Raw genomic sequence first — 144,179 nt, forward strand, 5'->3', positions numbered from 1 at the left:
AGGGTTGCAACAATGGATGGTAGCCCTTACAAAAAGGACAGCAGAGACAGTGATAGGGTCAGCCTGTCTGGCAGCAGTTGAACAAATGCAAGGTTGCAACAATGGATAGGAACCCTTCCAAAAAGCACAGCAGATACAGCGATTGAATTGGGCTTCCTTGCAGCAGTTTAACAAACACAGGGATTGGATGCCTTGCAAATACGACAGCTGAGACAGCTATAGGGTCAGGATTTCTGGCAGCAGTTGAACAAAAGCAAGGGTGCAACAATGGACTGGACCCCTTGCAAATACGACAGCACAGACAGCGATAGGGTCAGGCTCTCTGGCAGCAGTTGAACACACGCAAGGTGCGACTATAGATTGGACAAAAAGAACGACAAAAACAGCGGTAGGGTCAGACTGTCTGGCAGCAGTTGAACAAACAGAAGAGTGCAACAATGTGTTGGACCCCTTGCAAAAATAACAGCAGAGACAGCCATAGGGTCAGGCAGTATGGCAGCAGTTGAACAAACGCAGGGTTGAAGCATTGGATTTGACCCCTTACAAAAAGGACAGCAGAGACAGCTATAGGGTCAGGCTGTCTGGCAGCAGTTGAACAAATGCAAGGGTGCAACAATGGAATGGACCCCTTCCAAAAAGGACAGCAGATGCAGCGATAGGTTCGGACATTCTGGCAGTAGTTGAACAAACGCAGGGTTGCAACAATGGATTGGAGCACTTAGAAAAGGACAGCAGGGACAGCGATAGGGTCAGGCTGTCTGGCAGCAGTTGAACACACGCAAGGTGCGACTATAGATTGGACAAAAAGAACAACAAAAACAGCGGTAGGGTCAGACTGTATGGCAGGAGTTGAAAAAACAGAAGAGTGCAACAATGTGTTGGACCCCTTGCAAAAGAGACAGCAGAGACAGCCATAGGGTCAGGCAGTTTGGCAGCAGTTGAACAAACGCAGGGTTGATGCAATGGATTTGACCCCTTACAAAATGGAAAGCAGAGACAGTGATAGGGTCAGGCTGTCTGGCAGCAGTTGAACAAATGCAAGGGTGCAACAATGGAATGGACCCCTTCCAAAAAGGACAGCAGATGCAGCGATAGGTTCGGAAATTCTGGCAGTAGTTGAACAAACGCAGGGTTGCAACAATGGATTGGAGCACTTACAAAAGGACAGCAGAGACAGCGATAGGATCAGGCTGTCTGGCAGCATATGAACAAACGCAAGGGTACAACAATGGATGGGACCCCTTGCAAAAAGGACTGCAGAGACAGCGATAGGGTCAGGCTATCTGGCAGCAGTTGAAAGAATGCAAGGGTGCAACAATGCATTGGACCCCTTACAAAAAGGACAGCAGAGACAGTGATAGGGTCAGCCTGTCTGGCAGCAGTTGAACAAATGCAAGGTTGCAACAATGGATAGGAACCCATCCAAAAAGCACAGCAGATACAGCGATTGAATTGGTCTTCCTTGCAGCAGTTGAACAAACGCAGGGATTGGATGCCTTGCAAATACGACAGCTGAGACAGCTATAGGGTCAGGATTTCTGGCAGCAGTTGAACAAAAGCAAGGGTGCAACAATGGATTTGACCCCTTGAAAATACGACAGCACAGACAGCTATAGGGTCAGGCTCTCTGGCAGCAGTTGAACACACGCAAGGTGAGACTATAGATTGGACAAAAAGAACAACAAAAACAGCGGTAGGGTCAGACTGTCTGGCAGCAGTTGAAAAACAGAAGAGTGCAACAATGTGTTGGACCCCTTGCAAAAAAGACAGCAGAGACAGCCATAGGGTCAGGCAGTTTGGCAGCAGTTGAACAAACGCAGGGTTGAAGCAATGGATTTGACCCCTTACAAAAAGGACAGCAGAGACAGATATAGGGTCAGGCTGTCTGGCAGCATATGAACAAACACAAGGGTGCAACAATGGATGGGACCACTTGTAAAAAGGACAGCAGAGACAGCGATAGGGTCAGGCTTTCTGCCAGCAGTTGAACAAACGCAGGGTTGCAACAATGCATTGGAGCCATACAAAATGGACAGCAGAGACAGTGATAGGGTCAGGCTGTCTGGCAGCAGTTGAACAAATGTAAGGGTACAACAATGGAATGGACCCCTTCCAAAAAGGACAGCAGATGCAGCGATAGGGTCGGACATTCTGGTAGAAGTTGAACAAACGCAGGGTTGCAACAATGGATTGGAGCCCTTACAAAAGGACAGCAGAGACAGCCATAGGGTCAGGCAGTTTGGCAGCAGTTGAACAAACGCAGGGTTGAAGCAATGGATTTGACCCCTTACAAAAAGGACAGCACAGACAGCGATAGGGTCAGGCTGTCTGGCAGCATATGAACAAACGCAAGGGTACAACAATGGATGGGACCCCTTGCAAAAAGGACTGCAGAGACAGGGATAGGGTCAGGCTTTCTGCCAGCAGTTGAACAAACGCAGGGTTGAAACAATCGATTTGACCATGTCCAAAAAGGACAGCAGATACAGTGATAGGGTCGGGCTCTCTGGCAGCAGTTGAACACACGCGAGGGTGCAACAATGGATTGGACAAAAAGGACAACAAAGACAGCAGTAGTGTCAGGCTGTCTGGCAGCAGTTGAACAAAAAGAAGAGTGCAACAATGGGTTGGACCCCTTGCAAAAAAGACAGCCGAGACAGCCATAGGGTCAGGCAGCTTGGCAGCAGTTGATCAAACGCAGGGTTGAAGCAATGGATTTGACCCCTTACAAAAAGGACAGCAGAGACAGCGATAGGGTAGGCTGTCTGGCAGCATATGAACAAACGCAAGGGTACAACAATGGGTTGGACCCCTTGCAAAAAGGACAGCAGAGACAGCGATAGGGTAGGCTGTCTGGCAGCATATGAACAAACGCAAGGGTACAACAATGGGTTGGACCCCTTGCAAAAAGGACAGCAGAGACAGTGATAGGGTCAGGCTGTCTGACAGCAGTTGAACAAATGCAAGGGTGCAACAATGGAATGGACCCCTTCCAAAAAGGACAGCAGATGCAGCGATAGGGTCGGACATTCTGGCAGTAGTTGAACAAACGCAGGGTTGCAACAATGGATGGTAGCCCTTACAAAAAGGACAGCAGAGACAGTGATAGGGTCAGCCTGTCTGGCAGCAGTTGAACAAATGCAAGGTTGCAACAATGGATAGGAACCCTTCCAAAAAGCACAGCAGATACAGCGATTGAATTGGGCTTCCTTGCAGCAGTTTAACAAACGCAGGGATTGGATGCCTTGCAAATACGACAGCTGAGACAGCTATAGGGTCAGGATTTCTGGCAGCAGTTGAACAAAAGCAAGGGTGCAACAATGGACTGGACCCCTTGCAAATACGACAGCACAGACAGCTATAGGGTCAGGCTCTCTGGCAGCAGTTGAACACACGCAAGGTGCGACTATAGATTGGACAAAAAGAACGACAAAAACAGCGGTAGGGTCAGACTGTCTGGCAGCAGTTGAACAAACAGAAGAGTGCAACAATGTGTTGGACCCCTTGCAAAAATAACAGCAGAGACAGCCATAGGGTCAGGCAGTATGGCAGCAGTTGAACAAACGCAGGGTTGAAGCATTGGATTTGACCCCTTACAAAAAGGACAGCAGAGACAGCTATAGGGTCAGGCAGTTTGGCAGCAGTTGAACAAACGCAGGGTTGAAGCAATGGATTTGACCCCTTACAAAAAGGACAGCAGAGACAGTGATAGGGACAAGCTGTCTGGCAGCAGTTGAACAAATGCAAGGGTGCAACAATGGAATGGACCCCTTCCAAAAAGGACAGCAGATGCAGCGATAGGTTCGGACATTCTGGCAGTAGTTGAACAAACGCAGGGTTGCAACAATGGATTGGAGCACTTAGAAAAGGACAGCAGGGACAGCGATAGGGTCAGGCTGTCTGGCAGCATATGAACAAACGCAAGGGTACAAGAATGGATGGGACCCCTTGCAAAAAGGACTGCAGAGTCAGCTATAGGGTCAGGCTTTCTGCCAGCAGTGGAACAAACGCAGGGTTGCAACAATGCATTGGAGCCCTTACAAAAGGACAGCGGAGACAGTGATAAGGTCAGGCTGTCTGGCAGCAGATGAACAAATGCAAGGGTGCAACAATTGAATGGACCCCTTACAAAAAGGACAGCAGTAACAGTAATAGGGTCAGCCTGTCTGGCAGCAGTTGAACACACGCAAGGTGCGACTATAGATTGGACAGAAAGAACAACAAAAACAGCGGTAGGGTCAGACTGTCTGGCAGCAGTTGAACAAACAGAAGACTGCAACAATGTTTTGGACCCCTTGCAAAAAAGACAGCAGAGACAGCCATAGGGTCAGGTAGTTTGGCAGCAGTTGAACAAACGCAGGGTTGAAGCATTGGATTTGACCCCTTAGAAAAAGGACAGCAGAGACAGCGATAGGGTGAGGCTTTCTGGCAGCATATGAACAAACACAAGGGTGCAACAATGGATGGGACCACTTGCAAAAAGGACAGCAGAGACAGTGATAGGGTCAGCCTGTCTGGCAGCAGTTGAACAAATGCAAGGTTGCAACAATGGATAGGAACCCTTCCAAAAAGCACAGCAGATACAGCGATTGAATTGGGCTTCCTTGCAGCAGTTTAACAAACGCAGGGATTGGATGCCTTGCAAATACGACAGCTGAGACAGCTATAGGGTCAGGATTTCTGGCAGCAGTTGAACAAAAGCAAGGGTGCAACAATGGATTTGACCCCTTGCAAATACGACAGCACAGACAGCGATAGGGTCAGGCTCTCTGGCAGCAGTTGAACACACGCAAGGTGAGACTATAGATTGGACAAAAAGAACAACAAAAACAGCGGTAGGGTCAAACTGTCTGGCAGCAGTTGAACAAACAGAAGAGTGCAACAATGTGTTGGACCCCTTGCAAAAATAACAGCAGAGACAGCCATAGGGTCAGGCAGTTTGGCAGCAGTTGAAAAAACGCAGGGTTGAAGCATTGGATTTGACCCCTTACAAAAAGGACAGCAGAGACAGCGATAGGGTCAGGCTGTCTGGCAGCATATGAACAAACGCAAGGGTACAACAATGGATGGGACCCCTTGCAAGAAGGACTGCAGAGACAGGGATAAGGTCAGGCTTTCTGCCAGCAGTTGAACAAACGCAGGGTTGAAACAATCGATTGGACCTTGTCCAAAAAGGACAGCAGATACAGTGATAGGGTCGGCCTCTCTGGCAGCAGTTGAACACACGCAAGGGTGCAACAATGGATTGGACAAAAAGGACAACAAAGACAGCAGTAGTGTCAGGCTGTCTGGCAGCAGTTGAACAAACAGAAGAGTGCAACAATGGGTTGGACCCCTTGCAAAAAATACAGCCGAGACAGCCATAGGGTCAGGCAGCTTGGCAGCAGTTGATCAAACGCAGGGTTGAAGCAATGGATTTGACCCCTTACAAAAAGGACAGCAGAGACAGCGATAGGGTAGGCTGTCTGGCAGCATATGAACAAACGCAAGGGTACAACAATGGGTTGGACCCCTTGCAAAAAGGACAGCAGAGACAGCTATAGGGTCAGGCAGTTTGGCAGCAGTTGAACAAACGCAGGGTTGAAGCAATGGATTTGACCCCTTACAAAAAGGACAGCAGAGACAGTGATAGGGACAAGCTGTCTGGCAGCAGTTGAACAAATGCAAGGGTGCAACAATGGAATGGACCCCTTCCAAAAAGGACAGCAGATGCAGCGATAGGTTCGGACATTCTGGCAGTAGTTGAACAAACGCAGGGTTGCAACAATGGATTGGAGCACTTAGAAAAGGACAGCAGGGACAGCGATAGGGTCAGGCTGTCTGGCAGCATATGAACAAACGCAAGGGTACAAGAATGGATGGGACCCCTTGCAAAAAGGACTGCAGAGTCAGCTATAGGGTCAGGCTTTCTGCCAGCAGTGGAACAAACGCAGGGTTGCAACAATGCATTGGAGCCCTTACAAAAGGACAGCGGAGACAGTGATAAGGTCAGGCTGTCTGGCAGCAGTTGAACAAATGCAAGGGTGCAACAATTGAATGGACCCCTTACAAAAAGGACAGCAGTAACAGTGATAGGGTCAGCCTGTCTGGCAGCAGTTGAACACACGCAAGGTGCGACTATAGATTGGACAGAAAGAACAACAAAAACAGCGGTAGGGTCAGACTGTCTGGCAGCAGTTGAACAAACAGAAGAGTGCAACAATGTGTTGGACCCCTTGCAAAAAAGACAGCAGAGACAGCCATAGGGTCAGGTAGTTTGGCAGCAGTTGAACAAACGCAGGGTTGAAGCATTGGATTTGACCCCTTAGAAAAAGGACAGCAGAGACAGCGATAGGGTGAGGCTTTCTGGCAGCATATGAACAAACACAGGGGTGCAACAATGGATGGGACCACTTGCAAAAAGGACAGCAGAGACAGTGATAGGGTCAGCCTGTCTGGCAGCAGTTGAACAAATGCAAGGTTGCAACAATGGATAGGAACCCTTCCAAAAAGCACAGCAGATACAGCGATTGAATTGGGCTTCCTTGCAGCAGTTTAACAAACGCAGGGATTGGATGCCTTGCAAATACGACAGCTGAGACATCTATAGGGTCAGGATTTCTGGCAGCAGTTGAACAAAAGCAAGGGTGCAACAATGGATTTGACCCCTTGCAAATACGACAGCACAGACAGCGATAGGGTCAGGCTCTCTGGCAGCAGTTGAACACACGCAAGGTGAGACTATAGATTGGACAAAAAGAACAACAAAAACAGCGGTAGGGTCAAACTGTCTGGCAGCAGTTGAACAAACAGAAGAGTGCAACAATGTGTTGGACCCCTTGCAAAAATAACAGCAGAGACAGCCATAGGGTCAGGCAGTTTGGCAGCAGTTGAAAAAACGCAGGGTTGAAGCATTGCATTTGACCCCTTACAAAAAGGACAGCAGAGACAGCGATAGGGTCAGGCTGTCTGGCAGCATATGAACAAACGCAAGGGTACAACAATGGATGGGACCCCTTGCAAAAAGGACTGCAGAGACAGGGATAAGGTCAGGCTTTCTGCCAGCAGTTGAACAAACGCAGGGTTGAAACAATCGATTGGACCTTGTCCAAAAAGGACAGCAGATACAGTGATAGGGTCGGGCTCTCTGGCAGCAGTTGAACACACGCAAGGGTGCAACAATGGATTGGACAAAAAGGACAACAAAGACAGCAGTAGTGTCAGGCTGTCTGGCAGCAGTTGAACAAACAGAAGAGTGCAACAATGGGTTGGACCCCTTGCAAAAAATACAGCCGAGACAGCCATAGGGTCAGGCAGCTTGGCAGCAGTTGATCAAACGCAGGGTTGAAGCAATGGATTTGACCCCTTACAAAAAGGACAGCAGAGACAGCGATAGGGTAGGCTGTCTGGCAGCATATGAACAAACGCAAGGGTACAACAATGGGTTGGACCCCTTGCAAAAAGGACAGCAGAGACAGCCATAGGGTCAGGCAGTTTGGCAGCAGTTAAAAAAACGCAGGGTTGAAGCAATGGATTTGACCCTTACAGAAAGGACAGCAGCGTCAGCGATGGGGTCAGGCTTTCTGGCAGCATATGAACAACCACAAGGGTGCAACAATACATTGGAGCCCTTACAAAAAGGACAGCAGAGACAGTGATAGGGTCAGGCTGTCTGGCAGCAGTTGAACAAATGCAAGGGTGCAACAATGGAATGGACCCCTTCCAAAAAGGACAGCAGATGCAGCGATAGGGTCGGACATTCTGGCAGTAGTTGAACAAATGCAGGGTTGCAACACTGGATGGTAGCCCTTACAAAAAGGACAGCAGAGACAGTGATAGGGTCAGCCTGTCTGGCAGCATTTGAACAAATGCAAGGTTGCAACAATGGATAGGAACCCTTCCAAAAAGCACAGCAGATACAGCGATTGAATTGGGCTTCCTTGCAGCAGTTGAACAAACGCAGGGATTGGATGCCTTGCAATTACGACAGCTGAGACAGCTATAGGGTCAGGATTTCTGGCAGCAGTTGAACAAAAGCAAGGGTGCAACAATGGATTGGACCCCTTGCAAATACGACAGCACAGACAGCTATAGGGTCAGGCTCTCTGGCAGCAGTTGAACACACGCAAGGTGCGACTATAGATTGGACAAAAAGAACGACAAAAACAGCGGTAGGGTCAGACTGTCTGGCAGCAGTTGAACAAACAGAAGAGTGCAACAATGTGTTGGACCCCTTGCAAAAATAACAGCAGAGACAGCCATAGGGTCAGGCAGTTTGGCAGCAGTTGAACAAACGCAGGGTTGAAGCATTGGATTTGACCCCTTACAAAAAGGACAGCAGAGACAGCTATAGGGTCAGGCTGTCTGGCAGCAGTTGAACAAATGCAAGGGTGCAACAATGGAATGGACCCCTTCCAAAAAGGACAGCAGATGCAGCGATAGGTTCGGACATTCTGGCAGTAGTTGAACCAACGCAGGGTTGCAACAATGGATTGGAGCACTTAGAAAAGGACAGCAGAGACAGCGATAGGGTCAGGCTGTCTGGCAGCATATGAACAAACGCAAGGGTACAACAATGGATGGGACCCCTTGCAAAAAGGACTGCAGAGACAGCGATAGGGTCAGGCTTTCTACCAGCAGTGGAACAAACGCAGGGTTGCAACAATGCATTGGAGCCCTTACAAAAGGACAGCGGAGACAGTGATAAGGTCAGGCTGTCTGGCAGCAGTTGAACAAATGCAAGGGTGCAACAATTGAATGGACCCCTTACAAAAAGGACAACAGTAACAGTGATAGGGTCAGCCTGTCTGGCAGCAGTTGAACACACGCAAGGTGCGACTATAGATTGGACAGAAAGAACAACAAAAACAGCGGTAGGGTCAGACTGTCTGACAGCAGTTGAACAAACAGAAGAGTGCAACAATGTGTTGGACCCCTTGCAAAAATAACAGCAGAGACAGGCATAGGGTCAGGCAGTTTGGCAGCAGTTGAACAAACGCAGGGTTGAAGCATTGGATTTGACCCCTTAGAAAAAGGACAGCAGAGACAGCGATAGGGTCAGGCTTTCTGGCAGCATATGAACAAACAAAAGGGTGCAACAATGGATGGGACCACTTGCAAAAAGGAGAGCAGAGACAGCGATAGGGTCAGGCTTTCTGGCAGCAGTTGAACAAACGCAGGGTTGCAACAATGCATTGGAGCCCTTACAAAAAGGACAGCAGAGACAGCGATAGGGTCAGGCTATCTGGCAGCAGTTGAAAGAATGCAAGGGTGCAACAATGGATTGGACCCCTTCCAAAAAGGACAGCAGATGCAGCGATAGGGTCGGACATTCTGGCAGTAGTTGAACAAACGCAGGGGTGCAACAATGGATTGGAGCCCTTACAAAAGGACAGCAGAGACATCGATAGGGTCAGGATGTGTGGCATCACATGAACAAACGCCGGGTTGCAGCAATGGATTCAACCCCTTACAAAAAGGACAGAAGAGACAGCGATAGGGTCAGGCTTTCTGGCACCAGTTGAACAAATGCAAGAGTGCAACAATAGATTGCACCCCTTTAAAAAGGGCAGCAGAGACAGCGATAGGGTCAGGATATCTGGCAGCAGTTGAAAGAATGCAAGGGTGCAACAATGCATTGGACCCCTTACAAAAAGGACAGCAGAGAGAGTGATAGGGTCAGCCTGTCTGGCAGCAGTTGAACAAATGCAAGGTTGCAACAATGGATAGGAACCCTTCCAAAAAGCACAGCAGATACAGCGATTGAATTGGGCTTCCTTGCAGCAATTGAACAAACGCAGGGATTGGATGCCTTGCAAATACGACAGCTGAGACAGCTATAGGGTCAGGATTTCTGGCAGCAGTTGAACAAAAGCAAGGGTGCAACAATGGATTGGACCCCTTGCAAATACGACAGCACAGACAGCTATAGGGTCAGTCTCTCTGGCAGCAGTTGAACACACGCAAGGTGCGACTATAGATTGGACAAAAAGAACAACAAAAACAGCGGTAGGGTCAGACTGTCTGACAGCAGTTGAACAAACAGAAGAGTGCAACAATGTGTTGGACCCCTTGCAAAAATAACAGCAGAGACAGGCATAGGGTCAGGCAGTTTGGCAGCAGTTGAACAAACGCAGGGTTGAAGCATTGGATTTGACCCCTTAGAAAAAGGACAGCAGAGACAGCGATAGGGTCAGGCTTTCTGGCAGCATATGAACAAACAAAAGGGTGCAACAATGGATGGGACCACTTGCAAAAAGGAGAGCAGAGACAGCGATAGGGTCAGGCTTTCTGGCAGCAGTTGAACAAACGCAGGGTTGCAACAATGCATTGGAGCCCTTACAAAAAGGACAGCAGAGACAGCGATAGGGTCAGGCTATCTGGCAGCAGTTGAAAGAATGCAAGGGTGCAACAATGGATTGGACCCCTTCCAAAAAGGACAGCAGATGCAGCGATAGGGTCGGACATTCTGGCAGTAGTTGAACAAACGCAGGGGTGCAACAATGGATTGGAGCCCTTACAAAAGGACAGCAGAGACATCGATAGGGTCAGGATGTGTGGCATCACATGAACAAACGCCGGGTTGCAGCAATGGATTCAACCCCTTACAAAAAGGACAGAAGAGACAGCGATAGGGTCAGGCTTTCTGGCACCAGTTGAACAAATGCAAGAGTGCAACAATAGATTGCACCCCTTTAAAAAGGGCAGCAGAGACAGCGATAGGGTCAGGATATCTGGCAGCAGTTGAAAGAATGCAAGGGTGCAACAATGCATTGGACCCCTTACAAAAAGGACAGCAGAGAGAGTGATAGGGTCAGCCTGTCTGGCAGCAGTTGAACAAATGCAAGGTTGCAACAATGGATAGGAACCCTTCCAAAAAGCACAGCAGATACAGCGATTGAATTGGGCTTCCTTGCAGCAATTGAACAAACGCAGGGATTGGATGCCTTGCAAATACGACAGCTGAGACAGCTATAGGGTCAGGATTTCTGGCAGCAGTTGAACAAAAGCAAGGGTGCAACAATGGATTGGACCCCTTGCAAATACGACAGCACAGACAGCTATAGGGTCAGTCTCTCTGGCAGCAGTTGAACACACGCAAGGTGCGACTATCGATTGGACAAAAAGAACAACAAAAACAGCGGTAGGGTCAGACTGTATGGCAGCAGTTGAAAAAACAGAAGAGTGCAACAATTTGTTGGACCCCTTGCAAAAAAGACAGCAGAGACAGCCATAGGGTCAGGCAGTTTGGCAGCAGTTGAACAAACGCAGGGTTGAAACAATCGATTGGACCCCGTCCAAAAAGGACAGCAGATACAGTGATAGGGTCGGGCTATCTGGCAGCAGTAGAACACACGCAAGGGTGCAACAATGGATTGGACAAAAAGGGTGCAACAATGGATTGGACAACTGCCTGACCCTATGGCTGTCTCTGCTGTCTTTTTTGCAAGGGGTCCAACAAATTGTTGCACTCTTCTGTTTTTTCAACTGCTGCCAGACGGTCTGACCCTACCGTTGTTTTTGTTGTTATTTTTGTCCAATCTATAGTCGCACCTTGCGTGTGTTCAACTGCTGCCAGAGAGCCTGACCCTATAGCTATCTGTGCTGTCGTATTTGCAAGGGGTCCAATCCATTGTTGCACCCTTGCTTTTGTTCAACTGCTGCCAGAAATCCTGACCCTATAGCTGTCTCAGCTGTCGTATTTTCAAGGCATCCAATCCCTGCATTTGTCCAACTGCTGCAAGGAAGCCCAATTCAATCGCTGTATCTGCTGTGCTTTTTGGAAGGGTTCCTATCCATTGTTGCAACTTTGCATTTGTTCAACTGCTGCCAGACAGGCTGACCCTATCACTGTCTCTGCTGTCCTTTTTGTAAGGGGTCCAATGCATTGTTGCACCCTTGCATTCTTTCAACTGCTGCCAGATAGCCTGACCCTATCGCTGTCTCTGCTGCCCTTTTTTAAGGGGTGCAATCTATTGTTGCACCCTTGCATTTGTTCAACTGGTGCCAGAAAGCCTGACCCTATCGCTGTCTCTGCTGTCCTTTTTGCAAGTGGACCCGTCCATTGTTGCACCCTTGTGTTTGTTCATATGCTGCCAGAAAGCCTGACCCTATCGCTGTCGCTGCTGTAATTTCTGTAAGAGTCAAATCCATTCCTGCAACCCTGCGTTTGTTCAACTGCTGCCAAACTGCCTGTCCCTATGGCTGTCTTGGCTGTTTTTTTTGCAAGGGGTCCAACCCATTCTTGCACTCTTCTGTTTGTTCAACTGCTGCCAGACAGCCTGACACTACTGCTGTCTTTGTTATCCTTTTTGTACATTGTTGCACCCTTGCATGTGTTCAACTGCTGCCAGATAGCCCAACCCTATCACTCTATCTACTGTCCTTTTTGGAAGGGGTCAAATCCATTGTTTCAACCCTGCGTTTGTTCAACTGCTGCCAAACTGCCTGACCCTATGGCTGTCTCTGCTGTCTTTTTTGCAAGGGGTCCAACAAATTGTTGCACTCTTCTGTTTTTTCAACTGCTGCCAGACAGTCTGACCCTACCGCTGTTTTTGTTGTTCTTTTTGTCCAATCGATAGTCGCACCTTGCGTGTGTTCAACTGCTGCCAGAGAGCCTATAGCTGTCTGTGCTGTCGTATTTGCAAGGGGTCCAATCCATTGTTGCACCCTTGCTTTTGTTCAACTGCTGCCAGAAATCCTGACCCTATAGCTGTCTCAGCTGTCGTATTTGCAAGGCATCCAATCCCTGCGTTTGTTCAACTGGTGTAAGGAAGCCCAATTCAATCACTGTATCTGCTGTGCTTTTTGGATGGGTTCCTATCCATTGTTGCAACCTTGCATTTGTTCAACTGCTGCCAGAAAGGCTGACCCTATCACTGTCTGTGCTGTCGTATTTGCAAGGGGTCCAATCCATGGTTGCACCCTTGCATTCTTTCAACTGCTGCCAGATAGCCTGACCCTATCGCTGTCTCTGCTGCCCTTTTTTAAGGGGTGCAATCTTTTGTTGCAACCCTGCATTTGTTCAACTGTTGACAGAAAGCCTGACCCTATCACAGTCTCTGCTTTCCTTTTTGTAAGGGATCCAATCCATTGATGCAACCCTGCGTTTGTTCAACTGCTGCCAGAAAGGCTGACCCTATCGCTGTCTCTGCTGTCCTTTTGTAAGGGCTCCAATCCATTGTTGCAACCCTGCGTTTGTTCAACTACTGCCTAATGTCCGACCCTATCGCTGCATCTGCTGTCCTTTTTGGAAGGGGTCCATTCCATTGTTGCACCCTTGCATTTGTTCAACTGCTGCCAGACAGCCTGACCATATCACTGTCTCTGCTGTCCTTTTTGTAAGGGCTCCAATGTATTGTTGCAACCCTGTGTTTTTCAACTGCTGCCAGAAAGCCTGAGCCTATCGCTGTCTCTGCTCTCCTTTTTGCAAGTGGTCCCATCAATTGTTGCACCCTTGTGTTTGTTCATATGCTGCCAGAAAGCCTGACCCTATCGCTGACGCTGCTGTCCTTTCTGTAAGGGTCAAATCCATTCCTGCAACCTTGCGTTTGTTAAACTGCTGCCAAACTGCCTGACCCTAAAGCTGTCTCTGCTGTCCTTTTTGCTAGGCGTCCAACCCATTGTTGCACCCTTGCGTTTGTTCATATGCTGCCAGACAGCCTGACCCTATCGCTGTCTCTGCTGTCCTTTTTGTAAGGGGTCAAATCCATTTCTTCAACCCTGCGTTTGTTCAACTGCTGCCAAACTGCCTGACCCTATGGCTGTCTCGGCTGTCTTTTTTGCAAGGGGTCCAACCCATTGTTGACCTCTTCTGTTCGTTCAACTGTTGCCAGACAGCCTGACACTACTGCTGTCTTTGTTGTCCTTTTTGTCCAATCCATTGTTGCACCCTTGCGAGTGTTCAACTGCTGCCAGACAGCCCGACCCTATCACTGTATCTGCTGTCCTTTTTGGACGGGGTCCAATCGATTGTTTCAACCCTGCGTTTGTTCAACTGCTGGCAGAAAGCCTAACCCTATCGCTGTCTCTGCAGTCCTTTTTGCAAGGGGTCCCATCCATTGTTGTACCCTTGCGTTTGTTCATATGCTGCCAGACAGCCTGACCCTATCGCTGTCTCTGTTGTCCTTTTTGTAAGGGGTCAAATCCATTGCTTCAACCCTGCGTTTGTTCAACTGCTGCCAAACTGCCTGACCCTATGGCTGTCTCTGCTGTCTTTTTTGCAAGGGGTCCAACACTTGTTGCACTCTTCTGTTTTTTCAACTGCTGCCAGACGGTCTGACCCTACCGCTGTTTTTGTTGTTCTTTTTGTCCAATCTATAGTCGCACCTTGCGTGTGTTCAACTGCTAAAAGAGAGCCTGACCCTATAGCTGTCTGTGCTGTCGTATTTGAAAGGGGTCCAATCCATTGTTGCACCCTTGCTTTTGTTCAACTGCTGCCAGAAATCCTGACCCTATAGCTGTCTCAGCTGTCATATTTGCAAGGCATCCAATCCCTGTATTTGTTCAACTGCTGCAAGGAAGTCCAATTCAATCGCTGTATCTGCTGTGCTTTTTGGAAAGGTTCCTATCCATTGTTGCAACCTTGCATTTGTTCAACTGCTGCCAGACAGGCTGACCCTATCACTGTCTCTGCTGCCCTTTTTAAAGGGGTGCAATCTATTGTTGCACCCTTGCATTTGTTCAACTGGTGCCAGAAAGCCTGACCCTATCGCTGTCTCTTCTGTCCTTTTTGTAAGGGGTTGAATCCATTGCTGCAACCCTGCATTTGTTCAAGTGATGCTACACATCCTGACCCTATCGCTGTCTCTGCTGTCCTTTTGTAAGGGCTCCAATCCATTGTTGCAACCCTGCGTTTGTTCAACTACTGCAAGAATGTCCGACCCTATCGCTGCATCTGCTGTCCTTGTTGGAAGGGGTCCAATCCATTGTTGCACCCTTGCATTCTTTCAACTGCTGCTAGATAGCCTGACCCTATCGCTGTCTCTGCTGCCCTTTTTTAAGGGGTGCAATCTTTTGTTGCAACCCTGCATTTGTTCAACTGTTGACAGAAAGCCTGACCCTATCACAGTCTCTGCTTTCCTTTTTGTAAGGGATCCAATCCATTGATGCAACCCTGCGTTTGTTCAACTGCTGCCAGAAAGGCTGACCCTATCGCTGTCTCTGCTGTCCTTTTGTAAGGGCTCCAATCCATTGTTGCAACCCTGCGTTTGTTCAACTACTGCCTAATGTCCGACCCTATCGCTGCATCTGCTGTCCTTTTTGGAAGGGGTCCATTCCATTGTTGCACCCTTGCATTTGTTCAACTGCTGCCAGACAGCCTGACCATATCACTGTCTCTGCTGTCCTTTTTGTAAGGGCTCCAATGTATTGTTGCAACCCTGTGTTTTTCAACTGCTGCCAGAAAGCCTGAGCCTATCGCTGTCTCTGCTCTCCTTTTTGCAAGTGGTCCCATCAATTGTTGCACCCTTGTGTTTGTTCATATGCTGCCAGAAAGCCTGACCCTATCGCTGACGCTGCTGTCCTTTCTGTAAGGGTCAAATCCATTCCTGCAACCTTGCGTTTGTTAAACTGCTGCCAAACTGCCTGACCCTAAAGCTGTCTCTGCTGTCCTTTTTGCTAGGCGTCCAACCCATTGTTGCACCCTTGCGTTTGTTCATATGCTGCCAGACAGCCTGACCCTATCGCTGTCTCTGCTGTCCTTTTTGTAAGGGGTCAAATCCATTTCTTCAACCCTGCGTTTGTTCAACTGCTGCCAAACTGCCTGACCCTATGGCTGTCTCGGCTGTCTTTTTTGCAAGGGGTCCAACCCATTGTTGACCTCTTCTGTTCGTTCAACTGTTGCCAGACAGCCTGACACTACTGCTGTCTTTGTTGTCCTTTTTGTCCAATCCATTGTTGCACCCTTGCGAGTGTTCAACTGCTGCCAGACAGCCCGACCCTATCACTGTATCTGCTGTCCTTTTTGGACGGGGTCCAATCGATTGTTTCAACCCTGCGTTTGTTCAACTGCTGGCAGAAAGCCTAACCCTATCGCTGTCTCTGCAGTCCTTTTTGCAAGGGGTCCCATCCATTGTTGTACCCTTGCGTTTGTTCATATGCTGCCAGACAGCCTGACCCTATCGCTGTCTCTGTTGTCCTTTTTGTAAGGGGTCAAATCCATTGCTTCAACCCTGCGTTTGTTCAACTGCTGCCAAACTGCCTGACCCTATGGCTGTCTCTGCTGTCTTTTTTGCAAGGGGTCCAACACTTGTTGCACTCTTCTGTTTTTTCAACTGCTGCCAGACGGTCTGACCCTACCGCTGTTTTTGTTGTTCTTTTTGTCCAATCTATAGTCGCACCTTGCGTGTGTTCAACTGCTAAAAGAGAGCCTGACCCTATAGCTGTCTGTGCTGTCGTATTTGAAAGGGGTCCAATCCATTGTTGCACCCTTGCTTTTGTTCAACTGCTGCCAGAAATCCTGACCCTATAGCTGTCTCAGCTGTCATATTTGCAAGGCATCCAATCCCTGTATTTGTTCAACTGCTGCAAGGAAGTCCAATTCAATCGCTGTATCTGCTGTGCTTTTTGGAAAGGTTCCTATCCATTGTTGCAACCTTGCATTTGTTCAACTGCTGCCAGACAGGCTGACCCTATCACTGTCTCTGCTGCCCTTTTTAAAGGGGTGCAATCTATTGTTGCACCCTTGCATTTGTTCAACTGGTGCCAGAAAGCCTGACCCTATCGCTGTCTCTTCTGTCCTTTTTGTAAGGGGTTGAATCCATTGCTGCAACCCTGCATTTGTTCAAGTGATGCTACACATCCTGACCCTATCGCTGTCTCTGCTGTCCTTTTGTAAGGGCTCCAATCCATTGTTGCAACCCTGCGTTTGTTCAACTACTGCAAGAATGTCCGACCCTATCGCTGCATCTGCTGTCCTTGTTGGAAGGGGTCCAATCCATTGTTGCACCCTTGCATTCTTTCAACTGCTGCTAGATAGCCTGACCCTATCGCTGTCTCTGCTGTCCTTTTTGTAAGGGCTCCAATGCATTGTTGCAACCCTGCGTTTGTTCAACTGCTGCCAGAAAGCCTGACCCTATCGCTGTCCCAGAAGTTGAACAAATGCAGGTTTGCAACAATTGATTGGACCCCTTGCAAAAAGGAGAGCAGAAGCAGCGATAGGGTCAGGCTTTCTGGCAGCAGTTGAACACACGCAAGGGTACAACAATGGACAAAAAGGATAACAAAGACAACAGTAGTGTCAGGCTGTCTGGCAGCAGTTGAACAAACAGAAGAGTGCAAGAATGGGTTGGACCTCTTGCAAAAAAAAACAGCCAAGACAGCCATAGGGACAGGCAGTTTGGCAGCAGTTGAACAAACGCAAGGTTGAAGAAATGGATTTGACCCTTACAAAAAGGACAGCAGAGACAGAGATAGCGTCAGGCTGTCTGGCAGCATATGAACAAACGCAAGGGTGCAACAATGGGTTGGACGCCTTGCAAAAAGGACAGCAGAGACAGCCATAGGGTCAGGCAGTTTGGCAGCAGTCGGACAAACGCAGGGTTGCAGTAATGGATTTGACTCTTACAGAAAGGACAGCAGCGACAGCGATAGGGTCAGGCTTTCTGGCAGCATATGAACAAACACAAGGGTGCAACAATGGACAGGTCCACTTGTCAGGCAGTTTGGGGTCAGGCTTTCTGGCAGCATTTGAACAAATGCAGGTTTGCAACAATTGATTGGACCCCTTGCGAAAGGAGAGCAGAAGCAGCGATAGGGTCAGGCTTTCTGGCAGCGGTTGAAAGAATGCAAGAGTGCAACAATGGATTGGACCCCTTACAAAAAGGACAGCAGAGACAGTGATAGGGTCAGCCTGTCTGGCAGCAGTTGAACAAATGGAAAGGTGCAACAATGGATAGGAACCCTTCCAAAAAGCACAGCAGATACAGCGATTGAATTGGGCTTCCTTGCAGCAGTTGGACAAATGCAGGGATTGGATGCCTTGCAAATACGACAGCTGAGACAGCTATAGGGTCAGGATTTCTGGCAGCAGTTGAACAAAAGCAAGGGTGCAACAATGGATTGGACCCCTTGCAAATACGACAGCACAGATAGCTATAGGGTCAGGCTCTCTGGCAGCAGTTGAACACACGCAAGGTGCAACTATAGATTGGACAAAAATAACAACAAAAACAGCGGTAGGGTCAGACTGTCTGGCAGCAGTTGAACAAACAGAAGAGTGCAACAATTTGTTGGACCCCTTGCAAAAAAGACAGCAGAGACAGCCATAGGGTCAGGCAGTTTGGCAGCAGTTGAACAAACGCAGGGTTGAAGCAATGTATTTGACACCTTACAAAAAAGGACAGCAGAGACAGCAATAGGGTCAGGCTGTCTGGCAGCATATGAACAAACGCAAGGGTGGGACCCCTTGCAAATGGATGGGACCCCTTGCAAAAAGGACTGCAGGGAAAGCGATAGGGTCAGACTTTCCGGCAGCAGTTGAACAAACACAAGAGTGCAACAATGGATTGCACCTGTTACAAAAAGGACAGCAGAGACAGCGATAGGGTCACGCTGTCAGGCAGCAGTTGAACACATGCAAGGGTGCAACAATGGACAAAAAGGATAACAAAGACAACAGTAGTGTCAGGCTGTCTGGCAGCAGTTGAAGAAACAGAAGAGTGCAAGAATGGGTTGGACCCCTTGCAAAAAAAAACAGCCAAGACAGCCATAGGGACAGGCAGTTTGGCAGCAGTTGAACAAACGCAAGGTTGAAGAAATGGATTTGACCCTTTACAAAAAGGACAGCAGAGACAGCGATAGCGTCAGGCTGTCTGGCAGCATATGAACAAACGCAAAGGTGCAACAATGGGTTGGACGCCTTGCAAAAAGGACAGCAGAGACAGCCATATGGTCAGGCAGTTTGGCAGCAGTCGGACAAACGCAGGGTTTCAGTAATGGATTTGACTCTTACAGAAAGGACAGCAGCGACAGCGATAGAGTCAGGCTTTCTGGCAGCATATGAACAAACACAAGGGTGCAACAATGGACGGGTCCACTTGCAAAAAGGACAGCAGAGACAGCGATAGGGTCAGGCTTTCTGGCAGCAGTTGAACAAATGCAGGTTTGCAACAATTGATTGGACCCCTTGCAAAAAGGAGAGCAGAAGCAGCGATAGGGTCAGGCTTTCTGGCAGCAGTTGAACAAAGGCAGGGATGCAACAATGTATTGGACCCCTTTCAAAAAGGAGAGGAGAGACTGCGAAAGGGTTAAACTGGCAGAGACAATGATAGGGTCAGACTTTCCGGCAGCAGTTGAACAAACACAAGAGTGCAACAATGGATTGCACCTGTTACAAAAAGGACAGCAGAGACAGCGATAGGGTCACGCTGTCAGGCAGCAGTTGAACACATGCAAGGGTGCAACAATGGACAAAAAGGATAACAAAGACAACAGTAGTGTCAGGCTGTCTGGCAGCAGTTGAAGAAACAGAAGAGTGCAAGAATGGGTTGGACCCCTTGAAAAAAAAACAGCCAAGACAGCCATAGGGACAGGCAGTTTGGCAGCAGTTGAACAAACGCAAGGTTGAAGAAATGGATTGGACCCCTTACAAAAAGGACAGCAGAGACAGCGAAAGGGTCAGGCTGTCTGGCAGCATATGAACAAACGCAAGGGTGGGACCCCTTGCAAATGGATGGGACCCCTTGCAAAAAGGACTGCAGAGACAGCGATAGGGTCAGGCTTTCTGCCAGCAGTTGAACAAACGCAGGGTTGAAACAATCGATTCGACCCCTTCCAAAAAGGACAGCAGATACAGTGATAGGGTCGGGCTATCTGGCAGCAGTTGAACACATGCAAGGGTGCAACAATGTACAAAAAGGATAACAAAGACAGCAGTAGTGTCAGGCTGTCTGGCAGCAGTTGAACAAACAGAAAAGTGCAAGAATGTGTTGGACCCCTTGAAAAAAAACAGCCAAGACAGCCATAGCGACAGGCAGTTTGGCAGCAGTTGAACAAACGCAAGGTTGAAGAAATGAATTTGACCCCTTACAAAAAGGACAGCAGAGACAGCTATAGGGTCAGGCAGTTTGGCAGCAGTCGGACAAACGCAGGGTTGCAGGAATGGATTTGACTCTTACAGAAAGGACAGCAGCGACAGCGATAGGGTCAGGCTTTCTGGCAGCATATGAACAAACACAAGGGTGCAACAATGGACGGGTCCACTTGCAAAAAGGACAGCAGAGACAGCGATAGGGTCAGGCTTTCTGGCAGCAGTTGAACAAATGCAGGTTTGCAACAATTGATTGGACCCCTTGCAAAAAGGAGAGCAGAAGCAGCGATAGGGTCAGGCTTTCTGGCAGCAGTTGAACACACGCAAGGTGCAACTATAGATTGGACAAAAATAACAACAAAAACAGCGGTAGGGTCAGACTGTCTGGCAGCAGTTGAACAAACAGAAGAGTGCAACAATTTGTTGGACCCCTTGCAAAAAAGACAGCAGAGACAGCCATAGGGTCAGGCAGTTTGGCAGCAGTTGAACAAACGCAGGGTTGAAGCAATGGATTTGACCCCTTACAAAAAAGGACAGCAGAGACAGCGATAGGGTCAGGCTGTCTGGCAGCATATGAACAAACGCAAGGGTGGGACCCCTTGCAAATGGATGGGACCCCTTGCAAAAAGGACTGCAGGGAAAGCGATAGGGTCAGACTTTCCGGCAGCAGTTGAACAAACACAAGAGTGCAACAATGGATTGCACCTGTTACAAAAAGGACAGCAGAGACAGCGATAGGGTCACGCTGTCAGGCAGCAGTTGAACACATGCAAGGGTGCAACAATGGACAAAAAGGATAACAAAGACAACAGTAGTGTCAGGCTGTCTGGCAGCAGTTGAAGAAACATGAGTGCAAGAATGGGTTGGACCCCTTGCAAAAAAAAACAGCCAAGACAGCCATAGGGAGAGGCAGTTTGGCAGCAGTTGAACAAACGCAAGGTTGAAGAAATGGATTTGACCCCTTACAAAAAGGACAGCAGAGACAGCGATAGCGTCAGGCTGTCTGGCAGCATATGAACAAACGCAAAGGTGCAACAATGGGTTGGACGCCTTGCAAAAAGGACAGCAGAGACAGCCATAGGGTCAGGCAGTTTGGCAGCAGTCGGACAAACGCAGGGTTGCAGTAATGGATTTGACTCTTACAGAAAGGACAGCAGCGACAGCGATAGGGTCAGGCTTTCTGGCAGCATATGAACAAACACAAGGGTGCAACAATGGACGGGTCCACTTGCAAAAAGGACAGCAGAGACAGCGATAGGGTCAGGCTTTCTGGCAGCAGTTGAACAAATGCAGGTTTGCAACAATTGATTGGACCCCTTGCAAAAAGGAGAGCAGAAGCAGCGATAGGGTCAGGCTTTCTGGCAGCAGTTGAACAAAGGCAGGGATGCAACAATGTATTGGACCCCTTTCAAAAAGGAGAGGAGAGACTGCGAAAGGGTTAAACTGGCAGAGACAATGATAGGGTCAGACTTTCCGGCAGCAGTTGAACAAACACAAGAGTGCAACAATGGATTGCACCTGTTACAAAAAGGACAGCAGAGACAGCGATAGGGTCACGCTGTCAGGCAGCAGTTGAACACATGCAAGGGTGCAACAATGGACAAAAAGGATAACAAAGACAACAGTAGTGTCAGGCTGTCTGGCAGCAGTTGAAGAAACAGAAGAGTGCAAGAATGGGTTGGACCCCTTGAAAAAAAAACAGCCAAGACAGCCATAGGGACAGGCAGTTTGGCAGCAGTTGAACAAACGCAAGGTTGAAGAAATGGATTGGACCCCTTACAAAAAGGACAGCAGAGACAGCGAAAGGGTCAGGCTGTCTGGCAGCATATGAACAAACGCAAGGGTGGGACCCCTTGCAAATGGATGGGACCCCTTGCAAAAAGGACTGCAGAGACAGCGATAGGGTCAGGCTTTCTGCCAGCAGTTGAACAAACGCAGGGTTGAAACAATCGATTCGACCCCTTCCAAAAAGGACAGCAGATACAGTGATAGGGTCGGGCTATCTGGCAGCAGTTGAACACATGCAAGGGTGCAACAATGTACAAAAAGGATAACAAAGACAGCAGTAGTGTCAGGCTGTCTGGCAGCAGTTGAACAAACAGAAAAGTGCAAGAATGTGTTGGACCCCTTGAAAAAAAAACAGCCAAGACAGCCATAGCGACAGGCAGTTTGGCAGCAGTTGAACAAACGCAAGGTTGAAGAAATGAATTTGACCCCTTACAAAAAGGACAGCAGAGACAGCTATAGGGTCAGGCAGTTTGGCAGCAGTCGGACAAACGCAGGGTTGCAGGAATGGATTTGACTCTTACAGAAAGGACAGCAGCGACAGCGATAGGGTCAGGCTTTCTGGCAGCATATGAACAAACACAAGGGTGCAACAATGGACGGGTCCACTTGCAAAAAGGACAGCAGAGACAGCGATAGGGTCAGGCTTTCTGGCAGCAGTTGAACAAATGCAGGTTTGCAACAATTGATTGGACCCCTTGCAAAAAGGAGAGCAGAAGCAGCGATAGGGTCAGGCTTTCTGGCAGCAGTTGAAAGAATGCAAGGGTGCAACAATGGATTGGACCCCTTACAAAAAGGACAGCAGAGACAGTGATAGGGTCAGGCTTTCTGGCAGCAGTTGAACAAATGCAGGTTTGCAACAATGGATTGGACCCCTTACAAAAAGGACAGCAGAGACAGTGATAGGGTCAGCCTGTCTGGCAGCAGTTGAACAAATGCAAAGTTGCAACAATGGATAGGAACCCTTCCAAAAAGCACAGCAGATACAGCGATTGAATTGGGCTTCCTTGCAGCAGTTGGACAAATGCAGGGATTGGATGCCTTGCAAATACGACAGCTGAGACAGCTATAGGGTCAGGATTTCTGGCAGCAGTTGAACAAAAGCAAAGGTGCAACAATGGATTAGACCCCTTGCAAATACGACAGCACAGACAGCTATAGGGTCAGGCTCTCTGGCAGCAGTTGAACACACGCAAGGTGCAACTATAGATTGGACAAAAAGAACAACAAAAACAGCGGTAGGGTCAGACTGTCTGGCAGCAGTTGAACAAACAGAAGAGTGCAACAATGTGTTGGACCCCTTGCAAAATGACAGCAGAGACAGCCATAGGGTCAGGCAGTTTGGCAGCAGTTGAACAAACACAGGGTTGAAGCAATGTATTTGACCCCTTACAAAAAAGGACAGCAGAGACAGCGATAGGGTCAGGCTGTCTGGCAGCATATGAACAAACGCAAGGGTGGGACCCCTTGCAAATGGATGGGACCCCTTGCAAAAAGGACTGCAGAGACAGCGATAGGGTCAGGCTTTCTGGCAGCAGTTGAACAAATGCATGAGTGCAACAATGGATTCGACCCCTTCCAAAAAGGACAGCAGATACAGTGATAGGGTCGGGCTATCTGGCAGCAGTTGAACACACGCAAGGGTGCAACAATGGACAAAAAGGATAACAAAGACAACGGTAGTGTCGGGCTGTCTGGCAGCAGTTGAACAAACAGAAGAGTGCAAGAATGGGTTGGACACCTTGCAAAAAAAAACAGCCAAGACAGCCATAGGGACAGGCAGTTTGGCAGCAGTTGAACAAACGCAAGGTTGAAGAAATGGATTTGACCCCTTACAAAAAGGACAGCAGAGACAGCGATAGCGTCAGGCTGTCTGGCAGCATATGAACAAACGCAAAGGTGCAACAATGGGTTGGACGCCTTGCAAAAAGGACAGCAGAGACAGCCATAGGGTCAGGCAGTTTGGCAGCAGTCGGACAAACGCAGGGTTGCAGTAATTGATTTGACTCTTACAGAAAGGACAGCAGCGACAGCGATAGGGTCAGGCTTTCTGGCAGCATATGAACAAACACAAGGGTGCAACAATGGACGGGTCCACTTGCAAAAAGGACAGCAGAGACAGCGATAGGGTCAGGCTTTCTGGCAGCAGTTGAACAAATGCAGGTTTGCAACAATTGATTGGACCCCTTGCAAAAAGGACAGCAGAAGCAGCGATAGGGTCCGGCTTTCTGGCAGCAGTTGAACAAAGGCAGGGATGCAACAATGTATTGGACCCCTTTCAAAAAGGACAGGAGAGACTGCGAAAGGGTTAAACTGGCAGAGACAATGATAGGGTCAGACTTTCCGGCAGCAGTTGAACAAACACAAGAGTGCAACAATGGATTGCACCTGTTACAAAAAGGACAGCAGAGACAGCGATAGGGTCACGCTGTCAGGCAGCAGTTGAACACATGCAAGGGTGCAACAATGGACAAAAAGGATAACAAAGACAACAGTAGTGTCAGGCTGTCTGGCAGCAGTTGAAGAAACAGAAGAGTGCAAGAATGGGTTGGACCCCTTGAAAAAAAAACAGCCAAGACAGCCATAGGGACAGGCAGTTTGGCAGTAGTTGAACAAACGCAAGGTTGAAGAAATGGATTTGACCCCTTACAAAAAGGACAGCAGAGACAGCGATAGCGACAGGTTTTCTGGCAGCAGTTGAACAAATGCAGGTTTGCAACAATTGATTGGACCCCTTGCAAAAAGGACAGCAGAAGCAGCGATAGGGTCAGGTTTTCTGGCAGCAGTTGAAAGAATGCAAGGGTGCAACAATGGATTGGACCCCTTACAAAAAGGACAGCAGAGACAGCGATTGAATTGGGCTTCCTTGCAGCAGTTGGACAAATGCAGGGATTGGATGCCTTGCAAATACGACAGCTGAGACAGCTATAGGGTCAGGATTTCTGGCAGCAGTTGAACAAAAGCAAGGGTGCAACAATGGATTGGACCCCTTGCAAATACGACAGCACAGATAGCTATAGGGTCAGGCTCTCTGGCAGCAGTTGAACACACGCAAAGTGCAACTATAGATTGGACAAAAAGAACAACAAAAACAGCGGTAGGGTCAGACTGTCTGGCAGCAGTTGAACAAACAGAAGAGTGCAACAATTTGTTGGACCCCTTGCAAAAAAGACAGCAGAGACAGCCATAGGGTCAGGCAGTTTGGCAGCAGTTGAACAAACGCAGGGTTGAAGCAATGGATTTGACCCCTTACAAAAAAGGACAGCAGAGACAGCGATAGGGTCAGGCTGTCTGGCAGCATATGAACAAACGCAAGGGTGGGACCCCTTGCAAATGGATGGGACCCCTTGCAAAAAGGACTGCAGGGAAAGCGATAGGGTCAGACTTTCCGGCAGCAGTTGAACAAACACAAGAGTGCAACAATGGATTGCACCTGTTACAAAAAGGACAGCAGAGACAGCGATAGGGTCACGCTGTCAGGCAGCAGTTGAACACATGCAAGGGTGCAACAATGGACAAAAAGGATAACAAAGACAACAGTAGTGTCAGGCTGTCTGGCAGCAGTTGAAGAAACATGAGTGCAAGAATGGGTTGGACCCCTTGCAAAAAAAAACAGCCAAGACAGCCATAGGGACAGGCAGTTTGGCAGCAGTTGAACAAACGCAAGGTTGAAGAAATGGATTTGACCCCTTACAAAAAGGACAGCAGAGACAGCGATAGCGTCAGGCTGTCTGGCAGCATATGAACAAACGCAAAGGTGCAACAATGGGTTGGACGCCTTGCAAAAAGGACAGCAGAGACAGCCATAGGGTCAGGCAGTTTGGCAGCAGTCGGACAAACGCAGGGTTGCAGTAATGGATTTGACTCTTACAGAAAGGACAGCAGCGACAGCGATAGGGTCAGGCTTTCTGGCAGCATATGAACAAACACAAGGGTGCAACAATGGACGGGTCCACTTGCAAAAAGGACAGCAGAGACAGCGATAGGGTCAGGCTTTCTGGCAGCAGTTGAACAAATGCAGGTTTGCAACAATTGATTGGACCCCTTGCAAAAAGGAGAGCAGAAGCAGCGATAGGGTCAGGCTTTCTGGCAGCAGTTGAACAAAGGCAGGGATGCAACAATGTATTGGACCCCTTTCAAAAAGGAGAGGAGAGACTGGGAAAGGGTTAAACTGGCAGAGACAATGATAGGGTCAGACTTTCCGGCAGCAGTTGAACAAACACAAGAGTGCAACAATGGATTGCACCTGTTACAAAAAGGACAGCAGAGACAGCGATAGGGTCACGCTGTCAGGCAGCAGTTGAACACATGCAAGGGTGCAACAATGGACAAAAAGGATAACAAAGACAACAGTAGTGTCAGGCTGTCTGGCAGCAGTTGAAGAAACAGAAGAGTGCAAGAATGGGTTGGACCCCTTGAAAAAAAAACAGCCAAGACAGCCATAGGGACAGGCAGTTTGGCAGCAGTTGAACAAACGCAAGGTTGAAGAAATGGATTGGACCCCTTACAAAAAGGACAGCAGAGACAGCGAAAGGGTCAGGCTGTCTGGCAGCATATGAACAAACGCAAGGGTGGGACCCCTTGCAAATGGATGGGACCCCTTGCAAAAAGGACTGCAGAGACAGCGATAGGGTCAGGCTTTCTGCCAGCAGTTGAACAAACGCAGGGTTGAAACAATCGATTCGACCCCTTCCAAAAAGGACAGCAGATACAGTGATAGGGTCGGGCTATCTGGCAGCAGTTGAACACATGCAAGGGTGCAACAATGTACAAAAAGGATAACAAAGACAGCAGTAGTGTCAGGCTGTCTGGCAGCAGTTGAACAAACAGAAAAGTGCAAGAATGTGTTGGACCCCTTGAAAAAAAAACAGCCAAGACAGCCATAGCGACAGGCAGTTTGGCAGCAGTTGAACAAACGCAAGGTTGAAGAAATGAATTTGACCCCTTACAAAAAGGACAGCAGAGACAGCTATAGGGTCAGGCAGTTTGGCAGCAGTCGGACAAACGCAGGGTTGCAGGAATGGATTTGACTCTTACAGAAAGGACAGCAGCGACAGCGATAGGGTCAGGCTTTCTGGCAGCATATGAACAAACACAAGGGTGCAACAATGGACGGGTCCACTTGCAAAAAGGACAGCAGAGACAGCGATAGGGTCAGGCTTTCTGGCAGCAGTTGAACAAATGCAGGTTTGCAACAATTGATTGGACCCCTTGCAAAAAGGAGAGCAGAAGCAGCGATAGGGTCAGGCTTTCTGGCAGCAGTTGAAAGAATGCAAGGGTGCAACAATGGATTGGACCCCTTACAAAAAGGACAGCAGAGACAGTGATAGGGTCAGGCTTTCTGGCAGCAGTTGAACAAATGCAGGTTTGCAACAATGGATTGGACCCCTTACAAAAAGGACAGCAGAGACAGTGATAGGGTCAGCCTGTCTGGCAGCAGTTGAACAAATGCAAAGTTGCAACAATGGATAGGAACCCTTCCAAAGAGCACAGCAGATACAGCGATTGAATTGGGCTTCCTTGCAGCAGTTGGACAAATGCAGGGATTGGATGCCTTGCAAATACGACAGCTGAGACAGCTATAGGGTCAGGATTTCTGGCAGCAGTTGAACAAAAGCAAAGGTGCAACAATGGATTAGACCCCTTGCAAATACGACAGCACAGACAGCTATAGGGTCAGGCTCTCTGGCAGCAGTTGAACACACGCAAGGTGCAACTATAGATTGGACAAAAAGAACAACAAAAACAGCGGTAGGGTCAGACTGTCTGGCAGCAGTTGAACAAACAGAAGAGTGCAACAATGTGTTGGACCCCTTGCAAAATGACAGCAGAGACAGCCATAGGGTCAGGCAGTTTGGCAGCAGTTGAACAAACACAGGGTTGAAGCAATGTATTTGACCCCTTACAAAAAAGGACAGCAGAGACAGCGATAGGGTCAGGCTGTCTGGCAGCATATGAACAAACGCAAGGGTGGGACCCCTTGCAAATGGATGGGACCCCTTGCAAAAAGGACTGCAGAGACAGCGATAGGGTCAGGCTTTCTGGCAGCAGTTGAACAAATGCATGAGTGCAACAATGGATTCGACCCCTTCCAAAAAGGACAGCAGATACAGTGATAGGGTCGGGCTATCTGGCAGCAGTTGAACACACGCAAGGGTGCAACAATGGACAAAAAGGATAACAAAGACAACGGTAGTGTCGGGCTGTCTGGCAGCAGTTGAACAAACAGAAGAGTGCAAGAATGGGTTGGACACCTTGCAAAAAAAAACAGCCAAGACAGCCATAGGGACAGGCAGTTTGGCAGCAGTTGAACAAACGCAAGGTTGAAGAAATGGATTTGACCCCTTACAAAAAGGACAGCAGAGACAGCGATAGCGTCAGGCTGTCTGGCAGCATATGAACAAACGCAAAGGTGCAACAATGGGTTGGACGCCTTGCAAAAAGGACAGCAGAGACAGCCATAGGGTCAGGCAGTTTGGCAGCAGTCGGACAAACGCAGGGTTGCAGTAATTGATTTGACTCTTACAGAAAGGACAGCAGCGACAGCGATAGGGTCAGGCTTTCTGGCAGCATATGAACAAACACAAGGGTGCAACAATGGACGGGTCCACTTGCAAAAAGGACAGCAGAGACAGCGATAGGGTCAGGCTTTCTGGCAGCAGTTGAACAAATGCAGGTTTGCAACAATTGATTGGACCCCTTGCAAAAAGGACAGCAGAAGCAGCGATAGGGTCCGGCTTTCTGGCAGCAGTTGAACAAAGGCAGGGATGCAACAATGTATTGGACCCCTTTCAAAAAGGACAGGAGAGACTGCGAAAGGGTTAAACTGGCAGAGACAATGATAGGGTCAGACTTTCCGGCAGCAGTTGAACAAACACAAGAGTGCAACAATGGATTGCACCTGTTACAAAAAGGACAGCAGAGACAGCGATAGGGTCACGCTGTCAGGCAGCAGTTGAACACATGCAAGGGTGCAACAATGGACAAAAAGGATAACAAAGACAACAGTAGTGTCAGGCTGTCTGGCAGCAGTTGAAGAAACAGAAGAGTGCAAGAATGGGTTGGACCCCTTGAAAAAAAAACAGCCAAGACAGCCATAGGGACAGGCAGTTTGGCAGTAGTTGAACAAACGCAAGGTTGAAGAAATGGATTTGACCCCTTACAAAAAGGACAGCAGAGACAGCGATAGCGACAGGTTTTCTGGCAGCAGTTGAACAAATGCAGGTTTGCAACAATTGATTGGACCCCTTGCAAAAAGGACAGCAGAAGCAGCGATAGGGTCAGGTTTTCTGGCAGCAGTTGAAAGAATGCAAGGGTGCAACAATGGATTAGACCCCTTACAAAAAGGACAGCAGAGACAGCGATTGAATTGGGCTTCCTTGCAGCAGTTGGACAAATGCAGGGATTGGATGCCTTGCAAATACGACAGCTGAGACAGCTATAGGGTCAGGATTTCTGGCAGCAGTTGAACAAAAGCAAGGGTGCAACAATGGATTGGACCCCTTGCAAATACGACAGCACAGATAGCTATAGGGTCAGGCTCTCTGGCAGCAGTTGAACACACGCAAAGTGCAACTATAGATTGGACAAAAAGAACAACAAAAACAGCGGTAGGGTCAGACTGTCTGGCAGCAGTTGAACAAACAGAAGAGTGCAACAATGTGTTGGACCTTTTGCAAGAAAGACAGCAGAGAGAGCCATAGGGTCAGGCAGTTTGGCAGCAGTTGAACAAACGCAAGGTTGAAGCAATGGATTTGACCCCTTACAAAAAAGGACAGCAGAGACAGCGATAGGGTCAGGCTGTCTGGCAGCATATGAACAAACGCAAGGGTGGGACCCCTTGCAAATGGATGGGACCCCTTGCAAAAAGGACTGCAGAGACAGCGATAGGGTCAGGCTTTCTGGCAGCAGTTGAACAAATGCATGAGTGCAACAATGGATTCGACCCCTTCCAAAAAGGACAGCAGATACAGTGATAGGGTCGGGCTATCTGGCAGCAGTTGAACACATGCAAGGGTGCAACAATGGACAAAAAGGATAACAAAGACAACCGTAGTGTCAGGCTGTCTGGCAGCAGTTGAACAAACAGAAGAGTGCAAGAATGGGTTGGACCCCTTGCAAAAAAAAAACAGCCAAGACAGCCATAGGGAGAGGCAGTTTGGCAGCAGTTGAACAAACGCAAGGTTGAAGAAATGGATTTGACCCTTTACAAAAAGGACAGCAGAGACAGCGATAGCGTCAGGCTGTCTGGCAGCATATGAACAAACGCAAAGGTGCAACAATGGGTTGGACGCCTTGCAAAAAGGACAGCAGAGACAGCCATATGGTCAGGCAGTTTGGCAGCAGTCGGACAAACGCAGGGTTGCAGTAATGGATTTGACTCTTACAGAAAGGACAGCAGCGACAGCGATAGGGTCAGGCTTTCTGGCAGCATATGAACAAACACAAGGGTGCAACAATGGACGGGTCCACTTGCAAAAAGGACAGCAGAGACAGCGATACGGTCAGGCTTTCTGGCAGCAGTTGAACAAATGCAGGTTTGCAACAATTGATTGGACCCCTTGCAAAAAGGAGAGCAGAAGCAGCGATAGGGTCAGGCTTTCTGGCAGCAGTTGAACAAAGGCAGGGATGCAACAATGTATTGGACCCCTTTCAAAAAGGACAGGAGAGACTGCAAAAGGGTTAAACTGGCAGAGACAATGATAGGGTCAGACTTTCCGGCAGCAGTTGAACAAACACAAGAGTGCAACAATGGATTGCACCTGTTACAAAAAGGACAGCAGAGACAGCGATAGGGTCACGCTGTCAGGCAGCAGTTGAACACATGCAAGGGTGCAACAATGGACAAAAAGGATAACAAAGACAACAGTAGTGTCAGGCTGTCTGGCAGCAGTTGAACAAACAGAAGAGTGCAAGAATGGGTTGGACCCCTTGCAAAAAAAAACAGCCAAGACAGCCATAGGGACAGGCAGTTTGGCAGCAGTTGAACAATCGCAAGGTTGAAGAAATGGATTTGACCCCTTACAAAAAGGACAGCAGAGACAGCGATAGCGTCAGGCTGTCTGGCAGCATATGAACAAACGCAAGGGTGAAACAATGGGTTGGACGCCTCGCAAAAAGGACAGCAGAGACAGCCATAGGGTCAGGCAGTTTGGCAGCAGTCGGGCAAACGCAGGGTTGCAGGAATGGATTTGACTCTTATAGAAAGGACAGCAGCGACAGCGATAGGGTCAGGCTTTCTGGCAGCATATGAACAAACACAAGGGTGCAACAATGGACGGGTCCACTTGCAAAAAGGACAGCAGAGACAGCGATAGGGTCAGGCTTTCTGGCAGCAGTTGAACAAATGCAGGTTTGCAACAATTGATTGGACCCCTTGCAAAAAGGAGAGCAGAAGCAGCGATAGGATCAGGCTTTCTGGCAGCAGTTGAAAGAATGCAAGGGTGCAACAATGGATTGGACCCCTTACAAAAAGGACAACAGAGACAGTGATAGGGTCAGCCTGTCTGGCAGCAGTTGAACAAATGCAAAGTTGCAACAATGGATAGGAACCCTTCCAAAAAGCACAGCAGATACAGCGATTGAATTGGGCTTCCTTGCAGCAGTTGGACAAATGCAGGGATTGGATGCCTTGCAAATACGACAGCTGAGACAGCTATAGGGTCAGGATTTCTGGCAGCAGTTGAACAAAAGCAAGGGTGCAACAATGGATTGGACCCCTTGCAAATACGACAGCACAGATAGCTATAGGGTCAGGCTCTCTGGCAGCAGTTGAACACACGCAAAGTGCAACTATAGATTGGACAAAAAGAACAACAAAAACAGCGGTAGGGTCAGACTGTCTGGCAGCAGTTGAACAAACAGAAGAGTGCAACAATGTGTTGGACCCCTTGCAAAAAAGACAGCAGAGACAGCCATAGGGTCAGGCAGTTTGGCAGCAGTTGAACAAACGCAGGGTTGAAGCAATGGATTTGACCCCTTACAAAAAAGGACAGCAGAGACAGCGATAGGGTCAGGCTGTCTGGCAGCATATGAACAAACGCAAGGGTGGGACCCCTTGCAAATGGATGGGACCCCTTGCAAAAAGGACTGCAGAGACAGCGATAGGGTCAGGCTTTCTGGCAGCAGTTGAACAAACGCAGGGTTGAAACAATCGATTCGACCCCTTCCAAAAAGGACAGCAGATACAGTGATAGGGTCGGGCTATCTGGCAGCAGTTGAACACATGCAAGGGTGCAACAATGGACAAAAAGGATAACAAAGACAACCGTAGTGTCAGGCTGTCTGGCAGCAGTTGAACAAACAGAAGAGTGCAAGAATGGGTTGGACCCCTTGCAAAAAAAAAACAGCCAAGACAGCCATAGGGAGAGGCAGTTTGGCAGCAGTTGAACAAACGCAAGGTTGAAGAAATGGATTTGACCCTTTACAAAAAGGACAGCAGAGACAGCGATAGCGTCAGGCTGTCTGGCAGCATATGAACAAACGCAAGGGTGGGACCCCTTGCAAATGGATGGGACCCCTTGCAAAAAGGACTGCAGAGACAGCGATAGGGTCAGGCTTTCTGCCAGCAGTTGAACAAACGCAGGGTTGAAACAATCGATTCGACCCCTTCCAAAAAGTACAGCAGATACAGCGATAGGGTTGGGCTATCTGACAGCAGTTGAACACATGCAAGGGTGCAACAATGGACAAAAAGGATAACAAAGACAACAGTAGTGTCAGGCTGTCTGGCAGCAGTTGAACAAACAGAAGAGTGCAAGAATGGGTTGGACCCCTTGCAAAAAAAAACAGCTAAGACAGCCATAGGGAGAGGCAGTTTGGCAGCAGTTGAACAAACGCAAGGTTGAAGAAATGGATTTGACCCCTTACAAAAAGGACAGCAGAGACAGCGATAGCGTCAGGCTGTCTGGCAGCATATGAACAAACGCAAAGGTGCAACAATGGGTTGGACGCCTTGCAAAAAGGACAGCAGAGACAGCCATAGGGACAGGCAGTTTGGCAGCAGTTGAACAAACGCAAGGTTGAAGAAATGGATTTGACCCCTTACAAAAAGGACAGCAGAGACAGCGATAGCGTCAGGCTGTCTGGCAGCATATGAACAAACGCAAAGGTGCAACAATGGGTTGGACGCCTTGCAAAAAGGACAGCAGAGACAGCCATATGGTCAGGCAGTTTGGCAGCAGTCGGACAAACGCAGGGTTGCAGTAATGGATTTGACTCTTACAGAAAGGACAGCAGCGACAGCGATAGGGTCAGGCTTTCTGGCAGCATATGAACAAACACAAGGGTGCAACAATGGACGGGTCCACTTGCAAAAAGGACAGCAGAGACAGCGATACGGTCAGGCTTTCTGGCAGCAGTTGAACAAATGCAGGTTTGCAACAATTGATTGGACCCCTTGCAAAAAGGAGAGCAGAAGCAGCGATAGGGTCAGGCTTTCTGGCAGCAGTTGAACAAAGGCAGGGATGCAACAATGTATTGGACCCCTTTCAAAAAGGACAGGAGAGACTGCAAAAGGGTTAAACTGGCAGAGACAATGATAGGGTCAGACTTTCCGGCAGCAGTTGAACAAACACAAGAGTGCAACAATGGATTGCACCTGTTACAAAAAGGACAGCAGAGACAGCGATAGGGTCACGCTGTCAGGCAGCAGTTGAACACATGCAAGGGTGCAACAATGGACAAAAAGGATAACAAAGACAACAGTAGTGTCAGGCTGTCTGGCAGCAGTTGAACAAACAGAAGAGTGCAAGAATGGGTTGGACCCCTTGCAAAAAAAAACAGCCAAGACAGCCATAGGGACAGGCAGTTTGGCAGCAGTTGAACAATCGCAAGGTTGAAGAAATGGATTTGACCCCTTACAAAAAGGACAGCAGAGACAGCGATAGCGTCAGGCTGTCTGGCAGCATATGAACAAACGCAAGGGTGAAACAATGGGTTGGACGCCTCGCAAAAAGGACAGCAGAGACAGCCATAGGGTCAGGCAGTTTGGCAGCAGTCGGGCAAACGCAGGGTTGCAGGAATGGATTTGACTCTTATAGAAAGGACAGCAGCGACAGCGATAGGATCAGGCTTTCTGGCAGCAGTTGAACAAAGGCAGGGATGCAACAATGTATTGGACCCCTTTCAAAAAGGACAGGAGAGACTGCGAAAGGGTTAAACTGGCAGAGACAGCAATAGGGTCAGGCTTTCTGGCAGCAGTTGAACAAACGAAAAAGTGCAACAATGCATTGGACGCCTAACAAAAAGGACAGCAGAGACAGCGATAGGGTCAGGATGTCTGGCAGCAGTTGAACAAATGCAAGGGTGCAACAATGGATTGCACCCATTTCAAAAAGGACAGCAGAGACAGCGATAGGGTCAGGCAGTTTGGCAGCAGTTGAACAAATACAAGAGTGCAACAATGGATTGGACCCCTTACAAAAAGGACAGCAGACACAGCCATAGGGTCAGGTTGTCTGGCAGCAGTTGAACAAACACAGGGTTGCAGCAATGGATTCGACCCCTTACAAAAAGGACAGAAGAGACAGCGATAGGGTCAGGCTGTCTGGCAGCAGTAGAACATACGCAGGGTTGCATCAAGGGATTGGACCCCTTACAAAAATGACAGCACAGACAGCGATAGTGTCAGGCTGTCTGGCAGCAGTTGAACAAACGCAAGGGTTGCAACAATGGATAGAACCCCTTACAAAAAGGACAGCAGAGACAGCAATAGGGTCAAGCTATCTGGCAGCAGCTGAAAGAACGCCATGGTGCAACAATGGATTGGACCCCTTACAAAATTACAGCAGAGACAGCAATAGGGTCAGGCAGTCTGGGAGCAGTTTAACAAACACAGGCGTGCAACAGTGGATTGGACCCCTTGCTAATAGGACAGCAGAAACAGCGACAGGGTCAGGCTTTCTGGCAGCAGGTGAACAAATGCAGGCTTGCAATAATGGGATGGATCCCTTACAAAAAGGACAGCAGAGACCGCGATAGTGTCAGGCTGTCTGGCAGCAGTTGAACAAATTCAAATGTGCAACAATGGATTGGAGCCTTAGCAAAAAAAGACAGCAGAAACAGCGATACGGTCAGTCTTCCTGGCAGCAGTTGAAAAAACACAGGGATGCAGCAATGGATTGGACCCATTACAAAAAGGAAAGCAGAGACAGTGATAGGGTCAGGTTCTCTGGCAGCAGTTGAACAAACTCAACTGTGCAACAATGGATTGGAGCCTTAGCAAAAAAAGACAGCAGAAACAGCGATACGGTCAGACTTCCTGGCAGCAGTTGAAAAAACACAGGGATGCAGCAATGGATTGGACCCATTACAAAAAGGAAAGCAGAGACAGTGATAGGGTCAGGTTCTCTGGCAGCAGTTGAACAAACTCAACTGTGCAACAATTTATTGGGCCCCTTACAAAAAGGACAGCAGAGACAGCGATAGGGTCAGTATGTCTGGCAGAAGTTGAACAAATACAAGGGTGCAACAATGGATTGCACCCATTTCAAAAAGGACAGCAGAGACAGCGATAGGGTCAGGCAGTTTGGCATCAGTTGAACAAATACAAGAGTGCAACAATGGATTGGACCCCTTACAAAAAGGACAGCAGACACAGCCATAGGGTCAGGTTGTCTGGCAGCAGTTGAACAAACACAGGGTTGCAGCAATGGATTCGACCCCTTACAAAAAGGACAGAAGAGACAGCGATAGGGTCAGGCTGTCTGGCAGCAGTAGAACATACGCAGGGTTGCATCAAGCGATTGGATCCCTTACAAAAAGGAAAGCAGGGACAGTGATAGGGTCAGGCTTTCTGGCAACAGTTGAACAAATGCAGGGTTGCAACAAGAGATTGCACCCCTTAAAAAAAACAGCAGGGACATCGATAGGGTCAGGGTATCTGGCAGCAGTTGAAAGAACGCAAGGGTGCAACAATGGATTGGACCCCTTACAAAAGGACAGCAGAGAAAGTGATAGGGTCAGACATTCTGGCAGCAGTTGAACAAACGCAAGGTGCAAGAATGGATTGGACCCCTTCCAAAAAGGACAGCAGATACAGCGATAGGGTCGGGCTTTCTGGCACCAGTTAAACAAATGCAGGGTTGCAACAATGGATTGGACCCCTTACAAAAATGACAGCACAGACAGCGATAGTGTCAGGCTCTCTGGCAGCAGTTGAACAAACGCAAGGGTTGCAACAATGGATAGGACCCCTTACAAAAAGGACAGCAGAGACAGCAATAGGGTCAAGCTATCTGCCAGCAGCTGAAAGAACGCCATGGTGCAACAATGGATTGGACCCCTTAAAAAAGGACAGTAAAGACAGCGATAGGGTCAGGCTATCTGGCAGCAGTTGAAAGAACGCCAGGGTGCTGTGATAGGGTCAGGCTTTCTGGCAACAGTTGAATAAATGCAGTGTTGCAACAATAGATTGCACCACTTAAAAAAAAGGCTTGCAGGGACAGCGATATGGTCAGGCTATGTGGCAGCAGTTGTAAGAACACCAGGGTGCAACAATGGATTGGACCCTTTACAAAAAGGACAGCAGAGACAATGATAGGGTCAGGCTGTCTGGCAGCAGTTGAACAAATGCAAGGGTGGAACAATGGATAGGAACCCTTCCAAAAAGGACAGCAGATACAGAGATAGGGTTGGACTTCCTGGCAGCAGTTGAACAAACGCAGGATTGCAACAATGGATTGGAGCCCTTACAAAAAGGACAGCAGAGACAGTGATAGAGTCAGGCTGTCTGGCAGAAGTTGAACAAATGCAAGAGTGCAACAATGGATTGGAAACCATCCAAAAAGGACAGCAGATACAGCGATAGGGTCGGGCTTTCTGGCAACAGTTGAACACAAGCAGAGTTGCAGGAATGGTTTGGAGCCTTTACAAAAAGGACAGCAGAGACAGCGATGGGGTCAGGCTGTCTGGCAGCACATTAACAAATTCATGGGTGCAACAATGTATAGGACCCCTTGCAAACAGGACAGCAGAGACAGCGATAGGGCAGCAGTTGACAGCAGTTGAACAAACGCAGGGTTGTAGCAATGATTTGGACCCCTTACAAAAAGGATAGCAGAGACTGCAATACGATCAGGTAGTCTGGCAGCAGTTGAACATATGCAAAAGTGCAACAATGGATTTGACCCCTTACAAAAAAGAAATCAGAGACAGCGATAGTGTCAGGCTGTCTGGCAGGACATTAACAAATGCAAGGGTGCATTGAACCCTTGGGAAAAAGGACAGCGGACACAGCGTTAGGTTTAGGCAGATTGGCAGCAGTTGAGCAAATGCACCGTTGTAGCAATGGATGGACCCTTTCAAAAAAGACAGCAGAGACAGCAATAGGGTCAGGCTTTCTGGCAGCAATTGAACAAACGCAAGAGTGCAAAAATGGATTGGACCCCTTACAAAAAGGAGAGCAGAGACAGCGATAGGGTAAGGATGTCTGGCAGCAGTTGAACAAATGCAAGGGTGCAACAATGGATTGGAATCACCTTGTAAAAAGGACAGCAGAGACTGGGATAGGGTCAGGCTGTCTGGCAGCAGTTGAGCAAACGCAGGGTTGCAATAAAGCATTGGACCCCTTACAAATAGGACAGTAGTAGGGCTGGGCAACCACGGAGAAATTTGTTTCTAAATTCGATTCTTTATTAGGGTGCGCTGGCATTTCGAAATTCCTAGGACTTCCGAAATTTGAGATTTTAAAGTTTCGTTATTTACGAAATTTCGTTATTAATTACGAATCTCGTTAATGGCGGATGTGATTGCGCAATATGCTAAGAAAACCTCCAAACGGGACAGGGGGAACTTCTGAAGCTTCCCTCTGTTGTTGACTGTTGGTGTGATAAAACAAACAACAACTATATTATATTATATCATTATAATATTATTATATAATATTATTATATTACATTATTGTATATTATATTAAATTATTATATATTATATATTATTATATATTATTATATAATATTATTATAATATTATTATATTATATTATTGTATTTTATATTATATATTATAATATATTATACATATATATTATACATATATATTAATGGATGGACACCTGTCAGGGGTGCTTTAATATACAATTATATAAATATAATACAATATACAACAACAATAATAATAATAATAATAATAATAATAATATAAAACAATATAGTAATATAAGATATAATAACATAATATAATATACAATAATTAATAATAATAATAAATAATAATAATAATATTATAATAGTATAATAATAATATACTATAATTATTATATTATATACTATATTAATATTATAGAAAAAGAAAAACAAGAAGGCAAAATGGTTGTCTGCTGAGACACTGGAAGTAGCCCAAGAAAGGAGGAAAGCAAAAGGAAACAGGGATAAGGGGAGATATGCCCAGTTAAATGCGCAATTCCAGAGGTTAGCCAGAAGAGATAAGGAACTATTTTTAAATAAGCAATGCATGGAAGTGCAAGAAGACAATAGAATAGGAAGGACAAGAGACCTCTTCCAGAAAATTAGAAACATTGGAGGTAAATTTCAGGCAAAAATTGGTATGATAAGAAACAAAGATGGCAGGGACCTAACAGAAGCTGAAGAGATCAAGAGAAGGTGGCGAGACTATACAGAAGATCTGTATAGGAAGGATAATAATATTGAGGATAGTTTTGACGGTGTGGTGAATGAGTTAGAACCAGACATCCTGAGGAGTGAGGTTGAATGGGCCTTAAGAAGCATTGCTAACAACAAGGCAGCAGGAGACGACGGGATCCCAGCTGAACTGTTTAAAATCTTAAAAGATGATGCTGTCAAGGTGATGCATGCCATTTGCCAGCAAATATGGAAAACACAAGAATGGCCATCAGATTGGAAAAAATCAACTTATATCCCCATACCAAAAAAGGGAAATGCGAAAGACTGCTCCAACTTCCGTACAGTGGCCCTTATTTCTCATGCCAGTAAGGTAATGCTCAAGATCCTGCAAGGAAGACTCCAGCAATACATGGAGCGAGAGTTGCCAGATGTTCAAGCTGGGTTTAGAAAAGGCAGAGGAACGAGAGACCAAATTGCCAATATCCGCTGGATAATGGAGAAAGGCAGGGAGTTTCAGAAAAACATCTACTTCTGCTTCATTGACTATTCTAAAGCCTTTGACTGTGTGGATCATAATAAATTGTGGCAAGTTCTTAGTGGGATGGGCATCCCAAGCCACCTTGTCTCTCTCCTGAGGAATCTGTACAAGGACCAAGTAGCAACAGTAAGAACTGACCACGGAACGACTTCCGGTGGGGCGGCATGGCGGCATGGCGGCAGGAGCACCTCTCTGAGGCTCCGCAGGGAGGAACCACGTTTTGCGATCGGGTTGAGCCTGTTGCTCCCCTCCTCAGCTGGATCGAGAGCTGAGGGAACGCGAAACCGGTCAGGATAACCTGACGGCCCCCAAAGCCCCCGTCCCCTCAAGGGTGGGGGTAGAAAGGGCCCGGGAAATACCACCGGTAGCGGATCATTCCGTGGGAAGCGGGGAAACCCTCAGGAACTGCTGTCTTCCCCCACTAAATCAAGAAAATAAAGACAAGAAGCATCCCCTATCAAGACGGGTAAGTAACAAGAATTATAAGCTCGGACTCTGCAACTGATCAAAGTAAGACAGGAAAAGGAAAAGGAAAAGAAAAGATAAGCATTTGAATAAAACAACAAGGGGGGGTCTCAACCCCAGGACCTTGTACTTAAAAGACCCTACGAAGCGGTCTTAGCACCTGGGAAAATCCAATCTAATGTAAAATATGTAAACCAAATAAGAAGAATTGCCGAGCAGGAGGAACAGTACGGGATTAGACTGCATTGGTATCGGAAAAAACAATTTGAACTATATTACTTATTTGAACTATATTACTTAAACCCCCCTCCTTCTTTGAATAAGAATCCCCCCCCCCACCCGCTGAAGAAGCCTCTCTTTGGCCCGATATAAGAAAGATAAACAACAATACCGACCTTGGCGCCATGTTGTTATGTCTACCGCGGAGCTCCTTGTAAACAAAGCCAAATCAAAGCGGAAGGAGAAGTGACGACAAGAGGGAGGAGCCGGCGGAACAAGAAGAACGGAAGGACTGTAGCCAGGGCGGAAGTAAGAAGATTGAAGTAAAGGGCAAGAGGGCAGAAGTGAGGTAAGGGGAAGGGCGGAAAAGGAATTCCCGCCATTTTGAAGAAGGGCGGAAGAAAGAGAGAAAGAAGAAAGCAGGGCAAGCCGAAAATTAAAGCTAAGATAAGAAGGAGGGGGAAAGGAACAGATAAAATTGGAGAAGGAGGAAGACAGTGAATTGTTTATCAGAATCAGACACCAGGGAGGATCGCAGGAGACTAATAATAGAGGTGGAGGACGGACGTCGGGGGACCAGCCAGGAGACGAAGACGGAGAGGAACAACACAGCGCGTCAGAGACGGAACGACAGGACAACGTGGGACAGGACAAGTTAAGGAGCAGAAAGTGCACGAAGATTGGATTAAGAGAAGAAGATAATCGCAAAGACGAGGAAATATTACTTTATTCTAAGAACGGAGTTCTTTGTTTGGAATCAGGAAGGAGAATTAATTGAAGCCTTTAAATTGTATACTGAATAAATTAAGAATCTAAACAAAGACACTTTAATGAATTAACGAATTGTACTATTAACATTCTTATATTCATTACACAAATAATTGAAATATCAAATACGTAAATCAACTACAATTAGTGAATCAATTATAACAAATTCATCAAAAATTCACCAAATTAAGTAAGAGAAATGTAGAAAAATGACAACCCCAAAAGCCAAACAAGATCCAGCCTCAAAAATCAAACAAGAATTAAAAATAGATCAATCTTTATTACAAAGAAGAAATTCCCAAGGCTCACAAGAACCGAGTTTGAAGGATATGGTAAAGGAAATCCAAAACTTAGCTATAGCACAAACTAATTTACAAATATCATTCGAATCGGGGATTAAGGACCTAAAGGCAAAACAAGAAACTCATCATCAGGAGATGTAGAATAAATTTGAGGAGTTAAAAATTGAATTAAAAAATGAATTAAAAAAGGAATTTAAAGAAGAAATAGTCAGGGTGGATAAAGATTTATCCACACTCAAAGAAGAAATAAAAGACATAAAGGTGAAGACAAAGGAAAAGGAAAAGCTTCAGAAGACTATTCAGGAGAGAATCACCTCCTGGGATAGTCAAAGACAAAAACTCGAAAGAAATCAAGAATTTTTGGAAATGAAAGAATTGGAGACTCAACTCAGACTACGGAACATACAAGAAAGCCCAAATGAAGACATAAGAGGAATTACTTTGGAAATATTGGCAACATCATTAAAAAGCACATTAGAAATCATGGACAAAGAGGTGGATCAAATCTATCGTATTGCAACTAACTACTCAAGAAAGAATAAAACATCAAGAGATGTTTTGGTGAGTTTTGTAAGAAAAAGAATAAGAGATGAAGTGCTGCAGGCTAATAGTAAGATTCCACTACAATATAAGGGGGGGAAGTGGTGGTGTTAAAAGAATTTCCCCAGACAACCTTGACAAAACGAAGACAGTATTTTTTCCTCACCCAGGAATTAAAGAAAAGAAATATCAGATTTAGATGGGAGAGATCGGAAGGGATTATGACGACCTTTAAGGAGCAGAAGTACTGGCTGACATCAATAGATAAGGCAAAAGACTTATAAGAAATTAATAAAAGACCAGGATCCAGGGAAACCTGAAAGCAAACCTCCGAGACAAGAATGGAAATTTAGTGCTGGAGCAACATCAAGCAACAACGCACCGTTAACCCCGAGAAAGGGGAAACAGAGTAAAAGGGCAAGGTTTAATTCACCGGACTATGACACATTGGCTACAGATAACGATGACGAAGAATCTTCGAACCCTGATGAAGGAAGAGATGACATAGGCCTGGAAATAGACAAGACTAATAATGCTAATTGAAAGGCAAATAAAGATTTACTCTTTAAATGTCAATGGTCTTAATTCTCCCAATAAAAGGAAAACTCTGTTTAACAACTTAAAGAAGGGAAAATATGATATAATGGCGCTACAGGAAACTCATATTATGCACAAACATGTTGCACACCTAACAAATAAAAAATTGGGCAAATTATACTACTCTTTTGAAAAGAAAAAAAGAGGAGTAGCCCTATACATTAAAGAAGACTTACAATCAGAATTGGCCTTTAAAGATTCGGAGGGAAGATATATAGCTGTCAGAATTACCCTTGGGAATCAGAGAATATTAATTTGCAATATATACACACCAAACGGCCCCAAAACTAAATTTGTGGAAAACTTAAAAGGAAACTTGGATGAAACAGAATTTGATGATTTGATAATTTTGGGAGATTTTAACGGGGTATTAGATAGTCAATTGGATAAAACAAAAACAGGGAAAAAAGGTTCGAAAAGCTCAACAGCTACTCTACCTAAAAGATTTCTCGATCTTAAAGAGGAACACGATTTGAAATATGTTTGGAGATATAAAAATCCTACAAAAAGGGACTATACATTTTACTCTCACAGACATCATACATTGTCAAGAATTGACATGTGTTGGGCATCTAATAATATCATTACAAAAATCTGGGACATAAATATAATGTCAAGAGATCTCTCAGACCATGCTCCTATAGAAATTGTATTGAACCAAAAAAAAGCAAAAGGACGATGGAGACTAAATGAGAATTTAATAAAAAGGGAAGAGGATATAATAAGATATAGAAATGTAATCAACAAATATGCAGAGACAAATAATACCCCAGGAATGCATCAAAATGTGATATGGGATGCCAGCAAGGCAGTTTTAAGAGGCCATTTCATACAGCACAGTGCTAGGAATAACAGATGCAAACAGAAAGATTTAAAAGATGTTATAAGTAAAATCAATGCAAAAGAAAATGAACTAAAGATTAAGCCAGGAAACACAAATATAATTAAAGAAATTGAATTATTACATCAGAAAAAATTCAATATAGAAATAGAGGATCAAGCCAAACAGCTAAAATTTTTAAATCAATATCACTTCGAAAACGCAAACAAATCTGGAAAATGGTTAGCCAAACTAGTTCGGAAAAAGAGACAAACACAATGAATAGTAAAGATAAAGAAAGGAAAGGAGGAGGTTACAACAGATGAAGAGATATTGCAACAATTTAAAGAATATTATGAAAAGCTTTACGTGAAAGAAGATATTCCACTACCCAATATAGTGGAATATCTAAGTAAATTTAATATATCTAAAATTACAGACACCCAAAGGGAAGAATTGAATAAAGAAATCACGGAGGAGGAGATTGAGGCTGCAATAAGGAAAATGGATGCGAACAAAGCACCAGGCCCGGATGGTTTTACCGCCGGGTATTATAAAACATTCAAGAAAGAGCTTATGCCAATGTTAAAAAAAGTAATGAATGGTGTTTTCCAGAATCAGGGAATTCCAGAAACATGGAATTCAGCGGAAATAATTGTCATACATAAAGAATTATCAGACCATTCAGATGTGCGGAATTATAGACCAATTTCGCTCCTAAACGTGGATTACAAAATCTTTACAAATATTCTGGCCCAAAGACTGAAAATTTTTTTGAGTAATTGGATTGGGGAAGAACAGGTTGGATTCCTACCAAAAAGAAATATAAAAGATAATATGAGAATAGTGACAGACATGATTGAATACTTTGAAGCCAACCCTCAAAAAGAAGTGGCCTTCCTCGCGGTTGACGTGGAGAAGGCATTTGACAATTTGAATTGGGATTTTTTTTAAACTTTAATGAAAGAATTGGACATGGGTTTCCAATTTATAATGGCCATAGAAGAAATTTACAAGAACCAAAGTGCCAGAATTCAAGTAAATGGACAAACATCGGCCGAATTCAAAATAGGAAAAGGCTCAAGACAAGGTTGCCCTATATCTCCCCTGATCTTCATAATGTCACTAGAAATCTTGATGAAAAAAAAAAGAAGAGGAAAAGATCAAGGGGGTTAAAATTGGGAAACAAGAATTTAAGGCCAGAGCCTATGCAGACGACATAATTGGTATAATAGAAAATCCACGGGAGAATATTAAAAATTGGCTAGAAACAATTGAGGAGTTCGGAAAGTTGGCGGATTCAAACTAAATAAAAATAAAACCGTCATTTTAACGAAGAACACGGCAAAAGACAAACAAGAGGAACTAACGAGAATTTCAGGCTTACGAATTGTAAACAAGATAAAATATTTAGGTATTTGGCTTACAGCCAAAAATGCCCAGCTTCTTTCCAACAATTACAAAAAACTTTGGGGTGAAATTAGAAAAGACTTGGAGAAGTGGAAGTATTTAAATCTCTCTTTGTTAGGAAGAATTGCGTTAATTAAGATGTCTGTCCTTCCAAAATTGCTCTATTTATTTCAAAATATCCCAATAATAAGGAATGTTAAGAAATTTAATGAATGGACAAAGGATCTCTTGAAATTCATATGGAAAGGGAAAAAGGCAAGAATCAAGTGTATCAAGTGTTGACAGACAAAAAAAAGAGAGGAGGCTTTGGGTTACCCAATTTTAAGCTATACCACGAAGCATGTGCCTTGATTTGGATTAAAGAATGGATGAAACTGAAGAGTGAAAATCTTCTTACTTTAGAAGGCCATGATCTTTGGGTTGGCTGGCATGCCTATATATGGTATGGAAAAGAGAAACAGGAAAGAAATTTTGGTAACCACTTCATCCGATCCTCACTGCTTAGAATCTGGGAAAGATACAAAAAACACTTTTACTCAAAAACTCCGCTTTGGACCTCTCCAGTGGAAGCGAAGCAGAGAAGACTGTTGGGCTGGACAAACTGGCCAACTTATAAAGAACTCCTGAGACAAGGTTCAATGGAGTTAAAAACTTATGAAGAAATAAAACAAAAATTCCCAAGGACCATGTGGCTGAATTACTTACAAATAAAAGAACAGTATAATCAAGACAAAAAGCTGGGTTTTCAACTCAAAGAAGAATTTTGGGATAAAATCCTAAATACGGAGACAAAATGTATTACAAAACTATACGATAAGCTGCTAGAATGGTCCACCGAAACGGAACTAATAAAAAGTTGTATGGTAAAGTGGGCAGAGAACTTCAAAAAACCAATAGCAATGGCGGATTGGGAAAAAATGTGGAACAAAAAATTAAAGTACACTTACGCCACAGATTTAAAGGAGAATTAGATGAAAATGTTCCATAGATGGTACATGACACCAGTGAAACTAAATCAGATGTATAAAGAAGTATCTAAGATCTGCTGGAAATGTAAAGAACATGACGGAAGCTTTTTCCACCTTTGGTGGAGTTGTGAAAAATCTCAAAAATATTGGAATGAAATACATGATGAAATGCAGAGATTATTTTTTAAAAAATTCCCTAGAAAAGCCGAATATTATCTGCTGGGAATCACAGATGGAGATATTTGTTTAGACTCAAATGAAGACATTTTATTTGTCTACCTGACGACGGCCGCTAGAATTGTTTTTGCGCAACTCTGGAAACAGACAGAAATACCAGATAAATTCAAGTGGGTAAAGAAGATAAACGAAATTAAGGACATGGACAATTTAACTTTTTTATTAAGAAGGCATACAGGCAATCCAATAAAACAAACAGATTGGACAATAATTGAAGAATATATTGAAAATCGGTCTAAGGACATGCAATTATAGAAACAGGCAACAAACTTAGAAGTATGAAAATATTGAGAAAGATGGACACAGGGGCAGAGCCAGAAGGAGGTCCAAACTTTTGTGTGTATTTTTTTGTATTTTTTTCTTTTTTTCTTTTTTTCCTCTGTTGCTCTCTTTCTTTCTTTATTTGAGAGTGCCGGGGTTATGTATATCCTTTGTTTTTTGCTTTCTCCCTAATTTTCCTACTTTTCTATCCTCTTCATATTATTCTCCCTCTTTCGTTGTAGAAGTAGTTTATAAATACCTAATAAAAATTTATTTTAAAAAAAAAAAGAACTGACCACAGAACAACAGACTGGTTCAAGATTGGGAAAGGTGTACGGCAAGGCTGCATCCTCTCACCCAACCTTTTTAACTTGTATGCAGAACACATCATGCGATGTGCGGGGCTGGATGAATGCAAAGCTCGGGTGAAAATTGCTGGAAGAAACATTAACAACCTCAGATATGCAGATGACACCACTCTGATGGCCAAAAGCGAGGAGGAGCTGAGGAGCCTTCTAATAAAGGTGAAAGAAGAAAGCGCAAAAGCCGGGTTGCAGCTAAACGTCAAAAAAACCAAGATTATGGCAACAAGAATGATGGACAACTGGAAAATAGAGGGAGAAACCGTGGAGGTCGTGACAGACTTTGTATTTCTAGGCGCAAAGATTACTGCAGATGCAGACTGTGGCCAGGAAATCAGAGATGGATGGATGGCATCCGTGAAGTGACTGGACTGACCTTGAGGGAGCTGGGGGTGGTAACGGCCGACAGGGAGCTCTGGCGTGGGCTGGTCCATGAGGTCACGAAGAGTCGGAGACGACTGAACGAATGAACAACATATTATTATAGTATATTATTATTGTATATTATACTATATTATGTTATTATATATTATATTACTATATTATATTATATTATTATTGTATATTGTATTATATTAATATAATTGTATATTAAAGCACCCCTGGCAGGTGTCCATCCATTCTTAATTCTTACATTACATTACATTACATTACATTACATTACATTATATTATATTATATTAGAATAGTTTTAAGCTGCTGGCCAAGGAAGACTTTTAGCTGGGTTGAGACAAGCCGTTTCAAAGCGGTTTAAAGACTGGATTCTTACATTGGATTGTTTTTGGATGGACATTTCATTCTGACTTAATCTTCTGCTTTTGAGCATGCTGTGGGCTTGGGACAGTTTTTTGAGAACACTTTTCCTTGCTTCCACCCAATGTTTTCTAACCCTGTGATTCTGAAGCAGTTTGCTTGAACTGCTCTTATCCCAGATTATATACCAGGATAATCTGGATTATTTGCTAAATTATGTTTTTGGCACAGCAATTTGCTACAGACTTTAGTTCTTGATACTAGAAGTAGATACACTGAATTCAGTGCTTCTAGCTATTTTTGTTGTTATAATAATAATATAATAATATATAATATAATATTGTTGTTGTTCATTCGTTCAGTCGTCTCCGACTCTTCGTGACCTCATGGACCAGCCCACGCCAGAGCTCCCTGTTGGCCGTCACCACCCCCAGCTCCTTCAAGGTCAGTCCAGTCACTTCAAGGATGCCGTCAATCCATCTTGCCCTTGGTCGGCCCCTCTTCCTTTTGCCTTCCACTTTCCCCAGCATAATTGTCCTCTCTAGGCTTTCCTGTCTCCTCATGATGTGGCCAAAGTACTTCAACTTTGTCTCTAGTATCCTTCCCTCCAATGAGCAGTCAGGCTTTATTTCCTGGAGGATGGATAATATAATATAGTAATATAATATATAATAACATAATATAATATAATATATAATAATAATATATTATAATAATATAATATAATATTATTATAGTATATTATTATTGTATATTATATTATATTATATTATATTATATTATATTATTATATTATATTATTATTATATTACATTATATTACATTAAACCGTTTCAAAGCGGTTTAAAGACTGGATTCTTACTTCGGATTGTTTTTGGATGTTTCCTTCTGACTTAATCTGCTTTTGGACATGCTGTGGGCTTGGGACATATTTATATATATATAATAATAAAATATAATAATAATATACAATTATAACATATAATATAATATAATAATATAATATAAAATAATAATATAAAATAATAATAATATAGTAATATAATATATAATAACATAATATAATATACAATAATATTATATTATTATTATATATTATATTATATTATAATATATTATATATATTATATTATAATATATTATAATATATAATATTTATATTATATTATATATTATTATGCTATATTATAAGGTGGGTTATTTGAGACCACACTGCCATATAATCCAGTTTAAAGCATGTATTGGGGGATTTTCTGCTTTGATATTCTGAGTTATATATGGCTGTGTAGAAAGGTGGGTTATTTGAGACCACACTGCCATATAATCCAGTTTAAAGCATGTATTGGGGGATTTTCTGCTTTGATATTCTGAGTTATATATGGCTGTGTAGAAAGGTGGGTTATTTGAGACCACACTGCCATATAATCCAGTTTAAAGCGTGTATTTGGACTCCTTACAAAAAGGACAGCAGAGACAGTGATACGGTCAGGCTGTCTGGCAGCAGTTGAACACACTCAGGGTTGCAGCAATGGAATTCGACGCCTTACAAGAAGGACAGAGAGACAGCGATAGGGTCAGGCTATCTGGCAGCAGAAGAACATACGCAGGGTTGCATCAAGGGATTGGATCCCTTACAAAAAGGAAAGCAGGGACAGTGATAGGGTCAGGCTTTCTGGCAACAGTTGAACAAATGCAGGGTTGCAACAAGAGATTGCACCCCTTAAAAAAAACAGCAGGGACAGCAATAGGGTCAGGCTATCTGGCAGCAGTTGAAAGAATGCAAGGGTGCAACAATGGATTGGACCCCTCACAAAAAGGACAGCAGAGACAGTGATAGAGTCAGGCTGTCTGGCAGCAGTTGAACAAATGCAAGGGTGCAACAATGTATTGGAACCTTTCCCAAAAGGACAGCAGATACAGCGATAGGGTCCGGCTTTATGGCAGCAGTTGAACACAAGCAGGGTTGCAACAATGTATTGGAGCCCTTACAAGACAGACAGAAGAGACAGCGATAGGGTCAGGCTGTCTGGCAGCACATTAAAAAATTCATGGGTGCAACAATGCATAGGACCCCTTGCAAAAAGTACAGCAGAGAGAGCGATAGGGCAGCAGTTGGCAGCAGTTGAACAAATGCAAGGGTGCAACGATGGATTGGACCCCTTCCAAAAAGGACAGAAGAGACCGCAATACGATCATGTTGTCTGGCAGCAGTTGAACTAATGCATGTTTGCCGCAATGGATTGTTCCCCTTACAAACAGGACAGCAGAGACAGCGATAGGGTCAGGCTGTCTGGGAGCAGTTTAACAAACACTGGCATGCAACAGTGGATTGGACCCCTTGCTAAAAGGACGGCAGAGTAGAGATAGGGTCAGGCTTTCTGGCAGCAGGTGAACAAACGCAGGCTTGCAATAATGGATTATACCCCTTACAAAAAGGACAGCAGAGACAGTGATAGTGTCAGGCTGTCTGGCAGCAGTTGAACAAACGCAAATGGGCAACAATGGATTGGAACCCTAGCAAAAAAGACAGCAGAAACAGCGATATGGTCAGGCTTTCTGGCAGCAGTTGAAAAAACACAGGGTTGCAATAATGGATTGGACCCAATACAAAAAGGAAAGCGGAGACAGTGATAGGGTCAGGTTCTCTGGCAGCAGTTGAACAAACGCAACTGTGCAATAATAGATTGGACACCTTGCAAATAAGACAGTAGAGACAGCAATAAGGTGCGGCTTTCTGTCAGCATTTGAACAAACGTAAGGGTGCAACAATGGATGGGACCCCTTGCAAAAAGGACAGCAGAGACAGCGATAGGGTCAGGCTTTCTGGCAGCAGTTGAACAAACGCAGGGATGCAACAATGGATGGGACCCCTTTCAAAAAGGACAGGAGACACTGCGAAAGGTTTAAACGTCCTGGCAGCAGTGGAACAAACGCAAGGGTGCAACAATAGATTGGACGCCTTGCAAATAAGACAGTAGAGACAGCTATAGGGTGAGTCTTTATGGCAGCAGTTGCAACAATGTATTGGAGCCCTTACAAGACAGACAGAAGAGACAGCGATAGGGTCAGGCTGTCTGGCAGCACATTAAAAAATTCATGGGTGCAACAATGCATAAGACCCCTTGCAAACAGTACAGCAGAGAGAGCGATAGGGCAGCAGTTGGCAGCAGTTGAACAAATGCAAGGGTGCAACGATGGATTGGACCCCTTCCAAAAAGGACAGAAGGGACCGCAATACGATCATGTTGTCTGGCAGCAGTTGAACATATTCAAGGGTGCAACAATGGATTGGACCCCGAACAAAAATGAAAGCAGAGACAGTGATAGGGTCAGGTTGTCTGGCAGCAGTTGAACACACTCAGGGCTGCAGCAATGGATTCGACCCCTTACAAGAAGGACAGAAGAGACAGCGATAGGGTCAGGCTGTCTGGCAGCAGTTGAACACACTCAGGGTTGCAGCAATGGATATGACCCCTTACAAGAAGAACAGAAGAGACAGCGATAGGGTCAGGCTGTCTGGCAGCAGTTGAACACACTCAGGATTGCAGCAATGGATTCGACCCCTTACAAGAAGGACAGAAGAGACAGTGATAGGGTCAGGCTATCTGGCAGCAGTTGGAAGAATGCAAGGGGGCAACAATGGATTTGACCCCTTACAAAAAGGACAGCAGAGACAGTGATAGGGTCAGGCTCTCTGGCAGCAGTTGAACTAATGCAGGGTTGCCACAATGGATTAGCCCCCTTACAAACAGGACAGCAGAGACAGCGATAGGGTCAGGCTGTCTGGCACCAGGTGAGCAAACGCAGGCTTGCAATAATGGATTGTATCCCTTACAAAAAGTACAGCAGATACAGTGATAGGGTTTGGCTTTCTGGCAGCAGTTGAACACAAGCAGGGTTGCAACAATGGATTGGAGCCCTTAGAAAAAGGACAGCAGAGACAGTGATAGAGTCAGGCTGTCTGGCAGGAGTTGAAAAAATGCAAGGGTGCAACGATGGATATGAACCTTTCCAAAAAGGACAGCAGATACAGCGATAGGGTCGGGCTTTCTGGCAGCAGTTGAACAAACGCAGGGATGCAACAATGGATGGGACCCCTTTCAAAAAGGACAGGAGACACTGCGAAAGGTTTAAACGTTCTGGCAGCAGTGGAACAAATGCAAGGGTGCAAGAATAGATTGGACCCCTTGCAAATAAGACAGTAGATACAGCTATACGGAGAGGTTTTCTGGCAGCAGTTGAACACAAGCAGGGTTGCAACAATGTATTGGAGCCCTTACAAGACAGACAGAAGAGACAGCGATAGGGTCAGGCAGCACATTAAAAAATTCATGGGTGCAACAATGCATAGGACCCCTTGCAAACAGTACAGCAGAGAGAGCGATAGGGCAGCAGTTGGCAGCAGTTGAACAAATGCAATGGTGCAACGATGGATTGGACCCCTTCCAAAAAGGACAGAAGAGACCGCAACACGATCATGTTGTCTGGCAGCAGTTGAACATATTCAAGGGTGCAACAATGGATTGGACCCCGAACAAAAATGAAAGCAGAGACAGTGATAGGGTCAGGCTGTCTGGCAGCAGTTGAACACACTCAGGGTTGCAGCAATGGATTCGACCCCTTACAATAAGGACAGAAGAGACAGTAATAGGGTCAGGCTGTCTGGCAGCAGTTGAACGCACTCAGGGTTGCAGCAATGGATTCGATCCCTTACAATAAGGACAGAAGAGACAGTAATAGGGTCAGGCTATCTGGCAGCAGTTGAACACACTCAGGGTTGCAGCAATGGATTCGACCCCTTACAATAAGGACAGAAGTGATAGGGTCAGGCTGTCTGGCAGCAGTTGAACAAACACAAGAGTGCAACAATGGATTGGAGCCCTTACAAAAAGGACAGAAGAGACAGCGATAGGGTCAGGTTGTCTGGCAGCAGTTGAACACACTCAGGGTTGCAGCAATGGATTCGACCCCTTACAAGAAGGACAGAAGAGACAGTGATAGGGTCAGGCTATCTGGCAGTAATTGGAAGAACGCAAGGGAGCAACAATCGATTTGACCCCTTACAAAAAGGACAGCAGAGACAGTGATAGGGTCAGGCTCTCTGGCAGCAGTTGTAAAAACACAGGGTTGCAGCAATGGATTAGACCACTTACAAAAAGGAAAGCAGAGACAGTGATAGGGTCAGGTTCTCTGGCAGCAGTTGAACTAATGCAGGGTTGCCACAATGGATTAGCCCCCTTACAAACAGGACAGCAGAGACAGCGATAGGGTCAGGCTGTCTGGCACCAGGTGAGCAAACGCAGGCTTGCAACAATGGATGGGACCCCTTGCAAAACGGACAGCAGAGACAGCGATAGGGTCAGGCTTTCTGGCAGCAGTTGAACAAAAGGGATGCAACAATGGATGGGACCCCTTTCAAAAAGGACAGGAGACACTGCGAAAGGTTTAAACGTTCTGGCAGCAGTGGAACAAACGCAAGGGTGCAAGAATAGATTGGACGCCTTGCAAATAAGACAGTAGGTACAGCTATAGGGTGAGGCTTTCTGGCAGCAGTTGAACACAAGCAGGGTTGCAACAATGTATTAGAGCCCTTACAAGACAGACAGAAGAGACAGTGATAGGGTCAGGCTTTCTGGCAGTAGTTGAACAAAAGCAAGGATGCAACAATGGATTGGACCCCTTTCAAAAAGGACAGCAGAGACCATGATAGGGTCAGATCTTCTGGCGCAGTTGAACACACGGAAGGGTGCAACAATGAATTGGACAAAAAGGACAATAAAGACAGTGATAGTGTCAGGCTGTCTGGCAGCAGTTGAACAAACGCAAATGGGCAACAATGGATTGGAACCCTAGCAAAAAAGAAAGCAGAAACAGCGATACGGTCAGGCTTTCTGGAAGCAGTTGAAAAAACACAGGATAGCAGCAGTAGTTTGGACACATTACAAAAAGGAAAGCGGAGACAGTGATAGGGTCAGGTTCTCTGCCAGCAGTTGAACTAATGCATGTTTCCAACAATGGATTGTTCCCCTTACAAACAGGACAGCAGAGACAGCGATAAGGTCAGGCTGTCTGGGAGCAGTTTAACAAACACAGACGTGCAACAGTGGATTGGACCCCTTGCTAAAAGGACAGCAGAGACAGAGATAGGGTCAGGCTTTCTGGCAGCAGGTGAACAAACGCAGACTTGCAATAATGGATTGTACCCCTTACAAAAGGACAGCAGAGACAGCGATAGTGTCAGGCTGTCTTGCAGCAGTTGAACAAACACAAGAGTGCAACAATGGATTGGAGCCCTTACAAAAAGGACAGAAGAGACAGCGATAGGGTCAGGCTGTCTGGCAGCAGTTGAACACACTCAGGGTTGCAGCAATAGATTCGACCCCTTACAAGAAAGACAGAAGAGACAGTGATAGGGTCAGGCTATCTGGCAGCAATTGGAAGAACGCAAGGGGACAACAATGGATTTGACCCCTTACAAAAAGGACAGCAGAGACAGTGATAGGGTCAGGCTCTCTGGCAGCAGTTGAAAAACACAGGGTTGCAGCAATGGATTGAACCACTTACAAAAAGGAAAGCAGAGACAGTGATAAGGTCAGGTTCTCTGGCAGCAGTTGAACTAATGCAGGGTTGTCACAATGGATTAGCCCCCTTACAAACAGGACAGCAGAGACAGCGATAGGGTCAGGCTGTCTGGCACCAGGTGAGCAAACGCAGGCTTGCAATAATGGATTGTATCCCTTACAAAAAGTACAGCAGATACAGCGATAGAGTCAGGCTGTCTGGCAGGAGTTGAAGAAATGCAAGGGTGCAACGATGGATAGGAACCTTTCCAAAAATGACAGCAGATACAGCGGTTGGGTCGGGCTTTCTGGCAGCAGTTGAACACAAGCAGGGTTGCAACAATGGATTGGAGCCCTTACAAAATGGACAGCAGAGACAGTGATAGAGTCAGGCTGTCTGGCAGCAGTTGAAGAAATGCAAGGGTGCAACGATGGATAGGAACCTTTCCAAAAAGGACAGCAGATACAGCGGTTGGGTCGGGCTTTCTGGCAGCAGTTGAACACAGGACAGCAGAGACAGCAGAGGACAGCAGAGACAGCGATAGGGTCAGGCTGTCTGGCACCAGGTGAGCAAACGCAGGCTTGCATTAATGGATTGTATCCCTTACAAAAAGTACAGCAGATACAACGATAGAGTTTGGCTTTCTGGCAGCAGCTGAACACAAGCAGCGTTGCAACAATGATTTGGAGCCTTTAGAAAAAGGGCAGCAGAGACAGTGATAGAGTCAGGCTGTCTGGCAGGAGTTGAAGAAATGCAAGGGTGCAACGATGGATAGGAACCTTTCCAAAAAGCACAACAGATACAGCGATTGGGTCGGGCTTTCTGGCACCAATTGAACACAAGCAGGGTTGCAACAATGGGTTGGACCCCTTTCAAAAAGGACAGGAGAGACTGCGAAAGGGTTAAACGGTCTGGCAGCAGTGGAACAAACACAAGGGTGCAATAATAGATTGGACGCCTTGCAAATAAGACAGTGGAGACAGCTATAGGGTCAGGCTTTCTGGCAGCAGTTGAACAAAAGCAAGGATGCAACAATGGATTGAACCCCTTTCAAAAAGGACAGCAGAGACCATGATAGGGTCAGACTTCCTGGCGCAGTTGAACACACGCAAGGGTGCAACAATGAATTGGACAAAAAGGACAATAGAGAGAGCGATAGGGTCAGCTGTCTGGCAGCAGTTGAACAAACACAAGAGTGCAACAATGGATTGGAGCCCTTACAAAAAGGACAGAAGAGACAGCGATAGGGTCAGGTTGTCTGGCAGCAGTTGAACACACTCAGGGTTGCAGCAATGGATTCGACCCCTTACAAGAAGGACAGAAGAGACAGCGATAGGGTCAGGCTATCTGGCAGCAATTGGAAGAACGCAAGGGAGCAACAATGGATTTGACCCCTTACAAAAAAGACAGCAGAGACAGTGATAAGGTCAGGTTCTCTGGCAGCAGTTGTAAAAACACAGGGTTGCAGCAATGGATTGGACCACTTACAAAAAGGAAAGCAGAGACAGTGATAGGGTCAGGTTCTCTGGCAGCAGTTGAACTAATGCAGGGTTGCCACAATGGATTAGCCCCCTTACAAACAGGACAGCAGAGACAGCGATAGGGTCCGGCTGTCTGGCACCAGGTGAGCAAACGCAGGCTTGCAACAATGGATGGGACCCCTTGCAAAAAGGACAGCAGAGACAGCGATAGGGTCAGGCTTTCTGGCAGCAGTTGAACAAACGCAGGGATGCAACAATGGATGGGACCCCTTTCAAAAAGGTCAGGAGACACTGCGAAAGGTTTAAATATTCTGGCAGCAGTGGAACAAACGCAAGGGTGCAATAATAGATTGGACGCCTTGCAAATAAGACAGTAGGTACAGCTATAGGGTGAGGCTTTCTGGCAGCAGTTGAACAGAAGCAGGGTTGCAACAATGTATTGGAGCCATTACAAGACAGACAGAAGAGACAGCGATAGGGTCAGGCTGTCTGGCAGCACATTAAAAAATTCATGGGTGCAACAATGCATAGGACCCCTTGCAAACAGTACAGCAGAGAGAGCGATAGGGCAGCAGTTGGCAGCAGTTGAACAAATGCAAGGGTGCAACGATGGATTGGACCCCTTCCAAAAAGGACAGAAGAGACCGCAATACGATCATGTTGTCTGGCAGCACTTGAACATATTCAAGGGTGCAACAATGGATTGGACCCCGAACAAAAATGAAAGCAGAGAAAGTGATAGGGTCAGGTTGTCTGGCAGCAGTTGAACACACTCAGGGTTGCAGCAATTGATCGACCCCTTACAAGAAGGACAGAAGAGACAGTAATAGGGTCAGGCTATCTGGCAGCATTTGGAAGAACGCAAGGGGGCAACAATGGATTTGACCCCTTACAAAAAGGACAGCAGAGACAGTGAAAGGGTCAGGCTTTCTGGCAGCAGTTGAAAAAACACAGGGTTGCAGCAATGGATTGGACCACTTACAAAAAGGAAAGCGGAGACAGTGATAGGGTCAGGTTCTCTGGCAGCAGTTGAACGAATGCAGGGTTGCCACAATGGATTAGCCCCCTTACAAACAGGCAGCAGAGACAGCGATAGGGTCAGGCTGTCTGGCACCAGGTGAGCAAACGCAGGCTTGCAATAATGGATTGTATCCCTTACAAAAAGTACAGCAGATACAGCGATAGGGTTTGGCTTTCTGGCAGCAGTTGAACACAAGCAGGGTTGCAACTATGATTTGGAGCCCTTACAAAAAGTACAGCAGATACAGCGATAGAGTCAGGCTGTCTGGCAGGAGTTGAAGAAATGCAAGGGTGCAACGATGGATAGGAACCTTTCCAAAAAGGACAGCAGATACAGCGATTGGGTCGGGCTTTCTGGCAGCAGTTGAACACAAGCAGGGTTGCAACAATGGATTGGAGCCCTTACAAAAAGGACAGCAGAGACAGTGATAGAGTCAGGCTGTCTGGCAGCAGTGGAAGAAATGCAAGGGTGCAACGATGGATTGGAACCTTTCCAAAAAAGGACAGCAGATACAGCGATAGGGTCGGGCTTTCTGCCAGCAATTGAACACAAGCAGGGTTGCAACAATGGGTTGGACCCCTTTCAAAAAGGACAGGAGACACTGCAAAAGGGTTAAACGGTCTGGCAGCAGTGGAACAAATGCAAGGGTGCAATAATAGATTGGACGCCTTGCAAATAAGACAGTAGAGACAGCTATAGAATCAGGCTTTCTGGCAGCAGTTGAACAAAAGCAAGGATGCAACAATGGATTGAACCCCTTTCAAAAAGGACAGCAGAAACCATGATAGGGTCAGACTTTCTGGCGCAGCTGAACACACGCAAGGGTGCAACAAGGAATTGGACAAAAAGGACAATAGAGAGAGCGATAGGGTCAGGCTGTCTGGCAGCAGTTGAACAAACACAAGAGTGCAACAATGGATTGGAGCCCTTACAAAAAGGACAGCAGAGACAGCGATAGGGTCGGGCTTTCTGGCAGCAGTTGAACACAAGCAGGGTTGCAACAATGGATTGGAGCCCTTACAAAACGGACAGCAGAGATAGTGATAGGATCAGGCTGTCTGTCAGCAGTTGAACAAATGCAAGAGTGCAACGATGGATTGGACCCCTTCCAAAAAGGACAGCAGATACAGCGATAGTGTTGGGCTTTCTGGCAGCAGTTGAACACAAGCAGGGTTGCAACAATGTATTGGAGCCCTTACAAAACAGACAGACGAGACAGCAATAGGGTCAGGCTATCTGGCAGCACATTAAAAAATTGATGGGTGCAACAATGCATAGGGTGCAACAATAGATTGGACGCCGTGCAAATAAGACAGTAGAGACAGCTATAGGGTCAGGCTTTCTGGCAGCAGTTGAACAAAAGCAAGGATGCAACAATGGATTGGACCCCTTTCAAAAAGGACAGAGACCATGATAGGGTCAGATCTTCTGGCGCAGTTGAACACACGCAAGGGAACAACAATGAATGGGACAAAAAGGACAATAAAGACAGTGATAGGGTCAGGTCCTCTGGCAGCAGTTGAACAAACCCAACTGTGCAACAATGGATTGGACCCCTTACAAAAAGGCAGCAGAGACAGCGATAGGGTCAGGCAGTTTGGCAGCAGTTGAACAAACACAGGGTTGCAGCTATGGATTGGACCACTTACAAAAAGGAAAGTGGGGACAGTGATAGGGTCAGGTTCTCTGGCAGCAGTTGAACTAATGCATGTTTCCAACAATGGATTGTTCCCCTTACAAACAGGACAGCAGAGACAGCGATAAGGTCAGGCTGTCTGGGAGCAGTTTAACAGACGTGCAACAGTGGATTGGACCCCTTGCTAAAAGGACAGCAGAGACAGAGATAGGGTCAGGCTTTCTGGCAGCAGTTGAACAAACGCAGGGATGCAACAATGGATGGGACCCCTTTCAAAAAGGTCAGGAGACACTGCGAAAGGTTTAAATATTCTGGCAGCAGTGGAACAAACGCAAGGGTGCAATAATAGATTGGACGCCTTGCAAATAAGACAGTAGGTACAGCTATAGGGTGAGGCTTTCTGGCAGCAGTTGAACAGAAGCAGGGTTGCAACAATGTATTGGAGCCATTACAAGACAGACAGAAGAGACAGCGATAGGGTCAGGCTGTCTGGCAGCACATTAAAAAATTCATGGGTGCAACAATGCATAGGACCCCTTGCAAACAGTACAGCAGAGAGAGCGATAGGGCAGCAGTTGGCAGCAGTTGAACAAATGCAAGGGTGCAACGATGGATTGGACCCCTTCCAAAAAGGACAGAAGAGACCGCAATACGATCATGTTGTCTGGCAGCACTTGAACATATTCAAGGGTGCAACAATGGATTGGACCCCGAACAAAAATGAAAGCAGAGAAAGTGATAGGGTCAGGTTGTCTGGCAGCAGTTGAACACACTCAGGGTTGCAGCAATTGATCAACCCCTTACAAGAAGGACAGAAGAGACAGTAATAGGGTCAGGCTATCTGGCAGCATTTGGAAGAACGCAAGGGGGCAACAATGGATTTGACCCCTTACAAAAAGGACAGCAGAGACAGTGAAAGGGTCAGGCTTTCTGGCAGCAGTTGAAAAAACACAGGGTTGCAGCAATGGATTGGACCACTTACAAAAAGGAAAGCGGAGACAGTGATAGGGTCAGGTTCTCTGGCAGCAGTTGAACGAATGCAGGGTTGCCACAATGGATTAGCCCCCTTACAAACAGGCAGCAGAGACAGCGATAGGGTCAGGCTGTCTGGCACCAGGTGAGCAAACGCAGGCTTGCAATAATGGATTGTATCCCTTACAAAAAGTACAGCAGATACAGCGATAGGGTTTGGCTTTCTGGCAGCAGTTGAACACAAGCAGGGTTGCAACTATGATTTGGAGCCCTTACAAAAAGTACAGCAGATACAGCGATAGAGTCAGGCTGTCTGGCAGGAGTTGAAGAAATGCAAGGGTGCAACGATGGATAGGAACCTTTCCAAAAAGGACAGCAGATACAGCGATTGGGTCGGGCTTTCTGGCAGCAGTTGAAAAAACACAGGGTTGCAGCAGTAGTTTGGACCCATTACAAAAAGGAAAGTGGGGACAGTGATAGGGTCAGGTTCTCTGGCAGCAGTTGAACTAATGCATGTTTCCAACAATGGATTGTTCCCCTTACAAACAGGACAGCAGAGACAGCGATAAGGTCAGGCTGTCTGTCAGCAGTTGAACAAATGCAACTGTGCAACAATGGATTGGACCCCTTACAAAAAGGCAGCAGAGACAGCGATAAGGTCTGGCTTTCTGGCAGGATATGAACAAATGCAAAAATGCAACAATGGATGGGACCCCTTGCAAAAAGCACAGCAGGGACAGTGATAGCGTCAGGCTTTCTGGCAGCAGTTGAACAAACGCAGGGTTGCAACAATGGTTTGGACCTCTTGCAAAAAGGAGAGCAGAAACAGCGATAGGGTAAGGCCTTCTGGCAGCATTAAACAAACGCGAGGACGCAACAATGGATTGGACCTCTATCAAAAAGGACAGGAGAGACTGTGAAAGGATTAAACTTTCCGGCAGCAGTTGAACAAATGCAAGGGTGCAACAATAGATTGGACGCCTTGCAAATAAGACAGTAGAAACAGCTATATGATCAGACTATCGGGCTGCAGCTGAACAAAAGCAAGGTTGCAACAATGGATTGGACCCCTTTCAAAAAGGACAGCAGAGACCATGATAGGGTCAGAATTTCTGGTGCAGTTGAACACACGCAAGGGTGAAACAATGAATTGGACAAAAAGGACAATAGTGACAGCGATAGGGTCAGGTTCTCTGGCAGCAGTTGAACAAACCCAACTGTGCAACAATGGATTGGACCCCTTACAAAAAGGCAGCAGAGACAGCGATAGGGTCAGGCAGTTTGGCAGCAGTTGAACAAACACAGGGTTGCAGCTATGGATTGGACCCATTACAAAAAGGAAAGCAGAGACAGTGATAGGGTCAGGTTCTCTGGCAGCAGTTGAACTAATGCATGTTTCCAACAATGGATTGTTCCCCTTACAAACAGGACAGCAGAGACAGCGATAAGGTCAGGCTGTCTGGGAGCATTTTAACAAACACAGACGTGCAACAGTGGATTGGACCCCTTGCTAAAAGGACAGCAGAGACAGAGATAGGGTCAGGCTTTCTGGCAGCAGGTGAACAAACGCAGGCTTGCAATAATGGATTGTACCCCTTACAAAAAGGACAGCAGAGATAGCGATAGTGTCAGGCTGTCTGGCAGCAGTTGAACAAACGCAAATGGGCAACAATGGATTGGAACCCTAGCAAAAAAGACAGAAGAAACAGCGATACGGTCAGGCTTTCTGGCAGCAGTTGAAAAAACACAGGGTTGCAGCAGTAGTTTGGACCCATTACAAAAAGGAAAAGGGAGACAGTGATAGGGTCAGGTTCTCTGGCAGCAGTTGAACAAACGCAACTGTGCAACAATGGATTGGACCCCTTACAAAAAGGCAGCAGAGACAGCGATAAGGTCTGGCTTTCTGGCAGCATATGAACAAATGCAAAAGTGCAACAATGGATGGGACCCCTTGCAAAAAGCACAGCAGAGACAGTGATAGTGTCAGGCTTTCTGGCAGCAGTTGAACAAACGCAGGGTTGCAACAATGGTTTGGACCTCTTGCAAAAAGGACAGCAGAAACAGCGATAGGGTAAGGCCTTCTGGCAGCATTAAACAAACGCGGGGACGCAACAATGGATTGGACCTCTTTCAAAAAGGACAGGAGAGACTGTGAAAGGATTAAACTTTCTGGCAGCAGTTGAACAAATGCAAGGGTGCAACAATAGATTGGACGCCTTGCAAATAAGACAGTAGAAATAGCTATAGGGTCAGACTATCGGGCTGCAGCTGAACAAAAGCAAGGTTGCAACAAACGATTGGACCCCTTTCAAAAAGGACAGCAGAGACCATGATAGGGTCAGAATTTCTGGCGCAGTTGAACACACGCAAGGGTGCAACAATGAATTGGACAAAAAGGACAATAGTGACAGCGATAGGGTAAGGCTGTCTGGCAGCAGTTGAACACTCTCAGGGTTGCAGCAATGGATTCGACCCCTTACAAGAAGGACAGAAGAGACAGCAATAGGGTCATGTTGTATGGCAGCAGTTGAACATATTCAAGGGTGCAACAATGGATTGGACCCCGAACAAAAATGAAAGCAGAGACAGTGATAGGGTCAGGCTGTCTGGCAGCAGTTGAACACACTCAGGGTTGCTGCAATGGATTCGACCCCTTACAAGAAGGACAGAAGAGACAGCCATAGGGTCAGGCTGTCTGGCAGCAGTTGAACACAGGGTTGCAGCAATGGATTCGACCCCTTACAAGAAGGACAGAAGAGACAGTGATAGGGTCAGGCTATCTGGCAGCAGTTGGAAGAACGCAAGGGGGCAACAATGGATTTGACCCCTTACAAAAAGGACAGCAGAGACAGTGATAGGGTCAGGCTCTCTGGCAGCAGTTGAAAAAACACAGGGTTGCAGCAATGAATTGGACCACTTACAAAAAGGAAAGTGGAGACAGTGATAGGGTCAGGTTCTCTGGCAGCAGTTGAACTAATGCAGGGTTGCCACAATGGATTAGCCCCCTTACAAACAGGACAGCAGAGACAGCGATAGGGTTTGGCTTTCTGGCAGCAGTTGAACACAAGCAGGGTTGCAACAATGATTTGGAGCCCTTAGAAAAATGACAGCAGAGACAGTGATAGAGTCAGGCTGTCTGGCAGGAGTTGAAGAAATGCAAGGGTGCAACGATGGATAGGAACCTTTCCAAAAAGGACAGCAGATACAGCGATTGAGTCGGGCTTTCTGGCAGCAGTTGAACACAAGCAGCGTTGCAACAATGGATTGGAGCCCTTACAAAAAGGACAGCAGAGACAGTGATAGAGTCAGGCTGTCTGGCAGCAGTTGAAGAAATGCAAGGGTGCAACGATGGATAGGAACCTTTCCAAAAAGGACAGCAGATACAGCGATAGGGTCGGGCTTTCTGGCAGCAATTGAACACAAGCAGGGTTGCAACAATGGGTTGGACCCCTTTCAAAAAGGACAGGAGAGACTGCGAAAGGGTTAAACGGTCTGGCAGCAGTGGAACAAACGCAAGGGTGCAATAATAGATTGGACGCCTTGCAAATAAGACAGTAGAGACAGCTATAGAATCAGGCTTTCTGGCAGCAGTTGAACAAAAGCAAGGATGCAACAATGGATTGAACCCCTTTCAAAAAGGACAGCAGAGACCATGATAGGGTCAGACGTTCTGGCGCAGTTGAACACATGCAAGGGTGCAACAATGAATTGGACAAAAAGGACAATAGAGAGAGCGATAGGGTCAGGCTGTCTGGCAGCAGTTGAACAAACACAAGAGTGCAACAATGGATTGGAGACCTTACAAAAAGGACAGCAGAGACAGTGATAGGGTCAGGCTGTCTGGCAGAAATTGAACAAATTCAAGGGTGCACCAATCGATTGGAACCTTTACATAAAGGACAGCAGAGACAGCGATAGGGTCGGGCTTTCTGGCAGCAATTGAACACAAGCAGGGTTGCAACAATGGATTGGAGCCCTTACAAAACGGACAGCAGAGACAGTGATAGAGTCAGGCTGTCTGGCAGCAGTTGAACAAATGCAAGGGTGCACCAATCGATTGGAACCTTTACATAAAGGACAGCAGAGACAGCGATAGGGTCAGGCTGTCTGGCAGCAGGTGAAAAAACGCAGGCTTGCAATAATGGATTGTATCCCTTACAAAAAGTGATATCGAGCTCTTTTTGGGGGGCTTTCCCAGCGAGGAAGGCCCCAGAAGACCGCAAAGGGGGGTCTTTGACCTTGGTGAGCTGCCAGCAAAAGCCAATCCAAAGCGCAAAATATTAAGAATTAATCCCACCAGAGGCTGAAGAGGTATCCAGCGACCGAAGCATTTATTTGTGCGATTCAGCTGAAAAGGATGCGTTACAGGGATAATTCCACCATAAGCATAGTTCTACAGTGATTTTTAGGCATATTTATACACACAGAACAAAGGAAAATCAGTTGAAACTCCCGCCCGCCCTTCCTCAGCTGGCTTCGCCCTGATTGGCTGGCCCTGGAACAGCTGGGAGGAGGCCTGGCCGCATGTCCCGCCTCTCCTCCAATCGGCGAGTGTTGCTGCTTCCAGGGGGCCAATTGGAGCTTTCCTAGCGCCTCCGAAGATGGTCCAATCAGCAGCCAGGAGGCGGGACTCAGCTTGACAGCCCACGGGGAGGCGGGGCGCCCCGGAGGCGTCCCCAGCTGATTTCCGAGCCTTTGTGTTTGTCAAGGGGTGGCAGACAGAAGAAACAAAGAGCTTCCTGATTTCTTGATTGGGGATGTGTAGAGACATGAAAAAGGGGCTATTGGTGGCACTTGGATCTCAAAACTCTGTAAACAGGGAGACCCTGACACAAAGGAGCTACACAAATACCATGAGTTGAGTTAATCAATCTCTTTTCCAGGTTTCGGTTGACTTATCTCTGGGTCATTGTCTGAACTCTGAAAATGAGCCCCCAGATAAGTATCAACCCCGGCCCATGCAAAATGTCAATATGAATGGGTTTTTTCTGAAGAAATTGGATTTCCCCCAACTGTAACCTCAGGTCACATTCCATCTTAGTGGGGCAAAGTTCAGAGGGACAAAAGTAGGGAAAAGGACAGGGGTACATTCCATAGACTTCATCTTATACATATTATATACATTCTTCATATATTTCATCCGAGGTTTGAGTCCAAAAGTGTGGCTGAAAACAGTCCGGGATGTGGAGCAGAAAGTCAATAGGAGAGGGCAAGCAAGAGAGTTCAAAAGGGGGGCTTCCAGGTTGCGATCTGTGAAGCAGTGTCCTTTGGGAAACTACATTCCCCTGATCAGGGGCCAGGGTCCAGTGCACAAGCCAGAGAATTCACAGAGAGGAAACAGGAACCCAGTTATGTGTGCTGGGTCAGGAAGCGGCAGAATCCATCGTCCGGCCCTTGGCGAACTACAAATACTTGGGGGGGGATGCTCCGCATCAAAAGGACAGCAGAAACAGCGATAGGGTTTGGCTTTCTGGCAGCAGTTGAACACAAGGAGGGTTGCAACAATGATTTGGAGCCCTTACAAAAAGGACAGGAGAGACAGTGATAGATTCAGGCTGTCTGGCAGCAGTTGAAGAAATGCAGGGTGCAACGATGGATTGGAACCTTTCCAAAAAGGACAGCAGATACAGCGATAGGGTCGGGCTTTCTGGCAGCAATTGAACACAAGCAGGGTTCCAACAATGGATTGGAGCCCTTACAAAATGGACAGCAGAGACTGTGATAGGGTCAGGCTTTCTGGCAACAGTTGAACAAATGCAGGGTTGCGACAATAGATGGCACCCCTTAAAAAAGGAGAGCAGAGACAGCGATAGGGTCAGGCTATCTGGCAGCTGTTGAAAGAACGCAAGGGGGCAACAATGGATTGGACCCCTTACAAAAAGGACTGCAGAGACAATGATAGGGTCAGGCTGTCTGGCAGCAGTTGAAAAAACACAGGGTTGCAGCAATGCATTGGACCACTTACAAAAAGGAAAGCGGAGACAGTGGTATGGTCAGGTTCTCTGGCAGCAGTTGAACTAATGGAGGGTTTGCCACAATGGATTAGCCCCCTTACAAACAGGACAGCAGAGACAGCGATAGGGTCAGGCTGTCTGGGAGCAGTTTAACAAACACAGGCGTGAAACAGTGGATTGACCCCTTGCTAAAAGGACAGCAGAGACAGCGATAGGGTCAGGCTTTCTGGCAGCAGGTGAACAAACGCAAGCTTGCAATAATGGATTGTATCCCTTACAAAAAGGACAGCAGAGACAGCGATAGTGTCAGGCTATCTGTCCGCAGTTGAACAAACGCAAATGTGCAACAATGGATTGGAACCCTAGCAAAAAAGACAGCAGAAACAGCGATACGCTCAGGCTTTCTGGCAGCAGTTGAAAAAACACAGGTTGCAGCAATGGATTGGACCCATTACAAAAAGGAAAGCGGAGACAGTGATAGGGTCAGGTTCTCTGGCAGCAGTTGAACAAACGCAACTGTGCAACAATGGATTGGACCCCTTACAAAAAGGCAGCAAAGACACCGATAATGTCTGGCTTTCTGGCAGCATAGGAACAAATGCAAGAGTGCCACAATGGATGGGACCCCTTGCAAAAAGGACAGCAGAGACAGAGATAGGGTCAGGCTTCCTGGCAGCAGTTGAACACACGCAGGGTTGCAACAATGGATTTGACAAAAAGGACAATAAAGACAGCGATAGGGTCAGGCGGTCTGGCAGCAGTTGAACAAACACAAGAGCGCAACAATGGATTGGACCCCTTACAAAAAGGACAGCAGAGACAGCGATAGGGTCAGGCTGTCTGGCAGCAGTTGAACACACTCAGGGTTGCATCATTGGTTTGGATCCCTTACAAAAGTAAAAAGGAGACTGTGATATGGTCAGGCTTTCTGAAACAGTTGAACAAATGGAGGGTTGCAACAATAGATTGCACCCCTTAAAAAAGGACAGCAGAGACAGCGATAGGGTCAGGCTATCTGGCAGCAGTTCAAAGAACTCAAAGGTGCAACAATGGAATCGACCCCTTACAAAAAGTACAGCAGAGACAGTGATAGGGTCAGGCTGTCTGGCAGTAGTTGAACAAATGTAAGGGTGCAACAATGGTTTGGAATTCTTACAAATAGGACAGCAGAGACAGCGATAGGGTCAGGTTATCTGGCAGCAGCTGAATGAACGCCAGGGTGCAGCAATGGATTGGACCCCTTACAAAAAGGACAGCAGAGACAGTGATAGTTTCTGGCTCTCTGGCAGCAGTTGAACAAATGCAAGGGTGCCACAATGGATTGGTCCCCTTCCAAAAAAGACAGCAGATACAGCGATAGGGTAAGGCTTTCTGGCAGCAGTTGAACACAAGCAGGGTTGCAACAATTGATTGGAGCCCTTAAAAAAATGACAGCAGAGACAGTGATTGAGTCAGGCTGTCTGGCAGCAGTTGAAGAAATGCAAGGGTGCAACAATGGATTGGAACATTTCCAAAAAGGACAGCAGATACAGCGATAGGGTCGGGCTTTCTGGAAGCAGTTGAACACAAGCAGGGTTGCAACAATGGATTGGAGCCCTTACAAAATGGACAGCAGAGACAGTGATAAGGTCAGACTATCTGGCAGCAGTTGAACAAACGCAAGGGTTGCAAAAATGGATAGGACCCCTTACAAAAAGGAAAGCAGAGAGGAGTGATAGGGTCAGGTTCTCTGGCAGCAGTTCAACTAATGCAGGGTTGCCACTATGGATTGGTCCCCTTACAAACAGGACAGCAGAGACAGCGATAGGGTCAGGCTGTCTGGGAGCAGTTTAACAAACACAGGTGTGCAACAGTGGATTGGACCCCTTGCTAAAAGGACAGCAGAGACAGAGATAGGGTCAAGCTTTCTGGCAGCAGGTGGACAAACGCAGGCTTGCAATAATGGGTTGGATCCCTTACAAAAAGGACAGCAGAGACCGCAATTGTGTCAGGCTGTCTGGCAGCAGTTGAACAAACGCAAATGTGCAACAATGGATTGGAGCCTTAGCAAAAAAAAGACAGCAGAAACAGAGATACGGTCAGGCTTTCTGGCAGCAGTTGAAAAAACACAGGGTTGCAGCAGTAGTTTGGACCCATTACAAAAAGGAAAGCAGAGATAGTGATAGGGTCAGGTTCTCTGGCAGCAGTTGAACAAACTCAACTGTGCAACAATGTATTGGGCCCCTTACAAAAAGGACAGCGGAGACAGCGATAAGGTCCTGCTTTCTGGCAGCATATGAACAAACGCAAGGGTGCAACAATGGATGGCACCCTTTGAAAAAAGGGCAGCAGAAACAGCGATAGGGTCAGGCTTTCTGGCAGCAGTTGAACAAACGCAATAGTGCAACAATGGATTGGACGCCTAACAAAAAGGACAGCAGAGACAGCGATAGGGTCAGGATGTCTGGCAGAAGTTGAACAAATGCAAGAGTGCAACAATGGATTACACCCATTTCAAAAAGGACAGCAGAGACCGTGATAGGGTCAGGCAGTTTGGCAGCAGTTGAACAAATGCAAGTGTGCAACAATGGATAGGAACCCTTCCAAAAAGGACAGCAGATACAGCGATAGTGTTGGGCTTCCTGGTAGCAGTTGAACAAACGCAGGGTTGCAACAATGCATTGGAGCCCTTAAAAAAAGGACAACAGAGACAGTGATAGGGTCAGGCTGTCTGGCAGCAGTTGAACAAAAGCAAGGGTGCAACAATGGATTGGACAAAAAGGACAACAGAGACAGCGATAGGGTCAGGCTGTCTGGCAGCAGTTGAACAAATACAAGAGTGCAACAATGGATTGGACCCCTTACAAAAAGGACAGCAGACACAGCCATAGGGTCAGGTTGTCTGTCAGCAGTTGAACAAACGCAGGGTTGCAGCAATGGGTTGGATCCCTTACAAAAGGACAGCAGAGACAGTGATAGGGTCAGGCTGTCTGGCAGCAGTTGAACAAACGCAAGGGTGCAAGAATGGATTGGACACCTTCCAAAAAGGACAGCAAATACAGCGATAGGGTCGGGCTTTCTTTTTTTTCTTTTTTTTAATTAATTTTTATTGAATTATCACATTTATTACACACTATTGCGTTTTGTACATCAGCCTCTTTAACATGTTGTTTTGTTGTTTTGCTTTGACATTCCCCCCCCTTTTCTCTTCCCCCCCCCTTTTTTTCCACCACAGTGCTCCCCTCCACCCGTCTCAAGCCACCATTCTTACATTTCATCTGTCCAAATCATAGAATCATAGAATCATAGAATCAAAGAGTTGGAAGAGACCTCATGGGCCATGCAGTCCAACCCCCTGCCAAGAAGCAGGAATATTGCATTCAAATCACCCCTGACAAATGGCCATCCAGCCTCTGCTTAAAAGCTTCCAAAGTTTCATTTCTTCTTGTGACGGTAATTTTCCTTCCTTATTTTTTGATCCATTTACCACAAATTTTCCCCATACAGCATCAAAATCGCTTTGTTTCCATGTACCTTTTTTAACCTTTAATATACATGTCAATTTATCATTTATTGCTATTTTCCACGCTTCCTTATACCACTCCACTATTTGTATATTCATTTCTTTTTTTCCAATTCCTTGCTATAAGAAGTCTTGCTATATTTAGTAAGTTTGTTATCGCTTCTTTATCCTCCTTTTTCAGTTGCTTATTGTTATATAATGATAGTAAGGCTATACTAGGACTTTTATCTATTTTCATATTCATTATTGTTTCTATTTCTCTAAATACTTTCTCCCAAAAATTATTTACATATTTACATTGCCACCACATGTGTATATATGTTCCTGGTTCTTGACACCCTCTCCAACAATTTATTGAGTTATTTTTATTCATATATGCTATTCTTACCGGTGTCAAGTACCACTTCCATATTAACTTATAATAATTTTCTTTAACTCGTATCGATAAATTTTTTAAATGTCTTTGTCCCCATAATTGTTGCCACTCTATTTCACTTATTTTTATCCCTAAATCCTCTTCCCAAATCTCCTTAAGGGTACATTTTTTTATTTTTTTCATCCTTCAATTAGTATCTTATAAATTTTGCTAATTATACCTCTCAAGTTTTCATATTCTTCTACAGCCCTTCCCTTCTGTATTATTTGTTCGAATTGATTGAGTTGGCTTCCATTTCTATTGTTTTTTTTCCAGTTTATTAACCATTGTTCTAATTGTATACAATGAAACCATGACAATTTTATTTCTTTAAACTCTTCCAACATCATTTCCCTCTTCATTTCCACCTTCATCCAATCCCCTATCCTATCTAGATTTATTTCCCTTACCTTTTTATCCATTACTTTTTTAAAAAAAATTGGGAATTTCTTTTCCATCACTATTGGGGTTATAATTGATCCCTCCTTTATTAACCTCCCCTTATATTTATTCCATACTTTCAGTATGTTACTCAGCATTGGGTTTCTAATTTCCCTTTTCTAGTAAACTGTTTAAAATATATATTCCAGGTTTCATCTTCCACTTTTCCTGAATCATTACTAAGCCAATCTATCCCCTCTTTTTTAACCATTCCTTCTATAACCAAACTTAATCTACTTGCTTCATAATATTTTTTTATATTAGGTAGTGCTAGTCCACCCTCCTTTTGCGATCTATACCATAACTGTTTGTTTAGTCTGTTTCTTTTACTTCCATTACAGTACTTATTAATCATTTGTTGCCATCTAGTTAGTTCTTCTTCTGTGATTTGAAGTGGTAGCATCCTAAATATAAAATTTATTTTTGGAAGTATTTTCATTTTTACTAATGCTATTCTTCCAAACCAGGATAAGCGTATACCTTCGTACTCTATTAGCTTTTTCTGAACTTCTTTCCTTAAAGTTACTACATTTACTTCCTCTATCTCTTTTAAATCCTTAGTTATTATTACTCCCAAGTATTTTAATTTATTCTTCATTCTTATTCCCATTTTTCTCTTTTTCTTCTTCTCTTGTATAATTAAGTAGCATCATTTCTGACTTGTTCCAATTAACTTGTAAACCCGTTGCTTTCCCAAATATCTCCAAATGTTCTTTTATTCTATCCATTTTCTCCACTATATTTTCTATAAATAACAATGTATCATCAGCGAATAAGCTCACCTTCTGTTTCTCCTTTTTTCCTAACCCTTCTAAATTTTTATCGTTCCTTATGTTATTAGCAAACAGTTCTATCACCATAGCAAATAGTATCGGAGACAAAGGGCACCCTTGCCTCGTTCCTCTAGTCACTTTTATTTCGTTTGTCACTCCATCATTTATAGTTACCACTGCTGAGTTCCTTGAGTAAAATTGTTTTAGTACTCCTTTTATTCTATTTCCCATTCCAAATTTATTCAATATTTCCCTTAATGTCTCCCATTCCACACAATCGAACGCTTTAAAAATATCTAATGATAGTATCCCTGCTTTTTCCTTCCCCTCTTTAGCCCAATGAATTTTATTTAATACTCTCCCTATCAAATTTGACATTTGTCTTCCTTTTACAAACCCGCACTGATCTTCTTTTATGTACTTATACATACATTTATTCATTCTATTGGCTATTATCGCAGACAATATCTTTGCATCCTGATTAATTAATGATATGGGCCTATATGACCCTGGATCTGTTAACTCTTTGTCTGGTTTAGGTATTAATATTATTAATGATCTCCTCCATGATTCAGGTATTTTATCTCCCTTCATTATTCCATTATACAATTCTAATAATTTTGGGGTTAAAACTTCTCTAAAGCTTTTATAATATTCTGTCCCTAGACCATCCAAGCCTGGAGCTTTCCCTACTTTTAATTTATTAATAACTTCCTCTATTTCTTTTTTCTTGATAGGTTGTTCCAGTAACTCTTTATCTTTCTCCTCCAGCTTACTCTCCCAGTTTTCCTCCACATATTTCCTAATTGCCTCTATGGGGCTTGCTTTGGTCTGATATAGTTCTTTATAAAATTCTTCAAATACTTTCAGTTTTTCTTTCATAGCTCTACATAATTTACCTGTTTTATCTTTTATCATATTTATTGTTCCTTCCATTTTCTTTTTCTGTGTTGATTTGGCTAACATCTTTGAATTCCTATCACTAAACTCAAAATATTCCCTCCTTAAATAAATTAAATTTTCTTGTACTTTGTATATTTCCATTTTATCCAATTCCTCTTTTTTTGCTCTTAACCTAGCATAAATTCGTGTATCTCTCTTTATTACATATGCTTTTTCAATCTCTTCTATTTCTCTTTCTAAATTCCTTTTCCTTTCTTCTTGCTTTCTTTTTAAGTTAATTGTCTCTTTTATACATAACCCTCTGGTCACTGCTTTCATAGTGTCCCATAGAACTCCTTTTGTCACCCCCTTTTCGTTAAAGCCCCATATTTCTTGCCATTCTGCTTGCACTTTATCTACTATCTCTTTATGATTTAGTATTCTTGTATTTAACCTCCACCTTTTCATTTTGTCATAATCACATTTCAACACAATCTCAATTGAAACCAAAGCATGATCCGAAATCTTAATCATACCTATATCAGCATTTAGCACTTTACTTGTCATATTTTTGGAGACGAAAATGTAATCAATTCTTGTATACACCTTATGTACCGATGAATAATATGTATATCTACTTTCATTCCCTTTTACCAATCTCCACACATCCTTTAATTGCCATTTATTCATTACTCTACTTAATTCCGTTGTTTCAATATTTCTAGCTTTTGATGCTATCGTAGTTTTATCCTTCTTTAAATCCATACAGCAATTACAATCTCCTCCAAATATTACATTTTGTTGATGGTAATTCTCTATTTGTTCTAACACTTTTTCATAAAATTCTTGCTGTTTTACATTTGGTGCATATACATTTACTAATACATATTTTTCCTTCCCTATTTCCCCATACATTATTATATATCTTCCCTCTTCATCTTTCAATACCTTGTTTATGACAAAATTACATTTCTTTGCTATTATTATTGCTACTCCTCTTGACTTTGATGACCCGAAAGATGTTTCATAGTTCCTTATCCAGCTCGACTTTAGCTCATTTGAGCCCCGCTTATTTTGATGCGTTTCCTGTAAGAAGATGGCGTCCGCCACGTCCTTCTTCAGTAGAGATTCGATCCGCCTTCTCTTAATTACCGTCCCCAACCCTCTCGTGTTAAGCGTTGAAATTCTTAATTTATGGGACATCATTTCCATTTCCCTTTAAAAGCTTTTTTGTGGCTTGAAACAATGTGAACCCTTGTCCCTTCCCCTCCCCTATCCTTACTCCCCATTCCCCTCTCCCCCCCAATCCCCCCACTTCCTTCATTTCCCCCTTCCTCCCCTTCCAATCTTCGGGACTTCTTGTCCCAGTCATGGCCCCCGGCCTTCCCAATTGGGGAGGGGGGGCGAAGTCATCCTGTGGCCCAGAGTCTCCCTCCCCCCGAGTACTCATTTTAAATCAATAAAAAACTTGATTGCAGTGTATAGTTTCTTCTTACATCTCAATTCCTCCAACAGCACTGATTAATTCCTCCAATTCTCCTCCATCCGGATCCTTCGCCTCCCCTTCCTTTCGATCTCTCTCTTGTCTTCTTACTACGCCAAGCTCCTCCAGTAGTTGATAACCTTGTTCCATTGTGTCAATTCTATATCTCTTGCCTTTCCATTGAAATTTAAGAAAGATAGGGTATCCCCAGGTGTACACAATTCCAGCTTTCATTAGTTGCGTCGTAATAGGCTTCATTGAGTATCTCCAGTTTTTAGTTTCAGGACAGTAGTCATTAAATATTTCTAATGTTGAGTCGCCCATCTTTAGCAGATCTGGGTTCTTCTTTAATATTTTCATCAAATCTTCTTTCTTTACAAAATTGTGAAATCGAATTATTATGTTCCTAGGAATTATTCTATTTCTTCCAGCCGGAAGGCGATGAACTCTCTCGATATCCAGTTCTGACCAGCTTAGTGTTGGCGAGATCTTTTGCAACCATTTCAAGATCTCAGATTTCAGATCTTCTTTCTTGTTTCCTTCTGGATAGTTTTTTATTATTGCGTTGTTTCTTCTTTGATTGTCTTGCATGTACACAAACTTTCTTTCCACATCTGAAAGCCTATTTTCATTTTTTTTGCGTTTGTTGTTTGAGTACCAGTTGTTCCTGTGTGCTTCTTTCAATTTCTGCTCTATTTTTTCGTATTTCTCCCTGTGCAATCTCCAGAGCTTCTCTTATTGTCTGAAATTTTCCATCTGAGCATTTTCTTTCTGCGTCCAAATGTTCTTTCATTTCTTTATTGCTGGTCAGAATTTCTTGCTTCAATGCCTGAATTTCGGCCTTCCTTATTTCTCTTTCTTTATCAAACATCAAGTTCATGTTCAAGTTCATTTCCTTTGTTTGTCTTTCAGCCTCTCCTTTAATCAGGTCTGCTATTTTGCTTAACATTTGACTACTGCCCATCTCCAATTCTTCCTTCTCGCTGCTCTTCCTGCTTCCTTCTGGTTCTGGTGTTAAACATGGCAGCGAGGTAGAAATGGTTCCTCCCCCTTTTGCCCCCTCCGTTTGGGGGGGGGGGTTCGTTTTAACTGTTTAACTCCCTTGATGGAGGGGGGAGGGCTTCTTCTCACAGTACTCATTTCCTCGGGGGATTGTGGAACCTGTTCCAATCTAGGGTCAAGCTATCTGGCAGCAGCTGAAAGAATGCCAGGGTGCAACAATGGATTGGACCCCTTAAAAAAGGACAGTAAACTCAGCGATAGGGTCAGGCTATCTGGCAGCAGTTGAAAGAACGCCAGGGTCCTGTGATAGGGTCAGGCTTTCTGGCAGCAGTTGAACAAATGCAGGGTTGCAACAATAGATTGCACCACTTAAAAAAGGACAGCAGGGACAGCGATAGGGTTAGGCTATCTGGCAGCAGTTGTAAGAACACCAGGGTGCTGTGATAGGGTCAGGCTTTCTGGAAGCAGTTGAACAAATGCAGGGTTGCAACAATAGATTGCACCACTTAAAAAAGGACAGCAGGGACAGCGATAGGGTCAGGCTATCTGGCAGCAGTTGTAAGAACACCAGGGTGCAACAATGGATTGGACCCTTTACAAAAAGGACAGCAGAGACAATGATAGGGTCAGGCTGTCTGGCAGCAGTTGAACAAATGCAAGTGTGCAGCAATGGATAGGAACCCTTCCAAAAAGGACAGCAGATACAGAGATAGGGTTGGACTTCCTGGCAGCAGTTGAACAAACACAGGATTGCAACAATGGATTGGAGCCCTTACAAAAAGGACAGCAGAGACAGTGATGGAGTCAGGCTGTCTGGCAGCAGTTGAACAAATGCAAGAGTGCAACAATGGATTGAAAACCATCCAAAAAGGACAGCAGACACAGCGATAGGGTCGGGCTTTGTGGCAGCAGTTGAACACAAGCAGGCTTGCAAGAATGGTTTGGAGCCTTTACAAAAAGGACAGCAGAGACAGCGATGGGGTCAGGCTGTCTGGCAGCACATTAACAAATTCAATAGGCCTGGGTAACAACGGAAAAATTTGTTTCTAAAATCGATTAGTTTTTTGGAGTTTTTTGCGTTTTGTTATTTAAAATAATTACAAAATTTTCCTTTTTAAAAGTTTGATATTTACGAAATTTCGTTAATATTAACGAATCAATTCGTTAAAATGGCGGACGCGGTTGCGCGACGTGAAAATAATAGTTTTAAATAATAGTTTTATCCTCGGAGAAGGAAAGAGGGGGAAAGAGAGAGAGAGGAGGGGTGAAACAAACCACTTTCTGCCTTCGTGCATGTAAGGCACAGTGAAAGCAGTACTGAAAGATGGCCATCCATTCTTAATAATAATAATAAATATAATAAATATAATAAATAATAATAGTTTTAACCTGGAGAAGGAAAGAGGGGGGGAAAGAGAGAGAGAGGAGGGGTGAGATCTCTATTCTGGTTTGACAATGCTTCTCAATAATAATAATAATAATAATAATAATAATAATAACAAACCACTTTCTGCCTTCGTGCATGAAAGGCACAATGAAAGCAATACTGAAAGATGGCCATCCATTCTTAATAATAATAATAATAATAATAAAAAATATAATAAATATAATAAATATAATAGTTTTAACCTGGAGAAGGAAAGAGGGAGGGAAAGAGAGAGAGAGGAGGGGTGAGATCTCTATTCTGGTTTGACAATGCTTCTCAATAATAATAATAATAATAATAATAATAATAATAATAACAATAACAAGCCACTTTCTGCCTTCGTGCATGTAAGGCACAGTGAAAGCAGTACTGAAAAATGGCCATCCATTCTTAATAATAATAATAATAATAATAATAATAATAATAAATATAATAAATAATAATAGTTTTAACCTGGAGAAGGAAAGAGGGGGGGAAAGAGAGAGAGAGGAGGGGTGAGATCTCTATTCTGGTTTGACAATGCTTCTCAATAATAATAATAATAATAATAATAATAATAACAAACCACTTTCTGCCTTCGTGCATGTAAGGCACAGTGAAAGCAGTACTGAAAGATGGCCATCCATTCTTAATAATAATAATAAATATAATAAATATAATAAATAATAATAGTTTTAACCTGGAGAAGGAAAGAGGGGGGGAAAGAGAGAGAGAGGAGGGGTGAGATCTCTATTCTGGTTTGACAATGCTTCTCAATAATAATAATAATAATAATAATAATAATAACAAACCACTTTCTGCCTTCGTGCATGTAAGGCACAGTGAAAGCAGTACTGAAAGATGGCCATCCATTCTTAATAATAATAATAAATATAATAAATATAATAAATAATAATAGTTTTAACCTGGAGAAGGAAAGAGGGGGGGAAAGAGAGAGAGAGGAGGGGTGAGATCTCTATTCTGGTTTGACAATGCTTCTCAATAATAATAATAATAATAATAATAATAATAACAAACCACTTTCTGCCTTCGTGCATGAAAGGCACAATGAAAGCAATACTGAAAGATGGCCATCCATTCTTAATAATAATAATAATAATAATAATAAAAAATATAATAAATATAATAAATATAATAGTTTTAACCTGGAGAAGGAAAGAGGGAGGGAAAGAGAGAGAGAGGAGGGGTGAGATCTCTATTCTGGTTTGACAATGCTTCTCAATAATAATAATAATAATAATAATAATAATAACAATAACAAGCCACTTTCTGCCTTCGTGCATGTAAGGCACAGTGAAAGCAGTACTGAAAAATGGCCATCCATTCTTAATAATAATAATAATAATAATAATAATAATAATAATAATAATAAATATAATAAATAATAATAGTTTTAACCTGGAGAAGGAAAGAGGGGGGGAAAGAGAGAGAGAGGAGGGGTGAGATCTCTATTCTGGTTTGACAATGCTTCTCAATAATAATAATAATAATAATAATAATAACAAACCACTTTCTGCCTTCGTGCATGTAAGGCACAGTGAAAGCAGTACTGAAAGATGGCCATCCATTCTTAATAATAATAATAAATATAATAAATATAATAAATAATAATAGTTTTAACCTGGAGAAGGAAAGAGGGGGGGAAAGAGAGAGAGAGGAGGGGTGAGATCTCTATTCTGGTTTGACAATGCTTCTCAATAATAATAATAATAATAATAATAACAAACCACTTTCTGCCTTCGTGCATGAAAGGCACAATGAAAGCAATACTGAAAGATGGCCATCCATTCTTAATAATAATAATAATAATAATAATAATAATAATAATAAATATAATAAATATAATAGTTTTAACCTGGAGAAGGAAAGAGGGAGGGAAAGAGAGAGAGAGGAGGGGTGAGATCTCTATTCTGGTTTGACAATGCTTCTCAATAATAATAATAATAATAATAATAATAACAATAACAAGCCACTTTCTGCCTTCGTGCATGTAAGGCACAGTGAAAGCAGTACTGAAAAATGGCCATCCATTCTTAATAATAATAATAATAATAATAATAATAAATATAATAAATATAATAGTTTTAACCTGGAGAAGGAAAGAGGGGGGGAAAGAGAGAGAGAGGAGGAGTGAGATCTCTATTTTGGTTTGACAATGCTTCTCAATAATAATAATAATAATAATAATAATAATAAATATAATAAATATAATAGTTTTAACCTGGAGAAGGAAAGAGGGGGGAAAGAGAGAGAGAGGAGGGGTGAGATCTCTATTCTGGTTTGACAATGCTTCTCAATAATAATAATAATAATAATAACAAACCACTTTTTGCCTTCATGCATGTAAGGCACAGTGAAAGCAGTACTGAAAGATGGCCATCCATTCTTAATAATAATAATAATAATAATAATAATAATAAATATAATAAATATAATAGTTTTAACCTGGAGAAGGAAAGAGGGGGGAAAGAGAGAGAGAGGAGGGGTGAGATCTCTATTCTGGTTTGACAATGCTTCTCAATAATAATAATAATAATAATAATAACAAACCACTTTTTGCCTTCATGCATGTAAGGCACAGTGAAAGCAGTACTGAAAGATGGCCATCCATTCTTAATAATAATAATAATAATAATAATAATAATAATAATAAAAAATATAATAAATATAATAGTTTTAACCTGGAGAAGGAAAGGGGGGGGGGGGAGAGAGAGGGAGGAGGGGTGAGATCTCTATTCTGGTTTGACAATGCTTCTCAATAATAATAATAATAATAATAATAATAATAATAACAAACAACTTTCTGCCTTCGTGCATGTAAGGCACAGTGAAAGCAGTACTGAAAGATGGCCATCCAGTCTTAATAATAATAATAAATATAATAAATATAATAGTTTTAACCTGGAGAAGGAAAGAGGAGGGAAAGAGAGAGAGAGGAGGGGTGAGATCTCTATTCTGGTTTGACAATGCTTCTCAATAATAATAATAATAATAATAATAACAAACCACTTTCTGCCTTCGTGCATGTAGGGCACAGTGAAAGCAATACTGAAAGATGGCCATCCATTCTTAATAATAATAATAAATATAATAAATATAATAAATATAATAGTTTTAACCTGGAGAAGGAAAGAGGGGGGAAAGAGAGAGAGAGGAGGGGTGAGATCTCTATTCTGGTTTGACAATGCTTCTCAATAATAATAATAATAATAATAATAACAAACCACTTTCTGCCTTCGTGCATGTAGGGCACAGTGAAAGCAGTACTGAAAGATGGCCATCCATTCTTAATAATAATAATAATAATAATAATAATAAATATAATAAATATAATAGTTTTAACCTGCAGAAGGAAAGAGGTTAGGCAGGCAACAGGTCTCTGAGTGCTGCACTGCTGTGTCTCTTTGCCCAATGCACGCAGGCCAGAGTGAGGAACGAGGTGAGGTGACGACAGGAAGAGAGGAGAATTTGATCCACTTAAGCAGAGGGCAGGGACCCGGAAATGGGGTAAATACCGACCGCTTGCAACCAGGGAGAGGGGAGGGAAACAACTATAAAACTTGCACCAGACATACGGAAATAATAACAAAACAATTACAAAACAATTACGAAATAGATTTAAAAATTACGAAATTAACGAACGAAACCGCCCAGCCCTAAAATTCATGGGTGCAACAATGCATAGAACCCCTTGCAAACAGGACAGCAGAGACAGCGATAGGGCAGCAGTTGACAGCAGTTGAACAAACGCAGAGTTGTAGCAATGATTTGGCACCCCTTCCAAAAAGGACAGCAGAGACCGCAATACGATCAGCTTGTCTGGCGGCAGTTGAATATATGCAAAAGTGCAACAATGTATTGGACCCCTTACAAAAAAGAAACAGAGACAGCGATAGAGTCAGGCTGTCTGGCAGGACATTAACAAATGCATGGGTGCAACAATGCATTGGACCCCTGGCTAAAAGGACAGCGGAGACAGCGATAGGTTCAGGCAGTCTGTCATCAGTTGGGCAAACACAAAGTTGTAGCAAAGGATGGACCCTTACAAAAAAGACAGCAGAGAGAGCAATAGGGTCAGGCAGTCTGGCAGCAGTTGAACAAATGCAAGGGTGCCACAATGGATTGGAATCCACTTGCAAAAAGGACAGCAGAGACTGGGATAGTGTCAGGCTTTCTGGCAGCAGTTAAGCAAACACAGGGTTGCAATAAATTATTGGACCCCTCACAAATAGGACAGTAGAGACAGCGATAGGGTCAAGCTTTCTGGCAGCAGTTGTACAATCACAAGAGTGCAACAATGGATTGGACCCCTAACAAAAAGGACAGCAGAGACAGCGATAGGGTCAGGCTGTCGGGCAGGACATTAACAAATGCATGGGTGCAACAATGCATTGGACCCCTGGCTAAAAGGACAGCGGAGACAGCGATAGGTTCAGGCAGTCTGTCATCAGTTGGGCAAACACAAAGTTGTAGCAAAGGATGGACCCTTACAAAAAAGACAGCAGAGAGAGCAATAGGGTCAGGCAGTCTGGCAGCAGTTGAACAAATGCAAGGGTGCCACAATGGATTGGAATCCACTTGCAAAAAGGACAGCAGAGACTGGGATAGTGTCAGGCTTTCTGGCAGCAGTTAAGCAAACACAGGGTTGCAATAAATTATTGGACCCCTCACAAATAGGACAGTAGAGACAGCGATAGGGTCAAGCTTTCTGGCAGCAGTTGTACAATCACAAGAGTGCAACAATGGATTGGACCCCTAACAAAAAGGACAGCAGAGACAGCGATAGGGTCAGGCTGTCTGGCAGTAGTTGAACAATTGCAAGGGGGCAACAATGGCTTGCACCCCTTTCAAAAACAGCAGATACAGCGATAGGGTTGGGCTTCCTGGTAGCAGTTGAACAAACGCAGGGTTGCAACAATGCATTGGAGCCCTTACAAAAAGGACAACAGAGACAGTGATAGGGTCAGGCTGTCTGGCAGCAGTTGAACAAAAGCAAGGGTGCAACAATGGATTGGACCCCTTACAAAAAGGACAGCAGACACAGCCATAGGGTCAGGTTGTCTGGCAGCAGTTGAACAAACACAGGGTTGCAGCAATGGATTCGACCCCTTACAAAAAGGACAGAAGAGACAGCGATAGGGTCAGGCTGTCTGGCAGCAGTAGAACATACGCAGGGTTGCATCAAGGAATTGGATCCCTTACAAAAAGGAAAGCAGGGACAGTGATAGGGTCAGGCTTTCTGGCAACAGTTGAACAAATGCAGGGTTGCAACAAGAGATTGCATCCCTTAAAAAAAACAACAGGAACAGCGATAGTGTCAGGCTATCTGGCAGCAGTTGAAAGAACGCAAGGGTGCAACAATGGATTAGACCCCTTACAAAAGGACAGCAGAGACAGTGATAGGGTCAGGCTGTCTGGCAGCAGTTGAACAAACGCAAGGGTGCAACAATGGATTGGACAAAAAGGACAACAGAGACAGCGATAGGGTCAGGCTGTCTGGCAGCAGTTGAACAAATACAAGAGTGCAACAATGGATTGGACCCCTTACAAAAATGACAGCAGAGACAGCGATAGTGTCAGGCTGTCTGGCAGCAGTTGAACAAACGCAAATGTGCAACAATGGATTGGAGCCTTAGGAAAAAAAGACAGCAGAAACAGCGATACGGTCAGGCTTTCTGGCAGCAGTTGAAAAAACACAGGGATGCAGCAAAGGATTGGACCCATTACAAAAAGGAAATCAGAGACAGTGATAGGGTCAGGTTATCTGGCAGCAGTTGAACAAACTCAACTGTGCAACAATTTATTGGGCCCCTTACAAAAAGGACAGCGGAGATAGCGATAAGGTCTAGCTTTCTGGCAGCATATGAACAAACGCAAAGGTGCAACAATGGATGGGACCCTTTGAAAAAAAGGCAGCAGAGACAGCGATAGGGTCAGGCTTTCTGGCAGCAGTTTAATCATAGAATCAAAGAGTTGGAAGAGACCTCATGGGCCATCCAGTCCAACCCCCTGCCAAGAAGCAGGAATATTGCATTCAAATCACCCCTGACAAATGGCCATCCAGCCTCTGCTTAAAAGCTTCCAAAGAAGGAGCCTCCACCACACTCCGGGGCAGAGAGTTCCACTGCTGAACGGCTCTCACAGTCAGGAAGTTCTTCCTAATGTTCAGATGGAATCTCCTCTCTTGTAGTTTGAAGCCATTGTTCCGCGTCCTAGTCTCCAAGGAAGCAGAAAACAGGCTTGCTCCCTCCTCCCTGTGGCTTCCTCTCACATATTTATACATGGCTATCATATCTCCTCTCAGCCTTCTCTTCTTCAGGCTAAACATGCCCAGTTCCCTAAGCCGCTCCTCATAGGGCTTGTTCTCCAGACCCTTGATCATTTTAGTCGCCCTCCTCTGGACACATTCCAGCTTGTCTATATCTCTCTTGAATTGTGGTGCCCAGAATTGGACACAATATTCCAGATGTGGTCTAACCAAAGCAGAATAGAGGGGTAGCATTACTTCCTTAGATCTAGACACTATGCTCCTATTGATGCAGGCCAAAATCCCATTGGCTTTTTTTGCCGCCACATCACATTGTTGGCTCATGTTTAACTTGTTGTCCACGAGGACTCCAAGATCTTTTTCACACGTACTGCTCTCGAGCCAGGCGTCCCCCATTCTGTATCTTTGCATTTCATTTTTTCTGCCAAAGTGGAGTATCTTGCATTTGTCACTGTTGAACTTCATTTTGTTAGTTTTGGCCCATCTCTCTAATCTGTCAAGATCGTTTTGAATTCTGCTCCTGTCCTCTGGACTATTGGCTATCCCTCCCAATTTGGTGTCATCTGCAAACTTGATGATCATGCCTTCTAGCCCTTCATCTAAGTCATTAATAAAGATGTTGAACAGGACCGGGCCCAGGACGGAACCCTGCGGCACTCCGCTCGTCACTTCTTTCCAAGATGAAGAGGAAGCATTAGTGAGCACTCTCTGTGTTCGTCCACTTAACCAATTACAGATCCACCTCACCGTAGTTTTGCCTAGCCCACATTGGACTAGTTTCCTTGCCAGAAGGTCATGGGGGACCTTGTCGAAGGCCTTACTGAAATCCAGGTACGCTACATCCACGGCATTCCCCGCATCTACCCAGCTTGTAGCTCTATCGAAGAAAGAGATCAGATTAGTCTGGCATGACTTGTTTTTGATAAATCCATGTTGACTATTAGCGATGACTGCATTTGTTTCTAAGTGTTTGCAGACCTCTTCCTTAACAATCTTTTCCAGAATCTTGCCCGGTATCGACGTGAGGACGGTAGTTGTTTGGGTCATCCTTTTTTCCCTTCTTGAAGATTGGGACCACATTGGCCCTCCTCCAATCTGCTGGAACTTCTCCCGTTCTCCAAGAACTCTCAAAGATGGTTGCCAATGGTTCCAAAATGACTTCCGCTAGTTCCTTCAATACTCTGGGGTGTAGTTGATCTGGCCCTGGGGACTTGAACTCATTAAGAGCGGCCAGGTATTCCTGGACGACTTCTTTCCCAATTTGGGGTTGGATGTCCTCCAATCCCTCATCCACTCCATCTTGCTGAGGTTGAAGACTCTCTTTTTGTGAGAAGACCGAGGCAAAGAAGGCATTAAGTAGTTCTGCCTTTTCCCTATCCCCTGTCAGCATTGCCCCATCTTCTCCTCGAAGAGGTCCTATCGCCTCCTTGTTTTTCCTTTGAACAAACGCAAGAGTGCAACAATGGATTGGACAGCTAACAAAAAGGACAGCAGAGACAGCGATAGGGTCAGGATATCTGGCAGAAGTTAAACAAATGCAAGGGTGCAACAATGGATTGCACCCATTTCAAAAAGGACAGCAGAGACAGCGATAGGGTCAGGCAGTTTGGCAGCAGTTGAACAAATGCAAGTGTGCAACAATAGATAGGAACTCTTCCAAAAAGGACAGCAGATACAGCGATAGGTTTGGGCTTCCTGGTAGCAGTAGAACAAACGCAGGGTTGCAACAATGCATTGGAGTCCTTAAAAAAAGGACAACAGAGACAGTGATAGGGTCAGGCTGTCTGGCAGCAGTTGAACAAATACAAGAGTGCAACAATGGATTGGACCCCTTACAAAAAGGACAGCAGACACAGCCATAGGGTCAGGTTGTCTGGCAGCAGTTGAACAAACACAGGGTTGCAGCAATGGATTCGACCCCTTACAAAAAGGACAGAAGAGACAGCGATAGGGTCAGGCTGTCTGGCAGCAGTAGAACATACACAGGGTTGCATCAAGGGATTGGATCCCTTACAAAAAGGAAAGCAGGGACAGTGATAGGGTCAGGCTTTCTGGCAACAGTTGAACAAATGCAGGGTTGCAACAAGAGATTGCACCCCTTAAAAAAAACAGCAGGAACAGAGATAGGGTCAGGCTATCTGGCAGCAGTTGAAAGAACGCAAGGGTGCAACAATGGATTAGACCCCTTACAAAAGGACAGCAGAGACAGTGATAGGGTCAGGCTGTCTGGCAGCAGTTGAACAAACGCAAGGGTGCAACAATGGATTGGACGCCTAACAAAAAGGACAGCAGAGACAGCGATAGGGTCAGGATGTCTGGCAGAAGTTGAACAAATGCAAGGGTGCAACAATCGTTTGCACCCATTTCAAAAAGGACAGCAGAGACAGCGATAGGGTCAGGCAGTTTGGTGGCAGTTGAACAAATGCAAGTGTGCAACAATGGATAGGAACCCTTCCAAAAAGGACAGCAGATACAGCGATAGGGTTGGGCTTCCTGGTAGCAGTTGAACAAACGCAGGGTTGCAACAATGCATTGGACAAAAAGGACAACAGAGACAGCGATAGGGTCAGGCTGTCTGGCAGCAGTTGAACAAATACAAGAGTGCAACAATAGATTGGACCCCTTACAAAAAGGACAGCAGACACAGCCATAGGGTCAGGTTGTCTGGCAGCAGTTGAACAAACACAGGGTTGCAGCAATGGATTCGACCCCTTACAAAAAGGACAGAAGAGACAGCGATAGGGTCAGGCTGTCTGGCAGCAGTAGAACATACGCAGGGTTGCATCAAGGGATTGGATCCCTTACAAAAAGGAAAGCAGGGACAGTTTTTAAGGTCAGGCTTTCTGGCAACAGTTGAACAAATGCAGGGTTGCAACAAGAGATTGCACCCCTTAAAAAAACAGCGATAGGGTCAGGCTATCTGGCAGCAGTTGAAAGAACGCAAAGGTGCAACAATGGATTAGACCCCTTACAAAAGGACAGCAGAGACAGTGATAGGGTCAGGCTGTCTGGCAGCAGTTGAACAAACGCAAGGGTGCAACAATGGATTGGACAAAAAGGACAACAGAGACAGCGATAGGGTCAGGCTGTCTGGCAGCAGTTGAACAAATACAAGAGTGCAACAATGGATTGGACCCCTTACAAAAAGGACAGTAGACACAGCCATAGGGTCAGGTTGTCTGGCAGCAGTTGAACAAACGCAAGGGTGCAACAATGAATTCGACCCCTTACAAAAAGGACAGAAGAGACAGCGATAGGGTCAGGCTGTCTGGCAGCAGTAGAACATACGCAGGGTTGCATCAAGGGATTGGATCCCTTACAAAAAGGAAAGCAGGGACAGTGATAGGGTCAGGCTGTCTGGCAGCAGTAGAACATACGCAGGGTTGCATCAAGGGATTGGATCCCTTACAAAAAGGAAAGCAGGGACAGTGATAGGGTCAGGCTTTCTGGCAACAGTTGAACAAATGCAGGGTTGCAACAAGAGATTGCACCCCTTACAAAAGGACAGCAGAGACAGTGATAGGGTCAGGCTGTCTGGCAGCAGTTGAACAAACGCAAGGGTGCAAGAATGGATTGGACCCCTTCCAAAAAGGACAGCAGATACAGCTATAGGGTCGGGCTTTCTGGCAGCAGTTAACCAATGCAGGGTTGCAACAATGGATTGGACCCCTTAAAAAAATGACAGCAGAGACAGCGATAGTGTCAGGCTGTCTGGCAGCAGTGGAACAAATGCAAGGGTTGCAACAATGGATAGGACCCCTTACAAAAAGGACATCAGAGACAGCAATAGGGTCAAGCTATCTGACAGCAGCTGAAAGAATGCCAGGGTGCAACAATGGATTGGACCCCTTAAAAAAGGACAGTAAAGACAGCGATAGGATCAGGCTATCTGGCAGCAGTTGAAAGAACGCCAGGGTGCTGTGATAGGGTCAGGCTTTCTGGCAACAGTTGAATAAATGCAGGGTTGCAACAATAGATTGCACCACTTAAAAAAAGGACTGCAGGGACAGCGATAGGGTCAGGCTATCTGGCAGCAGTTGTGAGAACACCAGGGTGCAACAATGGATTGGACCCTTTACAAAAAGGACAGCAGAGACAATGATAGGGTCAGGCTGTCTGGCAGCAGTTGAACAAATGCAAGGGTGCAACAATGGATAGGAACCCTTCCAAAAAGGACAGCAGATACAGAGATAGGGTTGGACTTCCTGGCAGCAGTTGAACAAACGCAGGGTTGCAACAATGGATTGGAGCCCTTACAAAAAGGACAGCAGAGACAGTGATAGAGTCAGGCTGTCTGGCAGCAGTTGAACAAATGCAAGAATGCAACAATGGATTGGAAACCATCCAAAAAGGACAGCAGATACAGCAATAGGGTCGGGCTTTCTGGCAGCAGTTGAACAGAAGCAGGGTTGCAAGAATGGTTTGGAGCCTTTACAAAAAGGACAGCAGAGACAGCGATGGGGTCAGGCTGTCTGGCAGCACATTAACAAATTCATGGGTGCAACAATGCATAGGACCCCTTGCAAACACGACAGCAGAGACAGCGATAGGGCAGCAGTTGACAGCAGTTGAACAAACGCAGGGTTGTAGCAATGATTTGGACCCCTTACAAAAAGGATAGCAGAGACTGCAATACGATCAGGTAGTCTGGCAGCAGTTGAACATATGCAAAAGTGCAACAATGGATTTGACCCCTTACAAAAAAGAAATCAGAGACAGCGATAGAGTCAGGCTGTCTGGCAGGACATCAACAAATGAATGGGTGCAACAATGCATTGGACCTCTGGCAAAAAGGACAGCAGAGACAGCGATAGGTTCAGACAGCCTGGCAGCAGTTGAGCAAACGCACAGTTGTAGCAATGGATTGGACCCCTTACAAAAAGGACAGCAGAGACAGCAATAGGGTCTGGTTGTCTGGCAGCTGTTGAACATGTGCAAGCGTGCAACAATGGATTGCACCCTTTACAAAAAAGAAAGCAGAGACAGCGATAGGGTCAGGCTGTCTGGCAGGACATCAACAAATGCATGGGTGCAACAATGCATTGGACCCCTGGCAAAAAGGGCAGCAGAGACAGCGATAGGGTCAGGCAGCCTGGCAGCAGTTGAGCAAACACATGGATGTAGCAATGGATTGGACCCTTACAAAAAAGAAAGCAAAGACATCGACAGGGTCAGGCTGTCTGGCATGACATTAACAAATGCATGGGTGCAACAATGCATTGGACCCCTGGCAAAAAGGACAGCAGAGACAGCGATAGGTTCAGGCAGCCTGGCAGCAGTTGAGCAAACGCACGATTGTAGCAATGGATTGGACCCATTACAAAAAGGACAGAAGAGACAGCAACAGGGTCAGGCAGTCTGGAAGCAGTTGAACAAACGCAGGGTTGTAGCAATGGATTGGACCCCTTACAAAAAAGAAATCAGAGACAGCGATAGAGTCAGGCTGTCTGGCAGGACATCAACAAATGAATGGGTGCAACAATGCATTGGACCTCTGGCAAAAAGGACAGTAGAGACAGCGATGGGTTCAGACAGCCTGGCAGCAGTTGAGCAAACGCACAGTTGTAGCAATGGATTGGACCCCTTACAAAAAGGACAGCAGAGACAGCAATAGGGTCTGGTTGTCTGGCAGCTGTTGAACATGTGCAAGCGTGCAACAATGGATTGCACCCTTTACAAAAAAGAAAGCAGAGACAGCGATAGGGTCAGGCTGTCTGGCAGGACATCAACAAATGCATGGGTGCAACAATGCATTGGACCCCTGGCAAAAAGGGCAGCAGAGACAGCGATAGGGTCAGGCAGCCTGGCAGCAGTTGAGCAAACACATGGATGTAGCAATGGATTGGACCCTTACAAAAAAGAAAGCAAAGACATCGACAGGGTCAGGCTGTCTGGCATGACATTAACAAATGCATGGGTGCAACAATGCATTGGACCCCTGGCAAAAAGGACAGCAGAGACAGCGATAGGTTCAGGCAGCCTGGCAGCAGTTGAGCAAACGCACGATTGTAGCAATGGATTGGACCCATTACAAAAAGGACAGAAGAGACAGCAACAGGGTCAGGCAGTCTGGAAGCAGTTGAACAAACGCAGGGTTGTAGCAATGGATTGGACCCCTTACAAAAAGGACTGCAGAGACAGCAATAGTGTCGGGCTGTCTGGCAGCAGTTGAACATATGCAAGGGTGCAAAAATGGATTGGTCCCCTTAGAAAAAGGACAGAAGAGAGAGAAATGGGGTCGGGCTGTCTGGCAGCACATTAACAAATGCAACAATGGATTGGACCCCTGGCAAAAAGGACAGCAGACACAGCGATAGGTTCAGGCAGCCTGGCAGCAGTTGAGCAAACACACGATTGTAGCAATGGATTGGACCCATTACAAAAAGGACAGCAGAGACAGCAATAGGGTCAGGCTGTCTGGCAGGACATTAACAAATGCATGGGTCTAACAATGCATTGGTCCACTGGCAAAAAGGACAGCAGAGAGAGCGATAGGTTCAGGCAGCCTGGCAGCAGTTGAGCAAATGTACGGTTGTAGCAATGGATTGGACCCTTACAAAAGAGAAAGCAGAGACAGCGATAGGGTCAGGCTGTCTGGCAGGACATTTACAAGTGCATGGGTGCAACAATGCATTCGACCCCTGGCAAAAAGAGCAGCACAGACAGCGATAGGTTCAGGCAGCCTGGCAGCAGTTGAGCAAACACACCGTTGTAGCAATGGATTGGACCCATTACAAAAAGGACAGCAGAGACAGCAATAGGGTCGGGCTGTCTGGCAGCAGTTGAACATATGCAAGGGTGCAAAAATGGATTGGTCCCCTTACAAAAAGGACGGAAGAGAGAGAAATAGGGTCAGATGGTCTAGCAGCAGTTGAACATATGGAGGGGTGCAACAATGGATTGGTCCCCTTAAAAAAAATACAGCAGAGACAGCAATAGGGTCAGGCTGTCAGGCAGGACATTAACAAATGCATGGGTGCAACCATGGATTGGACCCCTTGCAAAAAGAACAGCATATCCAGCAATAGGGTCAGGCTTTCGGGCAGAGGTTTAACGAACACAAGGGTGCAACAATGGATTGGACAAAAAGGGCAGCAGAGATAGCAATACGGTCTGGCTGTCCAGCAGCAGCTGAACACAGACAAGGGTGCAACAATGGATTTGACCCCTTTCAAAAAGAACAGCAGAGACAGCAATAGGGTCGGGCTGTCTGGCAGCAGTTGACCATATTCAAGGGTGCAAAAATGGATTGCTCCCCTTACAAAAAGGACAGAATAGAGAGAAATAGGGTCAGATGGTCTAGCAGCAGTTGAACATATGGAAGGGTGCAACAATGGATTGGTCCCCATACAAAAAATACAGCAGAGACAGCGATAGGGTCAGGCTTTCTGGCAGGACATTAACAAATGCATGGGTCTAACAATGCATTGGACCACTGGCAAAAAGGACAGCAGAGACAGTGATAGGTTCAAGCAGCCTGGCAGCAGTTGAGCAAATGCACGGTTGTAGCAATGGATTGGACCCTTACAAAAAAGAAAGCAGAGACAGCGATAGGGTCACGCTGTCTGGCAGGACATTAACAAATGCATGGGTGCAACAATGCATTGGACCCCTGGCAAGAAGGACAGCAGAGACAGCGATAGGTTCAGTCACCCTGGCAGCAGTTCAGCAAACGCACGGTTGTAGCAATGGATTGGACCCATTACAAAAAGGACAGCACAGACAGCAATAGGGTCAGGCAGTCTGGAAGCAGTTGAACAAACGCAGGGTTGTAGCAATGGATTGGACCACTTACAAAAAGGACAGCAGAGACAGCAATAGGGTTGGGCTGTCTGGCAGCAGTTGAACATATGCAAGGGTGCCACAATGGATTGGTCCCCTTACAAAAATGCAGCAGAGAGTGCAATAGGGTCAGGCTGTCTGGCAGCACATTAACAAATGCATGGGTGCAACAATGCATTGGACCCCTTGCAAAAAGAACAGCAGATATAGCAATAGGGTCAGGCTGTCTGGCAGCATATTAACAAATGCATAGGTGCAACAATGGATTGGACCCCTTGCCAAAAAAGAACAGCAGATACAGCATTAGGGTCAGGCTTTCTGGCAGAAGTTGGACAAACACAAGGGTGAAACAATGGATTGGACAAAAAGGACAGCAGAGACAGCAATAGGGTCAGGCTGTCTGGCAACAGTTGAACACAGACAAGGGTGCAAAAATGGATTGGAACCCTTACAAAAAGGACAGCACAGACAGCGATAGGGTCAGTCTGTCTGGCACAGTTGGACAAAAACAAGGGTTGCAACAATGGATAGGACCCCTTACAAAAAATAGGGGGAGACAGCGATAGGGTCAGGCTGTCTGGCAGCACATTAACAAACGCAGGGGTGCAACAATGGATTGGACCCCTTACAAAAGGGACAGCACAGACAGTGATAGGGTCAGGCTTTCTGAACAAATGCAGGGTTGCAACAACGGATTCGACCCCGTGCAAAAAGGACAGCAGAGTCAGCAATAGGGTCAGGTTGTCTGGCAGCAGTTGAACAAACGCAGGGTTGTAGGAATGGATTGCACCCCTTACAAAAAGGACAGCAATAGGGTCAGGCAGTCTGGCAACAATTGAACAAATGCAAGGGTTCAACATTGGATTGGACCCCATGCAAAAAGGACAGCAGAGAAAGCAATAGTGTCAGGCTTTCTGGCAGCAGTTGAACAAACGCAAATGTGCCACAATCGATTAGAACCCTTGCAAAAAAGACAGCAGATACAGCGATATGGTCAGGTTTTCTGGCAGCAGTTGAACATATGCAAGGGTGCAACAATGGATTGGACCCATTACAAAAAAAGAAAGCAGAGAGAGCGATAGGGTCAGGCGGTCTGGCAGCAGTTGAACAAATGCAAGTGTTGTAACAATGGATTGGACGCCTTGCAAAAAGGACAGAAGAGACAGGGATAGGGTCAGGCTTTCTGGCAGAAGTTGAACAAACAAAAAGTTCAACAATGGATTGGACGCCTTGCAATAAGGACAGCAGAGACAGGGATAGGGTCACGCTGTCTGGCAGCATATTAACATATGCATGGGTTCAACAATGGATTGGACCCTTGCAAAAAGAACAGCAGATACAGCGATAGGGTCAGGCTTTCTGGCAGAATTTGAACAAACACAAGGTTCAACAATGGATTGGACAAAAATCCATTGCAAAACCCTTGCAAAAAGAACAGCAAATACAGCAATAGGGTCTGGCTTTCTGGCAGCAGTTGAACACACACAAGGGTGCAACAATGGATTGGACCCCTTACAAAATGGACAGCAGAGACAGCGATCAGGTCAGGCTGTCTGGCAGCAGATTAACAAATGCATGGGTGCAACAATGCATTGGATACCTTGCAAAAAGGACAGCAGAGACAGCAATAGGGTCAGGTTCTCTAGCAGCATTTGAACATATGCAAGGATGCAACAATGGATTGGACTCCTTACAAAAAAGAAAGCAGAGACAGCGATAGGGTCAGGCTGTCTGGCCGGACATTAACAAATGCATGGGTGCAATAATGCATTGGCCCCTGGCAAAAAGGACAGCAGAGACAGCAATAGGTTCAGCCAGTTTGGCAGCAGTTGAGCAAACACACAGTTGTAGCAATGGACTGGACCCTTACAAAAAAAGACAGCAGAGACAGCCATAGGGTCAGGCTGTCTGGCAGCAGTTGAATAAATGCAAAGGTTGCAACAATGGATTGGATGCCTTGCAAAAAGGACAGCAGAGACAGGGATAGGGTCAGGCTGTCTGGCAACATATTAACAAACGCATGGGTGCAACAATGGATTGGACCCCTTCCAAAAAGAACAGCAGATACAGCGATAGGGTCAGGCTTTCTGGCAGAAGTTGAACAAACAAAAGGGTGCCAACAATGATTAGGACCCTTTATAAAAAAGAAAAGGGGAGACAGCGATATTCAGGGCTTTGTAGGTAAGCACCTGCATCTTAAATTGGGCTCAGAAAATAAACGGCAGCCAGTGAAGCTCCTTGAACAGGAGGGTTTACCTCTCTCTCTAAGGTGCCCCAGTTAATATCCTGGCTGCTGCTCGTTGGACCAGTTGGAACTTCCGAGCCATTTTCAAGGACAGCCCCACATAGAGCACATTGCAGTCTGGAGGTGACCAAGGCATGGACTACCCTGGCCAGATCAGCCTTCACGAGGTACAGTCGCAGTTGGCGCACGAGTCTCAATTGTGTGAAAGCCCTCCCAGATACCGATGATGCCTGAGCCTCAAGCGTAAGCGATGAATCCAAGAGGACACTCAAACTTCAGCGGGAGTGTAACCCCGTTCAGTAGGGCTGTCCAACCACGGAAAAATTTGTTTCTAAACTCAATTCGTTTTTAGGGGGTTTTTTGCGTTTCGTTATTTAAAAGAATTCCGAAATTTTTCTTTTAAAAAGTTCGGTATTTAAGAAATTTCGTTATTAATAATGAACCGATTCGTTAAAATGGCGGCCTCCTTTGCGCATGCGCAAAACACTTCCGAAACTTAATTAATAGTGGGTCGATTCGTTAAAATAATAACAAATCGATTAGTTAAAATGGCGGCCTCCTTTGCACATGCGCAAATCACTTCCGAAATTTCGTTATTAAATACGAATCGATTCGTTAAAATAATAACAAATCAATTAGTTAAAATGGCGGACGCTATTGCGCAATGCACTACAAACAAAATCATTTCATAAAATAAATCAAATAAAATAATCAAATAGAATAAGATATTAAATAAAAAAGTAATAAAATAAAGTAGCCAAAACTGAGCCAAACAAGTAGTAAGTTAAGAAATTGAAATTAAATTACTGAAGTTTGTAATAAAATATAATATATATATTATTTATATTATATATTATATATTTATATTTATATATATAAATGAAATAAATAATATAATAATAATATAATAATATATTTATTATATATAAATGAAATAAATAATATAATAATAATATAATAATATATTTATTATATATAAATGAAATAATAATAATATTTAAAAATAATATATAAATTATAAATTATTAATAATATATAAAAAATAATGTTATTTATAAAAACTTAGAAAGTAAATATAAGAAATAAATAAACAAAAGGTAACAAAAATTGCACTTTGAAAAAACTCTGAAAATTAAATTATGGCCAAATTATCTGGAAAGTATCTATATATATAAATCTGTTAGGTTGGTTCAACCGGACAGCAAAACTCCACAACCCCCCAACGAAACTGTACCAAAATTGCCATGCCCATAACACAACCCACAAGGTACAAACATATCTACCCAAAATGAAAAACAACACAACAACACACTCACAAAACGGCAAAACAACAAAACTCAAAAAACCCAACGAAACTTAACCAAAATTCCCATGCCCATAACACAACCCACAAGGTACAAACATATCTACTCAAAATGAGAAACAACACAACAACACACTCACAAAACGGCAAAACAACAAAACTCAAAAAACCCAACGAAACTTAACCAAAATTGCCATGCCCATAACACAACCCACAAGGTACAAACATATCTACTCAAAATGAAAAACAACACAACAACACACTCACAAAACAGCAAAACAACAAAACTAAAAAAACCCAACGAAACTTAACCAAAATTCCCATGCCCATAACACAACCCATAAGGTACAAACATATCTACTCAAAATAAAAAACAACACAACAACACACACAAAACGGCAAAACAACTGAGCATGCACATTGGTGCCCAGCCGCAAGTTCCCTGGCACATGCACAGTCTTCCGGCCAACGTTCCCTCTGCGGAAGCCATGCCCACTCCAAGCCCCACCATGCCGCTTCCCGCACACACACACACCCTGCCACATGCACACACACAACCCCACGCTCCATCACTCCCCCACCGCACACACACACGCAACCCCACGCTCCATCACTCCCCCCACCGCCACACACACACGTGCAACCCGACACTCCATCACTCCCCTGCCCCAATCTTACCTCCTTTTACTTCACGCCACCTCCAAACCCCACCCTGCCCCTTCCCGCCCTGTCAAAATCCAGGAAAGACAGGAAGGAAGGAAAGAAGGAAGAAGGAGAAAGGGAGATAAAGAAAAGGGGGAAGGAAGGAAAGTTAGAGAAAGAAGGAAGAAGAAAAGGAAAGAAAAGGAAAGATGGAAGGAAAGGAAAGAGAGACAGCAGAAGAGAAAGAAAATGGGGGAAGGAAGGAAAGAGGTAGAGAAGGAAGAAATGAGAGACAGGGGGAGGGAAAGAAAAAGGGGGAAGGAAGGAAGGAGAGAAGGAAAGGACAAAGGGAATAAAGGAAGAAAAGAGGGAGTGAAGGAAGGGCGAAGATGTAGAGAAAGAGGGAGGGAAGGAAAGAAGGAAAGAGAGAAGGAAGAAAAGAGACCAGAAGAGAAAGAAAAAGGGGGAAGGAGAGAAGGAGAGAAGGAAAGAAGAAAGGGAATGAAAGAAGGAAAGAGGGAGTGAAGGAAGGGGGAAGATGTAGAGAAATAGGGAGGGTACGGAAAGAAGAAAAGAGAGAAGGAAGAAAAGAGACCCAAAGAGAAAGAAAAAGGGGGAAGGAAGGAAAGAGGTAGAGAAGGAAGAAATGAGAGACAGAGGGAGGGAAAAAAAAGGGGGGAAGGAAGGAAGGAGAGAAGGAAAGAAAAAAGGGAATGAAGGAAGGAAAGAGGGAGTGAAGGAAGAGGGAAGATGTAGAGAAAGAGGGAGGGAAGGAAAGAAGGAAAGAGAGAAGGAAGAAAAGAGACCAGAAGAGAAAGAAAAAAGGGGGAGGGGAGGAAGGAAGGAGAGAAGAAAAAAGGGAATGAAGGAAGGAAAGTGGGAGTGAACGAAGGGGGAAGATGTAGAGAAAGAGGGAGGGAAGGAAAGAAGGAAAGAGAGAAGGAAGAAAAGAGACCAGAAGAGAAAGAAAAGGGGGGAAGGAAGGAAATAGAGAAGGAAGAGGAGAAGGAAAGATGGGAGGGAAGGAAGGAGGGAAAGAAGGAGAGAAAGAGGGAAGGTTGGCCACAGCAACACGTGGCGGGTAAAGGTTGTTATTTCTATTATTACTATGCTATTATTCCTATTAGGCCCTGGGGGAATGGGAGAGGTATCGGGTCCCAGAGACAATGCATTGCATTATTGTTATTGTTATGAAATAAAAGGAAATAAAAAGTGAAAGAAGGAAGCAAACAGGGAGGGAAGAAAGGCAAAGAAAGAAAGGGGGAGGGAATGAAGGAAAGAGAGAAGGATGAAACCAAGTAGTGAAAGAAGGAAAGAAAGAAAGAGGTAGAGAAGGAAGAAAGGAGAGAAAGGGGGAGGAAAAGGGGGAAGGAATAGGTAGGTACCTCTCTTTCATAATAGTCCAGCTATCTACCCCCATTTTGATAAGTTTTACTGTAGGCCACAGCAACGCGTGGCAGGGCACAGCTAGTTACTTATAATTTCCGTAGCAGTACTGCAAGTTAAGTAGTAGATTTGCCCACCACAGTGGGTTTGCCTTCAGTATTTCAGGGATAATGGCATCGCTACCTGGGGCCTTATTTGTCTTTAGCTTGTGTATCAAGTCAATGATTTCCTGAGATGTAACCGGCTCCCAGCTTGGACCCACTGGCTCTCCACTATCCTCGTTTTCTTGGGGAGGGTTTATTCCAGCGAACACTTTCGAGAAGTGCTCGGCCCATCTCTCTAGGGAGATATCTGCTCTGGGTGGTTCCTGGGGATAGTTTGTTTTGTTTACTATTGTCCAGAATTTCTTGGTATCGTTTGATTGTGATGCCTCCAGTAGCTGCTTCCAGTCAGCTATGATGCGTGCCTTATGTTTTTGGCCCATAAGGAGCTGGAGCTGTTGCTTAGACTCTCTAATTGTTATAAGAAGGAGGGTGTTTGAAGTGGTGCGATAGCCATTGTAAAGTGAGCGAATCTGTTTATTTATCATTATGCACTCTTTGTCGAACTAGTTTTTTGGTTTGACGGTAGGTTGCTTCAGAGTTCTTTTCCAGTCATATAGTTTCGAAGAGATAGATTTGACAAGGGATTCATACCCAATGATTGCCTCCTCGCAATCTGAGCTTTCGGTAATCTTGGCTTCCATGGACATCACTTCGTTAGAGCTTAATAAGTTGAGGCACATCTCCTTCGTCCTTTCATTCCACTTCAGCCCAGACATGTTAAGTAAGAAGTTAAGTAAGTTAAGTAAGAAGGACCAATTCCCACTGGGTGGGTGGGTGGTTGGTTGGTTGGTTGGTTGGTTGTTTGGCTTCAAAATCAAAATCATTAAGTATATAATTTATAAATTGTTTTATAAATGAAAAAACATTACATTTAAAATACACAATTCAATCATCCATCCCCCAGTGAGACAGCCTCTAGGACCTCCGGGGGGGGGGGGGGGCTTGACCCTGCCCCCCCAGGATTGGCTGCCTTTTTGCCTGCTGTGAGAAGGCCAAAACCCTTTCCCGGCCTGCCCCTCCCCCCGGGATTGGCTGTCTGCTGCTTGATGGCATGTTGCCTGGGAGAGATGATGGCTCTGGACCACCAGCCCTTCCGTATGGTGGAACGGGAAGGTTTCCGCCGATTTGGTCACCTCCTGGCACCATGGTACAATATCCCGAATCGCAAAACTTTCTCTCAAACAGTCATTCCACCTTTGTTCGAGGGATGCAAGCAACGTCTCAGAACCCTGTTGAACAAATCACAATCCGTCCATGTACATTTCACATCAGACATTTGGACGAGCACGGGAGGAGGGCATTCCTATCTGTCCCTGACCGCTCACTGGTGGGAGACGGAGGGTTGCCTCGACTCGGGTCATCGTTGGGCACTCCTGTCACTGGAGGTGATCGATACGGATCACAGGGCCGACACCATTTCTGAGTACTTGCGAGAGATGATGAGAGACTGGATGCGGCATACTCATTCAGGTGGTAACTTGGGATTCAAGGTCACAGACGCAGGAAGGAACATGATCCGGGCACTCGAAAATGCCAGCTTCTCAAACGTAACATGCATGGCGCACTTGCTGCACAACTGTGTAAAAGATGGCTTCAAGGGGCCCGATGAGAACAGCGCCACCGCAGTCATTCAACTCATTGACCGCTGCCACAGAATTGCGGGCTTCTTCCACCATAGCTCTAAGTCCGCAAAACTGCTGCGTGACAGGAAGACCCTGGAGTGCCTCCCAGGGCTAAGGATGCACATGAAGAGACACCACCCAAATGTAAAGTTGGATGCAGTTGAAGTCGCCAGCACATGCAGCAATACACAGCAATACAACCTCACCAACAGGCCCCATGCAGAAAACCATCGATGCTTGGGGTGTGCAAGTTACAAGGGTGAGATCTGGATTGAAGCCGCCATCAGTGAAGGAAATAACATGCTGATGGCTGCTTGATTGCTCGGTGAAGGCCAATACCCTTCCCAGCCTTCTCCATGCCCTCCCGGGGGGGACAGCATATCTTTCACAGCATATCAGCCATCCCCCAGTGAGACAGACTGTAAGACTTCCCGGGGGGGCCTTGACCCTGGCCCCCCCGGGATTGGCCACCTTTTTGCCTGCTGTGAGAAGGCCAAAACCCTTTCCCGGCCTTCTCCATGCCCTCCCGGGGGGGGGGCATTGGACAGTGCCCCCCCACGAGTGTCATGCTGTGCAGTTATCTTTCACAGCATATCAGCCATCCCCCAGTGAGACAGACTGTAAGACTTCCCAGGGGGGCCTTGACCCTGCCCTCCCCCCCCCCCCCGGGATTGGCTGCCTTTTTGCCTGCTCTGTAAAGGCCAATTCCCTTTCTGGCCACTTCCATGCCGTCCCGGGGGGCACATGACTGCTCCTCTGCATCAATGGTGCCTGGTTTCTTCCTCTTCTCTTTGTCAACCAATGCTATGTTGGAAGGGCTCCATGCAGCATGCATGCAGTACTGCACCATGCAGTACTGCGGCAATACACAGTAGTGAAGCAGACACCCCAGAGAATCTCTGGCTGTACAGAAGTTCAGGGTATGAATACCCCCATGACCTAATGTACTTTCTGCTGCTGTTGGAGGCGGACGGACCATGGATAATGACTTTAAGTACCTCCAATCATTAACCAAGACTGCTGCGACCCCCAGTTGAAGACTTAAGGCCAACTTGACACACATAACCCCAATGACCCAGTTTATTTTCTTGCAAGATTTGGGGGAGGACAGACAATGGCTTAAGGGAAGTTTACTAGGGCTGGGCGGTTTCGTTCGTTAATATTGTATTTTGTTATTTTTTCGTTATTTTTTTTTGATAAGGAATTGATTTTGATTTTTCTTTAAACCAGGAAGTGTTTCTTAAATTTCAAAGCAGCATCCGCCATCTTTGAAACGACTTCCGCCAGTTTCAGAAGTGACGTTACAGATGGTAGGATGCTGGGAGTGCTGGGAGCCAATCAGGGGTTAGTAAGGGCGGCCATTGCCCTTTAAAAGCGGCTGCGCCCTCCGCGTGGCAGCATTGTAGCTGGGGAAGCGAGGGTGGACAGAGGGCTTTTCCTTGCGGAAGTGGTGGGGAGTCTGGCTTTGGCGTGCATGGGGCTGGGGACAGGGAGCTTGTAGCTGTCTGCCTCCCAGTCCCTGGCTATGGCTGTGGCTTGTGCCTGCCTTTTGGGGGGGGGGGAGGGGAAGCATTGGGTTAAATTGATCTTTTATTATTATTGTTTTTATTATTAATATTTATAAATAATTATAAATTACTTTTAATTCATTAGAATGAAATAATTTCTTTTCTTTTTTTCCCCCGAAACTGGCGGAAGTCGTTTCAAAGATGGCGGATGCTGTTCCTCTTTTTTTGTGCCAAGGGGATTTCTCCCTGGCAATAAGTGTATTTTGGAAATCCAGTGTTCTTTGCTTTTCTGTTAACTCAAAACAGTTACTTACAACCAGTGACTGCGGTCTCTGTGGCCCATTTTGGTCCAGCCCTTTTTTGAAAGATAATTGCCAGATAATTTGCCAGATAATTTGGCCATAATTTAATAACTTCATAGTTTGTTTCAAAGTGCAATTTTTGTTACTTTTTGTTTATTTTTTTTTCTTATATTTACTTTCTAAATTTTCGGAGACCACTGAAACCCTCATCCAATGTCAGATCTATACTACACAGAGCACACAGAGCCCCCATGACTCGACATCCTGTGGTGGGATGAAGGAGGGTTCGCCATGGATGAGGGGACCTGCCGTACCTTCATACACTTGATGAGATCACTGTCACCCTCAGCAATGGCAGAGCAAATCGAACTTGGCACACAGAGCCAACATAACCCACTCTACATTCAGGGGAAGAGTTTCTTCACCGAGGGTCTTATGACTCTTATCCTCTCAGATTCATTCAAGAAACGTCCTCCGCTGATAGATCCTACCGATCCAGACTCACCCAGTAATCAAGCAGTAGTTGCCCGGAGACAAAGGAAGTAAAGAGGAATTTTTGTCCAGGACGGGAAAAAAAGAGGGTGACCATATAGGTCAGGGATGGGGACTTACAGCTGGCATGAGAAAAAAAGGCAGGGGTCAAAGGCACTCCTTCAAACTGCAGTAGAACGTTCCTTTATTGCGGTTAATTCTGGGAGGGATGGGCATACCATAGCAGTTGCACACGTAGAGCAGAGAGTTGTGGTTCTTCCCGAGGATAGTCCAGGATGAAGTACTGGCCTACACACAGCAGCCAAGAAGACAGTTTAAACTAGACAATTTGTACCTCTGTAGAAGACGTCTCATTGCAGATGTCATCCTTCGATGCCACTCAGGAGCACATAGACTTTGGCCACAACAGGAGGCCATGGCGAAGTCAAGCTCGCATTTGAGCTAGAGGGACAGCAGAGATGCTGTGAAAACTAAATGCACACATGACAACCGCAGGGGCGGCAGGGAACAACGGCTCCCTTGTTATGATTGCCCTACACAGGTGCCCTCTTTTCCGGGCACCCCAGAGAGATGTAGGCTGAGAAGTGGACTTTGGCCACAACAAGAGGCCATGGAGAAGTCAAGCTCGCATTTGAGCGAGAGGGACGGCAGAGATGCTGTGAAAGCTAAATGCACACATGACAACCACAGGGGCGGCAGGGACCGGCGGCTCCCTTATTATGAATGCCCTACGCAGGCGCCCTCTCTTCCGGGCACCCCAGAGAGACGTAGGCTGAGAAGTGGACCTTGGCCACAACAGGAGGCCATGGTGAAGTCAAGCTTGCATTTGAGCGAGAGGGACAGCAGAGATGCTGTGAAAGCTAAATGCACACATGACAACCGCAGGGGCAGCAGGGAATGACGGCTCCCTTGTTATGAATGCCCTACGCAGGTGCCCTCTTTTCCAGGCACCCCAGAGAGATGTAGGCTGAGAAGTGGACTTTGGCCACAACAGGAGGCCATGGCGAAGTCAAGCTCGCATTTGAGCGAGAGGGACGGCAGAGATGCAGTGAAAGCTAAATGCACACATGACAACCGCAGGGGCGGCAGGAAACGACGGCTCCCTTGTTATGAATGTGCTACGCAGGCGCCCTCTCTTCCGGGCACTCCAGAGGCGTAGCCCGCCAGGCTGAAAACTGAATTTTCGACTCTACCCAAGCATACAGGTAACAAGGATTTCAATACCTTTCCCGGCATTCTCCAAGTCCTCCGGGGGGGCCATCGGGCATACATGAGAACTACAAGGGCGGCAGGAAAGATCAAGCCAAGGGTGCGGGAAGGGGCTGTGATGGAAGCAGGCAGTAGTACTTTGGCCACATCATGAGGCCAGGGGAAGTCAAGTTTGGCTTTGACAGACAATGCCCGCCCTCGTTAGAGGGGGACGGCAGAGATGCTGTGAAAGCTAAATGCACAAATGGCTACAGGAGGGGCCCCCAGGGGAATGACGGCTCCCCTGTTAGGAAAGCCCAAATTATCAAAAGTTGCACTGCAAAAAAGAGCTATGAAGTTATTAAATTATTCCAAAATTATCTGGCAAGTGTATATTATTATTTATAATTTCTCTAGCATTACTGCAAGTTAAGGAGTCAAAGGCCAATAATACCCTTCCCAGCCTTAACCAAGTCCTCCCGGAGGGGTCATTGACCCCCCCCCCCCGGTAGTGTCTCTCTGCAGTCATCTTTTACAGCATATCAGTCACGCTCCAGTGAGACTGCCTCTAAGCCCTCCCTGGGGGTGGGGCATTCATCATGGTTTCCTCCTGGACTGCAGTACCTGCCTGCCTGCCTGCCTACCATGTGAATGTGCATACAAAGGAGGCAAAGAGGAAAGTGTGCCCGGGATGGAAAAAAATAACAGTAAAGGTCAGGGATGGGGATGTAAAGCTGGCATGATAAATAATGTGTGGGGTCAATGGCTCTCCATCAAACTTCATAGGAACATTCATAAATTTCATTAAGTTCTGGGTGGGATGGGTATACCAAGCCGCCTTGACTCTCTCCCGGGGAGAAAATAAAATAAAGAGTACAGAAATAATGTAGCAGCTCTGTTCTCTGATAAATAATACATGCAAGTCCCTTCATTTCTAATGGGTTTTTCATTATTATTTTTGTTTGTTTTTTGTGGGGTTTTTGTGGGGGTTTTTTGTTTTGTTTTTTGTTTTTTTGTGGGGGTTTTTGTGGGTTTTTTGGTGGTTTTTTGTGGGTTTTTTGTTTTTGTTTTTTGTTTTTTGTGGATTTATTTCTTGATTTTTTGTGGGTTTTTGGTGAGTTTTTTGTTTTTCTTTTGTTTTTTTGTAAATTAAATTAATTAAATAAATAAATAATAGCAGCTGTTCTCTAATAAATATTAAAATAAATATATACATGCAAGTCCCTTTATTTTTAATGCATTTTTCATTAGGTTTTTTTTGTGGTTTTTTTAAAATGAGGTAGATAGTTTATGTAAGTTGCTTTGAAGGTATTTCTGGGTGGGTATAACGAAATACAAAATTCATGAACAAAACTGCCCAGCACTACAGAATAATACGCCAACTCTCACGGGCACCTCAGAGAAGTTGCCCGACAGGCTGAAAGGGGAACTTCTGGCTCTCCCCAAAGAAACAGGGAACAAATCGGGCATAAGGGGCGGCCGGGAATGACTGGGGAAAGGGTGTATGAAAAGGAATTGGGGGGGGGAAGCGTACCCAGGAGTAGAGGAGTGCCTCTTTTCCGGGCACTCCAGAGGCGATGCCCAACAGGCTGAAAGGGGACCGGCAGGGAACGACTGGGGAAAAGGTGTATGAAAGGGAGTTGGGGGGAAGCGTACACTGGAGTAGAGAAGTGCCTCTTTTCCAGGTACTCCAGAGGCGACGCCCAACAGGCTGAAAGGGGACCGGCAGGGAACGACTGGGAAAAGTGTGTATGAAAGGGAGTTGGGGGGGGAAGCGTACACAGGAGTAGAGGAGTGCCTCTTTTCCGGGCACCCCAGAGGTTGTAACTAATGGTGTAACTACTTTGAGTTAACCGAACAGAAATGAGCAGCAGCACTGTATTTTGAAAAGGAGTGTTGGCGAAAGAGCCCACAAACATGGCTTGAAAATGCTTTGTGTTAACCGAACAGAAATGAGCACTGTATTTTCAAAAAGACAGGTCAGCGGAAACCTTCCTGTTCCACCATACGGAAGGGGACCAGCAGGGAACTACTGGGGAAAGGGTGTATGATTGGGAGTTGGGGGGAAGCGTACACTGGAGTAGAGGAGTGCCTCTTTTCTGGGCACCTCAGAGGCGATGCCCAACAGGCTGAAAGGGGACCGGCAGGGAACGACTGGGGAAAGGGTGTATGAAAGGGAGTTGGGGGGAAGCATTCACTGGAGTAGAGGAGTGCCTCTTTTCCAGGCACTCCAGAGGCGATGCCCAACAGGCTGAAAGGGGACCGGCAGGGAACGACTGGGGAAAGGGTGTATGAAAGGGAGTTGGGGGGGGGGAGCGCACACAGGAGTAGAGGAGTGCCTCTTTTCCGGGCACCCCAGAGGTTGTAACTAATGGTTGTAACTACTTTGAGTTAACTGAACAGAAATGAGCAGCAGCACTGTATTTTGAAAAGCAGTGTTGGCGAAAGAGCCCACAAACATGGCTTGAAAATGCTTTGTGTTAACCGAACAGAAATGAGCACTGTATTTTCAAAAAGACAGGTCAGCGGAAACCTTCCCATTCCACCATACGGAAGGGGACCGGCAGGGAACAACTGGGGAAAGGGTGTATGAAAGGGAGTTGGGGGGAAGCGTACACTGGAGTAGAGGAGTGCCTCTTTTCCAGGCACTCCAGAGCGATGCCCAACAGGCTGAAAGGGGACTGGCAGGGAATGACTGGGGAAGGGGTGTATGAAAGGGAGTTGGGGGAAGCGTACACTGGAGTAGAGGAGTGCCTCTTTTCCAGGTACCCCAGAGGCAATGCCCAACAGGCTGAAAGGGGACCAGCAGGGAACTACTTGGGAAAGGGTGTATGAAAGGGAGTTGGGGGGAAGTGTACACAGGAGTAGAGGAGTGCCTCTTTTCCAGGCACTCCAGAGGCGATGCCCAACAGGCTGAAAGGGGACCGGCAGGGAACGACTGGGGAAAGGGTGTATGAAAGGGAGTTGGGGGGGGAAGCGTACACAGGAGTAGAGGAGTGCCTCTTTTCCGGGCACCCCAGAGGTTGTAACTAATGGTTGTAACTACTTTGAGTTAACCGAACAGAAATGAGCAGCAGCACTATATTTTGAAAAGGAGTGTTGGCGAAAGAGCCCACAAACACAACTTGAAAATGCTTTGTGTTAACCGAACAGAAATGAGCACTGTATTTTCAAAAAGACAGGTCAGTGGAAACCTTCCCGTTCCAACATACGGAAGTGCTTGTGGTCTAGGGTTAGGGTTAGGGTTAGGGTAAGGGGAAGTCAAGCTGGGGTTCAATAGAGAGTGCCCGCCCTCGATGGAGGGGGATGACAGAGATGCAGTGATAGGTAAATGCACACATGACAATTGGAAGGAAAAGAAAAAGAAAAAAACAGGGGCACAGGGAGATTGAAGCCAAGAATACAGTGGCCATGCTCTAGGTATGCTGCCGCATTCGATCGGAGGAGAAAACCAACACTGTTTTGGATGTCAAAGACAAGAGGAAGAAACCAGGCGCCAGCTATGCATAGAAAATGTCATCCAAAGACAAAGGAAACTTCTGAGCACATCACTGTGTGGCAACACAAAGCAAAGTAAACTTGATTTTCAATGTTCCCGCATACAGCAGGCAATAGTAATTTTAGGCAACACAAAGCAAAGTAGACTTGATTTTCAATAAGGGCAGGAAAACAGTGGGGCAATGTTCCCGCATACAGCAGGCAATAGTTATTTTAGGCAACACAAAGCAAAGTAGACTTGTTTTTCAATGTTCCAATGTTCCCGCATACAGCAGGCAATAGTTATTTTTGGCAACACAAAGCAAAGTAGACTTGTTTTTCAATGTTCTAATGTTCCCGCATACAGCAGGCAATAGTTATTTTAGGCAACACAAAGCAAAGTAGACTTGATTTTCAATGTTCCAATGTTCCCGCATACAGCAGGCAATAGTTATTTTAGGCAACACAAAGCAAAGTAGACTTGATTTTCAATAAGGGCAGGAAAACAGTGGGGCAATGTTCCCGCATACAGCAGGCAATAGTTATTTTAGGCAACACAAAGCAAAGTAGACTTGATTTTCAATAAGGGCAGGAAAACAGTGGGGCAATGTTCCCGCATACAGCAGGCAATAGTTATTTAGGCAACACAAAGCAAAGTAGACTTGATTTTCTTTTTTTTTTAATTGTATTTTTTATTTAGAATATGTTGCTCATTGAGGAGCAGGAGGAAAAAAGAGGGGGGGAGGGGGGAGAGAAAGTGGGAAAGAGTGGGGAGGGGAAATTATACAGAAAAGGATGGTAACAATGATTGTTAGCGAAATTGGTAATACAATGTTTTGGTATCTGGAATTGCGATTTAGTAAAGCTGTGTCCGTGAATCTTAATTCTATCCATATCCACCACCTTATGGATCACCCCAAGTGTCTTTAAAAGTACTTCCAGGAATTTCTGGACACGTGATTTAAGGGTGGACAACATTTTGCCCTATATTCTGTTAGACAAATATTCGTCGGCTTGTTGGTGATATTCCTTTGAGGTTCTTTACTGTTCCACACTGATATAAATTTCGTTGTTCGATCTTTTTATGTATTCGATGAAGTTTAACCAGTTAGTTCTGGGAGGTTTCACTATATTCTGGGATATTTTTTGAGTTAGTATGTCCATGTTCATTATGTCCCATATCTTAAGCAACCACTGCTCCACAGTGGGGATGTCTCTTGATTTCCAAACTTTAGCTATCACTGTTCTGGCGGCTGTCGTAAAGTAAAAGAGCAGTTTATCCGAGTTTTTATCTTTGAAGGTGTCTGTAATTCCCAGTAGCATTGTTTCTGGTTTTAATTTTATTTTTTCCTCTAGTATAAGCTCTGTTATTTTGTTGACCTTGTACCAGAAAGCTTTTATCTTGCTGCATTTAGTAATTTTAGGCAACACAAAGCAAAGTAGACTTGATTTTCAATAAGGGCAGGAAAACAATGGGGCAATGTTCCCGCATACAGCAGGCAATAGTTATTTTAGGCAATACAAAGCAACGTAGACTTGTTTTTCAATGTTCCAATGTTCCCGCATACAGCAGGCAATAGTTATTTTAGGCAACACAAAGCAAAGTAGACTTGATTTTCAATAAGGGCAGGAAAACAGTGGGGCAATGTTCCCGCATACAACAGGCAATAGTTATTTTAGGCAACACAAAGCGAAGTAGACTTGATTTTCAATGTTCCAATGTTCCCGCATACAGCAGGCAATAGTTATTTTAGGCAACACAAAGCAAAGTAGACTTGATTTTCAATAAGGGCAGGAAAACAGTGGGGCAATGTTCCCGCATACAGCAGGCAATAGTTATTTTAGGCAACACAAAGCAAAGTAGACTTGTTTTTCAATGTTCCAATGTTCCCACATGCAGCAGGTAATAGTTATTTTAGGCAACACAAACCAAAGTAGACTTGTTTTTCAATGTTCCAATGTTCCCGCATGCAGCAGGCAATCGTTATTTTAGGCAACACAAACCAAAGTAGACTCTAAAAATCAATCTGGATAGCCCAAAAGTGGCAAGTTGGCCTTCAAGAAGACCAGCTTCTCCACCGCAAGGGGATCAAGCGAGTTACGTTGGAGGGTGACGACATCTCCTGCCAGGCTGAAGACCTGGCACTCTGCACGCTAGTTGGTGGACAGCTGAGATACTTGCGTGCGACAGTTGAGAGGTCAGGCCATGTCTTGCTTTGGGAGGACCAGTACGTCAATTGATCGGTGGATAAACTCTCCTGAGGCTCCTCAAAGTAACGTTTAACAGAGTACTCGGCCAAGTCTATCTTTGCCGCCTGGGCCGACAAAGATGTTCCTTCCTCTGTAAGAGAATCGATACTGTCGTTTATGAAATTCTCCTCGTTCCTCTTTTTCAGCCGCACGTCCCATCCGTCGTCCCTTGTAGGTGGCAAGGTGGGACTACTGGTATCGGTGCTGCCGTAACCGCTGGTGTTTCGGGGAGTAACGGCAGCGACAGTTTGCTCTGAGTGTACCCCCACCCTCCAAGAGTATTCTTCTCTCACGAGCAATAGAAGTTCGGCCTTCCAGGGTCACAGAGTGCTGCCAAAAGATGAGTTTTACTCTCCGTCAACGGTATAAGACATTTACGGAGGGCGAAATTCAACTTTCTGACCACCTCCTGGGCCTGTGGAGTCAGGGGCCCAGCCATAGAATGCAATGTACTGTGTCCACCCAGCGACTCCAAATGCCTCTTCAAACGCAAGATGACAGGGAGCACATGGCTGAGTAGTGCTTTCTGTGCTGAAAGTTTTTCGGTGGCTATTTTGAATGGTTGTAGGATCTCGACCAGCTGAGTGATGGTCATCGACTCCTGGATGTTGGGGACCAGTTTGTTTATTGGAGCCGCAATTGATAGTGAGATAGCGTGGACTGCCCTCTGTTGCTCCACCATGCACTCCAACATCATGTAGGTGGAGTTCCAGCAGGTGGAGACATCCTGCAGTAACCGGTGTTGTGGGAGGCACTCCAGGGTCTGCCTGTCACGCAGCAGTTTTGCGGACTTAGAGCTACGGTGGAAGAAGCCCGCAATTCTGCGGCAGCGGTCAATGAGTTGAGTGACGGCGGTGGCGCTGTTCTCATTGGGCCCCTTGAAGCCATCTTTTACACAGTTGTGCAGCAAGTGCGCCATGCATGTTACGTTTGAGAAGCCGGCATTTTCGACCGCCCGGATCATGTTCCTTCCTGCGTCTGTGACCATGAATCCCAAGTTACCACCGGAATGAGTATGCCGCTTCCAGTCTCTCATCATCTCTCGCAAGTACTCAGAAATGGTGTCGACCCTGTGATCCGTATCGATCACCTCCAGTGACAGGAGTGCCCAACGATGACCCGAGTCGAGGCAACCCTCCGTCTCCCACCAGTGAGCGGTCAGGGACAGATAGGAATGCCCTCCTCCTGTGCTCGTCCAAATGTCTGATGTGAAATGTACATGGACGGGTTGTGATTTGTTCAACAGGGTTCTGAGACGTTGCTTGCATCCTTCGAACAAAGCTGGAATGACTGTTTGAGAGAAAGTTTTGCGATTCGGGATATTGTACCATGGTGCCAGGAGGTGACCAAATCGGCGGAAACCTTCCCATTCCACCATACGGAAGGGCTGGTGGTCCAGAGCCATCATCTCTCCCAGGCAACGTATTATTTCCTTCACTGATGGCGGCTTCAATCAAGATCTCACCCTTGTAACTTGCACGCCCCAAGCATCGATGGTTTTCTGCATGGGGCCTGTTGGTGAGATTGGTGTGCTCTGTGTACTGCTGCATGTGCTGCCGACTTCAACTGAGTCCAACTTTACATTTGGGTGGTGTCTCTTCATGTGCATCCTTAGCCCTGTGGTGGCAAGATGCCTCATATCTTTTCCTCTGCTGACGCTCACACCGCAATGCCTGCAAACCGCCAAAGTGGCCCTCTGAGCATGGACGTCGTAATGATCCCATAGGAGCGATCTCGGCCTACCCCTACCAACATGCGCTTCAGGTGTAATCATGCTTGTGTTTGGAATGTCGGTGTTTGTGGAAGGGAGTGTAATTGTTGGTCGTTTCTGTACCTCACCCTCCAGCAGCATGCAATCCTCTGGATCACTAATTCCTGTGGTGGAAGCAGATTCCATATTGTCTTCCTCCCATCCCTCAGAAACATCCCCCTTCTCACCCTACTCTTCATAACCAGTAGTATCTGAGGTACTTGGAAGGACATCATGAGCTGAACGTTGAGTCTTTCGAAATGATGAAGAAGGTTCTGCCATCTCACAGCTGGTTGAAGCATCCGTGTGTGTTTCAGTAACCATCTCGTCGGTTGAATGTTCCCTTCTTGTCGATGTGTTCATCTTCAGTCCTCTGCCTTTCTTAGATGTTCGTGTTAACACTGGGCCCTTGCATCCCGAAAAGCTGGGAAGGAAATGTTTCATCACACTGCAGCACTGTATTTTGGAAAGGAGTGTTGTTGGCGAAATAGCCCGCAACACAAACACTGGTTAAAAACTGCTTTGTGTTAACCGAACAGAAATTATCAGCAGCACTGTATTTCGGAAAGGAGTGTTGTTGGCGAAAGAGCCCGCAACACAAACACTGGTTGAAAACTGCTTTGTGTTAACCGAACAGAAATTATCAGCAGCACTGTATTTTGAAAAGGAGTGTTGTTGGCGAAAGAGCCCGCAACACAAACACTGGTTGAAAACTGCTTTGTGTTAACCAAACAGAACTGAGCAGCAACACTGTATTTTGGAAAGGAGTGTTGTTGGCGAAAGAGGCCGCAACACAAACACTGGTTGAAAACTGCTTTGTGTTAACCGAACAGAACTGAGCAGCAGCACTGTATTTTGGAAAGGAGTGTTGTTGGCGAAAGAGCCCGCAACACAAACACTGGTTGAAAACTGCTTTGTGTTAACCTAACAGAAATGACCAGCAGCACTGTATTTTGGAAAGGAGTGTTGTTGGCGAAAGAGCCCGCAACACAAACACTGGTTGAAAACTGCTTTGTGTTAACCTAACAGAACTGAGCAGCAGCACTGTATTTTGGAAAGGAGTGTTGTTGGCGAAAGAGCCCGCAACACAAACACTGGTTGAAAACTGCTTTGTGTTAACCGAACCGAACTGAGCAGCTACACTGTATTTTGGAAAGGAGTGTTGTTGGCGAAAGAGTCCGCAACACAAACACTGGTTGAAAACTGATTTGTGTTAACCGAACAGAACTGAGCAGAAGCACTGTATTTTGGAAAGGAGTGTTGTTGGCGAAAGAGTCCACAACACAAACACTGGTTGAAAACTGCTTTGTGTTAACCTAACAGAAATGAGCAGCAGCACTGTATTACAAAATGATACACTGCAGCACAAAATGAGCCCTGTATTACAAAAGTAGTTTCCAAAAAGCACTGATTGCCAGGGATAAATCCCCTTGGCAACCAAAACAAAGGAACAGCAACACTACACTACTAAAGTACTAACTATTTTTTTGTAATTTTTTTTAAAAAAATTCAGAATTTTTTTAATTAAAGAAAAATATTATATTTAACGATAAAATTGTTTTAAAAAATCAACTAAATGCTTGCCCTCCCAAGATTCAGGAAGGCAAGCAACAGCCACTGCCAGGGACTGGGACTTCTCCCTGTCCCCAGCCCCAAGCAACCAGTGCCACCAGTTCAAGGAAAAAGGGCCAACAAGGCAAAAGGCAAGCAACAGAGTTTGCCAGGCAGTCACAAAGGCAAGCAATGAATGAAGCTATTAGGCAAGCAATGAAGCTATTAGGCAAGCCAAGGCACTGACTGCAGCTCCCTCCCCACAGCTCCATCCGGCATCCACCCGTCCTCGCATTGCAGCGGCTCAGAGTGCGCAGCCGCTTTTATAGGGCAGCCCGCCCAATCAGAAGAAGACATGGGCAATCAGCCCCGTGTCTTCTTCTGATTGGCTCCCGGCGCTCCCAGCATCCTTCCACCCTAAAACGTCATTTCCGAAACGAGCAGAAGTCCGTAAAAAAGATGGTGCTTCGTTATTTAAAAACACTTCCGGGTTTGAAAATAAATATCAATATTGCTTCATTTTTTTTAAAAAAATAACGAATAATTAACGATATACAAAATTAACGAACGAAACCGCCCAGCCCTACCGTTCAGCACAGGTTGCCACTCTATACCCCGGTCAGGTTTACGATCGACCAGGAGGACCTCTGTCTTGTCGGGATTGATCTTCAGCTTGTTCCTCCTCATCCAGATAGACACAGAGGCCAGGCACTCGTCCAGCCTCCTTGGAATTGGGTGGAAATGAGTAATAGAGTTGTGTGTCATCTGCATAGAGGTGGCACCTAACTCCAAAACTCCGGATGACCTCTCTCAGCAGTTTCATGTAGATGTTAAAAAGCATGGGAGACAGAATAGAGCCTTGCGGGACCCCACAGGTCAAAGGCCAGGGATCCGAACAGGCACCTCCCAGCTTCAGCATCTGGGATCGACCCTCCAGGAAGGACCAAAGCCACGACAAAACCGTTCCCCCGAGAACCATCCCAGAGAGCCGTCCCAGAAGGATACCATGATTGATGGTATCGAAAGCCGCTGAGATGTCCAAGAGAACCAACAAGTTCACACACACACACCCTGTCCAGCTCTCTACGGAGGTCATCCACCAAGGCGACCAAGGCTGTCTCGGTACCATGACCAGGCCTGAAACCAGACTGTGACTGATCTAGGTAGTTGATGTCATCTAAATGCCCTGGAGCTGGGAGGCAACCACCCTCTCCAGCACCTTACCCAAGAAAGGGAGATTGGAGATTGGTTATACCCCCTAATAGTCACATTGCATTGCTGCTCATTAATCATCACCATGAGAGAATCCATCATCAGGGTAGAACTCTAACTGAGGCAGCCCTTAGAAATGAAGATTTGTGAGTAGTTAATGCCTAAAGGTTGGTCAACAGTGTTATTTTCAAATGTGTCAAATATATGTGCCTTAGACGAAACTGCCAAAGCCAGTTAATGGCAGATCTACCTCAAGATAGGACTCTGACAGGCCCACCCTTTTTCCACATGGGAATCGATGTGTTTGGTCCATGAGAAATTGTTACCAGGAAAACCAGGGGTGGTGTTGTAAATAGCAAAAGATGGGCGATTTTGTTTACCTGTTTGTCCATATGAGCTGTCCTTATAGAGGTTGTAGAGGCAATGGACACTTCACCATTCCTAAAAGCTTTGAAAAGGTTCACAGCCCTCAGGGGCCAATCAAGTCAATCCGATCAGACTGTGGCACCAATTTTATAGGTGCAACCAAAGAACTTAGTTGTGTGGCTAAGTTTGAAAGGGATACCAGGGTTCAAGACTTTACTAACTGTGAACAAATTCTTTGGACATTTAATGTTCCCCATGCTTCCCACATGGGTGGTGTTTGGGAAAGGATGATTGGCATTCATCGTAAGATCTTTAATGCCATACTCTTAAACCATAAGTCTTTGACTCATGATGTTTTGGTGACACTTATGGTGGAAGTTACCACAATCATCAACAACCAGTCACTGGTTCCCCTTACTAGTGTCCCTGAGAACTTACAAACATTGACTCCTGCACTTATTCTGATGCAAAAAGCACCAGGATGGAAAGACATTATGCACCCAGTTTCAGACGGATCTCACCAAGTTCTGTGGAAACAGGTACAGACCTTAGCCAACCACTTCTGGAAGAGGTGGAAGGCCAAATATTTAAGCCAACTTCAAACCAGGAGAATCTGGCAAAACCCAAAGGACAATATCAAGGTGGGCAACCTTGTGTTGCTAAAGGACAAAGACTTGCCCCGCCATGCCTGGCTTATGGGCATTATACTAAAGACCTTTCCTTACCCTGATAGTAAGGTCAGGAAAGTTCAATTAAAGACTCATAATAAGGACAAAATGTCTGTCCTAGACAGACCAGTCAGTGATCTCGTATTGCTTATTGAAAGTGTAAAAGTTTCATGCTGTTATGTTATAATATACACAAAGGTATTTGTGTGTTTTTAAATGGTAAATTTCCATATCCTGGAAAATTTAAGCGGGGAGTGTTCCATCTTCCAGGAGTTTGGCTTACATTCATTACCCTTTAGTTGCTTGAAATAGCACCCCTTTGCATTTCCCCCCAGGGTTGCTACAGTTTTAGCAGCATTCTGGAAGTTAGTTATTAACAGAGCAGCTAACCTTCAGGCTCTTTGCAGTTATTGGTTTTAAAAAAGTATCTCTTTGGTCTAGAGACTGCCTTTTTTCCTGGAGACGAGATCTCCATTTTGGAATTTTCCCTGCCTTCTTCAGTATAGAACAAAGCCTCAGATGTGCTGGTGGCCAGCTAGGAAAGCTCAGACAAGCCATTGTGAGTATGATTGAGATTGAGATTAGGGTTGAGGTTAGCCTCTCGCCTATGAAACTGGCGTTGAGCTCAGATAGAGAAAGACCTGCTCTTTCTAAAGAACAGTAGCTCAGTGTTGGGACAGGGAATATCTCCAGATTTCCCTGTCATTTGGGAAGGCTCCATTACTTCATCTCCAGAACTAATCTTGAGCTTAGATAGGGGAAGACCGGCTTTTTTCTGAAAGAAAACAGCTCAGGGTTAGGGTAAAAGATCTCAGGATTTTCTACCATTGGGGATAAGTTAACTCGGTGACTGAAGGAAAAGGAAAGAACATCTATATGGTTTCCCAAATTGACTGTTTGTAACTTCATCAAGCTGTGCCAAGTCTGCCAAGGACTTTGTAAAATAAATGTTCTATTGATGTTCAATTCTTGACTGGCCTCAGTTGCCCAGATAAAGAGAGAAGCACATCTTAGTTTTAACTTTATAGTGTCTGGGTGTGACGGCACAGCCAGGGACCACTTTGCCTGGGGAGCACTCTCCAACATTAGTACCAAAAGGGTTACGAATCCGTTTTTGGTCAAATTTAGATTGGGTTTGGTTATTTGGGGTGCTGATTCAGAAAACTGCATTGGATAGACCACATCAGCTCTACTTTCTGATACAGAACATATGCTATCCAGTGGTTGTCATCTGCTCACCCATAGAAAAAGGTATTTAATAAGGCACTATAAGAGGATTTTGCGAGACCCGTCATCTTGCCGCAACAGTTTAGTGACAGTGAGGCCATGAGCCACATTTTAATTCTTGCGGACCACTGGTAGTCCATAGAATGACAGGTTGGGAACCATTGCTTCAGATCCACTGCTTCAGAATCTTCCTCCCATTTTAACGTCCCTTTCAATTGGGAGATCAGCACATTTCTAAAATACTTATTTCAGTGAGATGCAACACTGTCATTAAACCACTTTAAACAATAGAAGTTTCATGGAAGAACACTTCATAAAATGGAATATAATGGAGAAATCCATCACTTCCTGTCACATCTAGATTACTATTAAGGAGAGAATGCAGTAAAAGCAAAATGGTGAGGAACACCCATTTCTCCATGTGCTGTCGCACGCTGGGCATGTGCATAAGACTGTAGACAGGACATAAATTCTGTGTGCCCAATGGGATGCTGGGGCTGCCTCAGATTAAAAGCCTTTGGATTTCCTTAAAACAGAGTCTTTAGATTGCCTAAAGTTTCAACAAAGGTCTTTATTAATGAAAACAAACAGGTACTTTAAGGCTTTCTTAACAGTCTATTGGCTCTCTCTCAATCTTGTCCACAGGGAACAGGCACTATCTTCATAACTATAACCAATGGGGAAATCCTTAACTTCTAATCTGAGCAGTCTGTCTTTGCCTCTGATGGTGTGGAGCCCCTACACCCGGTACCAACTGCTTCTGGCTTCCGTGAGTGACCCTTACCAAGCAGAGCTTTGTAGACTTCCAAGGGAAAAGGAGTTCAGGTTTCGGTGATGGCTGGCTGAAGTCACTCAGCGAAGGAGCTGTAAGGCTGTATGATCCTCAGCCAAGCTGTGGGCTGTATAACCCCGGCCAAGCCATAGAAGACGAAGCTTTCTACAGGAGCTCTTGGTAATATGTCCTGCATGGAAAGCTTCTCTGTGTGAACCCAAATTGGCTCCTATTCCCTCCAAAACCCAAAAAAGGGGTCGGGACCAGGGAACCTAACTATAATTGACAGGTGGCTTGCCCTATGATTGCAACCAAAAGAAGCCACCTATCTGCAGAGTCCCTGAAACTTAGGACTACAACAAACATTCAATGCAAAGCAAACAAAATTGGAGCTCCTGGTACAGCTATACCTGCACACTCCATGTCACCAAAACAATTTTAACACAGACAAATCTGTCAGATCCCATCATATGTGTTTTTCGGCATTAGATATGGTTCTGGCATGTGCCAGGGCTCAGTACACGATTTCTCACCTGTGATCTGAGCTTCCTCCTCTCATCATGTGTCAACTCCATTTCAAGGATGAAGGGCAACGGATGACTGCTGGAAGTAGGCAAACATCATGTGATGAGCTCCCTGCCACTTCGTCCTTGGAATTGAGATGAAGTGTCCTATGATGGGGAAAATGCTCCATGTGATGAGGTCCTTAGAGGGCCAAGAAGAAAATGCTTGGGCAGATGGTGAGATTACAATGGGTTTTGTTGGATTTATCCAAGTTGTTTCCTGCATTTTTATTTCATCCTTCCTCCTGGAATCTCAGGAAAGGTATGCTTAAGCAACTGAGGCAGAAAAGGAAGGGGCCCAAGGCTGCTAGGAATTGTGGTAGTTGAAGTCCAAAACACCTGGCGGACCCAAGTTTGCCCATGCCTGGTTTACCCCAATGAGCAAAGTATAGAGAATCATAGAATCATAGAATCATAGAATCAAAGAGTTGGAAGAGACCTCATGGGCCATCCAGTCCAACCCCCTGCCAAGAAGCAGGAATATTGCATTCAAATCACCCCTGACAAATGGCCATCCAGCCTCTGCTTAAAAGCTTCCAAAGAAGGAGTCTCCACCACACTCCGGGGCAGAGAGTTCCACTGCTGAACGGCTCTCACAGTCAGGAAGTTCTTCCTAATGTTCAGATGGAATCTCCTCTCTTGTAGTTTGAAGCCATTGTTCCGCGTCCTAGTCTCCAAGGAAGCAGAAAACAAGCTTGCTCCCTCCTCCCTGTGGCTTCCTCTCACATATTTATACATGGCTATCATATCTCCTCTCAGCCTTCTCTTCTTCAGGCTAAACATGCCCAGTTCCCTAAGCCGCTCCTCATAGGGCTTGTTCTCCAGACCCTTGATCATTTTAGTCGCCCTCCTCTGGACACATTCCAGCTTGTCAATATCTCTCTTGAATTGTGGTGCCCAGAATTGGACACAATATTCCAGATGTGGAATATTGTGTCCAAGCAGAATAGAGGGGTAGCATTGTTAGAGACTGGGAATTTATGAATGACAGGCCCAGAAGCTGAGAGAAGATGAGATCCGATGAGGTTTTCAACAAGTCTTTTATTTCAAGCTGATCAGCATGAGACAAAACAGCCCTTGGCCATTTTAGGCCGAAGAACAAAGACTGCCCGCCCCGATCTCATTTCAAACAAAGCCTTTATACTCTAATAGTTAAAAAAACAACACTCAAGCAGCTTTTGATTGGTTGCTATGTTTCTAACATCACAGCATATTTGATCCTGTTGAATGTGTGACCCTGGGCTGCAATCTGCAAGTTATCTAAGGCAGAAAGAATTTGTGGGAGTAAGGGAGTATATCTGCTTGTGTCTGAGCACAGGCAATTATTTTTTCCTATCAGCAGCAGCCCTTGGCAAGCAAGGCTCTCTCAATAGACAGGGATTCTGGGTCTCAATAGACAGGGATTCTGGGACTTGTAATAATTGGAAATTTATTTTTCTTAATCATGTCCCTATATTCCCTCCTCTTCTTGTTGCTAAGCGAAGCATTGAAGCGAGCGTTGCAATCAGTAGTATAAACAGTATCATTGTCCTTTGTCATAGCGATCTCTGACACTTTCTCTATCTTTGTTTTATTTTTTCACGTGAGCCTGGCAATGTCGACATTCGCATGTATAGGGTTCTATGCAGGGATATCATATTTTTAGCAGTTATTGAATCTATAAGGCTTTGAGTTATCAAGCCTTCTTTTTCATCAAAGTAAAACAGCACAAAAATATCAATAACATTATGACAATTACAATTTGAGACATAACCAAACTTTTAACCATTGTAAGTCTGGAAACCATGATGTGTATATCTTGGAAACATCTTTTCATTTTGTAACAAAATGCATAGACCTCCTTCTCTGTTTAGGTGGTCTATTGTCAATCTGTGTTACATCTGGGTGTCTTTTATCATATAGTTTGTCAATTTCTCTAGTTGTGCTTAAATGTGCCAGTTAGTGTTATTTTAATATATGGGAACAAGATTGCACCAATTCTTTGTGATCCAGTGAAGTATGCATTGTCAGTGTCATATTGTTATGTGTCACTGTGTGCCCCTTGAACTCTGGCCTATCCGAACTGTTTTGTTCTATGTCTCAAGTGGCTGTTGTATCAAAGACTCTCAATCTGGAAGAAATCAGGGATTAAGTTGTACATGTGCCATTTCAGACTGGGGCAGTATCTTTCCTTCTTGCCCAACTTTTGTAAATCCAGTAGAATCCTGGCCCAATCTTGCCAGTGTCTTTATATGTATGTTGCAATGCAATGCGGAATCATCTGCACATGTCAAATTCTGTTCAGTTGTATAGGTCTGTGCCCTGTATATCTGACAGGAGTATTGTGATGTCACATCTATGGTGTTGTCCCAATTGGACATGGGGCACGGTCATAGTGAGATGTCTTTTCTGTCAGTGAGGTTTGGGCTGAGCTAAGTGGTGCACAAGGGCATACAAAGGTGTAAGGGGGTGAAGACCTCCCCTTTAAAATTGCATTAACTGGGATCATCTGTCTGATCAGTTGTCCATTGTATGGTTATGGTGTTTAGAAGTGAGCTGTTTGTTCGTATCATACCCAACAGACCTGCGCATGCAATCCTTTTGCAATGCAATTTACCAATTGGTGGAGGGTATCCTTCTCCCATTCTGTTGTAATGGGGTGTGGCATCAGGCTGTGAATGACATCACCTCTGTTTCTTTCTAAAACACAGTTGTAAACACTTGACTGAAACAGTATAAACAAATGAAAGCTTATTAAGCTAGCAATCAGAACTAAATGGTAACAATAACCACTTTAACGATTTAGCAATAGAAATCATTCAACTTGAGAAAGGATATCAAGTCCAGGTCTTGCTGTCTGGCCCAAATGTGGCCATGCACATATGTCAAATACAGTTTTCATTATCAGGACCAAACATGGCTGCACACATGTGTATCCAATAGGCCTGGGCGGTTTCGTTCGTTAATTTTGTTATTCGTTAATTATTCGTTATTTTTAATAATAACAAAACGATTACAAAACATATTTTCAAACCTGGAAGGGTTTAAAAATAACGAAACGGCATCCCCCATACTTTTAACGAGCTTCCGCCCGTTTCGGAAATGGGATGGAGGATGCTGCTGGTGCCCTGGGAGGATGGAGCCAATCAGCAAGCCAGCAGTGCACCGTGGCAGTGTCTGATTGGCCGGCAAGGCCTTTAAAAGCGGCTCCGCGTGGCCGCGGAGCTCATTTACATGGAGGCGAGGGAGGAGGAGAGAGGTCTGGGAGGGCTGCTTGCTTTGGGTTGGCGTGCTTTGGGTTGGCTTCTGGTTTCTGGCTTGGTTGGTAGGAAAAAGACTTTTTTTGGGTTGGCTTCATTGGGAAAGACTCTTTTGTGTGTGATTGCTTCACATCAGGGCCAGTTTTTGGTTATTTTCCATTTTTGAACATTTTTTAAAAATACCTGTGTTTTATTCTTTAAAAAATACAAAAAATATTCTAAAAAAAGAAAAGAAACTTCTGTTCCTGTGTGCTCTCGTTTGCACTGTCTTTTGGCTGTGTTAGCTGTACATTAGGGTCAGTTTTTGGTTATTTTCCATTTTTGAACATTTTTTAAAAATACCTGTGTTTTATTATTTAAAAAAATACAAAAAATATTCTAAAAAAAGAAAAGGGTCTCCTGTTCCTGTGTGCTCTCGTTTGCACTGTCTTTTGGCTGTGTTAGCTGTACATCAGGGCCAGTTTTTGGTCAATTTTCCATTTCTGAACATTATCTGAAAATACCTGTGTTTTATTCTTTAAAAAAATACAAAAAATATTCTAAAAAAAGAAAAGAAACTTCTGTTACTGTGTGCTCTTGTTTGCACTGTCTTTTGGCTGTGTTAGCTGTACATTAGGGCCAGTTTTTGGTTATTTTCCATTTTTGAACATTTTCTAAAAATACCTGTGTTTTATTCTTAAAGAAATACAAAAAATATTCCAAAAAAAGGAGAGCCTCCTGTTGGTTTGTGCTCTCCATTGCCTTGTCTCCTGCCTGTGTTAGCTCTACATCAGGGCCAGTTTTTGGTCAATTTTCCATTTCTGAACATTATCTGAAAATACCTGTGTTTTATTCTTAAAAAAATACAAAAAATATTCTAAAAAAAGAAAAGAAACTTCTGTTCCTGTGTGCTCTCATTTGCACTGTCTTTTGGCTGTGTTAGCTGTACATTAGGGCCATTTTTTGGTTATTGTCCATTTTTGAACATTTTCTAAAAATACCTGTGTTTTATTCTTTAAAAAATACAAAAAATATTCAAAAAAAAAGAAAAGAAACTTCTGTTCCTGTGTGCTCTCATTTGCCCTGTCTTTTGGCTGTGTTAGCTGTACATTAGGGCCAGTTTTTGGTTATTTTCCATTTTTGAACATTTTCTAAAAATACCTGTGTTTTATTCTTAAAAAAATACAAAAAATATTCAAAAAAAAGAAAAGAAACTTCTGTTCCTGTGTGCTCTCATTTGCCCTGTCTTTTGGCTGTGTTAGCTGTACATTAGGGCCAGTTTTTGGTTATTTTCCATTTTTGAACAATTTTTTAAAGTACCTGTGTTTTATTCTTAAAAAAATACAAAAAATATTCCAAAAAAAGGAGAGCCTCCTGTTGGTTTGTGCTCTCCATTGCCTTGTCTCCTGCCTGTGTTAGCTCTACATCAGGTCCAGTTTTTGGTCAATTTTCCATTTCTGAACATTATCTGAAAATACCTGTGTTTTATGCATAAGAAAAAATACAAAAAATATTCTAAAAAAAGAAAAGAAACTTCTGTTCCTGTGTGCTCTCATTTGCACTGTCTTTTGGCTGCGTTAGTTGTACATTAGGGCCAGTTTTTGGTTATTTTCCATTTTTGAACATTTTCTAAAAATACCTGTGTTTTATTCTTAAAAAAATACAAAAAATATTCCAAAAAAAAGAGAGCCTCCTGTTGGTTTGTGCTCTCCATTGCCTTGTCTCCTGCCTGTGTTAGCTCGACATCAGGGCCAGTTTTTGGTCAATTTTCCATTTCTGAATATTATCTGAAAATACCTGTGTTTTATTCTTAAAAAAAATACAAAAAATATTCTTAAAAAAGAAAAGAAACTTCTGTTCCTGTGTGCTCTAATTTGCACTGTCTTTTGGCTGCGTTATCTGTACATTATGGCAAGTTTTTGGTTATTATCCATTTTTGAACATTTTCTAAGAATACCTGTGTTTTATTCATAAAAAAAATACAAAAAATATTCCAAAAAAAAAAAAGAGCCTCCTGTTGGTTTGTGCTCTCCATAGCCTTGTCTCCTGCCTGTGTTAGCTGTACATCAGGGCAAGTTTTTGGTCAATTTTCCATTTCTGAACATTATCTGAAAATACCTGTGTTTTATTCATAAAAAAATACAAAAAATATTCCAAAAAAAAAGAAAAGAAACTTCTGTTCCTGTGTGCTCTCATTTGCACTGTCTTTTGGCTGTGTTAGTTATACATTAGGGCCAGTTTTTGGTTATTTTCCATTTTTGAACATTTTCTAAAAATACCTGTGTTTTATTCATAAAAAAATACAAAAAAATATTCCAAAAAAAAGAGAGCCTCCTGTTGGTTTGTGCTCTCCATTGCCTTGTCTCCTGCCTGTGTTAGCTCTACATCAGGGCCAGTTTTTGGTCAATTTTCCATTTCTGAACATTATCTGAAAATACCTGTGTTTTATTCATAAAAAATACAAAAAATATTCCAAAAAAAAGAGAGCCTCCTGTTGGTTTGTGCTCTCCATTGCCTTGTCTCCTGCCTGTGTTAGCTCTACATCAGGGCCAGTTTTTGGTCAATTTTCCATTTCTGAACATTATCTGAAAATACCTGTGTTTTATTCTTAAAAAACAAACTAAAAATATTCCCAAAAAAGGAAAGAAACTTCTGTTCCTGTGTGCTCTCATTTGCACTGTCTTTTGGCTGTGTTAGCTCTCCATCAGGGCCAGTTTTTGGCTAATTTTCCATTTCTGAACATTATCTGAAAATACCTGTGTTTTATTCATAAAAAAAATACAAAAAATATTCCAAAAAAAAAAGAGCCTCCTGTTGGTTTGTGCTCTCCATTGCCTTGTCTCCTGCCTGTGTTAGCTCTACATCAGGGCCAGTCTTTGGTCAATTTTCCATTTCTGAACATTATCTGAAAATACCTGTGTTTTATTCATAAAAAAATACAAAAAATATTCCAAAAAAAAAAGAGCCTCCTGTTGGTTTGTGCTCTCCATTGCCTTGTCTCCTGCCTGTGTTAGCTCTACATCAGGGCCAGTTTTTGGCTAATATTCCATTTCTGAACATTATCTGAAAATACCTGTGTTTTATTCATAAAAAAAATACAAAAAATATTCCAAAAAAAAAGAGCCTCCTGTTGGTTTGTGCTCTCCATTGCCTTGTCTCCTGCCTGTGTTAGCTCTACATCAGGGCCAGATTTTGGCTAATTTTCCATTTCTGAACATTATCTGAAAATACCTGTGTTTTATTCATAAAAAAAATACAAAAAATATTCCAAAAAAAAATAGCCTCCTGTTGGTTTGTGCTCTCCATTGCCTTGTCTCCTGCCTGTGTTAGCTCTACATCAGGGCCAGTTTTTGGTCAATTTTCCATCTCTGAACATTATCTGAAAATACCTGTGTTTTATTCATAAAAAAAATACAAAAAATATTCCAAAAAAAAGAGCCTCCTGTTGGTTTGTGCTCTCCATTGCCTTGTCTCCTGCCTGTGTTAGCTCTACATCAGGGCCAGTTTTTGGTCAATTTTCCATTTCTGAACATTATCTGAAAATACCTGTGTTTTATTCTTAAAAAAATACAAAAAATATTCCAAAAAAAAAGAGCCTCCTGTTGGTTTGTGCTCTCCATTGCCTTGTCTCCTGCCTGTGTTAGCTCTACATCAGGGCCAGTTTTTGGCTAATTTTCCATTTCTGAACATTATCTGAAAATACCTGTGTTTTATTCATAAAAAAAATACAAAAAATATTCCAAAAAAAAAAGAGCCTCCTGTTGGTTTGTGCTCTCCATTGCCTTGTCTCCTGCCTGTGTTAGCTCTACATCAGGGCCAGTTTTTGGTCAATTTTCCATTTCTGAACATTATCTGAAAATACCTGTGTTTTATTCTTAAAAAAATACAAAAAATATTCCAAAAAAAAAGAGCCTCCTGTTGGTTTGTGCTCTCCATTGCCTTGTCTCCTGCCTGTGTTAGCTCTACATCAGGGCCAGTTTTTGGCTAATTTTCCATTTCTGAACATTATCTGAAAATACCTGTGTTTTATTCATAAAAAAAATACAAAAAATATTCCAAAAAAAAAGAGCCTCCTGTTGGTTTGTGCTCTCCATTGCCTTGTCTCCTGCCTGTGTTAGCTCTACATCAGGGCCAGTTTTTGGTCAATTTTCCATTTCTGAACATTATCTGAAAATACCTGTGTTTTATTCTTAAAAAAATAAAAAAAATATTCTAAAAAAAGAAAAGAAACTTCCGTTCCTGTGTGCTCTCATTTGCACTGTCTTTTGGCTGTGTTAGCTCTCCATCAGGGCCAGTTTTTGGTCAATCTTTCATTTCTGAACATTATCTGAAAATACCTGTGTTTTATTCATAAAGAAAATACAAAAAATATTCTAAAAAAAGAAAAGAAACTTCTGTTCCTGTGTGCTCTCATTTGCACTGTCTTTTGGCTGTGTTATTTGTACATTAGGGCCAGTTTTTGGTTATTTTCCATTTTTGAACATTTTTTTAAAATACCTGTGTTTTATTCTTAACAAAATACAAAAAATATTCCAAAAAAAAAGAGCCTCCTGTTGGTTTGTGCTGTCCATTGCCTTGTCTCCTGCCTGTGTTAGCTCTACATCAGGGCCAGTTTTTGGTTATTGTCCATTTCTGAACATTATCTGAAAATACCTGTGTTTTATTCATAAAGAAAATACAAAAAATATTCTAAAAAAAGAAAAGAAACTTCTGTTGCTCTGTGCTCTCGTTTGCACTGTCTTTTGGCTGTGTTAGTTATACATTAGGGCCAGTTTTTGGTTATTGTCCATTTCTGAACATTATCTGAAAATACCTGTGTTTTATTCATTAAAAAAATACAAAAAATATTCCAAAAAAAAGAGAGCCTCCTGTTGGTTTGTGCTCTCCATTGCCTTGTCTCCTGCCTGTGTTAGCTCTACATCAGGGCCAGTTTTTGGTCAATTTTCCATTTCTGAACATTATGTGAAAATACCTGTGTTTTATTCTTAAAAAAATACAAAAAATATTCCAAAAAAAAGAGAGCCTCCTGTTGGTTTGTGCTCTCCATTGCCTTGTCTCCTGCCTGTGTTAGCTCTACATCAGGGCCAGTTGTTGGTCAGTTTTCCATTTCTGAACATTATGCGAAAATACCTGTGTTTTATTCTTTAAAAAATACAAAAAAATTCTAAAAAAAGAAAAGAAACTTCCGTTCCTGTGTGCTCTCATTTGCACTGTCTTTTGGCTGTGTTAACTGTACATTAGGGCCAGTTTTTGGTTATTTTCCATTTTTGAACATTTTCTAAAAATACCTGTGTTTTGTTCTTAAAAAAATACAAAAAATATTCCAAAAAAAAAAGAGCCTCCTGTTGGTTTGTGCTCTCCATTGCCTTGTCTCCTGCCTGTGTTAGCTCTACATCAGGGCCAGTTTTTGGTTATTTTCCATTTCTGAACATTATCTGAAAATACCTGTGTTTTATTCTTAAAAAAATACAAAAAATATTCCCAAAAAAAAGGGCCTCTTGTTGGTTTGTGCTCTCCATTGCCTTGTCTCCTGCCTGTGTTATCTCTACATCAGGGCCAGTCTTTGGTCAATTTTCGATTTCTGAACATTTTCTAAAAATACCTGTGTTTTATTCTTAAAAAAATACAAAAAATATTCCAAAAAAAAAGAGAGCCTCCTGTTGGTTGGTGCTCTCCATTGCCTTGTCTCCTGCCTGTGTTAGCTCTACATCAGGGCCAGTTTTTGGTCAATTTTCCATTTCTGAACATTATCTGAAAATACCTGTGTTTTATTCATTAAAAATACAAAAAATATTCCAAAAAAAAGAGCCTCCTGTTGGTTTGTGCTCTCCATTGCCTTGTCTCCTGCCTGTGTTAGCTCTACATCAGGGCCAGTTTTTGGCTAATTTTCCATTTCTGAACATTATGTGAAAATACCTGTGTTTTATTCATAAAAAAAATACAAAAAATATTCCAAAAAAAAAGAGCCTCCTGTTGGTTTGTGCTCTCCATTGCCTTGTCTCCTGCCTGTGTTAGCTCTACATCAGGGCCAGTTTTTGGCTAATTTTCCATTTCTGAACATTATCTAAAAATACCTGTGTTTTATTCATTAAAAAAAATACAAAAAATATTCCAAAAAAAAGATCCTCCTGTTGGTTTGTGCTCTCCATTGCCTTGTCTCCTGCCTGTGTTAGCTCTACATCAGGGCCAGTTTTTGGCTAATTTTCCATTTCTGAACATTATCTGAAAATACCTGTGTTTTATTCTTAAAAAAATACAAAAAATATTCCAAAAAAAAAGAGCCTCCTGTTGGTTTGTGCTCTCCATTGCCTTGTCTCCTGCCTGTGTTAGCTCTACATCAGGGCCAGTTTTTGGTCAATCTTTCATTTCTGAACATTATCTGAAAATACCTGTGTTTTATTCATAAAGAAAATACAAAAAATATTCTAAAAAAAGAAAAGAAACTTCTGTTCCTGTGTGCTCTCATTTGCACTGTCTTTTGGCTGTGTTATTTGTACATTAGGGCCAGTTTTTGGTTATTTTCCATTTTTGAACATTTTTTTAAAATACCTGTGTTTTATTCTTAACAAAATACAAAAAATATTCCAAAAAAAAAGAGCCTCCTGTTGGTTTGTGCTGTCCATTGCCTTGTCTCCTGCCTGTGTTAGCTCTACATCAGGGCCAGTTTTTGGTTATTGTCCATTTCTGAACATTATCTGAAAATACCTGTGTTTTATTCATAAAGAAAATACAAAAAATATTCTAAAAAAAGAAAAGAAACTTCTGTTGCTCTGTGCTCTCGTTTGCACTGTCTTTTGGCTGTGTTAGTTATACATTAGGGCCAGTTTTTGGTTATTGTCCATTTCTGAACATTATCTGAAAATACCTGTGTTTTATTCATTAAAAAAATACAAAAAATATTCCAAAAAAAAGAGAGCCTCCTGTTGGTTTGTGCTCTCCATTGCCTTGTCTCCTGCCTGTGTTAGCTCTACATCAGGGCCAGTTTTTGGTCAATTTTCCATTTCTGAACATTATGTGAAAATACCTGTGTTTTATTCTTAAAAAAATACAAAAAATATTCCAAAAAAAAGAGAGCCTCCTGTTGGTTTGTGCTCTCCATTGCCTTGTCTCCTGCCTGTGTTAGCTCTACATCAGGGCCAGTTGTTGGTCAGTTTTCCATTTCTGAACATTATGCGAAAATACCTGTGTTTTATTCTTTAAAAAATACAAAAAAATTCTAAAAAAAGAAAAGAAACTTCCGTTCCTGTGTGCTCTCATTTGCACTGTCTTTTGGCTGTGTTAACTGTACATTAGGGCCAGTTTTTGGTTATTTTCCATTTTTGAACATTTTCTAAAAATACCTGTGTTTTGTTCTTAAAAAAATACAAAAAATATTCCAAAAAAAAAAGAGCCTCCTGTTGGTTTGTGCTCTCCATTGCCTTGTCTCCTGCCTGTGTTAGCTCTACATCAGGGCCAGTTTTTGGTTATTTTCCATTTCTGAACATTATCTGAAAATACCTGTGTTTTATTCTTAAAAAAATACAAAAAATATTCCCAAAAAAAAGGGCCTCTTGTTGGTTTGTGCTCTCCATTGCCTTGTCTCCTGCCTGTGTTATCTCTACATCAGGGCCAGTCTTTGGTCAATTTTCGATTTCTGAACATTTTCTAAAAATACCTGTGTTTTATTCTTAAAAAAATACAAAAAATATTCCAAAAAAAAAGAGAGCCTCCTGTTGGTTGGTGCTCTCCATTGCCTTGTCTCCTGCCTGTGTTAGCTCTACATCAGGGCCAGTTTTTGGTCAATTTTCCATTTCTGAACATTATCTGAAAATACCTGTGTTTTATTCATTAAAAATACAAAAAATATTCCAAAAAAAAAGAGCCTCCTGTTGGTTTGTGCTCTCCATTGCCTTGTCTCCTGCCTGTGTTAGCTCTACATCAGGGCCAGTTTTTGGCTAATTTTCCATTTCTGAACATTATGTGAAAATACCTGTGTTTTATTCATAAAAAAAATACAAAAAATATTCCAAAAAAAGAGCCTCCTGTTGGTTTGTGCTCTCCATTGCCTTGTCTCCTGCCTGTGTTAGCTCTACATCAGGGCCAGTTTTTGGCTAATTTTCCATTTCTGAACATTATCTAAAAATACCTGTGTTTTATTCATTAAAAAAAATACAAAAAATATTCCAAAAAAAAGAGCCTCCTGTTGGTTTGTGCTCTCCATTGCCTTGTCTCCTGCCTGTGTTAGCTCTACATCAGGGCCAGTTTTTGGTCAATTTTCCATTTCTGAACATTATCTGAAAATACCTGTGTTTTATTCTTAAAAAAATACAAAAAATATTCCAAAAAAAAAGAGCCTCCTGTTGGTTTGTGCTCTCCATTGCCTTGTCTCCTGCCTGTGTTAGCTCTACATCAGGGCCAGTTTTTGGTCAATCTTTCATTTCTGAACATTATCTGAAAATACCTGTGTTTTATTCATAAAGAAAATACAAAAAATATTCTAAAAAAAGAAAAGAAACTTCTGTTCCTGTGTGCTCTCATTTGCACTGTCTTTTGGCTGTGTTAGCTGTACATTAGGGCCAGTCTTTGGTTATTTTCCATTTTTGAACATTTTTTTAAAATACCTGTGTTTTATTCTTAACAAAATACAAAAAATATTCCAAAAAAAAAGAGCCTCCTGTTGGTTTGTGCTCTCCATTGACTTGTCTCCTGCCTGTGTTAGCTCTACATCAGGGCCAGTTTTTGGTCAGTTTTCCATTTCTGAACAATATCTGAAAATACCTGTGTTTTATTCTTTAAAAAAAAAAAAAAACAAAACAAAACAAAAAAAATATTCTAAAAAAAGAAAAGAAACTTCTGTTCCTGTGTGCTCTCGTTTGCACTGTCTTTTGGCTGTGTTAGCTGTACATTAGTGCCAGTTTTTGGTTATTTTCCATTTTTGAACATTTTCTAAAAATACCTGTGTTTTATTCTTAAAAAAAAAATACAAAAAATATTCCAAAAAAAAAGAGAGCCTCCTGTTGGTTTGTGCTCTCCATTGCCTTGTCTCCTGCCTGTGTTAGCTCTACATCAGGGCCAGTTTTTGGTTATTTTCCATTTTTGAACATTATCTGAAAATACCTGTGCTTTATTCATAAAAAAATACAAAAAATATTCTAAAAAAAAGAGCCTCCTGTTGGTTTGTGCTCTCCATTGCCTTGTATCCTGCCTGTGTTAGCTCTACATCAGGGCCAGTTTTTGGTCAATTTTCCATTTCTGAACATTATCTGAAAATACCTGTGCTTTATTCATAAAAAAAAAATACAAAAAATATTCTAAAAAAAAGAGCCTCCTGTTGGTTTGTGCTGTCCATTGACTTGTCTCCTGCCTGTGTTAGCTCTACATCAGGGCCAGTTTTTGGTCAATTTTCCATTTTTGAACATTATCTGAAAATACCTGTGCTTTATTCATAAAAAAATACAAAAAATATTCTAAAAAAAAGAGCCTCCTGTTGGTTTGTGCTCTCCATTGCGTTGTCTCCTTCCTGTGTTAGCTCTACATCAGGACCAGTTTTCGGCTAATTTTCCATTTCTGAACATTTTCTAAAAATACCTGTGTTTTATTCATTAAAAAAATACAAAAAATATTCCAAAAAAAAGAGAGCCTCCTGTTGGTTTGTGCTCTCCATTGCCTTGTCTCCTGCCTGTGTTAGCTCTACATCAGGGCCAGTTTTTGGTCAATTTTCCATTTCTGAACATTATCTGAAAATACCTGTGTTTTATTCTTAAAAAAATACAAAAAAAAATACCAAAAAAAAAGAGCCTCCTGTTGGTTTGTGCTCTCCATTGCCTTGTCTCCTGCCTGTGTTAGCTCTACATCAGGGCCAGTTTTTGGCTAATTTTCCATTTCTGAACATTATCTGAAAATACCTGTGTTTTATTCATAAAAAAAATACAAAAAATATTCCAAAAAAAAAGAGCCTCCTGTTGGTTTGTGCTCTCCATTGCCTTGTCTCCTGCCTGTGTTAGCTCTACATCAGGGCCAGTTTTTGGTCAATTTTCCATTTCTGAACATTATCTGAAAATACCTGTGTTTTATTCTTAAAAAAATACAAAAAATATTCTAAAAAAAGAAAAGAAACTTCCGTTCCTGTGTGCTCTCATTTGCACTGTCTTTTGGCTGTGTTATTTGTACATTAGGGCCAGTTTTTGGTTATTTTCCATTTTTGAACATTTTTTTAAAATACCTGTGTTTTATTCTTAACAAAATACAAAAAATATTCCAAAAAAAAAGAGCCTCCTGTTGGTTTGTGCTGTCCATTGACTTGTCTCCTGCCTGTGTTAGCTCTACATCAGGGCCAGTTTTTGGTCAGTTTTCCATTTCTGAACATTATCTGAAAATACCTGTGTTTTATTCATAAAAACAAAAACAAAAAATATTCCCAAAAAAGGAAAGAAACTTCTGTTCCTGTGTGCTCTTGTTTGCACTGTCTTTCGGATGTGTTAGCTGTACATTAGGGCCAGTTTTTGGTTATTTTCCATTTTTGAACATTTTCTAAAAATACCTGTGTTTTATTCTTAAAAAAATACAAAAAATATTCCAAAAAAAAGAGAGCCTCCTGTTGGTTTGTGCTCTCCATTGCCTTGTCTCCTGCCTGTGTTAGCTCTACATCAGGGCCAGTTGTTGGTCAATTTTCCATTTCTGAACATTATCTGAAAATACCTGTGTTTTATTCATAAAAAAATATACAAAAAATATTCCAAAAAAAAGAGAGCCTCCTGTTGGTTTGTGCTCTCCATTGCCTTGTCTCCTGCCTGTGTTAGCTCTACATCAGGGCCAGTTTTTGGTCAATTTTCCATTTCTGAACATTATCTGAAAATACCTGTGTTTTATTCTTAAAAAAATACAAAAAATATTCCAAAAAAAAGAGAGCCTCCTGTTGGTTTGTGCTCTCCATTGCCTTGTCTCCTGACAGTGTTACCTCTACATCAGGGCCAGTTTTTGGTCAATTTTCCATTTCTGAACATTATCTGAAAATACCTGTGTTTTACTCATTAAAAAAATACAAAAAATATTCCAAAAAAAAGAGCCTCCTGTTGGTTTGTGCTCTCCATTGCCTTGTCTCCTGCCCGTGTTACCTCTACATCAGGACCAGTTTTTGGCTAATTTTCCATTTCTGAACATTATCTGAAAATGTTGTTGTTCATTCGTTCAGTCGTCTCCGACTCTTCGTGACCTCGTGGACCAGCCCACGCCAGAGCTCCCTGTCGGCCGTCACCACCCCCAGCTCCTTCAAGGTCAGTCCAGTCACTTCAAGGATGCCATCCATCCATCTTGCCCTTGGTCGGCCCCTCTTCCTTTTGCCTTCCACTTTCCCCAGCATAATTGTTTTCTCTAGGCTTTGCTGTCTCCTCATGATGTGGCCAAAGTACTTCAACTTTGTCTCTAGTATCCTTCCTTCCAGTGAGCAGCCGGGCTTTATTTCCTGGAGGATGGACTGGTTGGATCTTCTCGCAGTCCAAGGCACTCTCAGCACTTTCCTCCAGCACCACAGCTCAAAAGCATCGATCTTCCTTCGCTCAGCCTTCCCTATGGTCCAGCTCTCACATCCGTATGTTACTACAGGGAATACCATGGCTTGGACTAGGCGGATCTTTGTTGCCAGTCTGATGTCTCTACTCTTTACTATTTTATCGAGACTGGACATTGCTGTCCTCCCAAGAAGTAAGCGTCTTCTGATTTCCTGGCCACAGCCTGCATCTGCAGTAATCTTTGCACCTAGAAATACAAAGTCTGTCACGGCCTCCACATTTTCTCCCTCTATTTTCCAGTTGTCAATCATTCTTGTTGCCATAATCTTGGTTTTTTTGACGTTCAGCTGCAACCCGGCTTTTGCGCTTTCTTCTTTCACCTTGATTAGAAGGCTCCTCAGCTCCTCCTCGCTTTCGGCCATCAGAGTGGTGTCATCTGCATATCTGAGGTTGTTAATGTTTCTTCCAGCAATTTTCACCCCAGCTTTGCATTCATCAAGCCCCGCACATCGCATGATGTGTTCTGCATACAAGTTAAAAAGGTTGGGTGAGAGTATGCAGCCTTGCCGTATGCCTTTCCCAATCTTGAACCAGTCTGTTGTTCCGTGGTCAGTTCTGACTGTTGCTACTTGGTCCTTGTACAGATTCCTCAGGAGAGAGACAAGATGGCTTGGTATACCCATCCCACCAAGAACTTGCCACAATTTATTATGATCCACACAGTCAAAGGCTTTAGAGTAGTCAATGAAGCAGAAGTAGATGTTTTTCTGAAACTCCCTGCCTTTCTCCATTATCCAGCGGATATTGGCAATCTGGTCTCTCGTTCCTCTGCCTTTTCTAAACCCAGCTTGAACATCTGGCAACTCTCTCTCCATGTATTGCTGGAGTCTTCCTTGCAGGATCTTGAGCATTACCTTACTGGCATGAGAAATAAGGGCCACTGTATGGAAGTTGGAGCAGTCTTTCGCATTTCCCTTTTTTGGTATGGGGATATAAGTTGATTTTTTCCAGTCTGATGGCCATTCTTGTGTTTTCCATATTTGCTGGCATATGGCATGCATCACCTTGACAGCATCATCTTTTAAGATTTTAAACAGTTCAGCTGGGATCCCATCATCTCCTGCTGCCTTGTTGTTAGCAATGCTTCTTAAGGCCCATTCAACCTCACTCCTCAGGATGTCTGGTTCTAATTCATTCACCACACCGTCAAAGCTATCCTCGATATTGTTATCCTTCCTATACAGATCTTCTGTATAGTCTCGCCACCTTCTCTTGATCTCTTCAGCTTCTGTTAGGTCCCTGCCATCTTTGTTTCTTATCATACCAATTTTTGCCTGAAATTTACCTCCAATGTTTCTAATTTTCTGGAAGAGGTCTCTTGTCCTTCCTATCCTGTTGTCTTCTTCCACTTCCATGCATTGCTTGTTTAAAAATAGTTCCTTGTCTCTTCTGGCTAACCTCTGGAATTGCGCATTTAACTGGGTATATCTCCCCTTATCCCTGTTTCCTTTTGCTTTCCTCCTTTCTTGGGCTACTTCCAGTGTCTCAGCAGACAACCATTTTGCCTTCTTGGTTTTCTTTTTCTTTGGGACGTACTTTGTTGCCGCCTCCTGAACAATGTCGCGGACTTCTGTCCATAGTTCTTCTGGGACTCTGTTTACTAAATCTAGCCCTTCAAATCTGTTCTTCACTTCCACTGTATATTCGCTAGGAATGTTAGTGAGATCATATCTAACTGGTCTGTGTATTTTCCCTGATCTCTTTAGTTTTATTCTAAATTGAGCAATAAGAAGTTCGTGATCTGAGCTACAGTCAGCCCCAGGTCTTGTTTTCACCGACTGGATGGATGTCCGCCACCTTTGGCTGCAAAGGATGTAGTCAATCTGATTTCGGTGTTGACCATCTGGTGAAGTCCATGTATAAAGCCGTCTTTTAGGTTGTTGGAAGAGAGTGTTTGTTATACACAGCGAGTTTTCCTGGCAAAATTCTATCAGCCTGCGTCCCGCTTCATTTTGTTCTCCCAGACCATGCTTGCCTGTGATCCCAGTTGTCATTTGACTTCCCACCTTGGCATTCCAGTCTCCTGTAATGAAAATAATGTCTCTTTTTGCTGTATTATCCAGTAGGTCCTGCAGATCCTCATAGAACTGATCTACTTCTGCTTCTTCAGCAGCTGTGGTTGGGGCGTATATTTGGATCACTGTAATGTTGAAAGGCTTTCCTTGCACTCGAATTCAGATCATTCTGTCGTTTTTTGGGTTGTATCCAAGCACTGCTTTAGCAAATTTCTTATTAATTATGAAGGCTACTCCATTTCTTCGATGTTCCTCTTGTCCGCAGTAGTAGATCTGGTGGTCATCTGATGTGAAGTGGCCCATTCCAGTCCATTTCAGTTCGCTGACCCCCAGAATGTCTATCTTTAGTCTTGACATCTCACCAATAACTACATCCAATTTGCCCTGGCTCATAGATCTTACATTCCAGGTTCCTATGGTGTGTTGATCTTTAGAGCATCGGATTCGTCGTTCACCTCCAGTACCGTCGGCCGCTAGCCTTCCTTTCGGCTTTGAGCTAGCTGCGTCATCACATCTGGGGCTAGTTGAACTTATCCTCTGCTCCTCCCCAGTAGCATTTTGGCCATCTTCCGACCTGGGAGTCCCATCTTCCAATGGCATACCGACATATCTCTGGTTGTACTGGTCCATTTAGTTTTCTTGGCAAGGATACTGGGGTGGTTTGCCGTTGCCTTCCCCAGGGATCACGCTTGGTCTGACCTCTCTGCCACGACCGTCCCGTCTTGGGTGGCCCTTCACGGTTTCGCTCATGACATCATTGAGGTGCTCAAGCTCCAGCGCCACAACAAGGCGGTGACCCTTTGCCGGAGTATCTGAAAATACCTGTGTTTTATTCATAAAAAAATACAAAAAATATTCCAAAAAAGAGAGCCTCCTGTTGGTTTGTGCTCTCCATTGCCTTGTCTCCTGCCTGTGTTACCTCTACATCAGGGCCAGTTTTTGGTCAATTTTCCATTTCTGAACAATATCTGAAAATACCTGTGTTTTATTCTTAAAAAAAACAAAACAAAACAAAACAAAAAAAAATATTCTAAAAAAAGAAAAGAAACTTCTGTTCCTGTGTGCTCTCGTTTGCACTGTCTTTTGGCTGTGTTAGCTGTACATTAGTGCCAGTTTTTGGTTATTTTCCATTTTTGAACATTTTCTAAAAATACCTGTGTTTTATTCTTAAAAAAAAAATACAAAAAATATTCCAAAAAAAAGAGAGCCTCCTGTTGGTTTGTGCTCTCCATTGCCTTGTCTCCTGCCTGTGTTAGCTCTACATCAGGGCCAGTTTTTGGTCAATTTTCCATTTCTGAACATTAAATGAAAATACCTGTGTTTTATTCATTAAAAAAATACAAAAAATATTCCAAAAAAAAAAGAGAGCCTCTTGTTGGTTTGTGCTCTCCATTGCCTTGTCTCCTGCCTGTGTTAGCTCTACATCAGGGCCAGTTTTTGGTCAATTTTCCATTTCTGAACATTATCTGAAAATACCTGTGTTTTATTCATTAAAAAAATACATAAAATATTCCAAAAAAAAAAGAGCCTCCTGTTGGTTTGTGCTCTCCATTGCCTTGTCTCCTGCCTGTGTTAGCTCTACATCAGGGCCAGATGTTGGTCAATTTTCGATTTCTGAACATTATCTGAAAATACCTGTGCTTTATTCATAAAAAAAATACAAAAAATATTCTAAAAAAAGAGCCTCCTGTTGGTTTGTGCTCTCCATTGCCTTGTCTCCTGCCTGTGTTAGCTCTACATCAGGGCCAGTTTTTGGTCAATTTTCCATTTCTGAACATTATCTCAAAATACCTGTGTTTTATTCTTAAAAACAAAAACAAAAAATATTCCCAAAAAAGGAAAGAAACTTCTGTTCCTGTGTGCTCTTGTTTGCACTGTCTTTCGGATGTGTTAGCTGTACATTAGGGCCAGTTTTTGGTCAATTTTCCATTTCTGAACATTATCTGAAAATACCTGTGCTTTATTCATAAAAAAAAATACAAAAAATATTCTAAAAAAAAGAGCCTCCTGTTGGTTTGTGCTCTCCATTGCCTTGTCTCCTGCCTGTGTTAGCTCTACATCAGGGACAGATGTTGGTCAATTTTCCATTTCTGAACATTATCTGAAAATACCGGTGTTTTATTCATAAAAAAATACAAAAAATATTCTAAAAAAAAGATCCTCCTGTTGGTTTGTGCTCTCCATTGCCTTGTCTCCTGCCTGTGTTAGCTCTACATCAGGGCCAGTCTTTGGTCAATTTTCCATTTCTGAACATTATCTGAAAATACCTGTGTTTTATTCATAAAAAAATACAAAAAAATTCCAAAAAAAAAGAGCCTCTTGTTGGTTTGTGCTCTCCATTGCCTTGTCTCCTGCCTGTGTTAGCTCTACATCAGGGCCAGTTTTTGGTCAATTTTCCATTTCTGAACATTATCTGAAAATACCTGTGTTTTATTCATTAAAAAAATACATAAAATATTCCAAAAAAAAAAAGAGCCTCCTGTTGGTTTGTGCTCTCCATTGCCTTGTCTCCTGCCTGTGTTAGCTCTACATCAGGGCCAGTTTTTGGTCAATTTTCCATTTCTGAACATTATCTCAAAATACCTGTGTTTTATTCTTAAAAACAAAAACAAAAAATATTCCCAAAAAAGGAAAGAAACTTCTGTTCCTGTGTGCTCTTGTTTGCACTGTCTTTCGGATGTGTTAGCTGTACATTAGGGCCAGTTTTTGGTTATTTTCCATTTTTGAACATTTTCTGAAAATACCTGTGCTTTATTCATAAAAAAAATACAAAAAATATTCTAAAAAAAAAAAGAGCCTCCTGTTGGTTTGTGCTCTCCATTGCCTTGTCTCCTGCCTGTGTTAGCTCTACATCAGGGACAGATGTTGGTCAATTTTCCATTTCTGAACATTATCTGAAAATACCGGTGTTTTATTCATAAAAAAATACAAAAAATATTCTAAAAAAAAGATCCTCCTGTTGGTTTGTGCTCTCCATTGCCTTGTCTCCTGCCTGTGTTAGCTCTACATCAGGGCCAGTCTTTGGTCAATTTTCCATTTCTGAACATTATCTGAAAATACCTGTGTTTTATTCATAAAAAAATACAAAAAAATTCCAAAAAAAAGAGCCTCCTGTTGGTTTGTGCTCTCCATTGCCTTGTCTCCTGCCTGTGTTAGCTCTACATCAGGGCCAGTTTTTGGTCAATTTTCCATTTCTGAACATTAAATGAAATACCGGTGTTTTATTCATAAAAAAATACAAAAAATATTCCAAAAAAAAAGAGAGCCTCCTGTTGGTTTGTGCTCTCCATTGCCTTGTCTCCTGCCTGTGTTAGCTCTACATCAGGGCCAGTTTTTGGTCAATTTTCCATTTCTGAACATTAAATGAAATACCGGTGTTTTATTCATAAAAAAATACAAAAAATATTCCAAAAAAAAGAGAGCCTCCAGTTGGTTTGTGCTCTCCATTGCCTTGTCTCCTGCCTGTGTTAGCTCTACATCAGGGCCAGTTGTTGGTCAATTTTCCATTTCTGAACATTATCTGAAAATACCTGTGTTTTATTCATAAAAAAAATACAAAAAATATTCCAAAAAAAAGAGCCTCCCGTTGGTTTGTGCTCTCCATTGCCTTGTCTCCTGCCTGTGTTAGCTCTACATCAGGGACAGATGTTTGTCAATTTTCCACTTCTGAACATTATCTGAAAATACCGGTGTTTTATTCATAAAAAAATACAAAAAATATTCTAAAAAAAAGATCCTCCTGTTGGTTTGTGCTCTCCATTGCCTTGTCTCCTGCCTGTGTTAGCTCTACATCAGGACCTGTTTTTCGTCAATTTTCCATTTCTGAACATTATCTGAAAATACCTGTGTTTTACTCATTAAAAAAATACAAAAAATATTCCAAAAAAAAGATCCTCCTGTTGGTTTGTGCTCTCCATTGCGTTGTCTCCTTCCTGTGTTAGCTCTACATCAGGACCAGTTTTCGGCTAATTTTCCATTTCTGAACATTATCTGAAAATACCTGTGTTTTATTCATAAAAAAATACAAAAAAATTCCAAAAAAAAGAGCCTCCTGTTGGTTTGTGCTCTCCATTGCCTTGTCTCCTGCCTGTGTTAGCTCTACATCAGGGCCAGTTTTTGGTCAATTTTCCATTTCTGAACATTATCTCAAAATACCTGTGTTTTATTCTTAAAAACAAAAACAAAAAATATTCCCAAAAAAGGAAAGAAACTTCTGTTCCTGTGTGCTCTTGTTTGCACTGTCTTTCGGATGTGTTAGCTGTACATTAGGGCCAGTTTTTGGTTATTTTCCATTTTTGAACATTTTCTAAAAATACCTGTGTTTTATTCTTAAAAAAATACAAAAAATATTCCAAAAAAAAGAGAGCCTCCTGTTGGTTTGTGCTCTCCATTGCCTTGTCTCCTGCCTGTGTTAGCTCTACATCAGGGCCAGTTTTTGGTCAATTTTCCATTTCTGAACATTAAATGAAATACCGGTGTTTTATTCATAAAAAAATACAAAAAATATTCAAAAAAAAAGAGAGCCTCCTGTTGGTTTGTGCTCTCCATTGCCTTGTCTCCTGCCTGTGTTAGCTCTACATCAGGGCCAGTTGTTGGTCAATTTTCCATTTCTGAACATTATCTGAAAATACCTGTGTTTTATTCATTAAAAAAATACAAAAAATATTCCAAAAAAAAAAACAGCCTCCCGTTGGTTTGTGCTCTCCATTGCCTTGTCTCCTGCCTGTGTTAGCTCTACATCAGGGCCAGTTTTTGGTCAATTTTCCATTTCTGAACATTAAATGAAATACCGGTGTTTTATTCATAAAAAAATACAAAAAATATTCCAAAAAAAAAAAGAGCCTCCCGTTGGTTTGTGCTCTCCATTGCCTTGTCTCCTGCCTGTTTTAGCTCTACATCAGGGCCACTTTTTTGGTCAATTTTCCATTTCTGAACATTATCTGAAAATACCTGTGTTTTATTCTTTAAAAAAATAAATAAATATTCCCAAAAAAGGAAAGAAACTTCTGTTCCTGTGTGCTCTTCTTTGCACTGTCTTTTGGCTGTGTTAGCTGTACATTAGGGCCAGTTTTTGGTTATTTTCCATTTTTGAACATTTTCTAGAAATACCTGTGTTTTATTCTTAAAAAAATACAAAAAATATTCCAAAAAAAAGAGAGCCTCCTGTTGGTTTGTGCTCTCCATTGCCTTGTCTCCTGCCTGTGTTAGCTCTACATCAGGGCCAGTTTTTGGCTAATTTTCCATTTCTGAACATTATCTGAAAATACCTGTGTTTTATTCATAAAAATAATACAAAAAATATTCCAAAAAAAGAGCCTCCTGTTGGTTTGTGCTCTCCATTGCCTTGTCTCCTGCCTGTGTTAGCTCTACATCAGGGCCAGTTTTTGGTCAATTTTCCATTTCTGAACATTATCTGAAAATACCTGTGTTTTATTCTTAAAAAAATACAAAAAATATTCTAAAAAAAGAAAAGAAACTTCTGTTCCTGTGTGCTCTCGTTTGCACTGTCTTTTGGCTGTGTTAGCTGTACATTAGGGCCAGTTTTTGGTTATTTTCCATTTTTGAACATTTTCTAAAAATACCTGTTTTTTATTCTTAAAAAAATACAAAAAATATTCCAAAAAAAAAAAGAGTCTCCTGTTGGTTTGTGCTCTCCATTGCCTTGTCTCCTGCTTGTGTTAGCTCTACATCAGGGCCAGTTTTTGGTCAATTTTCCATTTCTGAACATTATCTGAAAATACCTGTGTTTTATTCATAAAAAAATACAAAAAATTTTCCCAAAAAAAAAAAGAGCCTCCTGTTGGTTTGTGCTCTCCATTGCCTTGTCTCCTGCCTGTGTTAGCTCTACATCAGGGCCAGTCTTTGGTCAATTTCCCATTTCTGAACATTATCTGAAAATACCTGTGTTTTATTCTTAAAAAAAATACAAAAAATATTCTAAAAAAAGAAAAGAAACTTCTGTTCCTGTGTGCTCTCGTTTGCACTGTCTTTTGGTTGTGTTAGCTGTACATTAGGGCCAGTTTTTGGTTATTTTCCATTTTTGAACATTTTCTAAAAATACCTGTGTTTTATTCTTTATAAAATACAAAAAATATTCCAAAAAAAAAAGAGAGCCTCCTGTTGGTTTGTGCTCTCCATTGCCTTGTCTCCTGCCTGTGTTAGCTCTACATCAGGGCCAGTTTTTGGTCAATTTTCAATTTCTGAACATTATCTGAAAATACCTGTGTTTTATTCATAAAAAAATACAAAATATATTCCAAATAAAAGAGCCTCCTGTTGGTTTGTGCTCTCCATTGCCTTGTCTCCTGCCTGTGGTAGCTCTACATCAGGGCCAGTTTTTGGTCAATTTTCCATTTCTGAACATTATCTGAAAATACCGGTGTTTTATTCTTTAAAAAAATACAAAAATATTCCCAAAAAGGAAAGAAACTTCTGTTCCTGTGTGCTCTCGTTTGCACTGTCTTTTGGTTGTGTTAGCTGTACATTAGGGCCAATTTTTGGTTATTTTCCATTTTTGAACATTATCTGAAAATACCTGTGTTTTATTCATAAAAAAATACAAAAAATATTCCAAAAAAAAAGAGCCTCCTGTTGGTTTGTGCTCTCCATTGCCTTGTCTCCTGCCTGTGTTAGCTCTACATCAGGGCCAGTTGTTTGTCAATTTTCCATTTCTGAACATTATCTGAAAATACCTGTGTTTTATTCATTAAAAAAATACAAAAAATATTCCAAAAAAAGAGCCTCCCGTTGGTTTGTGCTCTCCATTGCCTTGTCTCCTGCCTGTGTTAGCTCTACATCAGGGCCAGTTTTTGGTCAATTTTCCATTTCTGAACATTAAATGAAATACCGGTGTTTTATTCATAAAAAAATACAAAAAATATTCCAAAAAAAAAAAAGAGCCTCCTGTTGGTTTGTGCTCTCGATTGCCTTTTCTCCTCACTGTTTTAGCTCTACATCAGGGCCAGTTTTTGGTCAATTTTCCATTCCTGAACATTATCTGAAAATACCTGTGTTTTATTCTTAAAAAAAAAACAAAAAATATTCTAAAAAAAGAAAAGAAACTTCTGTTCCTGTGTGCTCTCATTTGCACTGTCTTTTGGCTGTGTTAGCTGTACATTACGGCCAGTTTTTGGTTATTTTCCATTTTTGAACATTTTCTAAAAATACCTGTGTTTTATTCATAAAAAATACAAAAAATATTCCAAAAAAAGAGATCCTCCTGTTGGTTTGTGCTCTCCATTGCCTTGTCTCCTGCCTGTGTTAGCTTTACATCAGGGCCAGTTTTTAGTCAATTTTCCATTTCTGAACATTATCTGAAAATACCTTTGTTTTATTCATAAAAAAATACAAAAAAAATTCCCAAAAAAAAGAGAGCCTCCAGTTGGTTTGTGCTCTCCATTGCCTTGTCTCCTTCCTGTGTTCGCTCTACATCAGGGCCAGTTTTTGGTCAATTTTCCATTTCTGAACATTATCTGAAAATACCTGTATTTTTTTCTTTAAAAAAATACAAAAAATATTCTAAAAAAAGAAAAGAAACTTCTGTTCCTGTGTGCTCTCGTTTGCACTGTCTTTTGGCTGTGTTAGCTGTACATTAGGGCCAGTTTTCGGTTATTTTCCATTTTTGAACATTTTCTAAAAATACCTGTGTTTTATTCTTAAAAAAATACAAAAAATATTCCAAAAAAAAAGAGAGCCTCCTGTTGGTTTGTGCTCTCCATTGCCTTGTCTCCTGCCTGTGTTAGCTCTACATCAGGGCCAGTTTTTGGTCAATTTTCAATTTCTGAACATTATCTGAAAATACCTGTGTTTTATTCATAAAAAAATACAAAATATATTCCAAATAAAAGAGCCTCCTGTTGGTTTGTGCTCTCCATTGCCTTGTCTCCTGCCTGTGGTAGCTCTACATCAGGGCCAGTTTTTGGTCAATTTTCCATTTCTGAACATTATCTGAAAATACCGGTGTTTTATTCTTTAAAAAAATACAAAAATATTCCCAAAAAGGAAAGAAACTTCTGTTCCTGTGTGCTCTCGTTTGCACTGTCTTTTGGTTGTGTTAGCTGTACATTAGGGCCAATTTTTGGTTATTTTCCATTTTTGAACATTATCTGAAAATACCTGTGTTTTATTCATAAAAAAATACAAAAAATATTCCAAAAAAAAAGAGCCTCCTGTTGGTTTGTGCTCTCCATTGCCTTGTCTCCTGCCTGTGTTAGCTCTACATCAGGGCCAGTTGTTTGTCAATTTTCCATTTCTGAACATTATCTGAAAATACCTGTGTTTTATTCATTAAAAAAATACAAAAAATATTCCAAAAAAAGAGCCTCCCGTTGGTTTGTGCTCTCCATTGCCTTGTCTCCTGCCTGTGTTAGCTCTACATCAGGGCCAGTTTTTGGTCAATTTTCCATTTCTGAACATTAAATGAAATACCGGTGTTTTATTCATAAAAAAATACAAAAAATATTCCAAAAAAAAAAAAGAGCCTCCTGTTGGTTTGTGCTCTCGATTGCCTTTTCTCCTCACTGTTTTAGCTCTACATCAGGGCCAGTTTTTGGTCAATTTTCCATTCCTGAACATTATCTGAAAATACCTGTGTTTTATTCTTAAAAAAAAAACAAAAAATATTCTAAAAAAAGAAAAGAAACTTCTGTTCCTGTGTGCTCTCATTTGCACTGTCTTTTGGCTGTGTTAGCTGTACATTACGGCCAGTTTTTGGTTATTTTCCATTTTTGAACATTTTCTAAAAATACCTGTGTTTTATTCATAAAAAATACAAAAAATATTCCAAAAAAAGAGATCCTCCTGTTGGTTTGTGCTCTCCATTGCCTTGTCTCCTGCCTGTGTTAGCTTTACATCAGGGCCAGTTTTTAGTCAATTTTCCATTTCTGAACATTATCTGAAAATACCTTTGTTTTATTCATAAAAAAATACAAAAAAAATTCCCAAAAAAAAGAGAGCCTCCAGTTGGTTTGTGCTCTCCATTGCCTTGTCTCCTTCCTGTGTTCGCTCTACATCAGGGCCAGTTTTTGGTCAATTTTCCATTTCTGAACATTATCTGAAAATACCTGTATTTTTTTCTTTAAAAAAAATACAAAAAATATTCTAAAAAAAGAAAAGAAACTTCTGTTCCTGTGTGCTCTCGTTTGCACTGTCTTTTGGCTGTGTTAGCTGTACATTAGGGCCAGTTTTCGGTTATTTTCCATTTTTGAACATTTTCTAAAAATACCTGTGTTTTATTCTTAAAAAAATACAAAAAATATTCCAAAAAAAAGAGAGCCTCCTGTTGGTTTGTGCTCTCCATTGCCTTGTCTCCTGCCTGTGTTAGCTCTACATCAGGGCCAGTTTTTGGTCAATTTTCCATTTCTGAACATTGTCTGAAAATACCTGTGTTTTATTCATAAAAAAAATACAAAATATATTCCAAAAAAAAAAGAGCCTCCTGTTGGTTTGTGCTCTCCATTGCCTTGTCTCCTGCCTGTGTTAGCTCTACATCAGGGCCAGTTGTTGGTCAATTTTCCATTTCTGAACATTATCTGAAAATACCTGTGTTTTATTCTTAAAAAAAATACAAAAAATATTCCAAAAAAAGAATATTCTCTTTTGAATATAATACAGTGCTCGCTCATTCTTTGTGCAGTTACACAACCATTGTGATGAAACGCTTCCTTCCCGGCTTTTCTAGTCGCAAGGGCCAAGTGCTATCGCGAATACCAAAGAAAGGCAGGGGAATGCAGATGGACACATTGAGAAGAAGGGAACATTCAACCGACGAGATGGTTATTGAAACACCCACAGGTGCTTCAACCAGCTGTGAGATGGCAGGACCTCCACCGTATTCCTCAGTTCAAAAGACTCTACGTTCAGATCCTGATGTCCTTCCAAGTACCTCTGATCCTACTTGTTATGAAGAGGAGGGCGAGGAGGCGGACGTGTCTGAGGAATGGGAGGAAGAAGACAATATGGAATCTGCTTCCACCACAGGAATTAGTGATCAAGAGGACTGCGTGGTGCTGGAGGGCGAGGCACAGAAACAACCAACAATCCCTTCCACAAACACCGACAGTCCAAACACGAGCATGAGTACATCTCAAGTGCGTAGTAGGGGTAGGCCGAGATCGCTCCTATGGGATCATTACGACGTCCATAAGGAGAAGGCCACTTTGGCAGTTTGCAGGCATTGCGGTGCGAGCATCAGCAGAGGAAAAGATATGAGGCATCTTGCCACAACAGGGCTAAGGATGCACATAAGGAGACACCACCCAACTGTGAAGGTGGACGCAGTTGAAGTCGCCAGCACATGCAGCAGTACACAGAGCACTCCAAACACACCAACAGGCCCCGTGCAGAAAACCATCGATGCTTGGGGCCTGCAAGTTACAAGGGTGAGATCTGGATTTAAGCCGCCATCAGTGAAGCAAATAACACGTCGCCTGGGAGAGATGATGGCTCTGGACCACCAGCCCTTCCGTATGGTGGAACGGGAAGGTTTCCGCCGATTTGTTCACCTCCTGGCACCATGGTACAATATCCCAAGTCGCAGAACTTTCTCTCGAACAGTCATTCCCGCTTTGTTCGAGGGATGCAAGCAACGTCTCAGAACCCTCTTGAACAAGTCACGACCCGTCCATGTACATTTCACCTCAGACATCTCGACGAGCACGGGAGGAGGGCATTCCTATTTGTCCCTGACCGCTCACTGGTGGGAGATGGAGGGTTGCCTAGACTCGGGTCATCGTTGGGCACTCCTGTGCCTTGAGGTGATCGATACGGATCACAGGGCCGACACCATTTCTGAGTACTTGCGAGAGATGATGAGAGACTGGATGCAGCATACTCATTCCGGTGGTACTACCTCGGGATTCATGGTCACAGACGCAGGAAGGAACATGATCCGGGCGGTCGAAAGTGCCGGCTTCACAAACGTAACATGCATGGCGCACTTGCTGCATAACAGCGTAAAAGATGGGTTCAAGGGGCCCGATGAGAACAGCGCCACCGCCGTCTCTCAACTCATTGAGCGTTGCTGCAGAATCGCAGGTTTCTTCCACCGTAGCTCTAAGTCTGCAAAACTGCTGCGTGACAGGCAAATCCTGGAGTGCCTCCCACAACACCGGTTACTGCAGGATGTCCCCACCCGCTGGAACTCCACCTACATCATGTTGGAGCGCATGGTGGAGCAACAGAGGGCAGTCCATGCTGTCTCGCTGTCAATTGCGGCTCCGATAAACAAGCTGGTCCCCAACAACCAGGAGTGGATGACCATCACTCAGCTGGTTGAGATCCTAGACCCGTTCAAACTGGCCACCGAAAAACTTTCAGGACAGAAAGCACTACTCAGCCATGTGGTCCCAATCATTTTGCGTTTGAAGAGCCATTTGAAGTCGCTGGTTGGACAAAGTACATTGCAGTGTATGGCTGGGCCCTTGACTCCACAGGCCCAGGAGGTGGTCAGAAAGTTGAATTTCGCCCTCCGTAAACGTCTTCTACCGTTGATGGAGAGTAAGACTCATGTTTTGGCAACACTCTGCGACCCTTGCATCAAGGACTCTGTCTGCCCCAAAGAACTGCCAAAGTGGAAGGGCGAACTTCTTTCGCTCGTGAGAGAAGAATACTCTCGGAGGGTGGGGGAACGCTCAGAGCAAATTCCTTCTGCCGTTACTCCCCAAAACACCAGCGGTTACGGCAGCACCGATGACATCAGTCCCACCTTGCCACCTATCAGGGATGAAGCAAGAGCACTGCAGCTGAAAAAGAGGAGAGCGGAGCGTTTCGTAAGCGACAGTATCGTTTTGATGGTAGGGCAAGGAACATCTTTGTCGGCCCAGGCGGCAAAGATGGACTCGGCAGAGTTTTCTGTCAATCGGTACTTTGACGAGCCGCAGGAGATTGTAGACAGCGATCCATTGGCGTACTGGGCCTCAAAAAGCAATACATGGCCTGACCTCTCAACCGTAGCCCGCAAGTTTCTCAGCTGCCCACCAACTAGCGTGCAGAGTGAGAGGGTGTTCAGCCTGGCAGGAGATGTCGTCACCCTTCAACGTACCTCGCTCGACCGTCTTGTGGTGGAAAAGCTGGTCTTCTTAAAGGCCAACTTGCCAGTTTTGGGCTTCCCGGAGATAGATTTCGACAGCAACCCTTGCTCCGTGCCGTAGATCACCTTAGTGTTGTTTGTACTTAGTTGCTGCGTACTACTTTGCTTTGCGGGAACATTGCCTTGATGCGTACTACTTTGTGCTTTGTGTTGCCCTACATTTCCACTGCCTGCTGAACGCGGGAACATTGCCCCGATGCGTACTACTTTGTGCTTTGTGTTGCCTTACATTTCCACTGCCTGCTGAACGCAGGAACATTGCCCTGATGCGTACTACTTTGTGCTTTGTGCTTTGTGTTGCCTTACATTTCCACTGCCTGCTGAACACAGGAACATTGCCTTGATGCGTACTACTTTGTGCTTTGTGCTTTGTGTTGCCTTACATTACCACTGCCTGCTGAACGCGGGAACATTGCCCTGATGTGTACTACGTTGTGCTTTGTGCTTTGTGTTGGCTTACATTTCCACTGCCTGCTGAACGCGGGAACATTGCCTTGATGCGTACTACTTTGTGCTTTGTGTTGCCTTACATTTCCGCTGCCTGCTGAACGCGGGAACATTGCCCTGATGCGTACTACTTTGTGCTTTGTGCTTTGTGTTGCCTTACATTACCACTGCCTGCTGAACGCGGGAACACTGCCTTGATGCATACTACTTTGTGCTTTGTGTTGCCTTACATTTCTGCTGCCTGCTGAACGCGGGAACATTGCCTTGCTGCGTACTACTTTGTGCTTTGTGTTGCCTTACATTTCCACTGCCTGCTGAACGCGGGAACATTGCCTTGATGCGTACTACTTTGTGCTTTGTGTTGCCCTACATTTCCACTGCCTGCTGAACGCGGGAACATTGCCCTGATGCGTACTACTTTGTGCTTTGTGCTTTTTGTTGCCTTACATTTCCACTGCCTGCTGAACGCGGGAACATTGCCCTGATGCGTACTACTTTGTGCTTTGTGCTTTGTGTTGCCTTACATTTCCACTGCCTGCTGAACGCGGGAACATTGCCCTGATGCGTACTACTTTGTGCTTTGTGCTTTGTGTTGCCTTACATTTCCACTGCCTGCTGAACGCAGGAACATTGCCTTGATGCGTACTACTTTGCGCTTTGTGTTGCCTTACATTTCCACTGCCTGCTGAACGCGGGAACATTGCCTTGATGCGTACTACTTTGTGTTTTGTGTTGCCTTACATTTCCACTGCCTGCTGAACGCGGGAAAATTGCCCTGATGCGTACTACTTTGTGCTTTCTGCTTTGTGTTGCCTTACATTTCCACTGCCTGCTGAATGCAGGAACATTGCCTTGATGCGTACTACTTTGTGCTTTGTGTTGCCCTACATTTCCACTGCCCGCTGAACGCGGGAACATTGCCCTGATGCATACTACTTTGTGCTTTGTGCTTTGTGTTCCCTTACATTTCCACTGCCTGCTGAATGCGGGAACATTGCCCTGATGCGTACTACTTTGTGCTTTGTGCTTTGTGTTGCCTTACATTTCCACTGCCTGCTGAATGCAGGAACACTGCCTTGATGCGTACTACTTTGTGCTTTGTGTTGCCTTACATTTCCGCTGCCTGCTGAACGCGGGAACATTGCCTTGATGCGTACTACTTTGTGCTTTGTGTTGCCCTACATTTCCACTGCCTGCTGAACGCGGGAACATTCCCTGATGCGTACTACTTTGTGCTTTGTGTTGCCCTACATTTCCACTGCCTGCTGAACACGGGAACATTGCCCTGATGCATACTACTTTGTGCTTTGTGCTTTGTGTTCCCTTACATTTCCACTGCCTGCTGAACGCAGGAACATTGCCTTGATGCGTACTACTTTGTGCTTTGTGTTGCCTTACATTTCCACTGCCCGCTGAACGCGGGAACATTGCCCTGATGCATACTACTTTGTGCTTTGTGCTTTCTGTTCCCTTACATTTCCACTGCCTGCTGAATGCGGGAACATTGCCCTGATGCGTACTACTTTGTGCTTTGTGCTTTGTGTTGCCTTACATTTCCACTGCCTGCTGAATGCAGGAACACTGCCTTGATGCGTACTACTTTGTGCTTTGTGTTGCCTTACATTTCCGCTGCCTGCTGAACGCGGGAACATTGCCTTGATGCGTACTACTTTGTGCTTTGTGTTGCCCTACATTTCCACTGCCTGCTGAACGCGGGAACATTCCCTGATGCGTACTACTTTGTGCTTTGTGTTGCCCTACATTTCCACTGCCTGCTGAACACGGGAACATTGCCCTGATGCATACTACTTTGTGCTTTGTGCTTTGTGTTCCCTTACATTTCCACTGCCTGCTGAACGCAGGAACATTGCCTTGATGCGTACTACTTTGTGCTTTGTGTTGCCTTACATTTCTGCTGCCTGATGAACGCGGGAACATTGCCTTGATGCGTACTACTTTGTGCTTTGTGTTGCCCTACATTTCCACTGCCTGCTGAACGCGGGAACATTGCCCTGATGCATA

The sequence above is a fragment of the Anolis sagrei genome, chromosome Y (genome assembly GCF_037176765.1).
Source record: "Anolis sagrei isolate rAnoSag1 chromosome Y, rAnoSag1.mat, whole genome shotgun sequence".
NCBI classification, from domain to species: Eukaryota; Metazoa; Chordata; class Lepidosauria; order Squamata; family Dactyloidae; genus Anolis; species Anolis sagrei.